The sequence below is a fragment of the Lithobates pipiens genome, unplaced genomic scaffold (assembly GCF_037356315.1).
Source record: "Lithobates pipiens isolate NorthernLeopardFrog02 unplaced genomic scaffold, aLitPip1_a1.2 Scaffold_16, whole genome shotgun sequence".
Classification (NCBI taxonomy): Eukaryota; Metazoa; Chordata; class Amphibia; order Anura; family Ranidae; genus Lithobates; species Lithobates pipiens.
This window is the reverse complement of record NW_027507748.1, coordinates 198675036-198801581: the sequence shown is the minus strand read 5'-3', so window position 1 is coordinate 198801581 and position 126546 is coordinate 198675036. Positions and strand designations below refer to the sequence as shown.

General features: G+C 43.9%; 2 protein-coding genes across 5 annotated transcripts; one reads left to right on the top strand and one right to left on the bottom strand.

Annotated features, from left to right (window-relative positions):
- The first annotated feature begins 11506 nt into the window (after window positions 1-11506).
- CUNHXorf38 (chromosome unknown CXorf38 homolog) lies at window positions 11507-46224 on the top strand. 4 transcript variants are annotated; one of them, XR_013274430.1, is made up of 8 exons: window positions 11507-11759; window positions 17608-17742; window positions 21391-21513; window positions 23655-23798; window positions 35039-35245; window positions 35349-35475; window positions 37718-37757; window positions 45994-46224. XR_013274430.1 is itself a non-coding variant. In XM_077480876.1 (7 exons), the coding sequence occupies exons 1-6, from the start codon at window positions 11553-11555 to the stop codon at window positions 35451-35453; spliced, it is 921 nt and encodes a 306-aa protein (XP_077337002.1). In that variant the 5' UTR covers window positions 11507-11552; the 3' UTR covers window positions 35454-35475; window positions 45994-46224. The 4 variants fall into 4 exon arrangements, 2 of the variants coding, with proteins under 2 accessions (XP_077337002.1, XP_077337004.1); XR_013274429.1 differs by having other exon boundaries at window positions 11508-11759; window positions 37552-37757; XM_077480876.1 differs by lacking the exon at window positions 37718-37757.
- A 3222-nt stretch (window positions 46225-49446) lies between these two features.
- On the bottom strand, window positions 49447-85913 carry ATP6AP2 (ATPase H+ transporting accessory protein 2). The gene is made up of 9 exons (XM_077480875.1): window positions 85713-85913; window positions 71010-71137; window positions 69390-69518; window positions 68517-68612; window positions 63174-63311; window positions 60540-60593; window positions 57242-57391; window positions 54132-54251; window positions 49447-52289 (listed from the first exon to the last, which is right to left on the bottom strand). Exons 1-9 carry the CDS (start codon window positions 85753-85755, stop codon window positions 52095-52097), a joined length of 1053 nt encoding a protein of 350 aa, XP_077337001.1. The 5' UTR covers window positions 85756-85913; the 3' UTR covers window positions 49447-52094.
- Window positions 85914-126546: the final 40633 nt, after the last annotated feature.

Here is a 126546-nt window from a genome sequence, read left to right as displayed (position 1 = left end):
AGGCATAGTTAAGGCGGCACTAATAGGCACAGATAAGGTGGCACTGATGGGCAAAGATGGGCACAGATAAGATGGCATGGATGGGCACTGATAGGTACCACTGATAGATGGGACTGATGGGCACTGATAGGTGGCACTGCTGGGCACTGGTAGATGACACTGATGGACACGGATATGTGGCACTGGGGTGCAGCACCTTTGAGGCAGATTGTGGGCACTGCTGGGTGGCACTGTGGGCACTGCTGGGTGGCACTGACGGGGGGCACTTACTTTTAATACATGTGGCACTGTAGGGGGCAGGTGGGCACTGGCAGGGGGCAGGTGGGCACTAGCAGGGCTGGCCGTGATCGGGACTGATGTCCCGATCACGGCCGCCGGTGATCGGCTTTTTTTTTTCTCCTCGCGCTGACAGCGCGAGGAGGAATAATAGCCGGCTCCGTTATATCACATGATCAGCTGTCATTGGCTGACAGCTGATCACGTGATAAGGGGTCGGGATCGACCCCTTGCACGGATCGGTGATCAGGCGAGTCTCATGGACTCGCCGATCACAGAGCGCGCCGCGCGCGCCCCTCAGGGGGCGCGCAGGCCGCTCGTGCACGGGACGACGTCAATAGACGTAGTCCCGGAAAAGGAGACAAAGGAGCCAAACGACGGCTACAGCGCGGATCTCAAGTGGTTAAAAAAAGTATTCATACCCCTTGAAATTTTCCACATTTTGTCATGTTACAACCGTAAATGTATTTTATTGGGATTTTATGTGATAGACCAACACAAAGTGGCCCATAATTGTCAAGTGGAAGGAAAATGATAAATGGTTTTCAATTTTTTTTTTACAAATATGTGAAAAGTGTGGCATGTATTTGTATTCATGCCCCTTGAGTCAATACTTTGCAATTATAGCTGCAAGTCTTTTTGGGGATGTCTCTACCAGCTTTGCACAGCTAGAGAGTGAAATTTTTGCCCATTCTTTGCAAAATGGCTCAAGCTCTGTCATATTGGATAGAGAGTGTTTGCGAACAGTAGTTTCAAGTCTTGCCACAGATTCTCAATTGGATTTAGGTCTGGACTTTGACTGGGCCATTCTAACACATGGATAGGCTTTGATCTAAACCATTGTAGCTCTGGCTGTATGTTTGGGGTCGTTGTCCTGCTAGAAGGTGAACCTCCACCCCAGTCTCAATTCTTTTGCAGACTCTAATAGGTTTTCTTCTAAGATTGCCCTGTATTTGGCTAAATCCATCTTCCCATCAATTCTGACCAGCTTCCCTGTCCCTGCTGAAGAAAAGCATGCCCACAACATGACACTGCCGCCACCAAAAAGTACAATTTTGGTCTCATATGATCAGAGCACTTTCTTCCACATGTTAGCTGTGTCCTCCACATGGCTTCTCGCAAACTGCAAACGGGACTACTTGGAGTGCACAACTAATAGTTGTCCTGTGTACAGATTCCCTCACCTGATCTCTGCAGCTCCTCCAGAGTTACCAGGGGCCTCGTGGCTGCTTCTCTGATTAATGCTCTCTGACAGGCCTTTGCCCGGCCTGTCAGTTTAGGTGGATGGCAATGTCTTGGTAGGTTTGCAGTTGTGCCATACTCTTTCCATTTTCAGATGAGGGATTGAACAGTGCTCCATGAGATATTTTAAAGCTTGGGATATTTTTATTTATAACCCAATCCTGCTGTAAACTTATCCACAATTTTATCCCTAAACTGTCTGGTGTGTTTGTTGGCCTTCATGATGCGGTTTGTTCACAAATGATCTCTAACAAACCTTTGAGGGCTTAGCAGAACAGCTATATTTATACTGAGATTAAATTACACACAGGTGGACTCTATTTACTAATTGGGTGACTTCTGAAGGCAATTGGTTCCACTAGAACTTAGAAGTATCAGAGTAAAAGGGGCTGAATACAAATGCACACCACACTTTTCACATATTTATTTGTAAACAAAATAAAAAACATTGATCATTTATGTTTCACTTCAGAATTATGTGCCACTTTGTGTTGGTCTATCACATAAAATCACAATAAAATACATTTATGTTTTTTTTGTTGAAACGTGACAAAATGTGGAAAATTGCAAAGGGTATGAATACTTTTTCAAGGCACTGTAAGCTCTTTTTATTAAACTGATTGGCACAACAACTTCCTCTCTTGTTTCCTACACATGTGAGACCAGCTTATAATGCATATGTTTTTTAGCTCCAAGTTAACCATCCATCTGGCTGTGCAAGATCTCAAGATATTTATTCCTTTGAAAGATTTAGAGCAATATCAGACTGCTTACATTATGAGGTCTTAGGCTGGCTTCACATATATGCAGGGCCAGTTTCCACTCAGCCGTTCAGGTGCGAAAGTTGACACTTAGGCTGGGTTCACACTGCTGCGGGGGGAGATCCGGATGTGATTCGCACCGCACTGCAGTGCAAATCACATCCGATCTCCGTAGCGATGCGAGTTCAGCCATACAGATAGTATGGCTGAATTCGCATCGCTCCCGCAGCAAACTAGCAAGGGACCCTTTTTTTGGTCCGCAGCAGAATCGGATCGCATGGGTGTTCACACCATGCGATCCGATTCCTGTGCGAGTGTGCAGATCGCACTGCGATATGCGGACGGATCTGGGGGTGTCATTAACATTTCATTGACACTCCCAGCCGTTCGCATAGGGCAGTGTGAACTGCCGGCGGGAGGCATGCGATGCGGGAACGCCGCGGATTCGTGGCGTTCCCGCATCGCTGTGGTGTGAACCTGGCCTTAAACTGGTTGTTAACCCAACTGCCCAAAATGATTACTGTATTTATTGGTGTATAACGCTCACTTTTTTACCCTGAAAATCGGGTGCAAATAGCATGTGCATGTTATATGCTGATACTTAAATTTTAGCTGCCTCGGAGGGGCGAGGGAGGGGGATGGGACAGGACAAACGCCATCAGATTACATACAGTGTGAATCTCCTGTTTACATGGCGGCCTCTGTAATAAGAAATCCTGTCTCCTGGGAAGCCATTGGACCACTGTTCTGTTTATCATAGGAGATTCTCACTGTAATCTTTCAGCGCTTGTCCCGCCCCCCTCCCTGTCCCCTTTAGGCTGCAGATGGGCATCGATCAGGCTGCATTGAAGGCAATGGTGGGGTTGCAGATGGGCACTGACCCTTAAGCGGTTCTATAGTATATTTTTTCACTTTTACTTACAGGCTTACCTATAGGTAAAAAAAAATATCTCCTAAACCTGTATGGTTTAGAAGATATTCCCCTGGCAATGAGACTCTGATTGCAGCGGCGCATGCGCACAGGGATTTTTCGGCTGGAAGCCCGGCAGACACAAGAAATCTCCCGCATGTGCGGGAGTGACGATAACGCCACTCCGGCCACTCACAGCGCCGGTGCTGCAATATCCAGAAGACACACCTAGGGAACATGTCAGCTCCCTCGGCGTGTATTGGGCAAGATGTCGGGGCTTCGTTCTAAGGTAAGTATTTCATAATGAGCTAGTATGCGGTGCCCTTGCAGGTATGAAAAGGTTCCAGATTCTGATAAGACCCCCACAACCACCACCCGGGGTTGTGGGGAAGAGGTCCTTTTCCCCATAAATATGAGGGTGGAGGACACCAAAGCACACCCCACATGTTGAGGGCATGTGGCCTGGTATGGTTTGGGGGGGGGGGGGGGGGGGCTCGCTCGTCCCCTCCCCTCCCTTTCCTGACCTGCTGGGCTGCATGGTCGGATAAGCGTCTGGTATGGATTTGGGGAGGGCACACCAGGTTTTTTTTTTTTGGTGTGGTGTTCCTCTTAAAATGCATGCCAGGCCCCAAGGGTCATACATTGTTAAGGATGTAGAGGCTGGCTTCCTGGCCTGCTCTTAGCAACCAGCTATTGGGGGGGGGGGGGGGAGAAGACCCCAACACTGTTTCTGTCAAATACTAAATGTAATACTGCCAGCAATACTGGTGATAAATATTGCATTTTAAAAAAATGTTTTAAATTCTCTGTTCTTAGCTTACCGCATGTTTTTTTTGGAGATGGTTGCCTGCACATATTTCATTTTACAGTAAATACTGCATATCCATATTTTTTTTGTGGTGCATTAGACTTTTTTTTTTTTTTAGAGCATGCAATAATTAATGCAAATTAGTCATGTGACAGTGTTATTGCATGTAAATGGTAAACGCTAATGAATTGACCCGATTGTATAAAAAAAAGTGAAGTTTTAAAGTTTAAATCATGATTGCCTAATCCTCCTTTCATATATCTTAAATACTTCCTTGTGATTGGATTGTGGATCTGTTGCCATATGATCCATTTAGGATAAGCAGAGCAAGATTATGGGGGACAAAAAAACAATAATAATCAGCTAATTAATAATAGAGATAAACCTGAACACATGAATGGAAGAGATTCAGAGGAGAACAACTATGTACTAGTGACAACAGTAGAGAAAAACTGGAGGCGCAAGATTTTCCGAAGAATGAAGAGACTACTTCCTGATCAAGATTAGTGACACAACTACCTGCTAACCTCTGTTTAAATGTAGCACTGCCATTAATTATCTTCTGCCCTGTCATTATGCCACCCACCACTGGCTCAGCTGGGATGCTGCTGTCACATGACTCCTAGCGAATTCTGGTAAGCTAACTATGATTATGTTGCTATGGTATAATTGCACTGGTGAAAACAAGGCTTGCCCGTGAGGTACATAGGAAGTAATGTTCAATAAACAAATCTGCTAGACCCTGCTGCTGCGTGCTTCTACTTCACAAATTACATCCAAGACCATCAGAATAGAGTATCACAATAAAGGATACAATTAGGTTCTGAAGACCTTGGTTACAAGAGCTGAGAAAGCCTGCATGGAAATAACCACAGGAAACAAATATGGTCAAAGAGTGAAATCCCCCTCAAAAAGTAATCCCTATTGTGTAAGCCCTTGTACACACAGTAGGAAATTCCGACGGAAAATGTCCGTGTTGTCAGATAATCCGACCGTGTGTGGGCTCCATCAGACTTTTTCCGTCGGAATGTCCGACCAACAAAGTTTGAGACCTGGATATAAAATTTTCCAACAACATGGTCCAATCGGACTTTGTCCGATTGTTTGTAGAGAATTCCGATCGGACAAAGTGCCGCGCATGCTCAGATCAAATTACTAGACCAAAGCTATTGGCTACTAGCCGCAATGTAGTCCTGTCGCAACGAACAAACGTCATCACGTTCTGAACAATCGGGTTTTCCGACAACTTAGTCCTACCGTGTGTATGCAACACCAGTTTCGGACAAAATCCGACGGATTTTGTTGTCGGAATGTCCGACCGTGTGTACAAGGGCTTAGACACAGAAGTCAGATCCTATTGCTGTGAGGATAAAAAAAATAATGGCGCAGTATAATATGGTATAAGAATACCTCAAACTACCTGCCACCACTGAAATTGTTGATACCAACACCAAGATCCCCCCACACAAAAACAAGCAGATATAGTAAAAACACTTATTAAACATCAGACTCAGTACTGTCCTACATTTCCCAAAACTGCTCAACACCGTTCTAACCTCACCCAAAAGACCAATAACAACAAAGGATTCTCATATAAACCCCTTTGTGATAAATTAAATATGATAAATAAGTTGAATCAAAACTCATTTTTCCCCAATTAAAATTGGCAAGAGTGATACACCAAATACCATCACCTACAATGTCCCCACATCTAGCATGCCGGTCATTGGCAGTGGAGGAAAAAGAAATAGAAGACATTTTGCCCTCCTTGACACATTCATTTTTAAATGAAACCATGGTTTTGGTTATTTACTTCCCCTTATGCATGCTCAAATTGTTACATTTTATCTTTTCCAAGTTCCCTTTTCTTAATGCATTTCTATAAATATGGCCAAACTCGGTATTTCCCCCTAGTTTTCATGAATTATTTATTGTCATTATTTTCCTTTTAAATATATTTGGTTTTTCTAATATGTTTTAATTTGGTGAACTATTTGAGACCTATTGTCTCACCTGTCCTTAATACACTGCTGCAGAAAGCTAAATATCCTGCCATGTACCCATGGTTAGTTAGGTTTCAGTTCGTATGGCCCAAACCCATTGCCTGTTATCCAGGTGACCCATCTGGACGCAAAGGCAGCTTAGAGGGGAGACAGCTGGAAGATCTACGTTAAAGATCCATCACTGGCCAGGGCATGCAAGCCTCCGACTGCTTTGGTTCCATATGTGCTACTACTTTGTTTTTATTCTTATTAAAAATTTTACTTTTAATACTCTAGGTCTATGGGCCTTGTTGTTCCGGTCACCCAAACATACACAGTGGTCAAAAAAAAAATCCCCACCACTCTGTCACAGATAGAGATACAGTGCCTTGAAAAAGTATTTATACCCCTTGAAATTTTCCAAATTTTGGCATGTTACAACAAAAAACTTTATTTTATTTTATTTTATTGTGATTTTATGTGATAGACCAACACAAAGTGGCACAAAATTGTGAAGTGGAAGGAAAATTATAAATGGTTTTCAATTTTACAAATATCTGAAAAGTGTGGTGTCCATTTGTATTTAGCCCCCTCTACTCTGATACCTCTAACTAAAATCTAGTGGAACCAATTGCCTTCAGAAGTCACCTAAATAGTAAATAGATTCCGCCTGTGTGTAATTTAATCTCAGTATAAATTCAGCTGTTCCGTGAAGCCCTCAGAAGTTTGTTAGAGAACCTTAGTGAACAAATAGCATCATGAAGGCCAAGGAACACAGCAGACTGGTCAGGGATAAAGTTGTGGAGAAGTTTAAAGCAGGGTTAGGTTATAAAAAAAATATCCCAAGCTTTGAATATCTCACAGAGCACTGTTCAATCCATCATCCAAAAATGGAAAGCGTATGGCACAATTGCAATGCTACCAAGACATGGCTGTCCACCTAAACTGACAGGCCGGGCAGGAGAGCAATAATGAGAGAAGCTACCAAGAAGCCCATGGTAATGCTGGAGAAGCTGCAGAGATCCACAGCTCAGGTGGCATAACCTGTACACAGGGCAACTATTAGTCGTGCTCTCCACACTCTGGCCTTTATGGAAGAGTGGCAAAAAGAAAGCCATTGTTGAAAGAAAGCCATAGAAAGTCATGTGTGCAATTAGTGGGGGACACAGTAAACATGTGGAAGAAGGTGTTCTGGTCAGATTAGACCAAAATTGAACTTTTTGGCCTAAAACCAAAAAGCTATGTGCGGTGGAAAACTAACACTGCACATCACCCTGAACACACCATCCCCACCTGGAAACATGGTGGTGGCAGCATCATGTGGGGAAGCTTTTCTTCAGCAGGGACAGGGAAGCTAATCAGAGTTGATGGGAAAATGGATGGAGCCAAATACAAGGCAATCGTGGAAGAAAACCTGTGTTGCTGCGTACACACAACCGGACTTTCCAGCAGACTAGGTCAGACGGACCTAGAAATAGAACATGTTTCAAATCTGTCTGACGGACTCAATTCTTATCAGGAAAACTGTCTGTATGCTGGTCCGACGGAGTAAATACGACCCAACTGAAGCTATTGGCTACTGGCTATTGAACTTCCTATTTTAGTCCCGTCTTACGTCATCACGTTCAAAACGAACGGATTTTCGAATGGACTCAGTCCGTTCGTGTGTGTCCAAGTTCGTTTGCTCGGAAAGTCCGTCAAGAAGACTGTTGGACCTAGTCTGCCAGAAAGTCCGGTCGTGTGTACGCGGCATTAGAGTCTGCAAAAGACTTGAGACTGGGGCGGAGGTTCACCTACCAACAGGACAACGACCCTAAACATACAGGCAGAGCTACAATAGAATGGTTTAGATCAAAGCACATTCATGTGTTAGAATGGCCCAGTCAAAGTCCAGACCTAAATCCAATTGCGAATCTGTGCAAGACTTGAAAATTTCTGTGCACAGACACTCTCAATGGGCACAAATGTCACTCTCTAGATGTGCAAAGCTGGTAGAGACATCCCCATAAAGACTTCCAGCTGTAATTGGAGCAAAAGGTGGTATTGACTGGGGGGGGGGGGGGGGGGGCTTAATACAAATGCACGCCACACTTTTCACATATTTATTTGTAACAAATTCTGAAAACCATTTATCATTTTCCTTCCACTTCACAGTTATGCGCCACTTTGTGTTGCTCTATCACATAAAATCCCAATAAATTACATTTATGTTTTTGGTTGTAACATGACAAAATGTGAAAAACTTCAAGGTGTATGAATACTTTTTCAAGGCACTGTATCTTGCTGTGTGGGTGGTTATTGGTGCCAGTATTTGTGCGACTCCCGCAGTGGTATCACCTGCACAGATGTGAACCTAGCCTAAATCACTGTTTAATAACTGTAATTGACTCAAATTTAAGCCAATAAACACATAATAAAGTTGTGGTATCATTTTTTTTATATCACTCCATTCACATTTGTGTAACTTGTCATGCGGCTTTGGATATCAAAGTCGCATGACCAGTCGTACCCCTTGTTTTCTAATGATAACTATTCATTAATGTGCAACTTAAAGAGGGAGTCCACCTAAAGCAAAAATTATTAAAAGCCAGCAGCTACAAATACTGCAGCTGCTGACTTTTAATAAATGGACACTTACCTTTCCTGGAGTCCAGCGAGGTCGGCAGCCGAAGCCGAGCAATCGCTTGGCTCTCAGCTGCTGCTGGCGCCATTCTCAGTGAGGGAATCAGGAAGTGAAGAGTTGCGGCTTCACTTCCCGGTTCCCTACTGCGCATGCGCAAGTCACGCAGCGCAATGAGAATGGTCTGCGATGTCTCTGGGACCCGTGTGTGTCTCAGCAGACAGCGCGGCGGGGCAGGAAGAGGCATTACTTAGGTCCAACATCATGCAACTTGAGGGCCACAGACTTTAATGTTAACCCTCAAAAGTTGCACCCCTGGCAGGTTATTATTGCTGTCTTTGTCCCCACTGGGAAGATACACTCCCTCAAACTGCCCTGATTAACAATATAGCAGACACACTGTTTTGGAGCCTCACAGGACCCCTTCACATGCCTGATGATTTACTGTGCACAATAGTGCTATTTCAGCTCTGGCAGGGAGCTGTGTCATGTATGTTTCAACACATCGCATTGTTTTTTTTTTTTTTGTTTGTTTTTTTTATGTCAGATTTATCTGAAGTATCACATAGGGGTAGATTCACTAAAACTGGAGCACTCAGAATGTGGGGCAGCTGTGCATGGTAGCCAATCAGCTTCTAACTTCAGCTTGTTCAATAAGGCTTTGACAATAAAACCTTGATGCTGATTGGTTTCTATGCACAACTGCACCATATTTTGCACTCTCCAGTTTTAGTAAATAAACCCCAATGTGACTTCATTCATGTCATTGCTCAGCACCCCAGTGCATTGCTCTGCTGTGTGGTGGCATACAGTCTGGGGCAAGAAACCGCAGATATGTTGAATTTTTCCACACTGGGTGAATGGGGCACATAGAAAACATTTTTTTCTATGCACCCTAGCGGTAACCTGCATTTACCCAGTGTAGAAAAACACAGGTCGCTGCACATAGTGTGAATGTGCCCTAAGTTATATTTTTGTGCACAGGAGGCTCCTTCTGGTAGTAACCCTTTGCCCCTTTTAAATCTGGCACCTTAGATGATGCTCGTTGGCAGGCCATACACTAAACAATTTGATTGTACAATCTGCTTTATGGTGGTCAAGTAAAACTCTATACCAGTGGCGTCCTTATATCAGTGATGTCCCCATCAGGAGCCTGTTTGGGGTGTGTACTGTGACCATGCTCTGCCAGCCCGGCAAGACGGGAGAGAGCTTGATGGGGGGGGGGGCAGACTAGACAGGAGAGAGCCCAAGGGGAGAGGGGGGAGTAAGCTAGACAAGAGAGAACCCAACAGGGACGGTGGGGTGGTTGACAGGCTAGACAGGAGAGAGTCCAAGGTGGGGTGGTTGACAGGCCAGACAGGAGAGGGCCCAACAGGGTGGGGGTGGTTGATAGGCCAGACAGTAGAGAGCCCAGCAGGGTAGGAGTGGTTGGTGGTTGACAGGCCAGACAGGAGAGAGCTGGGTGGGGTGGTTGACAGGCCAGACAGGAGAGCCCAATGGGGTGGGGGTGGTTGGCAGGCCAGACAGGAGAGGGCCCAACAGGGTGGGGGTGGTTGACAGGCCAGATAAGAGAGAGCCCAAGGTGGGGTGGTTGACAGGCCAGACAGGAGAGGGTCCAACAGGGTGGGGGTGGTTGATAGGCCAGACAGGAGAGGGCCCAACAGGGTGGGGGTGGTTGATAGGCCAGACAGGAGAGAGCCCAGCAGGGTAGGAGTGGTTGGTGGTTGACAGGCCAGACAGGAGAGAGCCGGGTGGGGTGGTTGACAGGCCAGACAGGAGAGCCCAATGGGGTGGGGGTGGTTGGCAGGCCAGACAGGAGAGGGCCCAACAGGGTGGGGGTGGTTGACAGGCCAAACAATAGAGAGCCCAAGGTGGGGTGGTTGATAGGCCAGACAGGAGAGAGCCCAGCGGGGTAGGAGTGGTTGGTGGTTGACAGCTCAGACAGGAGAGAACCAAATGGGGTGGGGTGGTTGACAGGCCAGACAGAAGAGCCCAATGGGGTGGGGGTGGTTGGCAGGCCAGACAGGAGAGAGCCTAATGGGGTGGTTGACAGGCCAGACAGGAAAGAGCCCAATAGGGTGGGGGTGGGTGGTGGTTGTCAAGCCAGACAGTTGAGAACCCAACTGGGCGGGGAGGCTGCTGGTTGACACGCCAGACAGTTGAGAGCCTGGGGGGGGGGGAGGTTGACATGCTAGACAAGTGGGAGCCTGATTGGGGGGGGGTGACACCAAGTTTTACTGCACCGGGTGATGCCAACCTTAGTGATGCCACTGCTCAATATGCTTGATTTCTTTTCCAACCGATAGAAATAATTGCGCGGGGAAGTGGATTTTGAGCGATAGTTGAGATACGATCATAACAAACAATCAAATGTTATTGAATGCAACTCTGTTTCCACCATGTAATTTCATAATCTGATCAATTGAAATATGAACGTATGCATGAACAAAGCATCTCAGGGCTGCCGATTGATTCAAAACGTTCGATAATGTCCCGTCCTGGCCGATCAACTCAGTTTGAGTGAATACGATCGAAATTGTGTTTAGATTGAATAGGGGGAGGTAATGAGCATTCGATAATTTGTGGATTCTAATGTTTTGATCAAATTGATCAGGTATAAAAATTAAAGTGTGTTTGGCCACCACCATTAGATCTACCATCCTCTGTGTAGTGCCATAGCCTGCCTGGTTTGATACTAATAGAATAGACTGCTTAGGTTTTCCCTCATATTGCATAGTTTTGGGAACTGTAAAGAAAATTGTATAGTGCACAGCTATTAGAGAGATCAGTAGTTGGCCGACAACAGGTCTTCTATGACAAAGAATTGCAGCATACTTCCTGTAGTGTTGTGTGACGTCACGCTGACAGCTGTCAGTGAGGTGACAGGTGGGTGGAGCCACATGTGCCCCGGAATCACTCCTCTCCTGTGTGCATTACAGGGGGAGAAGGAGGGATGGCGCTGCCCAATCTGCTGCTGAGACTGAACTGTAGAGAATACAAGAACTGGATGAAAGCTGGGCTTTGTCTGCAGATCCTACAGAGCCGCCTGCAGGGATACATAGACTCGGAGATGCAGAGGTTCCACAGACAGATCATTGCAGGGATTTCCCCCACTGCCAAACGCAGACCTAGATGTCAGTGCAGGAGTCAAGGGAAGCAGGTAGGTGGTGGCTATAGCGCTGTCATATACTGGGGAGCAGTACAAAGTGAGATCAGCGACTCAAATCCATAGAAAGCATTCACATAATGGAAGTAAAGTTAGACAGGAAAACATATAGGAGATCTGTCCATATTATCATGCATAACCTACAGCAGAAAGGTGACATGGTATTTACTGCTACAAAGCCACTGGGTTTTGTGATCCTTGTTCGAAATTCACAAACTTGGTGCTGAACCACTTTATGTGGAGGGGTCTGAATAAAATACATATGAAATATTTAAACATTTTATTTTTGTTTAGATATTTATATATAGTATGTGCAGGGCAGGACTTAGGGCGGTGGGGGCCCCTGGGCTTGAGTCACTTTCGGGCCCTACCTTCTGTACATTACTTTAAATAGAACAAAATGATATACACAAGCTATGTATTAGAGCTACACAATTCAGGATATACTGAGAATAAAAATTGAGATCACAATTCTGAACAAACAACTAAACAAAATTACATAATTTATGTTAATTGCTGAAGTCTATTAAAAATGTTAAATCTGAAAATGAAGATTTTTTTTTTTTCCCCACAAAATTGTCATTGTAATAGGTTATTTCTCTCACATGGCATGTGTATACCACCAATTACACCCCAAAATACATTCTGCTACTCCTAAGTATAGCGATGCCACATGTGTGGGACTTTTTCACAGCCTGATCTTACAGCGAGGCCCAACATGCAGGGAGCACTGCCACGTGTTCTAGGAGCATAAATGACACATCTAACTTGTTGACTACCTATTACACTTTTGAAGGCCCTGGAGCACCAGGGCAATGACACGTGACACTGACGTGGCACTGATGACAGATGGCACTGATACGTGGCACTGATGACATGTGACACTGATGTGTGGCACTGATGACAGATGGCACTAATGACAGATGACACTAATACGTGGCACTGATGACAGATGACACTAATACGTGGCACTGATGACAGATGACACTAATACGTGGCACTGATGACACGTATTAGTGTCATCTGTCATCAGTGCCACGTATTAGTGTCATCTGTGCCACGTATAAGTGCCATCTGTCATCAGTGCCACGTATAAGTGCCATATGTCATCAGTGCCACGTGGCACTGATGACAGATGACACTAATACGTGGCACTGATGACCCATGGCACTAATACGTGGCACAGATGACACTAATACGTGGCACTGATGACAGATGACACTAATACGTGTCATCAGTGCCACGTATTAGTGTCATCTGTCATCAGTGCCACGTATTAGTGTCATCTGTCATCAGTGCCACGTGGCACTGATGACATATGGCACTTATACGTGGCACTGATGACAGATGGCACTTATACGTGGCACTGGGGACAGATGGCACTGGGGACAGATAGCACTGTGAGCACTTTATTTTACCCTTTTTTTTTAACCTTGTTGCTGCAGTTCGCTCTCCCTCCTCACGCGCTGTCTCTGTGTGAGGAGGGAGAGCCGGCGATGAGAGATGATCTCATATGTTTACATATGAGATCATCTCCCATTGGACACGCCGATCGAGTGCTAAATGGCCGCTGTGATTGGCCATTTAGCACAATCTGTGATTGGCTGTGTCCAAGGGACATGGTCAATAAAGAACTGCACGCCCGCAGCACCATGCATTGGAGAAGTAAACAGGAGGACGTCCAGGGATGTCCTCCTGGCAATTGGAGTCCGCGCTGCAGCCATCTTTCGGCTATAGCGCGGACGCCTAGTGTTTAAAACTTAAACAGGCAGGCCCCCCTATTGGACAGGGCCCATGGGCTTGAGTCCAGTCAAGCCCAATGGTAAGTCTGGCCCTGAGTATGTGTACATGCACTTCAAAGGGTTAAAGTGTAGATTGCCCTAAAAAAAATGTTTCTCCAAAAGTGTGTGTGTGTGTGTGTTTGCATGTATATCTGTCTCATAGTAAGGTGTTATGCCGCGTACACACGATTGGAATTTGCGTCGGAAAATACTATGATGGTTTTTCCGACAGAATTCCGCTCAAACTTGGCTTGCATACACACTGAACCGTCAAGAACACGGTGATGTACAACTCTACGAGACGAGAAAATTAAGTTCAATGCTTCTGAGCATGCGTAGGAATTTTGCGCGTTGGAATTGCTACAGTGATCGGAATTTCCGAATGAAACTTTTTCTGTCAGAATAATTGAGAACATGTGCTCTCAATCTTTTGCTGGTGGGCATTTGCCGACGAAAAGCTCTCATCTGGCTTTTGCTGGCCGAATTTCCGATCGTGTGTACGCAGCATTAGGCTACATTCACACTGCCGACTAGGGCAGATGCAAATGGTAGCATCAGGAATCAGAAATTTCTGCTGCAGCCATTGGTTCCATTCACTATCTAGGTCACCAGTGGCCGCAGGTATTCGTGGCTCTCTGCACAGCCACTTTACGTGCGTCCAGCGGCGATCATAGCAAGTAATTCCTGCGGCCGCTGCAACCTGTAACTGTAATGGCTGAACCTAGCTGCTGAGAGCCTCAGCAGGAATCCGAGGCCCCATTCACACTTGGCCATTTAGAATCTCAGGCAGAATCGATGCAATTCTACATGCAATTTCAAATTGCGTGCAAAACTCACATTTGGGTGCCTTTCATTCTAAATGGCAACCCAAATGTGGTTTGATTTTGCTGCGCAACAGAATCAAGATGCAATCACAGCAAAGCACAACTTTTAAAAAAATCTCCTGAAGTTTGTCACCCAAAAAAAGGAGCAGAAATGTCTTTTGAGTGACAAATGCTAATAGGGCAGGCTAGTGGAGTGAATGGGCTGCCTTATGTGTGACAAGGGGAATCGCAGAAATATCGTCCACGCAAAATTGCAAGCAGGAACAAGAATTCACACTATGCGAACTGTGGATGAGGCCTGCTGCTACTTTTTTGAACCGCCCTAATCGCTGTGTATGTAGCCTTAACTTTTCATTTGCTGCATTTACTATAAATACCCGGTTGATCCTGCCAGTCCCACTCTTTTCGTGTTGTAAACTGACTACGCAAAGCAGGGAAATAGATCCGTACTTGTGTGGTCAGTTTGCATCTCAGGGTTTGCTGTTCATGCCCATATTTTCCGTAGTCTGTTTACTTACCATGGAACCCGCCCTGCCCTGCCCTGCTGATTGACAGCAAGACTTTGTTTGGAAGAAGATGTGATCAGGCTGAGGGCTAGCTGAGCTATGAAGTTGTGTAATAATCAGCCCGGAGTTGGGCTTTTAATACATACAGTGTATATATGTACTGTACACTTAGATACAGTCAGTAGAAGCAGCACTTTTACCCCTCATTTAATTTCAATCATATGTCCATTTAACATGCTCCTCCCATAGGTGTTACATAATTACAAAGTAGGCGAGGTGGAAAAAAGACGCAAGTCCCTCAAGTCCAACATGTGTGTGATTTTATGTCAGTATTACATTGTATATCCCTGTATGTTGTGGTTGTTCAGGTGCTTATCTATGGACATAGATAAGGGGGGAGTTTGGGGCGTCTGAACCCCCCCCCCGAGCAGAGTTATGTTTATAAAAAAAAGGGAGCTTTACACTTGTCGCCGTCCGGCCCTTAATTGTCAATGGACGGGAACAAGGCACAGTATTGATCAAGCCGCTGCCATCTCCTCCCTCCTCTCTCCAGGCTGGGCCGCTTTAGATCTTGGCTCAGGTGGGGGGCAGGGTGCTCCGCTGACACCCCAGTTCGCCCCCCGGACAGGGGGTGGGGCCGCTGACAGCTCAGCTGCCGGCGGTGGGCGGGACGCACCGCTGACTTTTTTTATGGTCGGCTGGGGCAGGGGGTGGGACGGTCCGCTGACACCCCTGATCAGCTCAGGTGGGGGGGCGGGGCCGATGATGGCTCACGCGCAGTGCACAAATTCCAAATGTACTGCAAGGAGGGGGAACGGGAGGAGAAGATCAATTCGTGCCCTCAGTGCCTGGCCTGCACCAGAAAATTAAGGTCAGAGAATGACAGCTACAAAAAGGGTAATCTATCTGCAGTCTCTGATTATCTCCTGTAGTTTGTCCCCAGTCTCTGATTATCTCTTGTTGTCTGTCCACAGTTTTTGATTATCTCCTGTAATCCATCTGCAGTCTCCCCCCCCCACTGCCTTAAGCCCCTCCCACAATAATTTTGGCCACACCCAATTTATCCCGCGCGCCGTAGGTCCTTCTTTCCCTTGCATGTTTTGTATGTATGAACTGTGCACAGTACCTCTTCTCTTGTCTGGTATACCGGGATAACAAATAATCTGTGATTGTGCTGCCTTCCACAAGATGGTGGCCTTTGCATCTGCCCAGTAAGATTGGCTATTACAGTGCATCACCCTGTGATAGGCACTCCAATGGCTAAGAACGCTGACAGCTGTATTCTGATGGGGTGTCTCCTGTCAGTACACAATAGCAAAGCTTGGGAGATCGCTGTACTAACACTGCATGTGTTAGTACAGTGATCTGTCAAGTTTTTTTCATTCAGCCCAGCATGTGACAGTGTGTACCAGGCCTTAGCCCCCGTACACACGGTCGGAAATTCCGACAGAAATTCCAATGGAAAAGGTCTGATTAGACTATGTTGTCAGAAAATCCGACCGTGTGTGGGCTCTATCAGACCTTTTCTGTCTGAATTTTCGACAGAAAAAATTTGAGAGCAGGACCTCAAATTTTTCGACAACAAAATCCGATCGGACTTTGTCCAATCGTTTGTAGAGAATTCTGATTGGAAAAAGTGCCACACATGCTCAGATCAAATTACGAGACCAAAGCTAGTGGCTACTAGCCGCGACGTAGTCCCGTCATAACGAACGAACGTCATCATGTTCTGAACGATCGGATTTTCTGCCAACTTTGTTAGACCGTGTGTATGCAACACCAGTTTCAGACAAAATCCATCTGAAAAAATCAGACGGATTTTGTTGTCGAAATGTCCGACCGTGTGTACAAGGGCTTAGACTGGACAACAGCCAACCTCATTGCAATCTTCGTAAAAACTGTCATGCCCCATACACACGATTGGACTTTCCGACAACAAAACCTTGGAATTTTGTTCGAAGGTTGTTGGCTCCAACTTGTCTTGCATACACACGGTCACACAAATGTTGGCCAACAATTACAAACGTAGTGATGTACGACGAGCCGATAAAAAGGAAGTTCAATAGTCATGCGCCACCCTTTGGGCTCCTTCTGCTAATGTTGTGTTTGGTGAGCATTGATGCCAAGAATGCGTTTTTGTACTATGGACTTTTGTACACACGATCGGAAAGTCCGACAACACACATTTGTTGGGGGGGAAAATTTGAGAACGCGCTAGCCAACATTTTGTTGGAGGAAAGTCCAACAACAAATGTCCGATGGAGCATACACATGGTCGGACTTTCCGCCAACAAGCTCACATCCAACATTTGTTGTCGGAAAATCCGATCGTGTGTACGGCTATGGGTGGAGAGAGCACTGCATTTCTTCATATGAAGGAGCATCATCCACCTGTCTGCGCTGTTTGTAATTATCAGCACTGGATGAACAGAGATGCATAAATATTTCATATATCATAAATATATATTTTTTTGTTCCTTAGTGCACATTCTACAAATCAAGGAGGTTTTTTTTTTTTTTTTTTTTTTTTAAGCAGATAACAAAAATTGCGTACATCAAATTAGTTAATCATATTTTATGGAGTTAGTTCTGTCATATGTATGATATTCTAAAAGAGAGCATTGTGGAAGAATTCCATAAACAGTAATAAATAAGCAGGATAAAGAATTTGGATATTGAGTTTTTCTAATTGTGTGTGTTTTTTTTTTTTTTTTTTTTTTCCCTGGTCAAGTTCCAGCCTAGCTGTCCTGTGTGTATGGAGTGGAAGGACCGCATTCTGCATCATCATAAGAACAGAAATGGAGAAATTCACTGGGGGAACTGTAATCCATCACTGTGGCCCATAGATTATTGGGAGGTAGCAAAGGTAACACAGTATTTAAGTACAAGTGCTCTGACTTCCAGCCTTTTAATGCTCATAATGTCTTGTGGCACGCACACACGTTTTATCATTATGTTAATTTATATGGAAAATCACAGTAGGACACAATGGAATGTTTATGATCTTTCTGATGTGCCTTTAGCATGACAAATGTCAGTGTAGGTGACAAATTCATGTAGCTGTTGTAAACGTGTACAAGAGATTTGGGTATGCACCGTGCAAGGAAGCACATTAAGACCAGAGTGTCCAATAAGGACTTCCAGAGTGGCCATAACTGAGCTTTCTCCTTCCACTGCAGCTGTCAGACAGTGCCGTGGCCTAGGATTTTTTAAGCTGGGTGGGCAGTGCCCGATGGGGATTCAAAGACACTAGTTCCCCATCAGGTCCACTCCCCTTGTGAATGACAGCAGGCATTGAGCAGATCTAAAGCCAATAGACAGCCTGCTATTGGCTATAGAACCTGCCTGCTGTCAATCACAAGGAGAGAGCAGACCCAATGGAGAACTAGTGTCTCAAATTTTCCATTAGCATCTGCCCATTGTCAGCATCGCTGGTTACTAGGAATCTGTTGGCTGTGAAGTTGACAGCATAGTTATCAACCAGTAATGCCGCGTACACACGACCGGACTTTTCGGCGGTGTTCCGGCAGACTTTCCGAATTAATGGATACACACAATCACACCAAAGTCTGACAGATTTGAATGTGATGACATATGACCAGACTAGAATAAGGAAGTTCATAGCCAGTAGCCAATAGCTGCCCTAGCGTCAGTTTTCGTCTGTCGGACTAGCATACACACGAACGAATTTCTCGATAGGAACTGGGTCCGACGGGAAAATTTAAAACATGTTCTATTTCTAAAGTCCGCCGGATTTTTGGCAAGCAAAGGTCCGATGGAGCCCACACATCATCAACTTGTTCCGTTGGACTTTTGCTGTCAAAAGGTCCGGTCGTGTGTACGCGGCATAGCAGGTGGGGAGCGGAGAGGGTAACAATAGCAAATATGTTGGCTGCTACACAACATAGAGAGACAGGCACTCTGCCGGTCTCCTTTCGCCAACTTAGAATTGGTCTTCTCTACCTCTAATTTAGTTGTCTATGAATTTCAGTTAATTCTGTTTGAATTTCGTGCAGTAATAGTGCCACTTTGTAAAATTAGCACTATTAAGAACTACCTGAATCTGCTACCCAATGTCGCAAAAGCTACCAGAATAGGTGGCACAGATTTTTTTCATCTGGGGCAGGTAATTTTAAAGGGCCATACCGCTAGAATAGTGTTGCTAGGACTTTATTGAATTCTTGCAATAATTTTTTTTTAGAGCGTAAAAGAGTTCAAATCTACATTTATAGTCATTTTGATTGCATATACAGCTGAATATTAAAAATAAAAAGTGGCACCACATAGAAGAAAATTCTTCCAAATATGATAGATGCAGAATTGATGTACGCTATATTACCAAAAGGTTTGGGACACCTGCCTTTGCACACACATTAACTTTACTGCCATCCCTGTCTTAGGCCATAGGGTTCGATATTGTGTTGGCCCAACTTTTGCAGCTTCAACTCCTCTTCTGGGAAGGCTGTCCACAGGGTTTGGGAGTGTGTCTATGGGAAGGTTTGACCATTCTTCCAGAATCACATTTGTGAGGTCAGGCCCTTATGTTGGACGAGAAGGCCCGGCTCTCGGTCTCCGCTCTATTTCACCCCATTGTTCTATTGAGTTGAGGTCAGGACTCTGTGCAGGGCAGTCAAGTTCCTCCACCTTAAACTCTCTCATTAATGTCTTTATGGACCTTGCTTTGTGCAATGATGAGCAGTCATGTTGGAAGAGGAAGGGGCCATTCCCAAACTGCTCCCACAATGTTAGGAGCATAAAATTGACCAAAATTTCTTGGTATGCTGAAGCCTTAAGAGTTCCCTTCACTGGAACTAAGGAGCCAAGCCCATCCCCTAAAAAAATAACCCCACACCATAATCCCCCCCCCCCTTTTAACCAAATGATTTGGACCAGTGCACTAAGCAAGGTCCATAAAGACATAGATGAGTGAGTTTGGGATGGAGGAACTTGACTGCCCTGCACAGAGTCCTGACCTCAATCCAATAGAACATCTTTGGGATGAATTAGAGCGGAGACTGAGAGCCAGGCCTTCTCGTCCAACACTAGGGCCTGACCTGACAAATGTGCTTCTGGAAGAATGGTCAAACGTTCCTACAGACACACTCCTAAACCTTGTGGACAGCCTTCCCAGAAGATTTAAAGCTGTTATAGCTGAAAAGGGTGGGCCAACTCCATATTGAACCCTACGGGAGACTGAGATGACATTAAAATTCATGTGTATGCAAAGGTAGGTGTCCCAATGCTTTTTGGTAATATAGTGTATGAGGCCAGCATTACACAGCCATGTTTAGAAATTTGATGATCAGTTTCATTATGGATACAATTCAGTGCTAAGAAAAATATTTAACGTAAATCAGTAGCGGCCTGTCCATTAGGGGCACCCGGGTGCATGAATCTATTCACGGCTGCCGTGGCCACCCCCTATTCAAGCATCTGGCCCCTTTGAGGACGGCAGGTGCCTGAATTACAGAGGCGGAGTGTTTTTTTTGTTTTTTTAAGCACCTGATTAGAGCCATAGGCTTTAATAGGCTTCAAAATAGGATGACTCCTGGTGCAGAGCATTACGCCATGAACCCCCCCCCCCCAAAAATAATTACATTGGCCGCTATTACTCAGTTTATCCGCACAGGTAATCCAATGATGTATGGAAAAATAAATGGCTTATACTCTCAGGAGCTTTCTATGCATTGAGCCTCTTTTAAAAACTTTTAGCTGAAAATTGAAATCCATTTTATCTTTGAGAGCTCAGTCACACTTATGCATGCATTTCTGCGTGTTTTGGCACATCTACATATGTTTGAAATTCATTTTCAGTGAGCCCTCAATGTTCCTGCTGCATATTTTTGCAGCACACTGCAAAGTATTGCATGTGTTTATTTATTTTATTTTAGTATCTTGACACCAACATCCTGTGCATTAGATTTTAGATCAGTCTCCTATTCTATTTATATTAATACCCATTAAAGGGACTGTCACTATTTACAAAATATTAAGCCTTCCCTGCAAAGAAAGCAATGAATCCCTGAACCAATGTGCATGCTGCAGATAGAAAGATCCCACGTGTGCTAGATCCTGAAAATCTTTCAGCAAGCTTATACCTCCAACAAGGTGGAGTTTGGCAGTATGGACAGCAGGACAGATAAGTGTTCATTACTTTCTTTGTAGGGATAGCTTTGTTTAAACGGCGAGTCCCTTTAAACACATAGGGGGTTATATACGAAAGGCAAATCCACTTTGCACTGCAAGTGTACTTGGAAGTGCAGTTGCTCTAAATCTAAGAGGTAGATCTGAATTGAGTGGAAGCTCTGCTGATTTTATCATCCAGTCATGTGCAAGCTAAAATGCTGTTTTTTTTATTTTCCTTGTATGTCCCCCTCGGATCTACAGCGACTTTACTTCCAAGTGCACTTGCAGTGGAAAGTGGATTTTCCTTTCGTAAATAACCCCCATGGACATATCTTTGTTCTAATGTTACTTTTAAACATTGTTTTACATATGTTTAATTTTATTGCAGGTGTTTTTACCACGTGGGCACACAAAGTCCAAGGGACCCCATGAATGTGATGCTGCAGCTCTTCTCAATCTAATCAATTTTTGTGATCACTTTCAAGTGTCAAATGTTTCAAAAGTTAGAGAGGTATCTGTTCTATGAAATGCAATGAGAATTTTCTTTATATTAGGTTATAATAAATGCTAGTGAATAGTTGGGGCATAAAGTGGGGCAACCCAAACAATGTCATGTACAGTACAATACAGCGTAGTAAGGTGACCCACAATATGCCATGTACAGAATACTGAGTAGGGCAACCCATAACGTCATGTACAGTACTTTATACAGCATAGGACAACCCAGAACATGTTGTGTGTATATAGTACAGCATAAATAGTGGAGTGACCCACAATGTGTCATGTATAGTACTTTATACAGCACAGGACAATCCAGAACATGATGTGTATAGTACAGCGTAAATAGTGGCGTGACCCACAACATGTCATGTACAATAGAAAATACAGAATGAGGAGACCCAGAATGGATGTTCATTACAGTGTAAATAGTGAACTGACCCACAACATATCATGTACATTACAGTATATAGTGAGGTGATACACACCATGTCATGCACAGTATATTTTAGGGCAACCTAGAATATGCTGTATACAAAATACGGTAATCTAGAACATGTCGTGTACAGATTAGGACAATGCATTGTGACATGTGCTGTACAGTGGACAAGGTAATACAAAAGGGATGTTATATACAGTACATGGTATAGAATGGGGTACCTCAGAACATGTGAAGGAAGTGTCACCAGCACACCAGGCTCTCCAAAATTAAGTCCAAAATTTGAATCACATGGTATAAAAAATAAATAAATAGAAGCAACTTTTTGGAGCCACGCAGGACCTTTTCATCAGGCATGTGATAATAAAGGAGTCCAGCATGGCTCCGAAACGTTGCTTCTATTTATTTTTTTGATATTATTATGTGATTCAAATTTTTGGACCCAATTTTGGAGATCCTGGTGTGTTGGTGACACTTCCTTCTCATGATTGCAGTTGGTTCCAGCCATTGGTCATTTCAGCACAAAATTTAAGATGCAGCCATTTGTGCAGGTACGTGTGAATTTTGGTATAAGGCATTGGAACCTCAGAACATGTCACGCACAGCATAGTGTACAGTGTGGAATGTTTCAGTGAATGTGATGCACGGCACTGCCAGAATAGGCACACCTTTGCTATTATAGTAAATATCAAACTCTTTGTGCAGTGCACATCACACTTAAAGCCCCATACACACTATCAGATTGTCTGCTGAGTTTTTCCTTCAGATTTACCAAAACCATGTAGTAGAAGGGCCTGCCTGATTGCATACACATTGAAATTCCTAAGGTTTGACCTCATATTATATGGTTTTGGTAAATCTGAAGAAAAAACTCAGCAGACAATCTGATTTAAGGGGCTTTAAGCTGTCATAAAAGACTATGGGATTTACTTCTATTTCTGTCAATTGTAAAATGTTGTTCTAAGTTGCATTAGAAAATGTTTCATCTTTCATTATTCATATAGCTCAATGAGAATATGGGTGTTTTCCCCCTTTAAAATACCTATTACCCAAGGAATTTACTATAACCACCATTACATCAGCCCTACTATCGATTCCTCCAGTTCAGCCTTGCTTCAACCTTGTTAACACAAAGGAACTCTTGAAATAAGTTTCTGGTATCAAGGAATTCCTACTAATGATTACTGTATGAAGTATCTACAGCTTACTGGGAAGAATGCTTTTACATTTGTGGCATTTGGGAAGTATCCCCCTTTACAGATCCCTTAAACAATCATTGGTGTCAGTGGTTACCTATGAGAGTGGCAGAAATTGTTCATGGAACCCCTAGAAACCTCTGAAGGAACCCTACTTGAGAGACTTCTCCGATTGACAACGATACCCTGACTTAGTATTGCTTATTTCAGGACACGGGTATCCAGAATTTATATACATATTTTTATCAATAGAAAGAATTATTCCAGTGAAAACGAACCCGTTAACAAGTTTTACACATTTTCAAGATTTAAAAAAAAAAAAAAAAAAAAAAAAAAAATCTTAGTGAGTCCACCTCCTCCATGGACCCCTGTACAATTGTAAATGCTGTAGACTCCAGTAATACATGGTGGACCTAAAATGACACGTTCATATCAGTTAAAACAGCTTAACTATAGACTAAAACATAAGAATCACATTTTATTCATGAAGATGTCTGATGGTTTCTTTTTATATTCCAGGTTATAAAGTGTAGAAATGACTTGATGCACTCTTCTGATATGAAGGTTTCCTCTTCTTGGCTGGATGATTTTGGACAGAAGATGCAGGATTTAATCTCTGAATTTGGACATGTTCCCAACTTTGTAAATGATCCAATACAAGAGGTATTGCTTTATATATTTTCATGGCTTGGCAAGGAATGTATGTAGAGCTCTAATCCGTGTGTCCTTCGAGGACAGGACAGCTATCGAAAATTGGCAAAAATGACAAAATATTTATTTATTTTTTAAGAGATATTATTTTCCATACACAGGTACATTCTTTGCCACAAGTGAGTAGATGCATTCTGTGTGTTACAGAGCTTATAGAGACACATTACAGAGTCAAATCATTAGCATGTGTTAGCAAAAGATCAAGTTATGCAGGAGTACAGCATCACACAGCTTAAGTCTAGCTGTTTAATCACTTGCTTACTGGGCACTTAAACCCCCCCTCCTATTAGGGGTGCAATGGATCAAAAAAACTCACAGATCGGATCATTTCTCGGATCAGAGTCACAGATCGGATAATTTTTTCGAATCCGCAAATAATAATTGAATTTGCAAAAACCTGCGAAAATTCCACCACCATATAGTCCCCACTGTAATCTACATCTCCCCCCACTGCAATATACATCTCCCCCACTGTGTAATATTGGCTGGGTATTGGCAGGGTATTGCCGAGTATGGCTGGGTATTGGCAGAGTATCGCATGGTATGGCAGGGTATTGGCAGAGTATGGAGGGATGGCTGTGCCTGCACTTGTCACAGAGCAGCGCTGTGGGCTCTGCACATGCAGCCCACAGCGCTGCTGCCATCCGATCTCTCCCCTCCACTGTACAGATCTGTATACAGAGGGGAGAGAGGAACCGGCGTCATCGGTTTGTTTACAAGTGATCGCTCCGTCATTTGACGGTGCGATCACATTGTAAACGCGACGGGTGCACCAAGATGGCCGCCGCTTCGGAACTAGGCCGAAGCCGTGGCCTTTCCTAAGGCCGAGACCGCAGAGCGCTCCGCGGACCCATTCGGATCACGGATCGGTGACGATCCGTTGCATCCCTACCTCCTATCCAGACCAATTTTCAGCTTTCAGCACTGATGCACGGCCAATGTGCAGTTAGCATCCCCGGCATGCCATTTTTTTTAAACTGTTTAAATCGATGGGTTTACTTCCACTTTAAATATACCTGAGAGTTCTGTAGCGTTAGTTTGGCATATATATATATATATATATATATATATATATATATATATATATATATATATATATATATATATATATATATATATATATATATATATATATATATATATATATATATATATATATATATATATATATATATATATATATATATATATATGCCAAAGTATTAGTAAAATCAAGAACCATCTTCTCCCCAACTACCTAAGGGCCAACTGCTGGACATGTGACGCCATCCACTACGTATAAAGTTGTCCAGGGTCTCTTGTGAATCCACCCATCTAAACCATATTATTTTATTTTATTTTTTTCATGAAAGAATCTAAACCATATTTTGTTCAATTTTTGGGAACAACCACAAGCCGCATAGGTGCCCTTTATAAAGGCAGGTCTGAATTAATCAAGTTTTCTCCAAGCCTCAATACCAATCCGGTCAGAGCAGATCCACTGGATCGCTATCACCTTCATTACGTAGAAGTATAGTATACGTAAAAATAATTTTGTGGCAGCATCCAATGCTGCATCCCCCACCCGTTGACACCCCCCGCCAGGAGTAGAAAATGGCTCGGCAGGAGGGATCCCTTGACAGCACTGTCTGTGCTGATAGGGGGAATTGTGCAAATTTCTTTCTTTCTCGTACATCATGGGACACAGAGTCTCAGTAATCACTGATGGGTTATATAGGGTATCACTAGGTGATTGGATACTGACAGGATGTTCAACCCCCTATATAACCCCTCCCCTTATTGGGAGTAGTTTTTTCACTAGTGTCTTAGCTGTTGGTCACAAGTAAAGATGTGCTGTGTTGAGCTCCACTGGAATATGCTTACTGGGGCAAGCCATGCAACCGGATCCATTCAAGGTGTCCTTTTCAGGCTGAATTGGATGGTACCCGGGCCTTGTGTTTGAAGAAACAGGGTTTTACCTGTAACGCTTCTCTTTTTAGAGAGCTGGACCCCGGGATCCAGTATTTGTTTTTTCCAGCCATATCCCTGGCGGAGCGTTAACACGATGTCAGCGTGGTTAGACACCCACATCGCAAGCTACACACAAGCTATAAAGTGCACTCTTTTCAGATGCACACGGCTTATGGAGGGACACCGAGCAGATGGATGGCATGTGAGTTTGGGGGACACAGGCATTCACAGGCAACATTTACTTAGGCACCAGACTGAGACTTGGTAGCAGCGGCAGTTGCGTAACTACATTGCTCAGCAGTCAGTGCATTCTGGTAGTACCTCTGCCTTTTGCTGCTTGGCATTATGGGCAGAAGAGGTACAAATACCCTGAAAAATAGGGGCTCTAAGGGATCTCCCTCAGGTTCTGAGGACCCCCCTCTGCAGCACATCCCCCCCCCCCCCAAAGGACCTGGGGAGGCTGGCCAGGGTGAGCCGTCGGGGTCAGGGGCTGCAACTGCTTCTGGCACTTCAGCCCCCGTATACATTACTCGGGATGTTTTTTCCTCAACCTTAATCGCATCTTCACTCAGTGGAAGAAAACGCACTAGGTCCCCCTCTGCCACCCAGGACCCTCAAAGAGAGGAACTCTGGGGAAAAAGGAGAGGAATACCTCTCAGAGGATTCGGATGAAACTGATGACTCCTCTTCTGAGGAATCAAGTGGAGAAGGGCCCTCTTCAACTCCTCAGGATGAGAAGTTGCTGGTGCATATTCTTGCTGGATTGGTCTGCTGCACATTCAAGTTACCCATATCTGAGTCAGATGAAGAACCCTCCTTTTGTTTGGGTTCACTGAAGCCTCCTCAAACTACACATACCTTTCCTGTTCATGGTTTACTGGAAAAGCTTATTTATTCTGAGTGGAATCACCCAGATAAACATTTTTTTCCCTCCTAAAAAGTTTTCAACACTCTATCCTATAGAGGAAAAATTTACAAAGATGTGGGGTATACCGGCAATTGATGCCGCAATATACTCTGTAAATAAAAGTCTGACTTGTCCTGTTGACAACGCTCAGATGCTTAGGGATCCAACTGATAAGAAATTGGAATTCCTGGTAAAAAAAGTTTTTTTCCTTGGCAGGTTCAGTGGCTCAACCTGCAGTGGCAGCAATCGGAGTCTGTCAATACTTGAGAGACCATGTTAAACAGGTGCTCAAAGTTTTTTACCGGGGGTTGGCCAACTTACCAGCGGCTTTGTGTTTTGCAGTTGATGCAATCAAAGATTCTATCCTCCAGACCTCTCGTCTTATGCTTGGGTTGGTGTATATGCGTACAATCTTATGGTTGGGAAATTGGTCAGTCGAATCCCCATGTAAGAAGCTTCTGGCTGGATTTCCCTTTCGTGGGGCAAGGCTGTTCGGAGAGGATTTGGACAATTATATCCAAAAGATCTCTAGTGGGAAAAGCACCCTCTTGCCAGCTAAGAAAAGAAGTAAACATCCCTCTTTTAAATGTGCTTTTTTTTCCCCAGTGCCAGAAGCATCAGCGTCCAGGCAGTCGCAACAGCCTCCTCCATCAGGCTCAAGAATGAAATCTCAGAGTCAACCCCAGGGACACAAAAAGTCCTGTGGGAGGAAGTCTAAAGCCTCTTTATGAAGAGGTGCCTCCGCTCGCTCGAGTGGGGAGAAGACTGCTACCGTTCTTAAGGGTCTGACAGGAGGATTTTCAGGACAGATGGGGGGTCTCCACAATAACTCTAGGATACAAACTAGAGTTCTGAGAATTCCCCTCTTGTTTCCTCAGATCAAATGTTCCCAGAGACCCAGAGAAAAAGAAGTCTCTCTTTCTAGCGTTGGAGCGACTTTTATCGCAAAAATTTATCGTGGTAGTTCCCATTCAAGAGCAGGTATTGGGGTTTTATTCAAACCTTTTCACAGTACCAAAGCCAAATGGAGATGTTAGACCCATTCTATATCTCAAAGATCTAAACCGATTCCTAAATGTACGGTCCTTTCGCATGGAATCAATCCGATCGGTAGTCCCCATCCTACAAGGAGGAGAACTTCTGGCGTCAATAGACATTAAGGATGTGTACCTGCATGTACCTATTTTCCCTGCTCATCAAAAGTTTTGAAGTAGAAAAACGCCACTTTCAGTTCGTAGCTCTGCCTTTCGGGCTAGCTGCTGCAACTCGGGTGTTTACAAAGATCTTGGCCCCTCCTCTGACCAGGTTAAGGGCCCAATGTATAACGGTTATAGTGTACCTAGATGACCTGTTTTTAAAAGACCGGTCGGTAGCCCACTTAGACCAAAACTTGGTCACCACAGTCAACTAAATGGAACACCTAGGTTGGGTCCTCAATTTAGAGAAGTCTTCTTTAAAACCAGTAAGAAGACTAGAGTATTTGGGTCTGGTCATAGATACAGCCCAGAAGAGAGTATTTCTTCCCCAGGCAAAAATCAGTGCCATAAAAGAACTGATTTGAGTAGTCAGGCAAAGAAGAATCCTTCTATTCCCCTTTGTATGAGGTTCCTGGGGAAGATGGTGGCTTCATTCAAGGCAGTTCCCTATGCTCGGTTTCATTTGAGACTGCTGCAAAACAGTATCCTGTCTGCCTGGAACAAGAAAGTCCAGGGGTTAGATTTTCCGATGCGTCTGTCTCCTACAGTGCGTCAGAGCCTCAGTTGGTGGTTGATACCGAGAATCTGCAAAAAGGAAAACCTTTTTACCAGTTACCTGGAGAGTGGTAACAGATGCCAGTCTTTCGGGTTGGGTAGCAGTTCTGGAACAGTCGACTCTCCAAGGGAGATGGTCCAAGACTGAGAGGACCTTACCCATCAATATTCTGGAGATCTGTGCGGCGTATCTAGCCCTAAAGGCCTGGAAACTCAGGTTACAGGATTGCCCTGTCGGGATCCAGTTCGGCAATGCCACAGCAGTGGCTTATATCATTCACCAAGGAGGCACCAGGAGTCGTGCAGCTCAGGGAGAAGTAAACCAGATCCTAAACTGGGCAAAAAAGCATGTGCCCTGCATATTGGCAATCTTCATTCCTGGGATAGAAAACTGGCAGGCGGACTACTTAAGTCGCTGGCAGTTAGTCCCAGGGGAATGGTCTCTTCTTTACCCTGACATCTTCTTGGCCATATGCCAAAGATGGGGGGGTTCCAGATGTAGATCTCTTTGCATCCAGGTTCAACAACAAGATCAACAACTTGGTGTCAAGAACAAGGGATCCTCTTGCATGCGGGACAGATGTGTTGGTGACTCCGTGGCATCAGTTATCACAGATTTATGCATTCCCTCCTATTCTGCTACTGCCATGACTTCTTCACAGGATCAGGCAGAAAAAAAAGTCGGTACTTCTGGTGGCCCCAGCGTGGCCCATAAGAGCTTGGTATGCAGAAATAGTAAAAATGGTGATAGGTTCCCTGTGGACCCTACCATCATGTTCAGACCGGCTATACCAGGGTCCAGTGTTCCATCCTGCTTTACAAATGTTAAATTTGATGGTTTGGCTATTGAAACCCACATTCTGAAGAGTCATGGCTTACAGGCCTTGTGACTTCTACCTTGTTTAATGCAAGGAAGCCAGCTTCCAGAATGATTTATCATAGAGTCTGGAAAGCTTATGTCTCCTGGTGTGAATCCAGGGGTTGGCATCCCAGAAAATATGTCATAGGTAGAATCCTTGACTTTCTGCAAATGGAGTTAGAAATTAAGCTGGCCTTGAGTACCATCAAGGGCCAGGTCTCGGCCTTGTCAGTATTGTTTCAACGTCCACTTGCTTCACATTCTTTGGTTCGAAACTTTATACAGGGGGTAACGTGCCTTAATCCTCCAGTTAAAGCGCCCCTAAACCCCTGGGACTTTAATTTGGTTCTGTCAGTTTTACAGAAACAGCCTTTTGAACCGATATGTCAAATTCCCTTGGTCCTGTTGACAAGGAAGTTAGTTTTTCTGGTAGCCATTTCTTCTGCTGGAAGAGTATCAGAAATAGCAGCTTTTTCCTGTAAAGAACCTTATTTAATCATGCACAAGGATAGAGTGGTATTGCACCCTCATCCTAGCTTTCTATCGAAGGTGGTTTCAGGTTTTCATCTGAACCAAGATATTGTTCTGCCTTCCTTTTTTTCCAGACCCCTGTTCTACCGAAGAAAGGTCACTACATTCTTTGGATGTAGTGAGGGCAGTCAAAGCCTATCTGGAAGCGACTGCTCAGATTCGCAAAACTGATGTTTTGTTTGTGTTGCCAGAAGGTCCTAATAGAGGACAGGCAGCATCGAACTCTACCATTGCTAAATGGATTTGACAAGTTATTGTTCAAGGTTATGGTTTGAAGCAGAAAGTTACGCCTTTTCAAATCAAGGCGCACTCCACAAGGGGGCTATTGGTGCTTCGTGGGCAGTGCATTGCAAGGCCGCAACCTGGTCTTCAGTCCATACATTCACCAGATTTTATCAGGTGGATGTGGAAAGGCATGAGGATATCGCCTTTGGGTGCAGTGCACTGCAGGCAGCGGTACAAGGTCCTCAGGTTTGATTACACCCTACTTGTTGTTGTTCCCATCCCCTCAGATAGCATTGCTCTGGGATATCCCATCAGTGATTACTGAGACTCTGTGTCCCATGATGTACGATAAAGAAAATAGGAACAAAAGGACACTTAGCCAAGATATGCTGCATAATAAGGAAAAACTAATGTTATTTCTCTTGTAAGGTTGCTGAGACCACTGCTGTCCCGAACTTTGCGGATGCTGTGGCCTGAATATCTAGGCTATAGTGGTGCGCAAAAGTTGTGCAGGAACTCCATCTGGCAGTCCTACAAATGTCTTTTAGCAGAACTTTAGCGTATGCTGCCCAGGTGGCTGCCATCCCTCATGTTGGAGGAGCCAGACCTTGGTTCTTGTAGGCTAGGTTGATGACCCTTGATACCCAGGAAGAGGTAATTCTTGATGTTGCCGCCTCACACCTTTTGGCTCCCACTGGGAGGATAAAAAGATTATCCACTTTCCTAATAGGAGCAGATCTCTTCAGATACATGGCCAGCAGGCTCACCAGATCCAGTGAGCTGAAATCCTCTGTTCGTGCAGATAAAGGTATTTGGTCAAAACTTGTGAGGATTGCCTCCCAATTCTCATGGAAACCTAGATGCAACCTTAGGCCGCGTACACACGGGCGGACTGTTCGCCCAACCTTGTCCGCTGAACAGTGTTTGGGCGGACAGTCCGCTCGTGTGTGGGCTTTCAGTGGACAGTTTCAGCGGACAGTTGGACGGACAAAGTCTTTCGGAAATTCCGAAAAACTGTCCGCTGAAACTGTGTTTGAGCGAACAGTCCGCCCGTGTGTGGGCCTGTCCGCTGTACTTTCGAAATGAGCGGACTGTTCCCGCTCGGAAAGTCCGCCCATTTCGAGCGCGTGTACAGGTAGGCGGGGCCCGCGAAGGAGACGTCGCGGGCTCCGCCGCCTGGAATGGGCTTAAAGGGGAACCCCAACGCCGAAAAAAATCGGCGTGGGGGTTCCCCCAAAGTCCACACCAGACCCTTGTCCGAGCACGCTACCCGGCCGGCCAGGAAAGGGGGGCGAGCGAGCGCGCCCCCCCTCCTGAGCCGTACCAGGCCGCGTGCCCTCAACATGGGGGGGTGCCACCCATGTGACATATACCATGTGACACCGCCCCATTGTCACTATATAAGTGACCGCACAGCGCGGCCCTGGCATTCCGGCCGGAGAGCTCGTCGAGTCAACATCTCCAGGAGAAGAAGAGGAAGAACAAGAAGAAGAACAAGAACGGAAGGCGGCGGCGGCGGCGGCGGCGACGACAGCGGCGACAGAAGACCGGGCCACCGCCTGTAAAAGAGCTACAAGAAGGCGCGGTGGCCCGGCAGAAGAACCGAAGAGGGGGACAAGACCCCCGAAGTCGGGAGAAGAGGCCGGCGGCGGGGAGGAAGAAAGCCGGACTCCTCCGCTAGTAAAAGAGCTACACACAGATAGCGGAGGAGTCCGGCGAGAAGACCCCCGAAGACGGAAGACCCCCCCGGAGCTGTGCAATAAAATATTTTTTCCCTGTGTTGTGTTTTTTTTTGTACTTTATTTCACAGGTGAATGGGTAGGGGTACATTGTACCCCATACTCATTCACATAGGGTGGGGGGCCGGTATCCGGGGGCCCCCTTCTTAAAGGGGGCTCCCGGATTCCGATAAGCCCCCCGCCCGCAGACCCCGACAACCAACGGCCAGGGTTGTCGGGAAGAGGCTCTTGTCCTCATCAACATGGGGACAAGGTGCTTTGGGGTGGGGGGGCCGCGCGGCCCCCCCTTCCCCAAGGCACCCCCCCATGTTGAGGGCACGCGGCCTGGTACGGCTCAGGAGGGGGGGCGCGCTCGCTCGCCCCCCTTTCCTGGCCGGCCGGGTAGCGTGCTCGGACAAGGGTCTGGTGTGGACTTTGGGGGAACCCCCACGCCGATTTTTTTTCGGCGTTGGGGTTCCCCTTTAAGCCCATTCCAGGCGGCGGAGCCCGCGACGTCTCCTTCGCGGGCCCCGCCTACCTGTACACGCGCTCGAAATGGGCGGATTTGCCTCCTCCTTACGTGGGCGAGTCCGTTCATTTCAAAAGTTGAGCGAACTGTTTGGCAAACAGTTTGCTGAAACAGTCCGCTCGTGTGTGGGCAAGTCCGCTCATGCAAATTTTGAGCGGACTGTTTGCCGAAACTGTTTGACGAACAAGGTTGGGCAAACAGTCCGCGCGTGTGTACGCGGCCTTAGACCTCAGACTTGGAGCAGGTTAGAGAATGGCTTTTTGTGGAAGGATCACACAGGTTCTTTGTAGGACAGAACCGCAGGACAGAGCCGCCAATTCTGAAACTCTCCTTGCCGAGACAAGGTGACAGGGAGTGATGCGGAGTGATTGATAAGCACTTTAATTACACCAGAAGGTGTGGGACTGTTAGCAGAGTTGATTTACGGTTCCATGGAAGAATTTACTGCCACTTTATTGTAGCAATTTTGCACATTGTTGAACACAGACTTTTGATAGCTAATAAGACTGTTTCACGGGACACCATTACAGTATCATTTATTATATGTACTAATTACTTTTCTTTGTTAAAATTTTAACAAGAGGTTGCGCAACATCTTTTTATTTATTTGCATACAGGGTATGGGAGCACATTAAGGTGTTTGCAATAATCCTTCGCACTTTTATTTTTTATTTATGGTTTAACAATTTTGCACTGTATTATTGATGAGACTTGAGTCACATATACACAAAGGGAGCGCAGGCATTTATTCACATTTTGTCTCATATATACAGTATACTCCATACCATACATTGTGTGTATATATACAGTACTCCACACCACACACCCCATTACACTTTGCAGCCCCACAATGCACCTATTTTAAGTTAGCATGTACCCCACAACACTCAACAATTCTCAGCATGTGCTGTACCACATTTAGCACATTGCATAATTTTAATAAAATGAATTGGTCAATCTGCATCATTCACCCCACATACAGATAGATCATTCTGTGGCATACGCCCTACATGCACTCTGTCACACCACAGCATGTAACCCAATGCATTCAATTGGCTGCACAATGAGCCCCGCTTCATTTTTCCTGGGCATTTTCTGCACCAGTGATCTTCACCGTATTTCCCTCACCAGCTTGTAGAGCTTTACTGCTGCATCTTGTGCTGCAAAACCGAGCAATCAAGCACCTGGGCATCCACTGCCATTCTGCAGTTACAAACTGCAACCCTGCAGTGGCTGCTGCCCTGGATTAGTGACCCAGAAATTGTTGGGTCAAAGACAGCCAGACCTGTCTGAAATAATGAATGAATTTTTGAATAAAGGCTGGGGATTTTAGTAGAAGAGTACAGGCTTTCAAGTCATCTTTCTTCTGTTGCTGTTTATCTTCAAATGCTGATATGTACAATCTAGACATGAGCCAACAGTCAAGGCAGAAACAGTTTTGTGATGTGACCATAAAGTGAAGCTCCACCCAAAAGGGGAAGTTCCGCTTGTTGTGGTTTTGACAGGTATCCACTCCCACTTCTGGGACACACATTGGTTCCAGAAAATGTGGCACCATTCAGAAAGTGCAGCGCGACTCACACGTGTGCAGTAGGAAACAGGCTGTGAAGCCGCGAGGCTTCACTTCCTGTTTCCTTTATTACAGATGCCGGCATCTGCACCTGAAACCGATTGAAGAATCGGCTTGGGGTGCCGACATCACAGGATCCCTGGACAGGTCAGTGTCCTTTTATATTAAAAGTCAGCAACTACAGTATTTGTAGCTGCTGACTTTTAATTATTTTTCTGGAGGAACCTGGAGCTCCTCTTTAAGGGCCCTTTTACACTGAATGCAGTTGGATGCATTTTGAACTGCACTCCAACTGCATAGAAGGCCCAAAATCAAGGTAATCCTATGGGCACAGTTCACATAATTGCAATATGGTTCAGCACCGTAAAAAAAAAAAAAAAAAGAAGAGCATAATGTATTTTTATGCACTGTGAATGCAGGGAACACGCTATAAATGCATTGCACCACACTCCTTTAAACCAAGCCCAAAACTGCATAGCAAAATGCACTTCAAACGTAGCGTAAAACACATTCAAGCTTGGGTGAAGCGCACTTCCAATGCATGTAAACATACAGTCAAAAATGCACAGTTATTGTGCTGCTTCAGGCTTCTTATTATATATGTTAATGCGTTGTGTTAGGGTGATCTATTCATTTTAATAGACTGCCTAATGCAAATAAATAAATTGCACATTCCATTTTCTAGCAGCACACCACAACACCATCCCCATGACTAAGCTCCAGGGGGGGAGCGAAACGTGTTGAGGGTGTGGCCTGGTCAGAGTCCAGGCTGCGGTTGCCACTCCACTTACCTTCTTACCATCTTAGAATTACTTGGATGTGTGGCACCAGGGGACATCACTTCTTTTTTTTTGAGCTCAACACAACATAACTGGCAGCACTGTGCATGTAAAACAGCAAGGTGCAGTGAATGGCACCACTTCGCACAAGTAATGTGTGTTGCCACATGTTTCCGGTAACGTGCAAGTTATAGCTTATGTTACTGCAACAAAATAGTGTGATTGGGCCTTATTGTGCCTCATGCTTAACAGTGCATTGCAGTACAACTGATTTTGCCAAATATTTTGGTGCTCATATAACTCTACTACTTATACTAATTGCTTGGCAGACCTTACATTTTCTTTTTTTTTTTTTTTTTTTTTTAACCTCAAGGTCCTGTTATCAGATTGGTCTGTTGATGATTTATCGGTACATGAAGTTGATGGATTTAATGCAGAATCAATTGGAGGAGGATTTGTCTACCTAATAAACTCCTCACTAGATGGCGTATCTCTAAATGAACTTGAGATACAACTTGTAAATCAGTTGCTAGAGGAATTATATCTTCAGAAAGAAGAAAGTGGGGCTTTATCAGAAGAGGTGAGTGAATATAAACTTTGCCAACAATTCAAATCAGAACTAAAAAGAATAATGTGAGGTCTATTAAAAAAAAAAAAAAATGCCTATTGTGTTCAATTTGTAGGACCTAGGTACTGTATGCAAAATGAAGACCTTCTTAACAGAGAACAAAGACCTTTTGCCTGTTTTTCAAGAGGACCTGGTAAAACTTGAACTGTTGCTGAATTAACATCTCACGCTTCATATATAAGGTAAAATGTGGTGTAGTTTTGTGACTTAAACTAAATGCCATACCACAGATGCTCAAGTGTCACCACCTATGCAGTATATTTAGTATTACAGAGGTGCTTACCTTGGTTCTTTGTCTTGAGACTTACCCCTGAATCTTAAAATTTTTGGGGGTTAATCTCTGTAATGTATATTAAAGCTTAAGTTTACAAACAATGTAAGTATGTATGTGTGTGTCATACCCGTGGGATCCCTGTAGAAGCTTAAAATCTCTGTCGTAGACACTGCTACTAAAGTAATCTCCACCAGCTTCTAGGTCCTATATCGAGTGGCTGCCCTCCAGCATTGTGAAAGCAGGAGTTTGTTTGCTTGGCATCGGCACCAGTCAGGGAACACTTTGCATTTTCTCAGTGCAGGTAAAGCTTTATCTGATTGGACAAAGTGAAGGGATGTCAGTCCCCACCACCTCCAATTGGAGAACATTTTGCGTTACTGTGTTCAGTAAAGAGCAGGGCAGTAGCTCGGCATGGGACCCAAGTGCTAGGGGAGATCACTGTAGTAGTGGTGCCTACTGTGATATATATATATATATATATATAAATATAAATAAAAATTGTATTCAGCTTCCACAGAGAATCCACAGGTATGTACATACTTACATTAATCCAAGCTAGACCAATGTAACTATTTAAAGCGGTTCTTCACCCTAAAGGGGAAGTTCCGCTAGTATTATCCCTCCCCCCTCCGGTGCCACAATCGGCACCTTTCAGGGGGGAGGGGGGTGCAGTTACCTGAATAATCCAGGTAACTGTACCCACTTCCGGCCAGACCGCCGCAGACCCCCGCATCGCTCCGCCCCCCCCCCCCCCGTTGTGTTCTGGGAAACACACAGTTCCCAGAGACACAGCGGGGGACCATAAGAGAAGCGCAGCGCGACTCGCGCATGCGCAGTAGGGAACCGGGCAGTGAAGCCCTCATGCTTCACTTCCCGATTCCCTGACAGAGGATGGCGGCGGTGGCTGCAGCGAGACGAGCGATCGCTCGTCATCTGCCGCCGACATCGTTGGAACCTGGGACAGGTAAGTGTGATATTATTAAAAGTCAGCAGCTGCAATATTAGTAGCTGCTGGCTTTTAATATTTTTTTTTTTAGGTGCAGCTCCTCTTTAAAAATTGCCATACCTAAAGTTCAGCTTTAAAGTCTGTCTAAACCCAAGAACCTACTGTAAATGTAATATATCACAGCTTACCAGTCATTGTGGTGGCTGCAATCATTTTTTTTCTTTTTCAGGATTTTTTCCTTTTTCACCTGGTAATCCTGCCAGTAGGAAACATCCTGTTCTAGGGTAGCAATGGTGGCCCTCCATAGATACATTATGGGCTCTTTTCAAATCATTTTCCCATGGGCCTTTAACACAGCCACAAAGCGATAAATGCAAAAAGGTATACAAACTTTATTGTTACAACAATATATTAAAACCACATCCTAAAATTGCCAAGGCTCGGATAAGGTTATTCAAACGAATATATGTAATACACATTGATCCCCCTCATACCCCTTAGGCAGAGAACTACATATTAGTATTTTATACAAGAGAATTTCTTCAAGTGTGTTTTCTACCAGGGGTGCCCCATATACAGTATGGTGAGTTAGTCCTATAGTGAGTGCCTTATAGAAGTGAATAAGGAAAATTAAAGGGGAGAGGGGTCACTGGGTTTGGAGGTTTGGGGTAGCCATGAATCCCAGTAGAGAGATCTTGTTACCCGGGATTGGGTTTGTGAAAATGCCAGCAAGACATTATTTCATGGAATTAGGGGATTATGTTTACTTAAACACATTTCATTCCTGTGTAAGCATGCACCTAGCATGCTATAAATTTGTGGCCACAAATGTATTTTCTTAAGAAATATAAAATAAAATTGGAGTGTTGTCCTTTCATTAAAAGCAGGTGAAACAGACACTTGGTTATATAATCTATTGAAGGTTAGAATCACCACATCTGAAATCTGATTCTAAATGGAAATTTTTATATAAATGTATATAATATTTACAGAAAATATCTAAAATACGTTTATTTTGTTTTTCTGCCCTCTCTTTAGGTTGCATAGAGAGTAGAGAGGATGCCAAAACATTTGCGAACAAGCCAAATTACTGACGATATAAATGTATTTTACCGTTAAATGTGGAATTAATGTACAAGGAAATATTTACAGTGAGGAGAAATTTATTTTGATCTGATTTTGTTCATTTGTCCACTGACTATAGATATACAGTGCACTTGGAATCATGGACTTCTAGTCCCAAGGTGAGGGATCAGAGGACGTTCTATGCTCTTATCATTGTGTGATCCCAAACTAGAAGTTTAAAGAAGTTGCTCAGTGCAACCCAGAGGCTGCTCTACTAAACACAACTGTTTGTAATTAATTCTGCCCATTTTTGTAAATCAACACAGATTGTCTTCAGTTCAGCTGGCCCATATAGGTATGATCATGAGGGAAAAAAGGGAGGCTTTAAAACAATTTTAAGGCATCTGGGGGCGGCACAGAAAGTTTTAGGCGCATTCATATTGATGCTCCTAAACATTAAAAACATCAATAAATCACCAAGGTAGTCACACAGGTTGTTTTTCAGATAAAGCTGGCTGTATACTAGTGTATTTTTGAACAAATGTTCGAATTCCCAGAACGTTTGGTGACTTGACAAATGTTTGAAAGTACTTCAAAATTGAATTTGCTTTTAGCATTGTTCTTGTTTTTAAAATGAATAGACTTTCCCAAACAAAAGCTCCATACACTGTTAGAACTGAGGATTACTGAGGGCACTGTGAGTACTGGGTGCACTAAAAGTACTGAGGGTACTAGCAGTACTGGGAGCACTAGAAGTACTGAGGGCCTTGGGAGTACTGGGAGCACTAGAAGTACTGAGGGCCTTGGGAGTGCTGGGAGCACTAGAAGTACTGAGGGCACTGGGAGTACTGGGAGCACTAGAAGTACTGGGAGCACTAGAAGTACTGAGGGCACTAGAAGTACTGAGGGCACTAGAAGTACTGAGGGCACTAGAAGTACTGAGGGCACTAGAAGTACTGAGGGCACTAGAAGTACTGAGGGCACTGGGAGTACTGGGAGCACTAGAAGTACTGAGGGCACTGGGAGTACTGGGAGCACTAGAAGTACTAAGGGCACTGAGAGTACTAAGGATTACTGGGGGCACTGGGAGTTCTGAGGGCACATGGAGTACTGGGAGCACTAGAAGTCCTGAGGGTACTAGGAGTACTGAGGATTACTGAGAGTGCTGTGAGTACTGGGAGCACTTGAATTACTGAGGGCACTGGGCGTACTGAGGATTACGGAGGGCGCTGTGAGCACTGAGAATACTGAAGATTACGGAGACCACTGTGAGTACTGAGGACTTTGAACATTATTGGGGCACTGTGAATACCTAGGGAGTGCTGAGGATGCTGCAAGTAGTGAGGGCACTTTGGGTGCTGAGGAGGGTGCTGTGAGTCTGGAAGTGGAAGCTGTGAGTGGCAGTGTGTGTGACCAAGGAACATTGTGAGTACCCAGGGGTTCTTGTTACATTCTCAAACGGTTTAGGCTAAACAAATAGTGCTCAGAATAAAACAAGTGAATTATTAATAAATAAAAGAACGGAAGTGTTGATAAAGTCCAAAAACATTTAGATGTGTTTCTTAGTGAACACAATGTACAGGGATATGAAAAACGGTAATGACATAAACACACACACACACTGAACTGGATAGGCTGTGTCTAGATCCCACCTTACCTTACCAAAAATATTTTTTCGTAGTTGATTGTAGAATGTAAAATTAATTTGTTGGCGAGAAAAAAATCCAGAAAAGCTACAATGTAGCGCTACGAAAGTAATACAAATCTAAAGTGTATGAGCACTAAAGAAAGGAAGTCCAAATCTCAAATTAATAAATGAGTCTTTGAAGTTCGTGAAATACAAATGTGAAACTCAGATGTGAGGAGTCACACTGAGCATGAACCAGAAAGTTAATGTGTGATGTGTCACACAATGTGTAAACCAAGAAAAAGTCCCGGACCCACTTTACTTCAGTGACATCAAAGTAGATAAAAATGGGTACTCTTACCGGAACAACTGGACCAGTGTGTGAACACTAGGTCATGCAAGCATGTATAGATGGAACTTCGATGAGACCACACCGATCTATCCGCCACTGGTAGGACTGTAGATCCTCAGGCCAGCAAGGGAACGGTCCACATCACCATGGACGCTCTGATGTTCCTCAGACCCACTAGACCAGTGCATGGACACTAGGTCATACAGGCAAATACAGATGGAACCTTAATGAGACCACACCGGTGGGGATCCTTATGCCAACAAGGGAATCTGCATCACTATCTGCGTCTCCACAAAAGCTCCAATCCTCCTCTCCAAAAATCACAAGTTGAAAAGAAGGCAATTCCGGCCAATAGTTGAGCGGTATATGGAACAAAACTCGTGATAGGGATCATATGCAAAACAAAAATGAATAACAGCCTCCCATAGTGTAGGTTGAAAAAATAAAGAAATAGCTGTTTATTGGCATGGAACCAGCATAAACAAAACAATAAAAATGGATATAAAATATAAACTAAAACGTGATCACATATTAAAAAGCAATACAGGGAACATAACTTCGCCCTACACGTTTCGTCCAATAGGACTTCAACAGGGGCATCAACAGAGGCAATATCATTTTTTTTATTGTTTTTGTTTATGCTGGTTCCGTGCCAATAAACAGCTATTTCTTTATTTTTTTCAGCCTACACTATGGGAGGCTGTTTTTCTTTTTTTGTTTTGCATATGATCCCTATCACGAGTTTTGTTCCATATACCGCCCAACTATTGGCCGGAATTGCCCTCTTTTCAACTTGTGATTTTTGGAGAGGAGGATTGGAGCTTTCGTGGAGACGCAGATTGTGATGCAGATTCCCTTGTTGGTGTGAGGATCCCCACCGGCGTGGTCTCATCAAGGTTCCATCTATATATGCCTGTATGACCTAGTGTCCATGCACTGGTCTAGTGGGTCAGAGGAAGATCAGAGCGCCCGTGGTGATGTGGACCGTTCCTTTGCTGGCCTGAGGATCTACAGTCCTACCAGTGGCGTATAGATCGGTGTGGTCTCATCGAAGTTCCATCTATAAATGCTTGCATGACCTAGTGTTCACGCACTGGTCCAGTTGTTCCGGTAAGAGTACCCATTTTTATCTACTTTGATGTCACTGAAGTAAAGTGGGTCCGGGACTTTTTCTTGGTTTACACATTGTGTGACACATCACACTTTAACTTTCTGGTTCATACTCAGTGTGAATCATCACATCTGAGTTTCACATTTGTATTTCACGAACTTCAAAGACTCATTTATTAATTTGAGATTTGGACTTCCTTTTAGTACTCATACACTTCAGATTTGTATTACTTTCTTAGCGCTACATTGTAGTTTTTCTGTTTATATGAATTTGGTCACATTCGTGTGTAGCTGCTTTTATTTTTTGTTTCAGGTTAGCGCAATATATTTTTTCTTTATTTTCTGAGAAAAAAATCCATCCTACTCCTTTTTTTGTTTTCGACTTCAGTGATGAGAAAATTCAATGTCAGTTTGAACAAATGTTTTAGAAATGAAAAGTTTCAAACAGAATCCTACTAGTGTATGGCCAGCTTTATTTATTATAAATCCAATTGTGTTAACAGTGAGCCTCTTTTTATAATCTGTCAGATACCCCAATCTGTCCGCCTATCTCCTACTTTATTAGCTTTTAGACGATCCCTGAAAACACTTCTCTTCAGAGAAGCCTACCCCACCCACACCTAACTGTATTTTCATTTTCTCCATCAGCTCATCCCCCACAGTTACTACCTTTTTGTTTCAACTTGACCCTCTCTTCTAGATTGTAAGCTCTAACGAGCAGGGCCCTCTTATCCCTCCTGTATTGATTTGTATTGTAAGTGAACTGTCTGCCCTCATATTGTAAAGCGCTGCGCAAACTGTTGGCGCTATATAAATCCTGAATAATAATAAGGGTGCTATTGACCTACTACTTGGACAGGGAACAGACAATGTGGAAAATCTTGTGTTCTGTATGGGTTATTTACTCTTTCCAAAAGACTGAGCTTGAAAGCTTGATATATTTGTCCTTTTTATACATAGATCTGAACTGGGGAATGGGTGATCAGTGCTTTAAGAGCACTTTATAAACTTTAAGAGCAAAAAAAAAACATTTTTAAGTTTATAGAAGTGTGAAAACCACTATCAGCCATTTTTATAACTGTCTTTGTCCCCACTGGAGAGAGATTTGCCATAGATGACTGATGCCTCCAGGAGAGAATGTAAAGGGAACAGCAGTAAAAACCTGACATAGGTTCTAGATCTCTAATTCTTTATATTTCTCATCCTGTATTTATTTAGTTAGTTATGTTACTGGATATATATATCAATGTACCTCAGAAGTGTCATAGATATGTTCTGTATTTCTGTTATTCCTTTCAATTTACTCAAGCTGACTTTTTTTTTTCTATTTTTTTTTTTTTTTATTGTACGCCTTTTATAACGGTTATGATAAATTTTATATTTTGTGATATGAACATGGTATTCTGTCCTTTCTGTTCCTTTCCTTGCCTATCAGCAAGGGTTTTAAAGGAGACTAAATAAAAAAATCTGTAGTGCTTTGCAAAGCTGTTTGCTTAGTCTCTGCCCTCCATATGTGTGCAAGTACATGTAATCTCGCGCATGCGCAGTACTCATTGATTCGAGCCTCATTTTTTGTTATGGGGCTACTCTGAGAACCGCGTTTTGCCAATCTGTTTTGTTGCACCTCATCAACCCTTGTGACGTAGTGTCACATGGGGTTAAAGCTCTTGAAGGATGTCATGGCTGACTAGGCATGTAAATAAAATTTTTCCGGCACAAAAAGCTTGCCGGAAAAATAAGAATAAGTGTGCATGTGCCAATGATGTCATTAATGATCACAGGACCGATTGCACAGAAAGGAATGAGGTAGGAAGCGATCTAAACAGAGCAACTTGTTGACTATTTTGGAATCAATAATATGGGGCAAACTGGATGGGTTTACTTCCACTTTAATGCACTCTATGCATTGAGATAAAACCTTACCTGAGCATATCTCAATTCAGCGATGTTGCACAAGAGTCTCGGCTGTCCAAGAATCTCCCTACTTATTGGCTGAGACAGCAACGGGGAGCCATTGGCTTTCGCTGTTGTCAATCAAAGTCAATGAGCTAATTAGGATAGAGAGGTGGCAGGGCAGAACCGCGGCTGTGTCAGTATGAACACACTGAGCAGCGGCTCAGCTCAGGTGCCCCCATAGCAAGCTGCTTGCTGTGGGGGAACTCGGCAGAAGAGAGGGGCCAGTAGATGCGGCGAGGGACCTGGGGAAAAAGAGGATCTGGGCTGCTCTGTGCAAAACTACTGCGCAGAGCAGGTACGTAGAACACATTTCTTATTTTTAAATAAAATAAAAAAGAGACTTTATTATCACTTTAATAGCCACAAAGGGGGTTGCCTTTAACTTGACAGCATTTGTCTGCTGTTGGGTGTGGCAGGAACCAAGAAGATGGCAGTGGGGTAAACAGATCTGCTGATCAGGTGGTGCATCTTTGGGGTGATCTAGTAGGAACAGTGTGCTGACCTCTCTGGTACTGAATATGCTAGGAGATACCAGGGTTCCTGTGCCTTCCCATGAGGAAGTGTAATAGGCAATGCATGTGATGTATGATGGATGGCGTGGTATGATTTGTGCTTTGTGTCTCTGAATTCCTAGAATTGTCGGAGAATCATGCCAATATGTTCACATATGAAGGGGAAAAAAAAGGGAGCACGTCACTACATTGTAACAATGCATTGCAGTGCACAGCAGCGCATCTCCACACCACAAAGAAGTGCACACACCTTATGCACAGTGTGTTTCTGTGCAGCCTTAAGTTCATATAAACCCAAAAATCTCATGTAAGTTTAAATATGTAATTTCAAAAGTCCGCTTTCATTTATCTCTTCCCACCTGCATAACACATGTGGCAGTGGAGAGCATTGGCCTTAAATGCCCAGCTGCTGCACATATGTGTCAATGCGGTTCTGAGATTCTGTGCTCGTAAACCACCTCCACCTCCTGGTGTGGACACCTGGAAGGCTGGGGCAGGAGATTAAAACAATATGTTGATCCTGCCGTGTAGGTCCTTGTTCAGGCATTTCCTGTTATAGAGTGTTTTATGCAAGGTACAGTGTTGTCACCATAGGAAACGCTCTGAAAAATGCCATGTAGACATCACACAATGAGATCCAACAAATGATAAAAAAAACCCACAAATTTTATTTAAAAAAATATGGCAGTTGTTCACGATATACAGTACTGTAGCAAACTAAATGTCATTAAAGCGGAGCTCCACCCTAAAGTGGAGCTTCCGCTCATTGGAACCCTCCCCCCCTCCGGCGCCATAATTGGCACCTTTCAGGGGGGAGGGGGGGTGCAGGTACCTGTACAGTACAGTTATCTGCACCCACTTCCGGCATAGATATCCACAGAATCTACGGATATTTCCGCCCCTTTCCGCAGGTCCCCCGCTGTCTGCTGGGAAACACATGGATCCCAGAGACAGTGGGGACCATCCTTATTGCGCTGCACGACTCGCGCATGCGCAGTAGGGAACCGGGAAATGAAGCTGCAAGGCTCCACTTCCTGATTCCCGTACCCAAGATGGCGGCGGCAGCACCCGAGAGACGATCGAGAGATCGGCTTCGGGTGCCGACTTCGCGGGCGCACTGGGCGGGTAAGTGTCCTTATTTTAAAAGTCAGCAGCTGCAGTATTTGTAGATGCTGGCTTTAAAAAAAAACGGCGGACTCCTGCTTTAAGATTTACTTTGTTTGGAACAAAGGTGGTTCATTTCACCTGAAAAACAGATATCTAATGAGTTATTATTCTGAAATTTACATCCTACAATATTTTAGTAGACATTTTCTAAGAGTGTGTAGAAATGAAATGCACCATTTATAGATCTATTAAACACACGTTCACATCATCCGAGAAAACAGCAGCTGGTCAGGTGAAGACTACTATAGAATAGTACATATACAGTGGGTATAGAAAAGAATCGCTGAGTTGGAAAAAGGATCGCCCCCTTGTGTCAGTATTTTGTTGAACCACCTTTTGCTTTAATTACAGCCTTTTAGTCTGTTTGGGAAAAGTCTCTACTAACTTTGCACATCTAGACTTTTCAATATTTGCCCACTCTTTGCAGGACTCAAGTTCAGTTCAATTTGATGGTGACCACTTGTGGACTGCAGTCTTAAAGTCATTCCACAGATTTTCAATGGGGTTTAAGTCTGGGCTCTGACTAGGCCATGCAAGGACATTCACCTCTCTCTCTCCTTCCACCTCTGTCTGGTCATTTTTGCTGTGTGCTTTGACCCATGTCATGTTGGAAGATTAACCTTCTTCATATTGACAGAAGGCAGCAGATTTGATGATATTTTGCACCATCCATTTTTTTTTCTTCTATCCTGACAAGTGCTCCAGCCCCTGCTGCAGAGAAACACCCCAGTAACAGGATCTTACCACCTCCATGCTTTACTGTAGGAATGGTGTTATTTGGATGGTGAGCTGTATTGGATTTCGGCAAGACATATTGTTTGGTGTTGATGCCAAATCGTTCAAGTTTAGTCTCACCTGACCATAACACCCATTAACATGTGACCTCAGAATCTTCAACGTGCATTTTGGCAAATCTCAGTCATGACTGCATATGGCCTTTCTTAAGGAGTGCCTTTTTTCTTGCAACCTTCCCGTACACAGTAAATTTGTGATATTGTTGTCACTTGCACACAATGACCACTTTTTGTCATAAATTCCCGCAACTGCTTCATAGTTGCTGTAGGCCTCCTGGTAGCCTCTCTGACCAGTTTCCGCCTGGCTCCTTTATCCAATTTGGAGCAACGTCCTGATCCAGGAAAGGTCTGTGTTGTATCAAATACCTTCAAATTCTTAATAATAGACTTCACTGTGCATCTAGGCATTGATAAAGCCTTTGAATTTTTTTTGTATCCATCTCCTGACTTTTTGTATCCATCGCCTGTCCACAACGTTATCCCCAAGTGTTTGTTTTTTTTTTTTTTTTTTTTTTCCCCTTCCGCTTTCCCTACCCTTCCCCTCTCCAGTAGTTATTGCGACTCTAATAGTATAGTTGCTATACATATGGGTGAAAACTTTAGATGTGGACACTCTGTATATTCATTATGTTTTCACAGCCCGCTCTGTTCCTTAAACGAGCCTCCCTTTTCCGCCCCCGGGGTGGAAAACCCTGTTGATAACAGGGAGCCACCCATGCTGTACACGCCTTTTAGAATTTCGTTTGTAAGCCATGGCTCTATTTATCTATTATCATTATAAATAATGCTCCTTTTAGTGAATATTGATTGAAGCAAATCCCTATTGTAACTGTAATCTGGTTCTGTACACAATTCTTATATACTTCTAATCAAGAGCTATTATCCACTTAACTCCAGATACGCCCTGAAGAAGCAACTGACGGTCGCGAAACTAGTTGAGAAAAAGAATTGCCATCAACTTCTGGATCACTGGCTTCCTCCAAAATAGGAGGGCTGGACATGATTGCACGATGTGGTTGTATGCCATTACAAAGTGTGCATTGGCTATGTAATCAATGTTTTTAATGTCTAAATTTAAAAAAAAAAAAATTTTTCTTCTTTCTAAATAAAAAATTATTGTATTTTTTACTCTTGTTCTATTTGTGGTATCAAGACAGTCCTCAATTCCACTGGTATTGCACGGTGAGACCCTGGGAGTAATCCGTGCTAATCCCCACCCCCCCCATTTTTGCCCCTAGATCCTTTGAGTGCCTTGCCACCTATAGTTGATTGCTTCCTTTGAACTACCAAAGACTGAAATGCTCCATTAAAGCTTTTTTTCCCCTAGCTGAGCTAATCAAAATGACCACAGCTAATCACAATTGAAATTCAAATGGCTTTGTGTGCCATCGAGAAGGCGATTAGCTACACCTGATTGAGTTTACTAGTTATTTTAAGGAGGAGTGTGATCCTTTTTTCCAACTCAGTGATTCCGTATTTGAATTTGTCGGTGCTACCGTATATCTCTCACTTAGATGTTATAAGGTGCACTGAGTAAATACAGCTGGATAAAACAAAAACTGTATACTGCAAGATTTTAAGGGGGTGACCCCAACAAGAGGCCCTTGTTTTCTGCAATAAAATCAGTTGAGTAGCCCGAGTCCTGTTTGTTACACAATTTGTAAACCAAAACCCCAAAGCCAAGTAACTTTTTCTAGTGTATCCTTATTGCATACATGCCATTGTCAAACACTTGCTAGGAATGCAAGGTAGTGTGTGCATATTTGTAATACTCCCTATGTGTTTTCTACTGTATTGTTTTCACACAATTACAGGTAGTTTGTATATACAATATTCCTGTTCAGTAAAAATACATTAACCACTTAACAACCGCCCATTGCCGATTAACGGCTTCAGGGCGGTTGTTTAACTCCGAGAGGCCGTTAATTAACGGCCTCCCAGAATTCTGCTCTTGCGCGCCCCCTGGGGCACGCACACGAGATTATCCGTGACCGCCGGGTCCGCATCACGGATCACGCTCGTCGCAGGCGTTTACCACATGATCGCTCCGTCAAATGACGGAGCGATCACTTGTAAACAAACCGGCGTCATGTCGCCGGTTCCTCCCTCCCCCTCTCTGTACCGATCGGTACAGCGGAGGGGGAAGAGATCGGTGTCAGCAGCGCTGTGGGCTGCATCTGCAGTGACCACATCACTGCTCACCGAATTTAACCCCTCAAGTCCCTGCCATTACTCTGCAGTACCCACCCATACTCTGCAATACCCTGCCATAAATTGCCATACTCGGAGATACCCTGCAATACCCAGCCATAGACGCCCCCCCACCCCTCACCGCCCTCCGGTGCTTCTACCAACTTGCCAGTACGATCAAAGCCAGAATCTTTTTTTTTTTTTTTTTTTCAGGCTTCCCAGCCTAGAGGTGAGATGTGGGGTCATATTGACCCCCAGATTTCACTGTAAAGAGGACCTGTCACCCCATATTCCTATTACAAGGGATGTTTACATTCCTTGTAATAGGAATAAAAGTGATCAAAAATTAATTTTTGGGGGAAAAAAAATGTCAAACTAAAATAAAGTAAAATGAACAATAAAAAAAAAAAAAAAAATAATTTAAAGCGCCCCTGTCCCCATGTGCTCGCATGCAGAAGCAAACGCATGCGTAAGCCCCGCCCACATATGAAAACTGTGTTCAACCCACACATGTGAGGTATCGCTGCGAACGTTAGAGCGAGAGCAATAATTCTAGCCCTAGACCTCCTCTGCAACTCAAAACATGTAACCAGTAAAAAAAATTTTAAAGCGTCGCCTATGGGGATTTTTTAAGTAGCGACGTTTGGCGCCATTCCACGGGCATGTGCAATTTTGAAGAGTGACATGTTTGATATCTATTTACTCAGCATAACTTCATCTTTCACTTTATGCAAAAATTGGGCTAACTTTACTGTTTTTTTAAGCACAAAACTGTTTTTCCCCCCAAAAAAACGCATTCGAAAAATTGCTGCGCAAATACCGTGTGAGATAAAAATTTGCAACGACCACCATTGTATTCTCCAGGGTCTTTACTAAAAAAACATATATAATCTTTTGGGATTCTCTGTAATTTTCTAGCAAATAAATGATGATTTTTACATGTAGGAGAGAAATGTCAGAATTGTCCTGGGTGCTCCAGAACGCCTGATGGCGCTCCCTGCATGTTGGGCCTCTGTATGTGGCCACACTGTGTAAAAGTCTCACACATGTGGTATTGCCATACTCGGGAGGAATAGCAGAATGTGTTTTGGGGTGTAATTTGTGGTATGCATATGCTGTGTGTGAGAAATAAACTGATAATATGACAATTTTGTGGAAAAAAAAAAAATCTTGATTTTGCAAAGAATTGTGGGAAAAAATGACAACTTCAAAAAACTCCTCATGCCTCTTACTAAATACCTTGGAATGTCTTCTTTCCAAAAAGGGGTAATTTGGGGGGTATTTGTACTTTTCTGGCATGTTAGGGTCTCAAGAATTGAAATAGGCCATCAATACTTCAGGTGTGATCAATTTTCAGATATTGGCACCATAGATTGTGGACTCTAACTTTCACAAAGACCAAATAATATCCACCAATTTGTACTTATTTTTACCAAAGATATGTAGTAGTATAAATTTTGGCCAAAATTTATGAAGAAAAAATGACTAATCTGCTAAATTTTATAACAGAAACGAAGAAAAATTCATTTTTTCGCAGAACTTTCTGTATTTTTTCTTTTATAGCACAAAAAATAAAAAACTGAGAGGTGATTAAATACCACCAAAAGAAAGCTCTATTTGTGTGAAAAAAGGACAAAAAGTTCATATAAGTCCAGTGTTGCATGACTGAGTAATTGTCATTCGAAATGTGAGAGCACTGAAAGCTGAAAATTGGTCTGGTTATTAAGGGTGTTTAAGTGCCCAGTGGTCAAGTGGTTAATATACTACAGGGGTTTTGGCTTCCTTGCTTTACTGCAAAGTAACCTAAAAGAAACAAAAGCGGAAAAAAAAAAAAAAAAAAAAAAAAGGACCCAGTAAGAGTGGGTGGCTATGTTCCTACATACAGTGGGACCATGGAGAACGATCATAGCAAATTTATAGGATTTGGGAGAAGGCTGAGCAATAGAAGGTATTTTTGGAGTAATAATTCATACCCGTATAGACACACACACACACACACACACACACGTAAAATGTATGTTAGCTATAATTTTGGAACATTGGTACCATTAGCTAGACAATTGTCTGGTCTCTTGGTATAGGCTTATGTATTGATGGATATCTACTTATATGGATGATATGCTGAGGGGTTGTGGAATAATAAAAAGAATAAAAAAGAGGCACAGAACATCCTGGTATTTTTATTTGTTTTAAATTGTACAGTTGTTCAACCCTTACAGGAATAGTGGTTCAAGTAAAGCACACAGTCAAAACATACACAGCACATTTATTAGAACACCAATTTAAATCTTTATAGATAAATTTAAAAAGAAACCTCCACAGTCCACTAGACCACACACCAATTTACAAATGTACCCTGGGGTGGCAAGAAAGATTTTGTTTCGTTTCTGCTACTAGAAATGGGGACTTACCAGAATTACTTTGAACTTCATTTTTTTTTTTTTTTAACTAGAAAGACACAAAACATTTAAGCACTTTTAGGGCTCATTCACACCAGAAACTGCACATAACTATTTTTGACTGCATGTTTGCATGCAGTTGGCGTGCACTTTGCGTTTTCAGTGCATTTTTATATACGTTATTTGGGCTTGGCTCCAAAGGGGCACAGTGCATCTGAAGCATGTTTAATTGCGTTGCCTGCATTTTCAGTGCAGAAATTTTTTTTTATAACTGTGCTGCACTGCAATGATGTGCACTATGCCCATAGGATTACCTTAATTTTGGGCTGTCTATGCATAAAAGTTTTAAAATTGAGGCACCAAGTTTAGGGCCTGTGTACTTTCTGGCACAAGGAATCTTTTTTTTTTACCTGCATTTCCCTTGTAAGAGGCTTCAAGCTGCCTTTTTGAGACAGCCATTTTGCTACAAGTGACAGGACATTCAGAGGTGAACAAAGACTATTGAAAAAAATAGGTTTTTGCTTAAGTGTTATTGAGCTTCGAGCTACTAGCTCCAAAAAAAAAAAAAAAAAAACCCACGCATGTGAACGGAGCCTTAACAGTTGTCATTCAAGGCATGCCTTTGAATGTAACCATTTTGGAAAGCAGTTAAATTGGTGGATTTAGTTATGCTTTAAATAGCATAACAAGGGATTGGAAAACAATTTTGATATCCTCATGAACATCAGTCTAGAATTGGAGGAACATAGACCTGGATACTTTCCATAGGGGAAGCGTTCCCTATGGTAATTATAAAGTAGAGAATGGTATACCATTTTTTTTTTCAGCTGCAACATTCAAAGATGTTCAGGAATTTACCCAACATGCCAATCTGTCCTCAAATAGACAGACGGTTTTACTTATTAAAATATAACCATGTATAAAGCATCTTCAGATCCTAGCACTGTTGAAAATACGGCCTCAATATTTTGAGGTATCTGCAGTCAGAAATAATGCAAAGGGCCTTTAAATATTTACATCAATTAAAATAAACCATTTACAACCCTTAGAGGAATGTGAGATGAATACTTCCAATGGATTCCTAAAAAATGAATACCGCCTGAAAGAAGCACAGAATAGAGCTGTACCATCTGAAAAATAACGTAGTCAACATGCCACAAAACATCTGCTGACAGGTTGTTGTTGGGCTGATTGCACCAAGATGCCTCAAAATTTCCCAAGCTTCTTTTTTGATGCCAAAAGGAAATGTGTTTATCAAGTAAACAATGGCATGGCAATGTGCACATCATGCCAGAATCCAGGCCAAAAAAAAAAAAAAAAAGTGTCCACAAGCAGAATATTTTATAGGATTTGTACATATGAGGCGAGGCTATGGCCTCTTTTTTGTCATATGTAACACAATGAGAATGAAACATAAAACTTTAAACTGTACACCCCCCCCCCCCCCCCCCACTTCAAGTTTTAAGTTGTCTTTGTCCCTATTCAGGTATACTTCTCCTCACTCACTAATTTATGAAAGATTTTAGACAGAACACAAAGTGATAGATGCCCCAATGGGGACAGAGGTAGCAATCAAATCTTTAGTAGATTGGGGAAGGTTTCGTAACTTTGTTGTGGTTTAATTGCAGTCTGTGTCCCCCTCAAGGGAGATTTCACTTCACTTCCAGTCCAGATGATAGGTATCAGACATACCAGTAGAGAGGAGGCATGGTTTAGATATTTGAATATCTATTAGTCACGGGTTAAAGACCAAGTTACAGATTTTCAAAGTGAAAATATTGCTGCCCTTTGCAAACCTGTTTTCTCTGTGTCTCCAGTTACAAAGGACTATTTAATCAGAACAACCTCAGTAGTACATAATATAATTTTTTGTATACCTTTTTTTTTTTAAATACTCACAAATTCTAAAATGAGGAAACAATGGAATTTATCTTTAAATAATGTAAGGTAAACCATGCCATTGCTCTTGCTATCCCTTCCAACAGTATGTGCACAGAGGCTCTTTTTGCTCCTCATCTCAAGACACAACTCTCTAGCAATATGTGGATAGTAGCTGTGAAGATGCAGACTGAAAATCACTTTTGAAAGCAGTCAGTTCTTCCATAATCTTTAATACAATGGCAGCTCCCTTACTTTCCAGATTAACTAGAACTATTATTGAGGTCAGCGAACAGAAAAAATAAAAAATTGTCTTCAGTCAACAGTGAAAGAAGGGATGGGTATGTGAAGGTTAGTATGGTGGATTACAAAGTTTCCCTGCAGCTATCTAGGGATTGTTGTTAGAGATCTGTGACATGAGAGAGGGGCGATAAGGAGCTTACAGTCTACAGGCAGGTACTGTTAGAGAGGGATAGGAATAAGCAAGGATAGCAAGAAGAATGGCATGGTTTGCTTTAGGAAATCCAAATTTTAGTCCATCCTAATTTTCTGATTGGTCATTCTGTAGATGATGCTGTCATAGCCGGGGTCCATGTTCCACAGGTTGTATGAGACTGCAATGACGGCTAGAGCCAGGCCAATCATAATCCACAAGATGATGTTGAAGACAACAGCGTAGTTAAAATTATATTCATAGGCCAGGTTGTATGGACTTCCGGGGTTACTCTAAAACAGATAATGAAAGACTTTAGTTAAGATATTGTGGCAGACAGGTTTTCCACAAAGTAAAGTCAGATGCCTTTTATAGATAACTAGAAGGAATGAAAAGTGGAGCTGCTGCCATTTATGGTACTCTGGTGCAATGTGCTGCAACACCAGACTAGACAGTACAAGTAAGATTAAACGTACAAATTGGAGCTTTTTATGCTCTGGTGGGAAGATTATACAATGTCCCCCTAAAAAAATGAAGCTATACCTTATGGTTTGCCAGTAATTTTACATTGATCATTGTGCCCACCCAGACCTAAAAACCCATGTCATCCTCTCTTTTTATTGTCCTAAGCAGCTGTCCCTTTTTTCTTCCCTAAAGCCCCATACACACTATCAGTTTTTCTGCAGATTTTTGTCTTCAGATTTTCCAAAACCATGTAGTACAAGGGCCTGCCTGATTAGGAGTTTCAATTTGTATGCAATCAGGCAGGCTCTTGCACTACATGGTTTTGGAAAATCTGAAGACAAAAATCAGCAGAAAAACTGAGAGTGTGTATGGGGCTTTAGATAGAACCCTGGATGACACCTATCCAGGTCTTCCTTCACTTTGAATGAAGCAGCCTTAGTTCATTGGAACATTTATATCATTCTACGCCAGGGATTTGCAATTAGTGAACCTCCAGCTGTTGAACAACTACAAGTCCCATGAGGCATAGCAAGACTGACAACCACAAGCATGACACCCAGAGGCATGATGGGACTTGTAGTTTTGCAACAGCTGGAGGTCCGCTAATTGCATATCCCTGAGCTACACAATCATCCTAAAAACACCCTTAAAAGTAGAATTAAAGACAAAAAATAAAAAATTTCCCCCACAAGGCAGAGTTAGTTTTTTTTGCCTGTGTCCCATAGCCAAAACAGGTAGCGAGAGGAAATCCCTCCAAAGTGAGGGAATCTCTGGTTGTCACCATAACTAGTGTACTCACTGGAGGATTTCCATTGTACTCCTGTTCTGGGGACAATCGAGTATTCAGGGTTTTTATTTTTTTAACTTCACTTTTAATGAGAATGGCAAACATAACAAAAAGTGAGTGTCAATCTCCCCAACAGGGGGACAGACAGTAATTAAAACCAGACTGGCGTTCAAATCTCTCTCTACTCTATCCAAAACTAAGAAGAAATTTATATATATATATATATATATATATATATATATATATATATATATATATATATATATAGCCTTTAGTTATACATTAATAGAGAATGCAAGCATTTTACATCTCTGAGTCAATGTCTAGTGTGCTCAGGAAAAATGGTGTTCAATGAACCATATGATAAGATGTCCTTCCCCAATTTATTTAAAAGCGGTTTAGTTTACAACAAAAAATATTGGTTTTTAGTAGTTTATAAAAAGGTCTAAAAACATGCAGTACCATATTCCAAAAACTGACGATTGATAGCCTATGACTTTTACACTCTGTCTATTCTACCGGTCTACAACCGAAGTAATACAAGTTCAGAACTAAAAGATGTAAAATGCGCTATGGTTTACAGGCTGGCAAACTTGCATAGCTAAAAGAGAAAACTGTAAGGTACCTCCATTGTTCAACACTACTAAGCAGGATGCAGAACATATATATGCACTTAGCAAATATGGCTGCCCCATGTACAGAGAGGATTATAAACTATAGATACAAAAAAATTTGTTAAAAAAAAAAAAAAATTAACACTGTTCGGAAAACATTTATATAAAGATTTCTAATGTACATCTATAAAAAAATAAAAATAATGAAAAAAGGATTACAAATTTCCCCTTTAACTGCAGTCAAAGAGACCTGCTCGAGGTGCACTTACAATGGCCTGAGATTCCAGAATGGATCGGCTTTTCCTTACAAGGGGGGTTTCAAATGTTTCCACTGCAACAACTTCCACTATTGCATTTCCCCCATAAATACTGTACATATCATCTGCAAACTGGAAAAAGAGGAGATCAGTATATAGACTACTATTGCAACCTGCACATGGTAGTAATGTCATAGACATGGTTACATATTTAGGTTGGAGAGGGGGGGGGGGGGGGGGAAATAAAAAACAAACAAACACACACACACACACAGAAGTCCATCTAGTCTGAACAATAGAAAAAATAAATAAATGGATATACAATCCCCATATACAAAACCCTATACCCATAGTTGATCTGGAGGAAGGCAAAAAAAAAAAAAAAAAAACCCTATAAAAAGTATGGCACAATATGCTCCAGCATGAAAAAAAAAATCCCTTTTCATTTCCCAAAAGGCAAACAGATATTCCTTGGGTCAACAATCTCTGCTGTTATTACCTATAAATGTTTTTATACATTTTATTCTAGTTATATTTTATGCATTTTAGAATGCATCCAGCTCTTTTTTTTTCTTAAACACCGAGCTAGCCAGAACTAGTTCTTGAGGGTCGTGCAGGACCATAGAGAACAAACATTGTCACCATCTAACACAGGAACTTAGCTTGCTGCAGCAAAATAAATAAATAAAATAAACTGGAAGATTTGAGGGGAGGGGCAGAAAACGGCAGGACTTTGCGTTAAAGAGGAAGTAAACCCTGATGGGTTTTACTTCTTTATTCTCCTGCAAAGTAAAAGCATAATGGGATAGTATGAATCGCATACTAGCCCATTATGTGCCACTTACCTGCAAACGAAGCCTGCAATGTCCCTGCTGGTGGAAGCATCCATCTTTGCCCCTCTTGCTTTAGGGGCTGCGGACTCCAGCTGACTGGCCGGAGTCCCGTGCACTTCACTCCCGTGCATGCGCGTGGGAGCTGATGGTCACGGCACAGGCCCTGTAGAAAATGGCTCTTTATAAAGTGCGCATGCGCCGATGACGTCGGCACAAGCATATATGGTAAATATCTCCTAAACCCTGCAAGTTTATGTTGCACAGTTTAGAAGATATTTACCAGTTAAGTTTAAGGTACTGGATGCTTCCCGTACCTACAAGTAAGCCTCATTATAGGCTTACCTGTAGGCAAAAGTTGACTGTAAGGGTTTACAACAACTTTAAGATTACATGTTTAAAACAGATTTTTTATTTTGAATCAAAGTTTAGTGTCACTTTAACCCTTCTGCAGTAGCCCTCTGACAAAAAGGTGCAAAAACTTGCAACATATGGTAAAAAACAGAAACGTAGGTCAGCCTAATAAATAAAAATAAAAAACACACGCATTGCTGCTATGTTAGGTGTAAATGCAGACCCTCTTTTTTTTTCCCCCTGTATTAACTGCATTTCTATTATCAAACATTAGGATTTCACTATTTTCTGAAAGTAGAACCAGACAGGTTATGAGGGCCAAAAGAAACCAAAAAGCCCTGCAATGAGCCAGTGTGAAACACAATAGAGCCTTCAGAAAACAGACTATAGGACCAGTCTGTATCTGCACTATAAACCAGCGGTTCTGGATGTACATTTGACCAAAAAACTAAACAGAAAATAATTTTTTCATGGCTCTAAAAAGGAGGAATAAACCCCTTTTTCAGGTGTAAAGGAACTGCGACACATGAACAAGCTTAAAGCTTCTGACAGTGACCAGCCCCCGCAAAGTTGCATCAAAGTTGCACTGCACAGTAGCATTGAATATCACAATAAAGCAGGGGTTGACAAATTTGCTTGGAATCTGGGAGCCAGCTAAAAAAGTTAGGAGCCAAGTCCGTGACGGCGATCTGGACCTGTCCCTGGCCTGACATGGAGACGAGTGAGGGGAAGATAGCCCCCAGCCCCCCCACCTGTCTCCAAGTCATTGCCCATAGCTCTTAGGGGGACATTTTATTTGTTTTATTTTTTTCAAATTACAATTTTTTTTTAAATTGCATTTCTCTCTGACCCCAGATCTCATATATAAGAGGACCTGTCATGCTTTTTTTCTATTATAAGGGATTTTTACATTCCTTGTAATAGGAATAAAAGTGACACATTTTTTTTTTTTTTTTAAAAGAACAGTGAAAAAAATAAAAGTTAAAATAAGAAAAAAAAAAAAAATTATTTTAAATGCGCCCTGTCCCGCCAAACTTGCGTGCAGAAGCGAACGCATATATGAAAGCGGTGTTCAAACCACACGTGAGGTATCGCTGTGATCGGTAGAGTAAGAGCAATAATTCTAGCCCCAGACCTCCTGTAACTCAAAACATGCAACCTGTAGAATTTTTTAAACGTTGCCTATGGAGATTTTAAAGGGTAAAAGTTTGTCGCCATTCCATGAGCGGGCGCAATTTTGAAGCATGACATGTTGGGTATCGATTTACTCGGCGTAACATTATCTTTCACAATATAAAAAAAATTGGGCTAACTTTACTGTTGTCTTATTTTTTTTAAATTAAATAAATTATTTTTCCCCAAAAAAAGTGTGCTTGTAAGTCCGCTGTGCAAATACGGTGTGACAGACAGTATTGCAACGACCACCATTTTACTCTCTAGGGTGATATATATATTTTTTTGTTTTGTTTAGGGGTTCTAAGTAAAGGGGTAAAGGAGATAGGCTGGCAGGCAGGGCAGGCAAGCTCCATTAACATTGCTGCTTGTAATTCCAACAGCCACCACAAGAGGGCGCTAGATTCAGAAGGAACCATAGGATCACAGAAGGCCTCAAAGCCGGGGGCTCAATTACCGGCCGCCTGCGGCGCGGCCCGACGCGATCACGCCGGGGGGGTCCACGGAGACAGGATACCCCCCAGCTGTGCTGCCCCAGGCGCCAGGTCACTAATTCTAGTCGCAAATGCGACCTGGCGCCCGGGTTTTGTCGAGCCCTGCAATAAAGTCACATTAAAGTAGTGTGAACCTGAGCCTAAAAGAGCAGGGATAGTTCAGATTTAAACAGGTTTAAGCTAGCCCATTAGTGAAACAGCCCTGTGACATTGACGCAACCCACATTCACAAAAGCCAACTTAGAAGATGGAAATCTGGACATTTAGTTACCTTCTGAAGAGCTTCTGATAAAAGTCTACTTGCATCCTTGAATTTTACAGAGTCTTCACCATAACGCTTCTTGATCTCTTCCAAACCAGTCAGTTCCAGACAATAAATATCTGGGGCATTATCTTTGGCCAGATGCTTATGACGAGAAAGCTGTATGAAAGATGCACATACTGAATGTAAAAAAAAGGAGTCTTATAAACAAATTTTCAAAAATATATAAAAACTTTTAGACATATCGTAAAGTGCAACTCCAACAAAAAATATTTGTTTTGCTGTTCTGGATAGAAAGGTCAAGACCAAGAATAAATCCTCTGTCAGAAGTTAAGGGACATCTTCCAAATGGAGAAGAAGGCATCAATAAAAATGATGTACTCACAGGGACAAGAAGTCATGAGACTTTGCCCATTAGGAATGAGAGAGAGTGTCTCCCGCACACCAAGGATCTCCAGAACAGGTCCAAAGATTTATTCAGTGATCACAATGTTTCGGAGCCACGTAGCACCCCTTCATCAGGCATGATAGGGATACAGATAGTCAACAACAGAAACGTCATTAGTACATTGGGGATGCTTTAAAATCTTTGGTCGGGTTTTTGGGATTTTCTCTCCCCCTCCCCCCACTTTCATTCAAACTTCCCTATCTGCTGTGTGGTCACCAAGACAGAAAACCAGAGTAAATGTTTTGCCAGGAGTTTCACTTTTATTTGGCTGAGACTTTATTAAAAAGGCAAAATTAATAAGATCATGTTTAATACTACTATGCCAAAACAAACTTGAAAACAGAGCTATACTCACCTTTTCTTCAATGGTCCCCATTCCTTGCTGGTATCGTCTGCTGGATGCTTGTCTTCAGCCATCTTCATTGGCCGGCACAGGATGACATCACTGCTGCGCAGGAGTCAGCCATCCTGCCAGAAATGTAAGTTGAGCTGCACATGTGCAGCTCAACTTACATGCTGGAGAATGCTGCAAGCTGGCAGATAAGTGAAGTTTATTGCAAAAAATAAGGCATTGCAGGTCTCTTCTGCAATAAAGAGCCTGCCTGCTCGCAGTTTGTGACATCAGAACTGTTGCACTTTAACAGAGAATAAAAAGAGTATAAACTAGCAGGTAACAAAGTGGTAGAATGGCTGATGGTTCAAACTGAAAAGCGGTGCATTTGGATGCATTACACCTCAAATCGTAGAACTTTAAAACTAGATTAGGTAGGTAAATCCCAATCCCCCCCCCTTTTTTTCTCAAAAAAAAAAAAAAAAAAAAAAAAAAAAAGGCCGTCTCACCCTCTTTTCTTCTTACTTTTAGATACGCTCTCCTCTTTCCCATAAATATTGCTCAGAATTGGTCCTTTTTTGGGCCTCCTGATTTTTCAATGACTACATGCATTCTGGGCAGCGCTTGAGAAAGCGTTTTTGCCCATTTCATCACAGTTTTGTTTAATAGTATAACAGTTATCCTTTATAAGTTCATGATCACGAACAGTGCCTTGACACATATATTGATCTCAGGAAGAGAAACTTTTTTTTATTTTATTTTTATTTTATTTTTTGTTAGGGACTTTAAAAAGGAAGCCAAGACCTGGTAAGGTCACGTATTTCCATCCCTATGGGACTTTACATGAAATCATGAGCTGGTAGGGTCATGTATTTCCATCCCTTTATGGTCGAAAAAGAGAGGACAAGGAAGGTGGGACTTTACGTGAAGCACATGATAGCAAAAAATAATACTTAGTTGAATGGAGGAATTTTATTCAAATAGCAGTGTAATACATTGTTAATATCAGGTAAACTATAGCCTGGTAACAACAATAACCATAGTGATAGCAGGGATATCACAAGATATAACCGCTGGTACCAATGGCAAATTGATAAGCATGCTAATGAACAGTAGACAATTTAATAACAATAGTATCTCCGGTAAAGCCAGAACAAAATTCCATAGATCAACATAGACAAACTTAGATAAAATCAATATTGCAAGATAATGCCTGCAGGACCTATGGCCTCGCTGGACCAGATGAGGTAGGTATCAAATAACTGAACAGAGGTATAGATAGGTGGAAACACGGCAACAAGTAACTCTACGCGTTTGGTGGCTGATACGCCACTCATCAGGAGCATGCATGTGAACATTGATTGAAATGGCTAGCTAATGAGACGGCGGGGAGACGCCTAAAGCATCCGGAATGGCCTCCAATCGGGGACCGTGGCAGACAATGGCACTCAAGGCTTCCTGTACACTTCATTTCACACAATTGCTACCTTTCTTTCTTCAGCTGGATTTTGTTTGCACAGTGTATCCTTGTGGTCCCTTGCCTGCCCCGATTGCTGCCTGGCTGGGTCGCCCCCGTTGGGCTTTCTGCCACGGCCCCCCGTTGGAGGCCGTTGTTATTAAATTGTCTACTGTTCATTACCATGCTTATCAATTTACCATTGATACCAGCGGTTATATCTTGAGATATCCCTGCTATCACTATGGTTATTGTTGTTACCATGCTATATATTTTACCTGATATTAACAATGTATTACACTATTTGAATAAAATTCCTCTGTTCGACTATTTTTTGCTATCATGTGCTTCACGTAAAGTCCCACCATCCTTGTCCTCTCTTTTTTGACATTTATCGACCCGTTTGAGAATTTCCTTATTGCTATTTTCTTACTGTTCCACTGCTAATCTTCGAGTGTATTTGAACTCACTCATTTTGAATACCTATTTCTGGAATTCTCAAAATCTGTTTATTAAAAATTATATTCAGCTTTCAATGTATATCTAGGTAAATATGGCGTAGGGTAAAGAAGTGAGGTTTGACTAGAAGATGGCCATGAAGTCAGATTTGCCATCCAAAGTTGTGAACATCAGAACGTTAACAGTACTACACATGTAAAATGCAAAACTCTCTTTTCACCAAGTAGCATCTGCCTTAAAAATTCTGGATTGTAGCTGGTTAACTCCCTCGATTTGTAGAATAGAGATCCTGGATGATTCAACTGTTCACCTTCAACAGTATCTGCATCAAGTTTTTATGTATTCATTTGAGAATTCCAGCTTTGCCACACAATCCAAAGACATAACAGACAGTCCAGCTGGTTCCCATCCACGCACCCCAATGTATGAGTGCTTGGAATACAGATATGGAATTGCTGGCTTCTTCGGGTGCTGGGACTTATATTAGCTATATATTTAGTAAATAATGGCAAACAAACATTCTCAATGGTATACAGGTAAACTTTTTTTACTTGAAATTCTGAGGTTGGATTACAGCTACAATACCGTAGTCTTCAATTGATTGCTTACTTACCAGAGTTGTAATGTCCTGCAGAGCTTGCAGTTCAGAAAGAAAGAGCCTGTCTGTCTATAAAAAAAGGACAAAAATGATTATTTTATATTCAAAGCTTCATATTTCTTAAACGCAAACTAATGTATATCTTTTATTTTTTTTTGCCATCTTGGTCCCACTGGGGGCCATTGAGGAGATTTTGCTTTAGCTCCTGTCCTGTAGACACAACAGAAGTGAGGCAAAATCTCACCGAGCGGTCACTAGAGCAGATTGCTGATTGAAGGATTTATGCTGTGTTCTGGTGTAAACAATACAAATGTTTGGATTCTCCCTCACTTTCAGTCCTGAAGGCCATGCATCTCCCTAGCCAGACACAAGCAGGCCGCAAACATAACCCGAGAGGGTTTCTAAGCCTTCCCTATTCTATTCAAAACTAACAAAAAAGATTTGGCTTTAGATGCAGCGCTTTAAATATATCGGAAAACTTCATCCCCTGCTGCCCAGGCCACCTTTCAGCAATGTAGCACTCTGAAAGACAATTGCGTGGTCATGGAACCCAAAATACTTCCCCCCCCACACACAAATAGAGCTTTCTTTTGGTGGTATTTAATTACCACTGGATTTTTTATTCTTTGCTAAATACAAAACAGAATGGACCTAAAGTTTTGAAACCCCACCCCTCCTCCAAAAAACAAAAACATTTTTCTTTGTTTTGGTTAGAAAATGTAAAAAAAAAATGTTAAATAATCAATCTTTCTTCAAAAATATAGGTCAAAATATATTCGGTTACATTTCTTTGGTGAAAATAACCCAAATCAGTGTATATGTATGTGTGTGTGTGTGTGTATATATATATATATATATATATATATATATATATATATATATATATATATATATAAAAAAAAAATATACTTTCCTACAGACTAAATAACAGAGTCCACAAATTCTGCTATATAGATCTGAAAATTGATCAATCCTGGAGGCCCAAAAACAACAAGGCAGTCCAAGGTATTTGGTAAGAGGCATTTTTTTCTTCACAATTTTTGGGGAAAATAAATGTATGTTTTTCTTTTTTCCACACTGTGACCAGTGCAGTACAGGATTATCATATAATTGGGTGTGGCAGTGACACTGACTACGTGTAAAAAGTTCTATATAATAATCTTTTTCTTTTTATGATCGTTTCTCTCTCCCCCGAAAAAATAAGCCCTACTGTGTCTTTTGTTACCAAAATGAATATAAAACCCAAGCTTATTAATTTTCGGGGAAACACGGTAGTAACACAATTCTAAACAATGAATGGCATGAAAGGAAGCCACCCATTGTTTACAATAGTCATGCGATTGTGATCACACGATACTGCCAGTAGGCTGGTACAGTGATCAGTCATAGTCCGTGACAGATCGTGCAGTCGCCATTTTACTATAAACCGAGTGGGAAGGGGTTAATAAATGCTATATGATGCAGTGATAGGTCTCAAATCTTACTATTAGGTTAGTGGGGTGTTGGCGAAATAATCAAGAAGAATCTGTTAGTAGAACAGCACACAACATTCTCTGCAAATTTTGACACAGCAGCCAAGTGGGACCTCTGTAGACTCCCTGCCATTGTCACCGGCACACAAAGTGATGAGAAGTCCAAATATTTGCCATATTAGGTCTTAAAGACTACTTTCATAAAAATTATCTGGGTAGACTTTAGTGAGTGAAGTGTACAGTGTAAAATGCCACAGCATCCTTCGCAATATCTGTAGAATGAAAAACTTTGCTCTTCACATTGTACACCAGCATCCCAATAAGTTTCTGGCTCCTGCAATCTGCATCATTGAACTAAGGTACTGCACCCACACAGAAGCTTTGGGGATCCCTGATTACCGAAGACTCTGAAAAGCGGAGTGCAGAAATGAAATGGGAAAAGTGCTAGGTAGATGACAAACAGCATTGAGAGTCCTGGGTGCTGCTTTAACCCCCTCATATGATGATTTGGCGCAATCTGTCACCCACTTTATCGATTTTCAGAGAATATGAATGAATGTGCATCATAAAAAAAAAAAAAAAAAAAAAAAAAAAAAAAAAAAAAATACTGCAGCTGCTGACTTTTAATAATCAGACACTTACCTGTCCTGGAGTCTAGTGCTGCCTCCATTGCCACTAAGGGAATCCGGCAGCAAAGCCTTACGACTTCACACCGGGAATCCTACTGCGCATGCGTGAGGCTCCGCTCCTCTCTCCTACTGGCCCGGCGGCCGGGGAGGGAGGAGGGAGGGAGGGAGCCCAGGCGGTGGCGTCAACAGCCACGGCTGAGGCTCCCAGAAGTGGGAACAGGATACCTGTGAAAGACAGGTATACTGCCCCCCTCCCCCCAAAAGGTGCCAAAATTTAATGCACATATGTATTTTTATTGTAAAGTCCATTATCACTTGCCAGCTTGCGATTTGGGAAAAAGTCTACATAATATGTATTAGTACCCAGAGAAAATTCATTATTATTAGTTCCAAAAGGCCAGTCTTCTATTGATTGGCTCATAGTGATTTCATGCACGCTTATGAATACTGTATCAGCTCACAAAATAGCTGCCATTGCCATATGACACAACAACGGATAGCTTCACTTTAAATATATTTACATGGATTTCAGGACATAATGAACTTACCTCGTCATTCCTATATAAAGAGCTGGCAGGCAAAGAAGAGAGGATTGAGTTATCTTGTTCCAAACGGCTTCTCAGCTGTCTTAGGGTAACTGGAAGATCTTCAAACACTGTATTGGCCTTCCCTACCATGTAAACTCTCTGAAAATAAAATACATCACATGTATTAACTATATGCAACTTCCAATTTAAAAAAAAAAAAAAAAAAAATTCTCTTTAACCACTACAATACAGGGCACTTTCACCCCCTTCCTTCCCAGCCCAATTTTCAGCTTTCAGCGCTCTCGCTCTTTCAGTGACAATTGCGCGGTCATGCTACACTGTACCCAAATGAAATTGTTATCATTTTTTTCGCACAAATAGAGCTTTATTTTGGTGTTATTTATTCACGACTCCGTTTTTTTTTTTTGCGATATAAGCGCAAAAATAGCGGAAATTTGGAAAAAAAACTATATTTTCTTTTTTCTATTTGAAAAGAAATCCAATAAAATCAAATTTTGTCATAAATTTAAGCCAAAATGTATTCTGCTACATGTTTTTGGTAAAAAAAATTCCGTTAAGTGTATAATAATTGGTTTGTGTGATCACGGACATATGTACGCAAATGATCATGTACATATGTGTGCAGGTGATCACGTACATATGTGTGCAGATAATCATTGGGACATATGTGGGGGACATGTTTTTATTATTAGGGACATGTGTTTTTATTATTTGGGGACATGTATGTTTTGGGGACATGTGTGTTTTGGGGACATATGTGGGGACTGTGTTTGTACTGTGTGGTGTGTTGTGTGTGTACACTACACTGATGATCAGTGAGTAAAAAGCTGTAAAAAGCAGCCCATACTCACTGATCATCAGCCAGCTGCAGCGATCTGCTCTCTTCTCCTCAGCGGTGACTTCCGTGTGAGGAGAGGAGAGCCGATTGCCTAGCAACCGGCTGTTTGTTTACATCACATGACGGCCGTGATTGGACACGGCCGTCATGTGATCAGGAGGGCCAATCACAGAGCCCTCCTGCCGATCTGAGATGTGCCGTGTCCGGGTGACACGAGCACATCGGGATCGCGCCGCTGTGCGGGCGCGCGCGCGCGCGATCCCGCTGCTCCTGAATGACGTTCCCAAACGTCCTATCAGGAGCAGGCGGCTCCCACCCGGCCGTATATACGCATTGGCCGGGTGGGAAGTGGTTAAATGGAATTCCAGGAAAACTGCTAAAATACTGACTTGGACTACATAAGTGTAAGGCTGGGTTCACACCTATGCAAATTGGATGTGGTTTCCCCGCAATCCAATTCGCATAGCAGGGGATGTGTGAACCAGCTTCATAGAGAGTCGGTCACAATCTCTGCACAGGTCCGTCGCGTTTTGCAGGAAAAACGCGTGCCTTTTTTGGTCCGTTTCAGCCCAAAATTTGTACCCATATCGGACCTGGAACGGTGAACCAGCTCACACCACACCCCTGCTGTGTGCGACTCATATGTGAACCAAGCATAAACGTTTCTCCCCCCACTAAAAAGGCTTCCTACTGTCATTCAATTTAACAACTCGTGATTCAGACAACTCTGACACTGCATAGACCTGCATAGGACACCAATATTTTTTATTTTAATCTTTGGTTTGCCAATGAACAGGAGACTGACAAAGAAAGCATCAATCAAATAAAGTAGCTGTAACCCCTTTAAGGCATGGAGGTATAGCACAGTGCATTTTCCATGTCAGTTGCCCCTTTCTATGCTGCACGGTACCTGGCTGATCCTGCCTGTTCCTGTCTTCCCCTCTGTAAACTGACCACGTTTATCATGGCTGCTGATCCATGACAGCATGGTCAGTTTATGTCCCTCGTCATCCTGCTCTATCTTCAGCATCTCCCCCTCTCCCTGTCCCTCCCATAGTCTGTGTGTAAGCTGATCCCCTTCCCACCCCTCCCTTCTCCTACTGCCTAGATAGAGCAATGGTATTCCCCTTAAGGTACTCCTCCCCTCTTTGTTACTCCAACACTTCATATTCTTGATATGTGCCTGCTGTACCATGTACTTGTATGACAGAGTATCCTGTTCCCTTTGTATTGCTTCCTTTATGCAAAATGCCCAGTGTCCCTGCCAGACCCTCTGCTATCTTATTTAAAAAAAACTGACCACACCAAGCAGGAGAGCATACCATGGTCAGTTTTATAGCTATGCTGGGAACTAAGCCTGCTCTCCTCTAATGATCAGACTTGTCCTGACATACCCCTACTGCACAGCCATTCACTGGGAAGCTCAGGGTAATGCTGCTTTTTTCTTCCCCAGCTCTTATGCAGCTGAGAAAAGAGATGTGATCGCTCATTTAAAAAGAAAAACAAATAAAAAAAAATTTTAAAAAAAGGGGCGTCAGTGTTGCAATAGTCAAATGCTTTCTTCTTTTTTTTTCTCTCTCTCTGGGAAAAATAAATATACGAAATAGATTTTTTGCACACAAACACTATAGAATACTAACTTTTTGGGTTAAAATACAACAGATGATGTTATGCAGAGTAAAGAGATACCCAACATGTCACGCTTTAAAATTGCATACACCCGTGGAATGGTGCCAAATTACGGTACTTAAAAATCTCCATTAGCGACGCTTTAAAATACTTAACAAGTTACCAGTTTAAAAATTACACAAACGGTCTGGAGCTAGAATTATTGCTCTCACTCTGATGTGCTCAACGATACCTCACGTGTGGTGTAATCACCATTTACATATGCGTGTCAGACTTAAAGTATTTGTTTACAAGTAAGCATATTGCTTTTACAAGGGATGAACAATCGACTGACCGATCCTTCCTGTGACCAACCCTTCCTTTCTTCGGTCGACCGAGTGACCCTTCCTTATATCCTTGCTTGTTTTGACCAATCCTTCCTTCCATTATTTTTGTGCTAATAATTTTTTGCAAATGTTATTTATCACTTTCCATATAATAGAATACCTGGTTGATCCTGCCTGTTCCTGTGGGTAAGCTGACTTTCCATCATCCTCCTTTCTCTGCAGCATCTACATCGCTATCTCTGTAATTTTTGTGGTCTGTGAAACCGATCCTCTCCCCATCCCTACTGAAGCAAAACTAGCAGAGGAATGTAAACCCCTCCTGCTGGAGTCTCTCTGCTTTGGAGAAAGACCAGAGAAAGCCATGCGACTGCACAGCACTCTGATTGGATGGTAAGACCTGGCAGTAAGTCAGGAGAATTGAATTAGTTCCTAAAAAGAGTAGAACAGAGGAAAAACTGGATAAACAAGTGGAAGAAATGAAGGAACCTTAAGGAACAGATGGAGGGTTTGCAGCGAGAGCAGAGTCACATGAGGTACAAAATAGAAGATGAGGAAAATTGCAAATGAAGGGGAAAAAATTAATAAAAATTAAGAATTCGGGGCCTACCTGAAACACACAGAGAAGCCTTACAAGACAAAAAATGGACAAAGTATTTGGCCCATTGTTCGGAAGAACAAAGACAGAAAAATATATGTTTGAAAGAGGGCACAGAATAAGAAAACCAGCGGACATGGCAGGAGAAGTCCCAAGAGATGTGACTGTGAGATTCCATAATTACAAAGATAAAGAACAGATATGGAAGGCCTCAAAGCTTATTACCCCGCAAAACAAAGAAACAGCATTACAGGTATTTCCAGATCTGCCAACAGAAACATTAGCAAGGAGAAGAGTATTAAAACCCTTACTAGAACAAATGAAGAATCACAGAATCCAGTATTCATGGTGCTTCCCGGCCTGTTTAATAATCTGTAAGGATGGTCGTTCAGCAACTTTAAGGTTTCCAGAAGAAACCGATAAATTCTGGAAAAGACTTGATATGCCAATTATAGAGATCCCCGGTTGGTGGAAGGAAACTGAGAGAACATTAGATAGTGAGGTACAGCAACAGTGGTACCCGGTCATAACAAAGAAGAAAGCCTCACAGAAGAAACCATAGAATGAAAAGAAGAGCATTGACGGAGGGGAGCTGGGTGGGCTTGGGAGCACCTCCAAGTATAAGGGGTAACAGCTCTGATCAGAGTGCCAACTCAGAGCTCAACCTCAAGGGGAGAGAATCACAAAGGCAGGAGGGTGGAAGGCCTTGGATTATTGGTCAAGAAATGACCAATATTCCCCAAAAGGAGGGGGGGGGAAAGGAACGGGGATAGAAGAACCACCTCTCAGAATCAAATAAAGGAATGCCATGAAGCTGTTAACTCCTCTTGGTTCGCTGAACCCCCACCAAAATGAAAATCCTCGGTAAGTGGATATAACGACACGACTTAGGAGTTGCGAAGAGCAAAGAAGACAGGATTATGAGAAGGGAGCCCAGTGAGCAAAGATAACAACAGTAAACTTTCTGCTGTACAATGTGTGTGGGTTAAATACATATACAAAAATAAATATTAAGCGAAATCAACCAACTCTCCGGAGCGGTAGTCTTCCTGCAGGAGACCCATATCTCCCATGAAACAACCATAGAATTAAACTCAAAGGATTTTCCAAAATGGCTTTACGGAGACTCCAAAACCGGTCATGCTGAATGATGTCACAGGTAGCATAACCTTCTCCACGGCTTCTCCAGACCCTTTCACTTCTGTCACGTCATCTGTGAAAAGCCACAGGGCACTAGTGGTGGACCTGCCAATTCTAGTGTTCAATGACAAATGACAATCAAGCTCCACAGTGCTAGGCAGTGAGCACAGGGCCCAATAGTGGATGTCAGGCCCTCATGAAGTCTGTTTCTGCTTGTTGGTCAGATATTCACACCAGTGGCCTACTGGAGGTCATTTTGTAGGGTTATGGCAGTGCTCATCCTGTTCCTCCTTACACAAAGGCGCAGATACATGTCCCATTGTTAGGACATTTTACTGCATGTCTGAATCTCCGCCATGCTCTTGAGACTGTGCTGGGAGACAGCAAACCTGGCAATGGTACGTATCGATGTGCCATCCTGGAGGAGTTGGACTGCCTGTGCAACCTCTACAAGGTCCAGGTATAGTCTCATGCTACCAGTAGTTGCCCATCTAGTGCACCTGTTAATTTCATTAACAGCAAAGCAGCTGAAACTGATTAACAACCCCCTCTGCTACTTAACTGGCAAGATCAATATCCAATGGGTTTAATTGACCTAATGCTATACTGTGAAAAAAAAGGAAGTGTTTCTTTAATTTTTAAGTACAGGTTGCCTATTCTTTGTGGCAAAGTATGAGCACACATAAATACTTAGAAAAATATGTGGCTAGCTTACAGCAACACATGTACACTACTGCTTCTTGTTCCAAATCTTCTCCCATTCCTCATTCTCAGGCAGGGTCAGCTGTAGATAAGAATAATTTAGCAAAGCTTACCTCTTCTATTGGTGCCAACTGTAAAACGACTGGCATTTCCTCAGAGAATAGAGAATGAATAGAGTTCACAACACCATCAATAGTGAAAGGAACAGCCTTTAAAAGAAAGAAGAAAAAAAAAAAAAAAAAAACACATTGTTAATAAACTAGCTCCATAAATTCAATAGTCATGATCATTGTGAATAGCGAGGTTAACCACTTTAAAGTGGTTCCAAGGTCTAAACTTTTTTTTTTTCTTAATAGTGGAGATGATCACTCCACCATTGCTCAAGGGACCTCTGACAACCCTTGGGTTCCACAGAAGCCTGGTTGAGAAAGGCTGGTACAGAGAGTGTAGAGCCCCAGAGTATGCAACCTGCAGAAAGTACAGTGTAGAGTGCCGTGCTACAGAGTATGTTATGTATGTATATGTAAAATTACCAGAAAATGTATAGTCAAGTACTCCCAAACTTCAGAAGATCAACATTTGCATTAGGGCCCTTTCGCATGGAAGTGTCTGTGTACGGGCTCTGCTTTGCTCAGCGGGGGATCGTTCCGTCGATCCCCGCTGAGCAGGTAAATGACAGGTCTGTCTCTGTACACTGTGCAGGGACGGACCTGTCAGAGCGCCGCTCTCCCCTATGGGGGAATGGGATGAAGACGGACCGTAAAGCCAGTTTTAATCCGACGACGGATAGAAAAATAGGGTTTTCCTCTGTCACACTTTTTCAGAATGGAGCGGGTCGGACCCAAATGGTCCATCCCTGTGAAAGAGGCCTTAGACAAAAATCGAAAATTTCACATACAGTTGTATAACAAATATTGTATCCACTTAATTAAAAATAGACCAAATCCATAACAATACTGAAGCAAAGTTACCACCGAAAGACTTACATTTTCTACAGGGTATGAAATCTCATTATCTCCTACAGGCAATTTTTCAACACCAGTCACTGAAACTAGGACCGTTGCCCGTGGACGCTGGAAAATGTTGCCAACTCCTAGCCCTGGCCAAGACAGATCCTGCAAGAAACATCAAGAGAAATTCATATAATAATCAGCAATGATTAAGTGTAGCTGACTGATTTGTCATCAACAAAATTATTATTTCTAATTTTTACAAAGATTAACTGCATACTTTTAGAACAGCAACAGACTAACAAAGAATAATTTTACTATAAAAATAGAGAAAAAACATTACTATACATCTATAGAACATACACCCTGTTTGCTCTAGAAGCTAATGACGGTGCCCACGATGGCCTCACCCAAAGCCGTTCTGTCCCCTCTGCTCCAGGTGCAGGTGCCGGCATTGCTTTTAATGCGGCTTCACAGCCTGGTTTCCCTACTGTGCATGCACAAGTCACGCTGAGTGATCCCTGCTGTCTTCTGGGACCGGTGTCTGCCAGAAGACAGCAGGGGGCGACAGAGGAGATCCCGAGCATGGCGTAGATTGCTGCGGATACTGCGGCGATCTTTCGCCAGAAGTGGGAGCAAATAACAGCTCCATTTTTGGGTGGAACTCCACTTTAAATCAGTGTTTTTGATAGAAAATTATTTAGATCCCCCAAGCATTATATATTTTTTCCAACAGAGACCCTAGGGAATAAAATAGCGATTGTTGCAATTTTTTGTGTCACATGGTATTTGCGCAGCGGTTTTTCAAATGCAATTTTTTTGAAAAAAATAAAAATAAAATGGTCACGGTTTCAGGCTTTCCCTCAGATGAAATGGCTGTGGTAATTACTAAGGCAGTGAAACTGATCAAAACACCTATAAAAAATAATGGAAGTCCTAAAAACATGAACTGTTGGGGAGCCTTGTGGACTGGAGTTGAGAAACACTGGACTAGAAGCTCCTCCTGCTGATGTTTTAAAGCAAATATATAGGGCTGAAACAACGAATCTATAAATCGACAACTAATCGATTACTATTTTCATAATCGACTAATCGGCCAGTAACATAATGAGGTTTAAAAAAAAATAATAATAAAAACTAAAAAAGAACCCTTATAGTACAAAGAGCAAATAACCCTACTGTAAATATTACTTTCACAGTTCTACAGTAAAAAAAAAAAAAAAACCCTTACAGTAGTGATTATCTGCTTTTTTTCTACTATAAAGGGCTCATTTTAGTGCACTACAGTTCACATCTATGGGACACGTTCACATCTGAAAGGGTCAGGGACACAATAGTGCTTTATTGGTTCAATATACTTCAATGGAGAAGCTGCAGAAAAGCATGTAATGCATTTTTGCAGCAATTTTTGTTTTTTAATCTGCCCCAAAAAAAAAAAAAAAAAAAACAATTAGTCAATCGATATATTTTTCACATTGGTAGATCTACAAATTTTCATTGTCTGCTACTTAAAGGGAGGACACCTCTGTCAACGCATCTACTGGGAACATATGGCAAAAGCACCAATGGGACACAGAGGAGTAAATTATATTTGTGTAATTTCCACAGCTGTCAGTTCAATCTTTATATCAACCAGATAAGAGCTCTCAATCTTACCTCCTCCACGGAAAAGCCCATCGATATAGAAACCACATCAGGAATACGCTCTCCAGGAATAGGCCAATTTCCCGCTTTGAAGATTTGATTTTGCGGGCTTTTTAACACGCTAAAATCAGCAGCGGCAGCTACAGAAAAATAAAATACTGTATTATTTTCAGCTGTACACAAGCCTAAAAAAAATAAAAAAATAAAAATAAATACTTTTCTACACTTTTTGTACAACTCTTTAGAAATCAACACTTCAGGGAACGTCCCCCCACCCCCTCTCCACAATGGTTCCTCCTTTTGGCCCAAAGTGGTATCATTATTAGGGATGCACCGAAATTTCGGCTGCCGAAACATATCGGCCGAAAATGGCCCTTTCGGCAAAAAGCCGAAAGAGAATTTCCGCCGATACTGGTGCCGAAAATGGGGCGGGGCTTGGCCCCGCCCCCGGTGCCGCCCATCACGGGGGTGTCCTTCTATCTTTAGCTCTCCTGCTCCCCTCCCTCCTCACCTATGCTGCAGTCAGCCTGTGGGGTCTCGCTCTAAAGTCCCCCTCTCCACAGCGGTGGCTGCATATGTCTCCTCAGCCGATGTGTAAATCGGCTGTGCAGGAGCTGGGCACGATGTTCACTGTGAAAGTGAAACCAAAGCAGAGGCGTCTAGCAGTGTGTGCTGTGCTCTCTGCCTCCCCCTAGAGTGCAGTACCCAGCATGGAGATTAATGAAGAGCTGCAGCTGCCAATTTAAAAAAAAGACTGTCTATATATGTTTGTATGCCTGTGTGTTGTGTGTGTGTGTGTGTGTGTGTGTGTGTGTGTGTGTGTGTGTGTGTGTGTGTGTGTGTGTGTGTGTGTGTGTGTGTGTGTGTATATGTTTATATGTATGTGTGTGCATGTTTATATGTATGTTAAGTGTGTATGTGCGCATGTATGTGTTATATGTGTGGTGTGTGTGTGTGTGTGTGTGTGTGTGTGTGTGTGTGTGTGTGTGTGTGTGTGTGTGTGTGTGTGTGTGTGTGTGTGTGTGTGTGTGTGTGTACGCGTTTTTATATGTGTATGTTTATATGCACTGGTGAGGCACAGGCAGGCTACATGGCGGGCACTGGTAGGCTGCTGGCACAGTGAGGCTGCATTGATCTGCTGTAGCATGTCCGCAATCTCTGACCAGCTCCTGTAGCATGCCTGCAGTCTCTGACCAGCTCCTGTAGCATGCCTGCAGTCTCTGACCAGCTCCTGTAGCATGCCTGCAGTCTCTGACCAGCTCCTGTACCATGCCTGCAGTCTCTGACCAGCTCCTGTACCATGCCTGCAGTCTCTGACCAGCTCCTGTACCATGCCTGCAGTCTCTGACCAGCTCCTGTACCATGCCTGCAGTCTCTGACCAGCTCCTGTACCATGCCTGCAGTCTCTGACCAGCTCCTGTACCATGCCTGCAGTCTCTGACCAGCTCCTGTACCATGCCTGCAGTCTCTGACCAGCTCCTGTACCATGCCTGCAGTCTCTGACCAGCTCCTGTACCATGCCTGCAGTCTCTGACCAGCTCCTGTACCATGCCTGCAGTCTCTGACCAGCTCCTGTACCATGTCTGCAGTCTCTGACCAGCTCCTGTACCATGCCTGCAGTCTCTGACCAGCTCCTGTACCATGTCCGCAGTCTCTGACCAGCTCCTGTACCATGTCCGCAGTCTCTGACCAGCTCCTGTACCATGTCCGCAGTCTCTGACCAGCTCCTGTACCATGTCCGCAGTCTCTGACCAGCTCCTGTACCATGTCCGCAGTCTCTGATCATCTCCTGTACCATGCCTGCAGTCTCTGACCAGCTCCTGTATCATGCCTGCAGTCTCTGACCATCTCCTGTACCATGTCTGCAGTCTCTGACCAGCTCCTGTACCATGCCTGCAGTCTCTGACCAGCTCCTGTACCATGCCTGCAGTCTCTGACCAGCTCCTGTACCATGCCTGCAGTCTCTGACCAGCTCCTGTACCATGCCTGCAGTCTCTGACCAGCTCCTGTACCATGTCTGCAGTCTCTGACCAGCTCCTGTACCATGTCTGCAGTCTCTGACCAGCTCCTGTACCATGTCTGCAGTCTCTGACCAGCTCCTGTACCATGTCTGCAGTCTCTGACCAGCTCCTGTACCATGTCTGCAGTCTCTGACCATCTCCTGTACCATGCCCGCAGTCTCTGACCATCTCCTGTAATATGTCCTCAGTCTCTGACCATCTGATGTATGAAAATATTTTTTAAAAACAGTCATTTTTGGTATCGGTGCTGTTTCGGTATCGGTTTCGGTTTTCGGCCTAGTGTATTTTTCATTTTCGGTATCGGTTTCGGCACCAAAAAACCCATTCGGTGCACCCCTAATCATTATGTCCTTTAGTAACATGGAGGTTGGCAAGAGAAACCAGTAAGCGCAGGCATGGGACCAGAAGATAGACGCTGGAAGTGTCGCCTTTCAAATACATAGTTACATAGTAGACAAGGTTGGAAAAAAAAAAAAAAAAAAACGAAAGTCCATCAAGTCCAACCTATGCCTGTATTACATTGTATATCCCTGTATGTTGTGGTCATTCAGGTGCTTATCTAATAGTTTTTTGAAATTATCGATGCCCCTCACTGAAACCACTGCTTGTGGAAGGCAATTCCACATCCTTACCGCTCTTACAGTAAAGAACCCTCTACGCAGTTTAAGGTTAAACTGCTTTTCTTCTAATTTTAGTGAATGGCTGTGTGTCTTATTGAATTCCCTTACCCAGAAAAGTTTTATCCCTATTGTGGGGTCACCAGTACACTGAAATCATATCTCCTCTCAAGCGTCTCTTCCCCAGAGAGAACAAGTTCAGCGCTTGTAACCTTTCTTCATAACTAATATCCTCCAGACCCTTTATTCATTTTGTTGCTCTTCTCTGGACACTCTCCAGTTCCAGCACATCCTTCCTGAGGACTGGTGCCCAGAATTGGATGGCGTACTCCAGGTGTGGCCGGACCAGAGTCTTGTAGAGCGGGAGAATTATCGTTTTATCTCTGGAGTCAATACCCTTTTTAATGCATACCAATATTCTGTTTGCTTTGTTAGCAACAGCTTGGCATTGTATACCATTGCTGAGTCTATCATCTACTAGGACCCCCAGGTCCTTTTCCATCCTAGATTTCCCCAGGAGGTTCTTCCCCCAGGTGATTAGATTGCAATCATATTTTTTCACCCAAATGCATTATTTTTTAATTTTTCCACATTAACCACTTCGTATCCAGGCCAATTCTGACATTTTTCTCCTACATGTAAAATTCATAATTTTTTTGTTAGAATATTACATAGAACCCCCAAACATTATATATATGTTTTTTTTTTTGCAAAGACCCTAGAGAATACAATGGTGGTTGTTATCTCGCACGGTATTTTCACAGCAATTTTTCGAACGCGTTTCAAATTGTTTCATGCTTAAAAAAAAAAACAAAAAAAAAAAAAAAAACAGTCAAGTTAGCCCAAGTTTTTTACATAATGTGATAGATGAAGATACGCCAAGTAAATAGATACCCAACATGTCACACTTCAAAATTGCACACGCTCGTGGAATGACACCAAACGTTGGTATTTAAAAATCTCCATAGGCAACGCTTAAATTTTTTTTACTGGTTACATGTTTTGCGTAAACAGAGGAGGGTTAGTACTAGAATTATTGCTCTCGCTCTAACGTTCGCTGTGATACCTCACATGTGTGGTTTGCACAACATTTTCATATGTGGGCGGGACTTACATATGCGTTCGCTTCTGCGTACGAGCCCACAGGGACAGGGGCGCTTTAATTTTACTTTTAATTTTTTTAGTTTGACACTTAAAAAAAAAATTGATTACTTTTGTTCCTATTACAAGGAATGTAAACATCCCTTGTAATAGGAATATGGCACAATCGGACCTATACAGTGAGATATGGGGTCAATAAGACCCCATATCTCACCTCTAGGCTGGGAAGCCTAAAATAATAATAAAAATAAATAAATAAAACCAGCCAAATCGACGCGGTTATTTTGAAAACAGAGGCCGGGCGTGATGTCATAACATCGCGCCCGGCCTCCGAACGATCATAGAGACTCCGGGGACCATCTGGTCCACTGGAAATCTCTATGGTATCATCCGGGGGCCGGCGGATCCTGTGACTGACTCACCGATGGAAGCGGTGAGTCGGTAGAAGCACCGGAGGGGGGGGGGGGGGGCACACGTCCCCTTCCGCCGCCTGTAAGAACGTTCAAGCGGCGGAACAGCCGCTATGATCGTTCTTATGGCGCAGGGAATTTCCGGCTGAAAATGCCGATATCTGGATGATGTCTGTGGCCTCAGGCATCATTCAGATATAACCACAGGAAGCCGAGGCCGTCCCTGGACATCCTACCGGCACAAAGTGGTTAAACCTAATTTGCCATAGTTGCCCACCCAATTAATTTGTTCAGATCTTCTTGCAAGGTTTCCACATCCTGCGGAGAAGTTATTGCCCTGCTTAGCGTTGTCCGCAAATACTGAGATTGAGCTGTTTATCCCATCCTCCAGGTCCTTTATGAATAAATTAAACAGGATTGGTCCCTGGGTGACACCACTTTCCACCCCTGCCCATTCAGAGTACTCCCCATTTATCACTACCCTCTGAACTCACCCCTGTAGCCAGTTTTCAATCCATGCCAACAGACCTTACTTTGTACAGTAAACCTTTATGGGGAATCACAGGGAACTGTATAAAATGCTTTTGCAAAACCCAGATACACCACGTCTACGGGCCTTCCTTTAGCTAGATTTTCTTCATTAATCCATGCTGATTACTGTTAACGGTGTCATTACTAAAATCTTGTATATAATCACTTATCTCCTCTAAGAGCTTGCATACTATTGATGTTAGGCTAACTGGTCTGTAATTCCCAGGGATGTATCTCGACCCTTTTTTAAAGATTGGTGCTACATTGGCTTTTCTCCAGTCAGCTGGTACCATTTCAGTCAGTAGAAATGTTATACTTATCAATTCTCAGGGTGTTCAGGTCAAGTGATTGGCTCCCAATGGCCGGCTTCAGGGAAGAGGGACAGTTAACAATAGATGCCCCATAGTAAGCCTATGGGTGACATCACCGCCCAGGCATTTCAGCCACTGTTGGTGCTCTCTTCCCTTCCCTGAAGCCAGCTGCTGTGGAGATCACGTGACTGGACAAGAGGGCTTTGAGAATAGGCAAGTATAAGCATCTTCCTTCTACAGGGTAGTCAGTATAGGAGTTGGGGGGGGGGGGGGGGGGGGGGAAGCAGGTTTAACCACTTGCTGACTGCCCAATAGCACTTTTACTGCTACAGGGAGGCAGCACTACCGCCTGCAGGGGGTGAGAGCAGGCCGCTTCTGCTGTAATAATTCACAGCAGAAGCCGATCTGCGGGTGCTGGGCACTTGTTGTCCTTTGCCATCTGCCATCACCAAGACATGGAACTGAGATATGTAAACAAGGCATATCCCAGTTCTGACAGTGTGGAAGGGACCTGTGTCTCTGCAAAGCGGGGGCTAGAATCAATCTCTTCTCTTAGTAAAAGCAGCACACTGTGTACACAAACACTGGCTAGGCACACAGTTAACGCTTTGCTTGCCCTAGATGTTTACATCCTTTCCAGCTAGTGTCATTAGTACAGTGACCGTGCATATATTTAGCACTGATCACCGTATTAGTGTCACTGGTTCCTGCAAAGCGTCAAAAGTGTCAGTGTCCAATATTCTGCCCCAGTATCACAGACCCACTACAAGTCACCGATGGCCGTCATCACTAGTATAAAATAAATGAAAAGTCCAGAAATATATCCCATAGTTTGTAGACGGTTTGTCTATAAACAGTCGCATGAACCAATTACAGATTATGGAGATTTTGTTTACCAAAAACTGTTTTTTTTTTTATTGGATATGTTTTATAGCAGAAAAGCAAAATTCCAAAATTGTTGGTCTTTTTTGTTTAAAGTGAAAATAAAAAAAAATAAAAAACACGCAGTGGTGATCAACCTTGAAATTTTACTTTGAGAGAGTCACGTGAAAGTGTAACTAAACTCACTCACTAAAATCTTATACAAGCTGTTAATGCCATTGGAAAAGTAGTTTGCAATCTTTTAAATCTGCAGCCTGGTGATTCCGTCATGCAAGTCCTTTTTCCAGGCACTCCCTGTTATAAGGTGACAACGCTCTTCCTGTCTCCCAACTGTGCCCCAGCATTGTCACCCTGGAGACTTCCGGTGACCACTTCACACATTACACAAGCATGGTCCACTGTTGTCACCTTTAGGAAACCTGCCCCAAGAAAAGCCAAGTAGCGTATGTTGGGAGTGCATGATGGTAGACAAAAAGAGGCCACAAGGAGCCAATTAACAGGCAATATGCTGCCTGTCTTATTTTTTTGAGGGGGCGTTATTCTGCTGCACCCTGTACATTAGATGCACTTGCGATAAAGTCCTATTCGCTTAAATGGGGCATGTTTGATGGTAGTACCAGTTGCCAAAAAGACATACAATTTGCTGTGACACAACTACGCCAATTTAGACAGACATGTCCGCTGGCAATGTAACTTGCCATTGGGCACGAAAAATGCAGATCAACTGTTTTTACTACCCCCCCGGCCGCCCATGTAAATGAGACTGTACTGTTTCAGAAATAAAGAGGTGGACCTCGTGCCGACATAAATAGCAAAGTAGAGGAGTTTATGAATGTAAACGGCTAGGAAACATGAGAAACAATCTGCCAATAAAAACCAAAAGCAGTCAAAAAAAAAAAAAAAAAAAAAAAAATATATATATATATATATATATATATATATATATATATATATATATATATATATTTTTTTTTTTTACAATTCTGATCGTATAAAACAAGCATATACTACTTTTTTTCCATGCTATTTAGATAAACCTATTGCAGTTTTAGTTCCAAGCATGTGAGAAGTAAAGGGTCAACCTGTTCATCTTTCATGACTTTGGCACTGATGTCCCCAAAGATAACCTCTACTGCCTCTTCTCTGGTAAAAACCTGAGTGATCCCACCGCATCAAGTCGTGTTTACAGCGTACACTGCCGATCCTACTCCATATCTCACATACTGTTTCTACATAAACACTTGGAATATGTTGGCTGCAAATAAAGGGATTTACGGTCAACAAAACCACCTTCCTCTCAGAAAAGTCTTCTCTGTAGTAGTGTACTTGTAGCAGTATATAAAAAAGGTAAAAGCTGTAATAAGGAGTTTTAATACCATCAATTACTCCTCATTTTCTGCAGTAATAACATTCCATATTGTAATATTAAATAGCATGTTTGCGTGTTATCCCCTAATAAATGTAGAGGTTTCTTGAACCCAGTAAAGAAAGCGAAGCACCATGTAGTGCAGCAACAGGCAACTAAAATGCTATAACAATTCACAAAATAAATATCTAGTCCAATCCATACCTGCAGTGCCCCATCCCATCGATCATAGCAAACCACAGACACTGGAGGTGCTCACAGAGCTTTAGGAGATACCCAGCGGTCCACCATCAAGCTGAGATCAATTCCGCCTTATATCCCCAAGAGTCCTGGAACTTTTCCATCCCTGTGAGCACCTTCAGCTGCCGTGGTTTGCCATCATCGGTGGGGACGCTGCAGATATGGATTTGACTAGATTTTTACTTTGCAAGTTATAACATTTTAATAAATTGTCTATTGCTGCACTACATGGCACTTCGCTTTCTTTACTGGGTTCACAAACAATGGAGCGGTGGGGGGGAAATGCAAGCGATTCGGACAGGAACACACTGCATTCCTGTTAAGATCGCATGTGGTTCTTTGCAGTGCGATTTGCACCCATTCATTTTCTATGGACGCAAATCGCACCGCAAAGTATCGGTACTTGGCATCTGCAAGCGCTTGATCGAAAGTATCTGTACTCGTACTCAAAAAAAATTAAAAAATAAAAAATAAATAAAAAAAAAAACTGGATCGGTGCATCCCTAGTATAGATTATTGACCTAAGAGCCCATGTTAAAACCAAATTTGATATTTACTCTTACTTTAAATAGCTTGGCCCAAACAAACGATTTAACTTACTAATTAGATGAGCTTGCTGTCAGCACTGTATATACTGTGTATAGTGTTTGTTCCTGCAGCAGATCAGAAATCCCTGTACCCCTACTGGCACAGAGCTGTATACTGTATGTAGCTGATGCAGTTTATACGATGCTGAGGAGTGGCTGTATCTATTAGTAAAAGGAAATTGTTTTATTTTGGAGTAAAAGTAGAAATGGAGTTAAAATATTTAAGAAAAACCAATGGGACTCCAAATAGCAAAAAATATATATACTAATTTTATGGTTGGAAAATTCCATATTAAAAAAAAATGTCCCAATGAAGTTAGCAGACAAGTATTAAAGTGGTTGTAAACCCTTAAGCCGCGTACACACGGGCGGACAGTATGGCCTACTTAGTCCGTCGAAACATTTCAGTGGACAGTCCACTCGTGTGTGGGCTTCAGCGGACTTTTTCAGCGTGCAGTCTGGCGTACTAAGTATTTCGGAATTTCCGTAATACTGTCCGTCATACTTTGGTTTCAGCGGACAATCCGCTCGTGAGTAGGCTAGTTCGACGGACTAAGAATGGCGCACGCTCAGAAAGGATTTACACGGCGGAAGGTTGCATTGCTGTGTATTGGACTTCCTATTTCTAGTCCCGTCGTACGTGCTGTACATGTCATCGCGCAAGCTTTCGACGGACTGTTTGTGCATCCGTGTGTGGTCAAGTCCGTTCATTCGAAAGTATGACGGACTGTCCGTCGGATTGTATGATGGACTAAGTAGGCCATACAATCCGCCCGTGTGTACGCGGCTTTACAACCAACTTTGACCTACAGGTAAGCCTAGATTAAGGCTTACCTGTAGGTCCAAGAAATATCTCCTAAACCTACACGGTTTAGGAGACATTTGCTGAAAGACAGGCACCGCTGTCTACGGTCAGGCACACTGAGCGCGCCGCGGTCAACGGTGATATGCCGCGAGTGGCGGCTCTTGTGCGCATGCGTGACGTCATCGTGGCTTCGCCGAATGACAGCAGCGGAGCAGCGAGACCCACCGAGAAGATGGATGCGCCGGACTACAGGGGAACAGCGGTGACTTCGCTGACTCCTGTGTCAGGTAAGTGACACATAATGGGCTACTATGCGATGCATAGTAGTCCATTATGCTTTACCTTTGCAGGGAAAGAAAGAGGAAGTAAACTTATCAGGGTTTACTTCCTCTTTAAAATACAGTTCAGCAAGAATATAGTGAGGTCAATAAGAATAATGGTCAAACAAGAGATACAGATGAGGTTCATACCTTTTCCATGGGATACCCTTCTACCTATAAACCAATGGTCTTCAAACCGCAGCTCGAGGGCCAGATGTGGCCCTTTGCTTGACTTTATCCAGCCCTTTGGGCACTATTGCTGCTACTGATATGATATACTATTCTGCTATTTGACACCAACAATGGGACATCATTTCTCCCATTGACACCAACAATGGGGCACTATTCCTCCCAATGATGGGGCACCATTTCTCCCTCTAATACCAAATGTGGCGATGTCATGGAAAATTTAGAGACCCCTGCTATAGACCCTTAAGGCTTCTAACATATGTGTATTACCTAAATGATGTATGGCAAATACACAAATAAGTATATCAAATACACAATACATGCAATTTTCTGTCCTAAAAGGAAAAAAAAAAGAAACAAAAAAAATATCTTGCCAGCCCCATGCTGTAGGTGCACTCCAAGCATGGGTGGCACATATCAGGCCCCACCCGGCCTATGAGCGGATCCTCAAGGATGCCAAAAAAACTGTAAAATCCTTAGGAAGCGGGGTATCCCATGAAATGCGTAGACCAATATATCAACCTCATTTGTATCTCGTTTGACCTTTATTCTCATTGATGCCGCTATATTCTTGCAGTACTGTATTTTAATACTTGTTGTCTGTTAATGTCAGAGACATTTAATATGGAACTTTGTGATAATAGTACAGGGCTTAACAAATCTCAGGCGCCAGGTCGCCATGGTGACCAAAAACCACGTCCTGACACCCCGGCTTCCACTAGCCAACTCACTGCCAGCACCAGGTGCGAGCAACTCCCATCGCCCAATGCCCCAACATGCAGTATATGTGCAGCGATTAACGGGTGGATGCTTATTGAAGTCCCTTCACTCATCACTGGCTTTAAACCAGGCTGTCATCAGCGCTCCAGCCACCCTCCCACTCTCATATCGGCACCAGGGACGTCTTCACCCTTTGCCTCCCAGCCAGTGATGAGCCACAAGTCCAGGAACTGTAGAGCGTTTCTTTACATAGCTAGTGCAGCTGTGGCACCAGGCTCAGCGAGCTCCAGAAGGGACAGCGTCTCCTCTAAGTTAGCTGCCGACTCTGAAGATAGCCAAAACCTCATCCCCAACAATCTGCTCCTTGCTGGCCGCTCCCCAGATATATCTCCCCTTTCCCAGTTCAGTAAAGTGATGGAAGAGGAGCTGGCCAGGCATCACACAGCATTACTGGCGAGTTCTGGCGGGAACTCAGAGTTTGAACACTGTGCTACCTCATTGGAGGTCCACATGGATGACATAAGCAAGACCTAGGAGGAGGCCCAGCATGGATCAGAAATCCTCAAAGGACAGCTAGAGGACATGGAAAATGAGGCCCGGAGAAGCAACCTGCACATCTGGGGCTTCCCAGAGACAGCAGTTGATCTGCAGGGTACTGTACAGTCCCTGTTCCAAGAATTAGAACCTTGAATGCCTGGAGAAGGATAGGGTTCATAGAGCCCTCGGCCCATAAATTAAAGGCCCATTTTGTTTTTTTGGGTTAAATATTTAGTTTCAGATTTTTGGGATAATACCTCCTATAGTGTAATTCTCATATATTGGGTATTTACATAAAAATGTAGTTTGGCATTACATCCATGACACAAAAGCAAACCTGTTGACCTGAGACTTGCTAGGGTGAGGATAGCCATGCAGGGCAGAGAAATAGTCACCCGTATCAGTAGCATTGCTGCCTTGTTGGATGAGCGTCACATCACTCCCTTGCTGATGAGAAAGACCCTGATGCTTTTCCATCCATAAGCAACGACACTTCGCTCATCTGGCTGTCGAGGGAGTGATGCTGTGGAAACAAGTACGTTTTTCTCGCCCTACATAGTAATCCTGTCCCCAGCAACAAGATCGCTAGTGCGCCAAAGCCCATAGTTTACCATAATATACATGTGAGAAGTAGCACAATAAGGAAAAAAAATGGTCTGTATTTCTGGATGCTGCACGCCCATACACACAAAAAAAAAAAAAAATCTATAACAATAGCGCTTTATATCCAGGTAGAAGCCCACTAATAATACCTTGTGATAAAGTATTCATTAGTTCCAGGACATGAGTGACTGACTTCCTCATATTCTCAGAACAAGACAAGGGGGGAGGGAAGCTACAGCAAGAGTCTAGGTTTATTGCCAAATTCTTCCTGGTTTTAAAGGAAAAAGGAACTTGAACATAAGGCCACGACAAATCACTAAGCAATGCTCCCAAAAATGCAAAAGTAGAATAGACCACAAATGAATATATGAATATATATATATATATATTTTTTAAGGTTTATTAAAATGAATACCTTGCTGTAAATTGAAACATTGACAAGTTCTATCTTACAGGAAAAAAGTTAAAGTGGCATAAATAAACTAAGCAAATCATAGGGCCACACATTTTTCAGTAAAAGCAATCCTTGTCATAAAAGCCACAATACCTTTATGTTTTTTATTAAACCCTCCTCATCCCCACTGTGCCAGCGTGTAAAATACCACTAAACATTTCTATAGCTACATAATTACTAGTGCGACTTGTGAAGTTGCATAACAAGTCAAAAGCCATGTATTTCAATAGCCACCGTTCTAATTGCTGCCACTCAAAAAAAAAAAAAAAATACTTTGATGTGACTTGCTTGCGACTTGGATGCCAGAGTGTAAAAGTTACATGAAAGTCACACTCCAGTGGTACTGGAAATCGCACTAATGAGAACAGAGCCTAAGGCCTCATGCACACTGGACGTTTTTTTCTACAGTCATTAAACTCTCCATCATGTTATCCCAGGTGTCCATGCACACATAGGCTGTTATCAGCAGTTTTGGGCAGTGGTATTTTTGAACAGTAAAAAAACACCCCAAAACTAGTGGGTTCTGAGGGACACTTTTCAGCTGTAAAAACTCTATAATGCTGATAAACGCTCACAAAACATTGCTCACCAGTGTTTAACATTTTTCATCCATTATAAAAAAAAAATGTTTTCTTCAAAAAAAATAAAAAAAAACGCTAATAAATGCCATTGCAAAAATGCTGAAAATCTTACTGCAAAGCTACTGACGTTTTTTATAACGTTATTTTAATGTCCAGTGTGCATGAGGCCTTATACTTGTGAAAGGTCTTGCCTGTAGAAAAAAGCTGGCTGAGGGAGGTCATGAAACCAGTCATAGTCCAGATTTTTCAAACAGAGCTACTTATTGGTTGATACACCAAGCCAGCCAATCAGGGGCATTGGTGGTTCAACTTGCAAGGACCCCTCACCCAACCAGCTACCACCGCACAGACTTTGTCAAAGCTCCAGAGCCTGAATTAGAAAGTATTAGACACATGGGGGTTGGTGAAAAAAAAAAAACCAAGGTCATTGTTGGGTCCACGTTAAAGGAGATGTTCACATTTGGAAAGACATTTTAGTCTGTTGCCCCTATGCATCAGAAAACGTCCCGTGTCTGCCATCTTATCTTTCTCCTATCCCATCCTTCTGCCTAGGGGCTCTTTCACATGGACAATCCGTTCCGGTCTGCCTGTCAGTTTTTTAGGTGGACCTGAACGGATGCTCCATAGACCTCTATGGAGCGTCGGATGTCAGTGGAGACATGTCCGCTGACATCCGACCCGCTCCGATCCAAAAAGGTGTGACGGAGGAAAAAACCTACTTTTCCATCCGTCTCCGGATGACGACGGACTCTGCGGTCCGTTGTCATCCGATCTCCCATAGGGGAGAGCAGCGCTCTGACAGGTCCGTCCCTGCACAGTGAGCAGAGACGGACCTGTCATCTTCCTGCTCAGCTGGGATCGATGGAGTGATCCCTGTTGAGCAAGCAGATATCCACGGGGCGGATCAGCACGGATCCGCCCCGTGTGAAAGAGCCCTTGGGGGTGGGAATTTCTTTATTTTGATGTGCCTCTGTGAAGCAGAATCCGCTTGCTCAGCAGGAGATCTCTCCACTGATCCCTGCTGAGCAGACAGATGACAGGTTCGTGTCTGCTACGCTATGCAGAGCGGACACAGTCCTGCTCTCCTCTATGGTGCAATCTAGGGGTGAGCTCTGGCGTGTTCGCATGTTCCACGTACAGAGCCCGCCAGGAAGTCGGCGCAGCGCTAATCACAGGTAGCGAGACATTTCCTGATCTCTGCAGCCACGCATCGGGGCAATGTCTCACTGCCTGTGATTAGCGCAGTGCCGAATTCCTGGCGGGTTCTGCACGTAGAGCATGCGTACACATCGCTCATCCTTAGTGCAATCAGATGTAAACAAAGTGCTTGTCTGTTTCCATCTGATCCACCAGATGGATGGGGAATATGACCACCATCTGTCTGTTTTTGGCGTACAGGATCGGATGGTGCCGGGTTTCAGTTGACATGTGTCTGCTAACATCCGTCGCTCCATAGAAGAGACTGGAGGGTCTGATCGGGTCCGCCAAAAACAATGACATGCGGACCAGATTACCCATGCGAAAGAGGCCATAGACTTACTATGGGGCATCTATTGTGGGCTGTCCCTCCTCTACACTGAATTCGGACTGATGTTCTATTGAAAGCGACATCCCGTCATATAATGCCTCCGACAATGTGCGCAATGTCACTCCAGCTGAGATGTTGATCAACTGGCGTGCCGCCAACACTGCGTATATAGCCGGAGGAGTTATCCGATGGTCTGCAAAGGGAGAATGTAATAATGCAACAACCAAAATCTGCCCATCACGTGATCAGTCAATTCTCCCACATGAGCATAGAGGCAGGCACGATCGGACGATTACACTCTCCCTTTGCAGACCGCCAGCGATCTTGGAGACCTCATCCTACGGGGAGGCACTTTGATAGAACCTCAGTGCTGGAAGCTGATCACGTGACTGGACCAGCTTCAGAATAGGTAGGTATAGACGTCTTTCCTTTAGAAGGTAGAAAAAAATAGGATTCGAATTTTCAATTTTTTGCATTTACTTACCTCGCTGCCAAAAAAAAAAAAACCTTTTGGGGGAACGTTCCCATATTATCGGGGGTTGGATGAACTTCCACTGTAAAGTCACCCTCCTTGGTCAATATCACAAGAAACATCTCCTACGGTCTTCACACCTCAAGTAAATGGGGCTTCAGTGGGCAATGGTGGCACCAAAGCGTGCCACCCCCAGTACCATGATACCACCAGCACCCACAGATCCTGACCAGTGATGATCACACTCACCAATCACAAGGGAAACAAATTAAATCTGGCAATGAATAAAGATTTCCATATGATAGCATATAAGGGAGCCCAGGACCCTCAAGGTGTCCATACAAAGCCATCAGGACCTCACAGGGAGAGTCCTATGACATATAGAGAAGCTGGGTCAGCTGACATACATCCCTGTAGGGGAGGAGGGGGTTACAGGTTACCTGCTATGAAGGCAGCCAGAAGGCCGAGCGCTGGACGAAACATGGTTACTGATGACCGTCTAGTGACACCGATTATGCTAATGTATCGCCACCGATCGTCATCCCACGAATGAACCCGGTGAAAGCAGAAGCCCTGGGTCTTCCTGGGGAGCTGCTGGACGAGCAAACAGCAAGCCAATCAGCGTCCGCGCTGTGTACAGCCCAGCCCATTCTCTACTCACATGACTGTGATGGAGAAGGGAGGGAACATCATGTGATGGACAGCTGCAATGTCCTCTAATGGTGTAGTAAAAAAGACGATACGCAAGCACGGCGGTACGCAGATATCCCACATTGCGTGCTTGCTCCCGAGCGCGTCGCCGCCTTTCACTGCGCATGTACACTTTCGCCTCAGCGCAGTTCCAACACCAAGCTGAAAGTCTGGTCACATGCAACAGAACGGCCTCAGCCAAGCTCCCTGGTGACGTGATCATATGAAAAACGATTGTCAGGAAAATGATCTATTGCTGCCCTCTAATGGTATACCGGTATATTACATTGATAGATTTGTTATTGTAGCTTTGTTGGTGATAAGAATTGAGACTCACCTAACCAATAGTTACAATTATGCCGAACACACGATCGGAATTATGGTCGGAAAAAAGATGGTTTTCCTGACTGAATTCTGCTCAAGCTGTCTTGCATACACATGGTAACACCAAATTCCGACCGCCAATAACGCAGTGACGGACAACATGTACAACGGGACTAGAAAAAGGAAGTTCAATACCCAGTAGCCGATAGCTTCCGTCTCGTAGTTGAATCTGAGCATGCGTGAGTTTTTGCGTGTCGGAATTGCATACACACGATCCGAATTTGCGAGTTTTTCCATCAGGAAAATTGAGAATACACTTTCAAATTTTTTTCTGCCAGGAATTCGGCCAGCTAAATGGAGCATACACACGGTCGCATTTTCCAATGAAAAGCTCTCATCGGTCTTTTGCTGGTCGAAATTCCCATCGTGTGTACGTGGCATTAGAGTTCCCTTACTTGGCATATAATAGCCTAGGTGCATTCTTCTGGAGGAGTTAGTGTCAAAAACAGGCTTTTCATTAGACTGCCCTGTATTATTTACATACCTCCCAACTTTTTGAGATGGGAACGAGGGACACCTATTGGCAACTGTATAAAGGCATAGGACACACCCCCTGCCCAGGGGCGGACTGACAATTTGGCCACTTGGGCATTGCCCGAGGACCCCGGGCCACTAGGGGGCCCCATCAGGGTTGACAGCCTCAGTAAAACCAGGGGCAGTATGTAAAAATCTGTGTGTTTTTTTTTTTTCTGTCTCTGAAATGTCCCTTACCGACATCCTCTCCAGTACCTTCTCAGCCAATAGAAACATGTCTGTGTATAGTGTGTGTGTGTTTGTGTATACTGTGTGGCCCCATAATCTCCTATTGCCCAGGGGCCTCATGAGTTGTCAGTCTGCCCCTGCCCCTGCCACGTCCCCTCGATGGAAAATTATGCAAAAAAATGATTAAACCCACAAGTGTTTTTTTTTTTACCACTACTATTCCTTTATATTGGCTTTTGAAATCTATGAATGCAGCAATTTAGAATTTGGATGAAAGGTTTAGCACCAGGAAACACTTTTTGAAAGATAAAAAGTGCCTTTTATATACATCCTATAAAGATCAGACCAAAATGAGGGACAAATGAGCAGGAAAGAGGGACAGAGGGACATTGCTCCAAATCAGGGGCAGTCACTCCAAATCAGGGACAGTTGGGAGCTATGTTATTTACAGTGCCTTGAAAACGTATTCGTACCCTTGACATTTTCCACAGAACCAATTACCTTCAAAAGTCTCCTAATCAGTAAATAGAGCAGTGGCAGCTGGTACTCAAAATATTTGGGGGTGCAAATAAACTGAAAAAAATCAGAAAAAAACCCCCATCAATTGCAGCCTCAATGTGCCCATCAAACGCAGCCACTGTACCCTCAAACACAGCCACTGTGCCCATGTAGGGCTGCACTCAGCTCTTCCTTCTCTGAGCTGGCCGCTCAGCTGTCGGCTAATTGCCAGCTCCTATCTCTTTCCACAGTTACTGAGCTGTTGATAATCCCGCTTGTCAGCCCTGCCTACTTAAAGAGGAAGTAAACCCTTCCAAACAACTTGGACCTATAGGTAAGCCTAGATTAAGGCTTACCTGTAGGTCCAAGCAATATCTCCTAAACCTATATGGTTTAGGAGATATTTGCCCGAAAATGGGCACCGCTGTCTACGGCGCATGCGCCGTAGACAGCGGCGCGCATGCGCACTAAATGCGGCAAATCCAAGAATGGATTTGCCAAATTTGTCGACTCCCGTGCGCATGCGCGGGAGTGACGTCATCGCGGCCTCGCCGTATGACAGCGGCGGAGCTGCGAGGCGCGACTCCCGTGCGCATGCGCGGGAGTGACGTCATCACGGCTTCGCCGCTGTCATTGGTCGGAGCTGCGAGACGCCACCAGCAAGATGGACGCGGCGGACTACAGGGATCAGCGGCGACTTCGCTGGCTCCTGTGTCAGGTAAGTGACACATAATGAGCTACTATGCATCGTCCATTATGCTTTACCTTTGCAGGGAAAAAAAGAGGAAGTAAACCCATCAGGGTTTACTTCCTCTTTAAGTCGTCTAGTCCAGAGGAGCTCTGCCTTCGCCTTGGTCAATATCACAAGAAACATCTCCTGCGTACCTGTTTAAAGACTGGCTTTGCTGGCATCCCTTCTGGCTCCGGATCCTGCTTGCTGTTCTACTACTATGATCCCTGACTTCTAGCTTGGCTGACTATCCATTCCGGTTACTGAACTTTGGCTATGTTTTGACTAATAAATATATATAGGTGCATACAAACTACAATCAACTAATTGGTTGCACGTAGCACTATTACCAGTGTTACCTTTCAGTAAACACTACCTCACCTCCTAAGTGATCCAATCTGTATCAAAATGTGTTATAGATTACAAACAATAAATTATACAGACCACTATCACTCAGTGAATACTTAAATTTGCATCTAAATTATACACACAGTGACTGGTATAAATAAAAAATGTGTGAATATAGTCCATCCACCAAACAGTATTAATAATAGTAGATTTCCAGATTACAAAAAGTCCTTCTATAAGTGCGTGAACAAATCTCCAGTGTTCAAATCACTTTTTACAAGTGACTCCTTCACCACACCATCCGTGCTTGTGATCCCCCCTTCGTGAAAACACTCACCGACTGATAAGCCTTACACTCTCGTGTCAGGCCAAAAGAGCTTTCAAAACCTCCCAAGAGGTAGTTCAGACACCAGCACATCCGATTGGATCTTCTCCACTTAAGCACTTCAATGCATATATATATATACCTCAAAGAGAAATCAAAGAGGGAGCCCCCAATAGTGTAATACTGCAATCACTTTTTAATATTAAAAAATCTCACTCTTTATGTACTCACATGAACTCAAAACTGTTAAATCACTTCAAAAGGGTAAAAAGACTCGCTTCACAATTCCACTCCACAGCACTACTCTGAAAACGTCGGGGCATTGGTGGTCACAGCGGACTTATTAGATAAGGTGCTGGGTCGCTTTCTCTCACCCCTCCTCGTGCGTCCCGCCTGGTCCCACACAGCAGGTCCGTTCGAAAAGGGCGCCTTTAAGCTTGATGATTCAGTCCTTTCAGTCCTAGACCTCCTTCCCAGCTCCGTGTATGTCAGCCCAATATTCACCAGATAGCCAATATTTGAATATTTGAATATTGAGCTGACAAACACGGAGCTGGGAAGGAGGTCTAGGACTGAGAGGACTGAATCATCAAGCTTACCTGCTGTGTGGGACCAGGCGGGATGCACGAGGAGGGGTGAGAGAAAGCGATCCAGCACCTTATCTAATAAGTCCGCTGTGACCACCAATGCCCCGACGTTTTCAGAGTAGTGCTGTGGAGTGGAATTGTGAAGCGAGTCTTTTTACCCTTTTGAAGTGATTTAACAGTTTTGAGTTCATGTGAGTACATAAAGAGTGAGATTTTTTAATATTAAAAAGTGATTGCAGTATTACACTATTGGGGGCTCCCTCTTTGATTTCTCTTTGAGGTATATATATATGCATTGAAGTGCTTAAGTGGAGAAGATACAATCGGATGTGCTGGTGTCTGAACTACCTCTTGGGAGGTTTTGAAAGCTCTTTTGGCCTGACACGAGAGTGTAAGGCTTATCAGTCGGTGAGTGTTTTCACGAAGGGGGGATCACAAGCACGGATGGTGTGGTGAAGGAGTCACTTGTAAAAAGTGATTTGAACACTGGAGATTTGTTCACGCACTTATAGAAGGACTTTTTGTAATCTGGAAATCTACTATTATTAATACTGTTTGGTGGATGGACTATATTCACACATTTTTTATTTATACCAGTCTCTGTGTGTATAATTTAGATGCAAATTTAAGTATTCACTGAGTGATAGTGATCTGTATAATTTATTGTTTGTAATCTATAACACATTTTGATCCAGATTGGATCACTTAGGAGGTGAGGTAGTGTTTACTGAAAGGTAACACTGGTAATAGCGCTACGTGCAACCAATTAGTTGATTGTAGTTTGTATGCACCTATATATATTTGATATTCTTTTGGTAAGTGGCAGCTAAGGTGTAGAATTTAGGTAATTTGAGCGCTGTGATGATACACTAGGTAAAGGGATTGTGATTTGTGTATCTTTAGAAATATATATGTTTTGACTAAGTTTGTTGTTTTTAATTTTATTATTAAAGTGTGATTTAACTGTACTTCTGTCTCGGTCTGATTTCATGGTTTCTGACAGTAGGCGAAGGCCATGAATTCAGAAGATGCAGTCAATCCACTAGTTGGTAATATTTTTTCCAGATTGGATGAACTGGATCACTGCATGGATCAGTTCACCATGGCGTTACAAACGCTCCTGAGTCGCATGGCTCCCCTGGCCCACTGTGGCCGCCCTGATACATCCTATGTTGCAGGCCGACCCTGCTGCTCCAGTCACTGTACAGGCACCCGCCTTGAGTATTACCTCTATAAGAGGTATGTCTGGTTCAGCTCCGCTTCTCCAGCGATTTGGAAGCGATCCAGTCAAATGCAGAAATGCAGAGGGTTTCTCAACCAGGTTGAGATATACTTTGATATGCTGAGCCAGGCATTTCTTACGGACAGAAGCAAAGTAGGTTTTGTGATATCTTTGCTTTCTGAGAGAGCCATGGCCTGGGCAAACCCACTATGGGCAAAAACCTGTTTTGAGTTACCCTGAGTTTGTGGCTTTGTTTAACCACTTGCTTACTGGGCACTTAAACCCCCCTCAGTCCCAGACCAATTTTCAGCTTTCAGTGCTCTCACATTTTGAATGACAATTACTCAGTCATGCAACACTGTAACCAAATGATTTTTTTGTCCTTTTCTTCATACCAATAGAGCTTTCTTTTGGTGGTATTTGATCACCTCTCGGTTTTTTATTTTCTGCGCTATAAATGAAAAAAGACCGAAAATTTTGAAAAAAAAATGAATTTTTCTTCGTTTCTGTGACAAAATTTAGCAAATTAGCAATTTTTCTTCATAAATTTTGGCCACAATTTATACTACTACACATCTTTGGTAAAAATAACCCAAATTTTTGCATATTATATGATCTGTGTGAAATTTATAGAGTCTACAAGCTATGGTGCAAATCATAAAGATTTGCAAAAAAAGATCACATCTGATGTACTAAGGCCTATCTCCATTCTTGAGACCCTAACAAGCCAGGAAAGTACAAATGCCCCCCAAATGACCCCTTTTTGGAAAGTAGACATTCCAATGTATTTAGTAAGAGGCATGGTGAGTTATTTTAAGTTGTCATTTTTTCCCACAATTCTTTGCAAAATTAAGATTTTTTTTTTCCCCACAAATTTTTCATTGTAATAGCTTATTTCTCCCAAACGGAATGTGCATACCACAAATAACACCCCAAAATACATTCTCCTACTCCTCCTGAGTATAACGATACCACATGTGTGAGACTTTCGCACAGCCTGACCACATACAGAGGCCTAATTTTGAAGTAGCACCTTCAGGCATTCTAGGAGCATAAATTACACATTTCATTTCTCAACCACCTATTACAGTTTTGAAGGCCCTGGAACACCAGGGCAATGGAAACGTCCAGAAAATGACCCCATTTTGGAAAGCTAACACCCCAACGTATAATCTATGAGGCATAATGAGTCTTTTCAATGGTTCATTTTTTTCCAGAAGTTTTCGGAAAATGTGGAAAAAAATGAAAACGCATTTTTTTTTACACAAAGTTGTCAGTTTATAAGATATTTCCAACACATAGCATTTACATAGCAAAAATAGCACCCCAAAATACATTCTCCTACTCCTCCTGAGTATAACGATACCACATGTGTGAGACTTTTACACAGCCTGACCACATACAGAGGCCTAATTTTGAAGTAGCACCTTCAGGCATTCTAGGAGCATAAATTACACATTTCATTTCTCAACCACCTATTACAGTTTTGAAGGCCCTGGAACACCAGGGCAATGGAAACGTCCAGAAAATGACCCCATTTTGGAAAGCTAACACCCCAACGTATAATCTATGAAGCATAATGAGTCTTTTCAATGGTTCATTTTTTTCCAGAAGTTTTTGGAAAATGTGGAAAAAAATGAAAACGCATTATTTTTTACACAAAGTTGTCCGTTTATAAGATATTTCCAATGCATAGCATTTACATAGCAAAAATAACACCCCAAAATACATTCTACTACTCCTCCTGAGTATGGCAATACCACATGTGTGAGACGTTTACACAGCCTGGCCACATACAGAGGCGCAACATGCAAGAAACACCGTCGGCGTTCCAGGGACACATAGCCTGCACATACCAAGTATTACACCCCCAAATACATTATGCTGAGCAAAGGGTAAAGAAAATATTACCTGTGGTTTTAGAAGCGCAGTTGTCCACAGGAGGATATCACTGGTCCAGGCAGCAGGCAGGGACTTGGTCAGCAACAGCGAACACAGTTTTTTAGGCAGCAGGCAGGGATACTGTCCATATTACAGACCAGGGTCAGTGCAGAGATGTCAGCAGTGCCAAAAATATTGGTCCTGGTAGTAGGCAGGTCCTTGTGGTGTGGTCAGTGCGGCATGATGGCAGTAAGTCCTACAGGCAGCAGACAGAAGTAGAGCCTCGTTCAGGACAGAATGGGGATAGGGGTAGAGGCTTCTCCCTCCCAAATCTCTTTGAAGCCTCTGAGTCTCCAGACCCTAATCTAGGAATAAGAAAACAAAGAAAATAGTTTTCTTCTTCCAGAAAAACTATACTGGAGCCCCTCACATATGTGAGACCCCATGTTGAATCCCACTAGTCCAGTTGCAGAATACAAGATCAGTCCAAGAGGCAGGCAAATATCGTGGTCAAACAGTCCAAGGTCAGTTCCAGATCAGGCAGAGATATGTACAGAATCGTTAGACAGAAGCATGGTCGAATAACAGTCCAGGGTCAGTTCCAGATCAGGCAGAGGTATGTACAGAATCGTTAGGCAGAAGCATGGTCGAATAACAGTCCAGGGTCAGTTCCAGATCAGGCAGCGGTATGTACAGAATCGGCAGGCATAAGAGTGGTCAAATAACAAGCCAGGGTCAGTTACAGAGCAGGCAGTGGCATAAGGGGTGTGAAGGTGTATGAAGGCAGGAACTGAGGATTATGTTTACCACACTTCACAAAAAATGTATTGAAGTATGGTAACGCCGAAAACAGTCGCCTATACAGAGGCCTGGTTGGGAAGGACATTGTGCACAATAATAAGATGTGTCTCTTCTGACTCCTGCTCTGGTACACACCTTACATCTTTTTTGACGTCTTTGGCCTGTTGGTTTGGGGGGGATTTTATCCGGAAAGTGGCGCTCGGAGAGTCGACTAACAACGTCTGATCGGATATTTTCTGGTGGGCCATTTGGGAAAATAAGGGCAGTGAAAACTTCCTCCTGGTAGCCAAAGAAACGTTTGGGGTTTTGGGTGGCGTTGCGGTAAATGACATAGGAATTATAAATGGCCAGTTGAAAAAAATAAATTGCTTCTTTTTTGTACCAATGGTATGTCCGTCTTGTGACAAGATATGGTTCCATCATTTGGTCGTTGAAGTCGACTCCTCCCATGAACAAATTGTATTCGGAAATGCATTTGGGTTTCTTTACGGGGCCATTCCTTCTGGGGATTTCCACGAAGGTATCGTTGTGGATAGAAGATAACATATACACATCCCTTCTGTCCCTCCACTTCACTACCAGAACCTCCTTCTTTCTCAGACTTGCGGTTTCTCCTTTTCGCAGCTTCTTGTTCACCAGACTTTGAGGAAAGCCCTTCCGATTCTTTTTTACGGTGCCACATGCTGGCGTCTTCTTCCGGTGAAGGTTATGGAACAGGGGCAGAGATGTGTAGAAGTTATCTACATACAGGTGGTAGCCTTTACCCAGTAGGGGGTATATGAGGTCCCAAACAATTTTTCCGCTGGATCCCAAGTAGTCCGGACAATTAGGGGGCTGCAGCTGGGTGTCCTTCCCTTCGTACACCATGAATGAATATGTGTACCCTGTGGCTCGGTCGCATAATTTGTAGACCTTCACCCCATAGCGGGCCCTTTTGCTGGGCATAAATTGCTTCATTCTAAGCCTGCCACTAAATTTAATAAGGGACTCATCCACACATATGTGTTGGTCCGGGGTAAACAATTTGGGGAATATTTCTGAAAAATAATTCAGTATTGGTCTAATTTTGTAAAGGCGGTCATAATTTGGATCATTTCGTGGAAGGCACTGGGAATTGTCACTGAAATGTAAGAACCTCAGGATCATCTGATACCTGATTCTGGGCATTACCGCGGAGAAGAGCGGTGAGTGGTGGAGGGGGTGGGTTGACCAGTAGGTACGTAATTGATTTTTTTTGTTGAGTCCCATATTAAATGTGAGGCCTAAAAAAACCTTGAACTCCTCCACCGTTAGGTCTCTCCATTCGTAGGGACGGGCATAATAAGAGGTCGGATTTTGAAAAATAAATTGTTGTGCATACAGGTTGCACTGGGCCACAATTGACGATAACATATCCTCCGTAAAAATGTAATTAAAAAAATCTATTGGCGTAAAATTCTCCGTGTCCACCTGGACTCCTGGCTGGGTGGTGAAAGGACGAACATTGGCCTCTCCTGAATTAGGAGGAAGCCACAAGGGGTTCTGAAGGGCATAGGGAAGGCCAGCATGGCTCCTAACCCTTTGGGGCTGAGATGACACCCCACTGGTACTTGGCCTTTCTTGCTGGGGCACTGCGGTGCTGGTGGACGGCACTGCGGTGCTGGTGGACGGCACTGCGGTGCTGGTGGACGGCACTGCGGTGCTGGTGGACGGCACTGCGGTGCTGGTGGACGGCACTTCGGTGCTGGTGGACGGCACTGCCTCACTAGAACGCCTTCGCTTGATGGGCCGGATATCTTCCTCCTCAGATTCAGTCAGTGTTTCACTGCTGAGGACTGGCTCATAATTTACGTCGGCTTCAGAATCCGAATCTGAAAAGGAATCTGAAGAGGAGAGCTCCCCGTTGCTCTCGTCGGCCGTGGAAATAATTTGGTACGCCTCCTCAGCGGAAAAGACACGTTTAGCCATGGAAGCACTGATGGGCACTGATGAGGTGGCAGAGATGGGCGCTTTTGAGGTGGCACAGATGGGCGCTTTTGAGGTGGCACAAATGGGCACTGATGGGTCGGCACAGATGTGCACTGATTTATTGCACAGATGTGCAGATTTATTGCACGGATGTGCACTGCTGAGGCGGCAGATGGGCACTGCTGAGGCGGCAGATGGGCACTGCTGAGTCGGCACAGATGGGCACTTCTGAGTCGGCACAGATGGGCACTGCTGAGTCGGCAGATGGGCACTGATGGGTCGGCACAGATGTGCACTGATTTATTGCACGGATGTGCACTGATGAGGCAGCAGATGGGCACAGACGGGCACTGCTGAGGCGGCACAGATGGGCACTGCTGAGGCGGCACAGATGGGCACCGATTGGTACAGATGGGCACCGATTGGCACTGGCGGGCACTGGCGGTGCACAGATGGGCACTGGCGGTGCACAGGTGGGCACAGGTGGGCACTGGCAGGGTAGATCTGGGCACTGGCAGGGTATATATGGCAACAGATGGCACAAAACAGTTAACTTTTTCAACTCACACTATCTCTCTCCTCACACGCTATCGCTGTGTGAGGAGACAGATTCGGCAATGGGTGATGATCTCATTTGTTTACATTTGAGATCATCACCCATTGGAGGCGGCGATCGTGCTGTAAACGGCCGCTGTGATTGGCCGTTTACAGCGATCTGTGATTGGCTGTGTCCAGGGGACACGACCAACACAGATTTTCCCCGATGCGCTCTCCCGGGAGCGCGCGGGGAGCTCTTAAAGGGGACGACGTCAATAGACGCCGTCCCGGAAATTGAGATCCGCGCTGTAGCCGTCATTTGACTATAGCGCGGATCTCAAGTGGTTAAAAGGGTAATTGACGTTCCCGCACGCTCTGCTTTTGCTGCCAAGTGCCTCATGTCCATCGAACAGAGTACTGTTGCTGATTACACCATTGAATTCCATACTCTGGCAGCAGGCTTTTTGTGGAACAATGAGGCCCTCGTGGCTGCTTTTTCTCAGGGTCACTCGGATACCATCAAGGATGAGATAGCAGCCGGAGATATACCCACTGAGCTGGAGAAGTTGATCACATTTGCCATCCTCATTGACTTCAGACTCAGAGAAAGACTCTTTTAAGGAGCGCTTGTGGAAGCCTCCTGTACGTTTGTATCCAAGCTTTGAAGTCCTACCCGTGCCTCCCTCCCCTCCCATGCCCCCTGGTACTGAGTCGGGCAGCGAAGGTGAACCCATGCACTTGGGTTTCACAAGTCTCTCTGGGGATGAGAGAACCTTTAGGAGGAGGGAGAGAGTGTCCCTTTATTGTGGCCAGGCAGGTCACTTTTTGAAGTCTTGTCCTACCCATCCATGGAACGCCCGAACCTTGAGGTCTTGTCATGGACAGACCTTAGGTGGCGTTGTTTCACCCCCAGTTATCCAGAAGGATAAGCCCCTGGTTTTGGTCACCCTTTCTTGGGCTGAGTCGTCCGTCAAGATACAGGCTCTAATCAACTCTGGGGCTGCAGGCCTGTTCATTGATGCTGCCTTTGTATTGAAGCATTCGATTCCGCTGCAGCTGCGTGACACTCCACTTGCCATTGAGGCTCTTGACGGGAGACCTCTACAGCCTGCCCATGCGACTCATGAGACGGTTCCATTGTCCATGGCCGTAGGGGCTCTTCACCATGAGATAATCCAATTCCAAGTTATTTCCTCACCTAAGTTTCTACTGGTTATTGGTTACCCTTGGTTACAGAGGCACAACCCGTCTTTTGACTGGCTCCTTGCTGAGGTTCTCTCCTGATCACCACATTGCAGTGAGACATGCTTCCAGAAGGTAGCCAACATCCTGTGCACCTCTTCATTGACAAAGGTCAAGCCAGTAGTTTGCCAGTAGTTTGCCTCAACGCCGGACATATGATTAAGCAATTGACCTTCAACCTGGTGCCATACCCCCTCATGGCTGGTTTTACCCTTTGTCGGTCTTGGAGGATAAGGTCATGGAGAAGTATCTTGCAGATGCACTTTCTCGAGGTTTCATCTGCAAATCCTTGTCTCCTGATGGTTTCTTCTTTGTGAAGAAGAGTGGTGAACTGAGACCTTGTATTGATTATAGGGGTCTCAATCGTTTCACGATTAAGAATGCCTATCCAATTCTGTTCATTACTTCAGTTATTTGACCGCCTCAAGGGAGCAACGGTTTTCACAAAACTTGATTTGAGCATGGCATACAAACTCCTGAGGATTAAGGAGGACGACGAGTGGAAAACTGCATTTAATACCAGAACAGGCCATTATGAGTACCTGGTAATTCCCCTTTGCCTTTGTAACACCCTGGCATTTTCCAGGAAATTATAAACAATGTCCTCAGAGATTTGTTGCAGTTATGTGTGGTGGTTTATCTTGATGATATCCTCATATTTTCCAAGTCCCTGATGAGCCACCACACAGATGTCTGTCGTGTGCTTTTTAGAAACTGAGAGAACAATCTCTATTGTAAACTGGACAAGTGCAAGTTCCATCGTGAACAGGTTAAATTCCTGGGCTATGTAATTTCCACTTATGATTTTTTTGATGAACCCAGAGAAACTTTTGCCAGTCCTACAGTGCCCCCAACCCATGGGTTTACGTCCTCTGCAGCGTTTTCTGGGCTTTGCCAACTATTATCAGACGTTTATTCCTTACTTCTTGTCTCTGGTCAAACCCCTGACTTATATGACCAGAAAGGACGGTAACCCACAGAAATGGTCTCCGGAGTCCATTAATGCCTTTGTGAGTCTCAAGGCTGCCTTTGTTTCTACACCTGTGTTGGCACATGCTGATCCTACGTTACCGTTTTATCCTTGAGGTTGATGCTTCTGAGACTGGTGTTGGCGCCCTTCTGTCTCAACATCCTACCTCTGAGAGCGCTATGCATCCTTGTTGCTACTTTTCCCAGAAAATTGTCACCTGCAGAATGCAATTACAAGATTGGTGACAAAAAGCTGTTGGCGATCATTTTAGCCTTGAAAGAATGGAGACATCTCCTTAAAGGTACCACTGTTGCGGTTCTCAATCTTACTGACCATAAGAATCTCACATTCTTGTCTGAGGCTAAACGCCTCTCTCCCAGAAGGGCATGATGGGCTCTTTTATTGTCAAGTTTCAATCACATTCTCTCATTCTTATCCTGTACTAAGAATGTAAGGGCTGACTCCTGTCACAATTATTTTCCTCCACTTTCAAGTTCCGGTTTCTGTGATTCCTTCTGATCATATTCTGGCTACGGTTCGCATCAGTCTCACTTCTCCTTTGGGTGACAAAATTCTTGGACCCATCTGTCTGTGGATTTCACTGTGGAATTACCCAACTCCCAGGGCAACACAGTTATCCATATGGTGGTTGACTGGTTTTCAAAGATGTGTCATTGTATTCCACTTAAGACGTTGCCCACTTCTAAAGAACCTGGCTTCCATTTTTGGCCCGGGAGAGCTTTCGTTTACATGGGCTACCCAAGGTGATTGTCTTGGACAGGGGTAGTCAGTTTGTTTTTCCGGTTCTGGTGAGCCTTTTGTGCACAGTTAGGAATTCAGCTGCTTTTTCCTCTGCGTATCACCCGCAGTCTAATGGGGCCGCAGAACGAGCAAATCAGTGCTTGGAGAAATTCCTACGTTGCTATATTTCTGACCATCATAACAACTGGTCAGACCTATTACCATGGGCAGAGTTTGCTCACAACAGTGCCTTGAATTCTGCTTCCCGATTGTCCCCATTTAAGGCGAATTATGGTTTCCAACCTTCCATGTTGCCTGACTCATTTGTTCCACAGAGTATTACTGAATTAGAGGAGCATCTCCGTGGTCGTCGTTCCACTTGGGCACAAGTCCAGGAGGCTTTGCTTCATGCTAATGGTAGGTACAGACTCCATACTGACCGCAGACACGTGCCTGTGCTTTCCTACCAGGTTGGGGACAGGGTCTGGCTGTCATCTCGCAATCTCCGTCTTAGTGTTCCCCCACTGAAGTTCGCACCTTCGTTTATTGGGCCTTTCCGTATTCTTCGCAGGATTAACCCAGTGGCTTACGCATTAGACCTTCCTTCTAATATGGATAATTCTAATGTATTTCGTGTTTCCTTATTAAAATCTTTGGTCTGTAACTGCTTTACCACCTCGGTGCCAAGTCCTCACCCTGTACAGGTTGAGAACCATGAGGAGTATGAAGTACAGTCCATTGTTGACTCCTGCAGGTTCCGTGGGCGCATACAGTACCTGGTGCATTGGAAAGGGTACGGTCTGGAGGAACGCTCTTGGGTCTCATCCTCGGACGTACATGCCCTTGTCCTCCTCCATGATTTCCATAGATGTTTTCCCCTCAAAACCTGGTGGTCCTCGGAGGGGAAGGGGTCATTGAGGAGGGGGTACTGTCAGGGCTGGGCTTAGCCCTTCCTTCTCTGAGCTGGCCGCTCAGCTGTCAGTTAATTGCCAGATCCCATCTTTCTCCACAGTTACTCAGCTGTTGTTGATATCCTGCTTGTCAGCCCTGCCTACTTAAGCCACCCAGTCCAGAGTAGCTCTGCCTTCGCCTTGGTCAACATCACAAGAAAGATCTCCTGCGTTCCTCTTTAAAGACTGGCTTTGCTGACATCCCTTCTGGCTCCGGATCCTGCTTGCTATTCCACTACTTTGATACTTCTGTCTCGGTCTGATTTCATGCTTTCTGACAGCCCATCAAATGCAGCCACTGTGCCCATCAAACGCAGCCACTGCCCCAATCAAATGCTACCACTGTGCCCCCTGCCCACTCGCTGTCTGGGCTGCCCTACACGTGGTATGTTTGTATAGCAAAGTCCTTTAGTCTAATGAGAACCTCCAGAGCAAGGGACAGCTTACATCCTTCTGTACAGAGTGGCTTGCAAGGCATAGTGGGTTGTAATGTAAGGTAGATTCATGGGCACCAGACACTTCTTGAATGCAAAGAGATTTATTATCTCTTGAACAAAACAGTGGGAGAGAGGGTTTAGAGCCTTGGGAAGTTGCAATGTCAATTAGCAGACTCCGAGACTTCTACAGGTAGACTGCATGCAGGGAAAGGCATCCAGAAAGATACCACATCTGCATGCGTAGGAGCGCTGTCTCCTATGGCAACAGTCTCAGAACAGTTCCGAACACAAGTTGTAACAAACTCTTTTACTTCCTTTACAGTCATATCTTGAAGACTCTCAACCCACTGAGCTCCCAGTCTCTCTCACTAGACTTGCTGAGTCACTGCCACTGAATCCCGTCAGCTCTTCTAATCTTCTTACTTTAGTATCTTCCTTAAGCGTCACCCCCTCTTCCCTGCTGGGTCCCTGGCTTGGCACTCCAGATACTCCTCAAGCGTCACCCCACTGGCTGAGTCCTTGGCTTGGCACCTGCTGACGTCTCCCGATTCTTCACCGTCCCCGCTTAGTGAGAATACTGCTCCCATACTTGCTTTAGCTACTAACTGTGGTCCCTGGTAACAAGGTGGTTGGTCCCTTAGTGGCGACAGCTTCCCCTCTACCTCCAAACACTACAGGTTCTTCGGCCAGCAGAACCGTCACTTCTGGTTGGATTGCAAGCCACAATCGCAACCCTACACTGCTTTTGGACAGCCTAGCAGCTAGATGTGCCCGGGATAAGCCCAAACTCTGGCCTAGCAGCCTGGGAAGCACAACACACATCCACCCAATCAGCTGTCCAGGTGACACAGAACACCATTCACTTGACCTCACCCAAATATATAGGTTCTCCGAGCAGGACAGGGGATTCAAGAAAAATCCTGCCTATTGGCTGAGATCCCCCATATACTCCTAATTTGTCCTTGCATTGCCCTTATTTTATCTAATGTCACCAGGTACCCTGCCACCTAGCGGCAGAAGAGAGAAGTGCAGCAATTCCAGATTTAGGATGAATTCAATTGATCCCTAATAATTGGCCAAGGCAAATACACCTGGCAGATACATTTTGGAGTAACCCTGCTTAAACATCAGGGTGCTACATGTGAAAAATATGCCCATGCTTGGGTGCACCTGCAGTTGTGAACCAAGTCTACCCTTTCATATGGGGCACGTCCATTTTGAAGGGCCCCGCTTTGCCCAGCGGGATCGATCCGCTGACATCCGCAGCTCCATAGGGGAGACTGGATGGTCCGATAAGGTCTGCCTGAAAAACTGATAGGCAACCTGATCGGAAAGCCCATGTGAAAGGGTCCTTAGCACATAAAAAAATAACAATTCTCCATAAACATAGATGATTCTCTAAATGATCAGTGTTTATACAGTTGTGGTAACATGCAAATAGCCATGAACATTGTGCTCTGATATGTTTATTGAGGAATGTTGTGAGCCTGCTTAGGAGATTTCTGTCCCGATATCTGTCAACTATTTCAACCCTCCTTGTCATCTTACTTAACCCTTCACATGTTGCCACAAACATTTCCTCCTGACTGTCACGTACCTGGTGGTAGAGCCCGACTTGCAGGAGGAGACCTCTCTTGCGGCTCCGACTCAAGGGCCCTGGTAGTGTATACAGGTAACACAAGAGTCAAGAGGGGCACGAGTGTCTGGCAGGATCAACAGCTGGATCAGGGAATGGCTGGACTCGGAGGGAAACAGGATCAGCAGGCAGGTGCAGGAAGCTGAAGTAGAGCGGCAGGCAGAGAGGCTGGACCAGGACACCAATGCAGGAACTCAGGCAGAGGCAGGACTTCAGGCAGGTGCTGGAACCACTACTGGAGGTAGAGCAGCAGACGGCACCGGAACAGGAGGCTGGAAGCAGAGCAGTCAGACAAGCCGGGTCGGAGGTCAGGCGGACAGCAGAGGTACCAAGGATCAAGCAGGTGGATGGTCGGACGAGCCGGGTCGGTAAACGGGCAGGCAGCAAGGCACCGAAGGATCAAGCAGAGGGAAGGTCAGGCAGGCCGAGGTCAGATGCAGGCGGATAGCAGGAGCAGTAGGTAAACAAGCCGGGTCAACAGGTCACAGAAGGTAGGTTCTCAGAATCAGGGCACTCACACGCTGTAGATCGGACAGCAAGAACTGGATGTGACCAACTGAGTTAAATAGCCCGCCTGGCACCAACGAGCGCACACATGCGCGCACGACCGCGTGCGCGCAAGCGCGCACCCGCGGACGCGCGGCGGAAGGTCCGGACTGACCACTTCTGGCAGGATCCTCGTGACATTGCCCCCCCTCAAGGGGCAGCCTCCGGATGCCCAACCGGCCCCATCTTTCAGGGTGCAATCTCCTGAAAGCTTGGATTAAAGTCTTTGCATGGATATTCTCCACAGGCTCCCAAGAATTCTCCTCCGGGCCATAGCCTTTCCATTTAAAAAAAAATTGAGCTTGGTTATTCCTTTTCCTACAATCCAGGATAGCTTCAACTTCAAATTCTTCCTCCCCATTCACTATTACAGGGTCCGGAGGATTCACATTCCGGTCAGGAAAAGGATTGGGAACAGAGGGTTTCAACAGGGAGACGTGAAAAACAGGGTGGATTCTGAGTGAATCCGGGAGCTCCAGCTCATAAGCCACCTCGTTAATTCTCCTCTTTACAGGGAAAGGGCCCAGGAATTTGGGACCCAATTTCCTGGAAGGACAAGACAATCTAAGGTTCGCAGAGGATAACCATACACGGTCACCTGGTTCGAGCAACAATTCACCCCGCTTCTTCCTGTCGAACACTTCCTTATTCTGCTCCTGGGATCTTGCCATGGTCTTCTGTAATAATTGGTTGTTCGAGGAGAAAAAATTTATAGTTTCCAGGACTGCTGGCACAGAACACTCGGGAATGGAATTAGGAAGGAAAGCTGGATGAAAACCATAATTAGCAAAAAACGGACTTTGCTTGGTAGCAGAATGCATGGAATTGTTATACGCAAATTCGGCCAACGGAAGCAGTGTGACCCAGTCATCTTGAGAAAAGGATGAAAAACAACGCAGGTATTGCTCGAGGGTCTGATTGGTCCTCTCGGTCTGACCATTCGTCTGAGGATGGTAAGCGGTGGAGAATGATAGCGTAATTCCCAGGACTTTACACAGCCCTTTCCAAAACCACGAGGTAAATTGCACTCCGCGGTCAGAAACTATATTGGTCGGGATTCCATGAAGTCGAATTATTTCCCTGATAAACATCTGGGCAGTCTCGGAAGCAGAGGGGGTACCCTTCATCGGAATGAAATGGGCCATTTTAGACAGCCGATCTACCACCACAAAGATAGCAGTATGCCCAGCTGCAGGGGGTAGGTCGACAATGAAGTCCATAGACAACATCTTCCAAGGCCTGTCTGGAATGGGCAGAGGTTTCAGTAACCCCCAGGCTCTGGACCTACGGGTTTTGCTCCGAACACAGGTGGTGCAGGACTCCACGTAACTCCTACAGTCCTTAAATACTTGGGGCCACCAGAAAGTACGCTGGACAAGATCAGCAGTCTTGTAGGCACCAAAGTGCCCTGCTAGTGCATGATCATGGCAAAGTTCGAGAATGGCCACCCGTAAGCATTCGGGTACAAAGATTTTGCTGCCGTACCAAAACAGTCCATCCCTGACCTGTAACTCAGTTCCAACGGTGGGTGTTGACCCCATGGAAGCTTGTTTCAATCGCGAGAGCAGATCTTCCTGTAGCAGGAGAAAGTTCCCTGGGGCCAGGATAGTGTCAGGGGGCGAAGTTTCTTCGGATTTGTGAAACATCCTAGAGAGGGCATCGGGTTTCGTGTTCTTGGAGCCGGGCCGGTAAGTAACATGGAATGAGAACCTGGAAAAGAACAAGGCCCACCTAGCTTGTCGCGGTCTCAGCCTCTTTGCAGACTTCAGGTATTCCAGGTTCTTGTGATCTGTGTAGATCAGGATAGGATGAGCAGCTCCTTCTAACAGGTATCGCCATTCTTCCAGGGCAGATTTTATGGCCAGTAATTCCCGATCACCTACGTCATAATTTCTCTCCGCGGGGGACAGCTTTCAGGAAAAGAAGGCAACTGGAAAAAGTGAAGCTTTGGTACCTTGTCGTTGGGAGAGGACAGCTCCAACAGCAATTTCAGAGGCGTCTACTTCCAAGACAAATGGTAGAGAAGAATCGGGATGTTTTAAGACATCCGCGGCGGTAAACAGTCTCTTGAGGGACTCGAAAGCGACTTGAGCTTCCGGGGACCAATGAAAACGCACCCCTTGCTTGGTTAGTTGCGTGATTGGGCAGATGATAGCGGAGAACCCCTTAATAAATTTCCTGTAAAAATTGGCGAAGCCAACAAAAAGTTGGACCCCTTTCTTGTCAGTGGGAGCTGGCCAGTCAAGAATTGCAGAAATCTTTTGTGGATCCATCCTTATTCCTTCAACAGAAATAACTAGGCCCAGAAATGAGATACTTTCTTGTTCAAAAGCACATTTTTCAGCCTTGGCTTACAGCCCGTGTTGCCGGAGCCGGTCCAGGACACATTTAACATGTTTGCGATGAGAGTCCAGAGAAGGGGAAAAAATGAGGATATCGTCAAGGTAGACAATGACAAACAAGTCTAAATAGTCCCGGAAGACATCATTAATGAAATACTGGAAGGTAGCGGGAGCATTGCACAATCCGAAGGGCATCACCAGATATTCGAAATGCCCAAAGCGGGTACGAAAAGCTCTTCCATTCATCCCCACTTCTGATACGAACCAGATTGTAGGCCCCTCTGAGATCCAGCTTAGTGAAGGTAGAGGCAGTTCCCAGTCTCTGAAATAATTCTGGTACCAGTGGAAGCGGGTATCGATTCTTTACTGTTATCTTATTTAACTCTCTGTAGTCAACACAGGGCCGGAGGGTATGGTCTTTCTTTTCCACAAAGAAGATGCCTGCACCTGCTGGAGAAGTGGAGGGTCGAATGAAGCCTTTCTTCAGGTTTTCGTCTATGTACATTTTCAGAGTCTCCTGTTCCAGTTCGGTCAGCCCCGGGGAGGAGTTCAATGGGGCAGTCATATGCCCGATGGGGCGGCAGAGTTTCCGCCCCCTTCTTACTGAAGACGTCTAGATAGTCATGATATACTTCAGGAACTGCTTGGCGAAGCTCAGAATCAGAGTCCAGACATAGTAAGGCAGAGGATTCGCCAGGATTCTTCAGGAGACAGTACTGCTGGCAATAAGGAGAGAAAAATGTGATCTCCCCGGTCACCCACTTTATAGCAGGGTTATGGGCCTGCAACCATGGCATGCCAAGGATGATTGGAAACAAAGGAGATGGAATAATGTCCAAGCGAAGCAGTTCCTGATGCAGATTAGAGACAGAAACTGAAAGGGGGGTAGTCTCTTGCGTGACTGGTCCAGATTTTATTGTGGAGCCATCGGCCAGGTGGATAGAGAGTCCTTGAGCCTTGTACAGCAAAGGGATTTGGTGTTTACTGGCAAAAGAAGAGTCCATGAAACAGCTACAAGCCCCCGAGTCAATGATAGCGGGGACCTGCAAAGTCCTTCCTGGGAGCTGCAACGAGACAGAAAGGGCGAGGTGAGAAGAGGTCTTAAGCCAAGCAGTAGTAGAGCCAGACGAGACAGACATGCACTTACGGAGCTTGGCAGGACAGTTCCTGACGTAGTGCCCAGGTTCCCCGCAGTAAAGGCACAAGTTGTTGACCCGACGACGTTGGCGTTCCTCCATCGTGAGAGCACGGCGAAGGACTCCGAGCTGCATAGGTTCGGAAGTATCAGGTGCTAGAACAGGACTAGGAGTGGGAGCCGGATGAGAGTAGTTAGGTACCTGAGGCAGCATCCAGGAGGGACGAGTAGGCCCAGCACCTCTTTCAGCTCTTCGCTCCCTCAGCCGTCGATCAATTTGGATGGCCAGATTAATCAGGGCATCCAGAGTTTGTGGGACTCCCACACGAGCCAGTTCATCTTTCAGTGGGTCTGAGAGCCCCATACGAAACTGGTAACGAAGGGCCGCATCATTCCAGTCCGTATCTGTACTCCAATGGCGGAACTCAGCGACATAATCCTCTACGGCCCTACGCCCCTGTTGAAGGGTATGCAGGGCGGCTTCGGCCGTGGCGGAGAGTTGAGGGTCCTCGTAGAGCTGGGCCATCGTATCAAAGAAGGTGGTCAGGTTGGTTAGGACCTCTGCTTTCTGTTCCAGCAAACGATGAGCCCAAGCTTGAGGATCTCCCAGGAGCAAGGACACCACGAATCCCACCTTGGTGGCCTCAAGTGAGAAGGTGCGAGGCTGTAGGGCAAAGTACAGTTCACAAGAGTTCCGGAATGCTCTGAATTTACTTCGCTCTCCAGAAAACTTTTGAGGCGTGGGAACCCTGGGTTCGGGAGGCAACATTACCACTGTCGGAGAAGAGGTGCTGGAGACGGCAGCGGATGGAAGAGGCCCCTGAGCGGTTGTGGGTGAAGTGAGAGCTTGGACCTTTTCCTCCAAACGAGTGTATGCCTCCTGGAGACTCTTAACAGCCTGGATGAGGCCAGCCAGATGCAGACAAAGTTTGTCCATGGGAGAGGCTCCCTGCGCCGGCTCGGACATGGTTGTCTGATACTGTCACGTACCTGGTGGTAGAGCCCGACTTGCAGGAGGAGACCTCTCTTGCGGCTCCGACTCAAGGGCCCTGGTAGTGTATACAGGTAACACAAGAGTCAAGAGGGGCACGAGTGTCTGGCAGGATCAACAGCTGGATCAGGGAATGGCTGGACTCGGAGGGAAACAGGATCAGCAGGCAGGTGCAGGAAGCTGAAGTAGAGCGGCAGGCAGAGAGGCTGGACCAGGACACCAATGCAGGAACTCAGGCAGAGGCAGGACTTCAGGCAGGTGCTGGAACCACTACTGGAAGTAGAGCAGCAGACGGCACCGGAACAGGAGGCTGGAAGCAGAGTAGTCAGACAAGCCGGGTCGGAGGTCAGGCGGACAGCAGAGGTACCAAGGATCAAGCAGGTGGATGGTCGGACGAGCCGGGTCGGTAAACGGGCAGGCAGCAAGGCACCGAAGGATCAAGCAGAGGGAAGGTCATGCAGGCCGAGGTCAGATGCAGGCGGATAGCAGGAGCAGTAGGTAAACAAGCCGGGTCAACAGGTCACAGAAGGCAGGTTCTCAGAATCAGGGCACTCGCACGCTGTAGATCAGACAGCAAGAACTGGATGTGACCAACTGAGTTAAATAGCCCGCCTGGCGCCAACGAGCGCACACACGCGCGCACGCGCGGTGGAAGGTCCGGACTGACCACTGCTGGCAGGATCCTCATGACACTGACATAAAACTTTGTATTGTGTGCACTGACGCAGCTTACCTCCACAAAAACTTTCCTCACCAAGCTCAGATCATCTTACTCCCTGCATATAGCGTGCAGTAGCCGGCAGTAGCTATGCTCCTCCTCGGGGTTCTCCCATCACACAGCACTGAAGGGGGATCTGAACACAGAGCGAGTGTGAAGGAGAACACTGAGGGGTGAGACAGAATGAGGACCCGGAACTTCTAAATACATAAACCGCTGGGTATTGTATGTATTTAGAAGCAATGACACTGCTACTGACAAACCCTGTCATTGAGTTGTAATAGAAAACCTTCTTAAAGAGTGTGACTGTCCCAGCTCATGGGGACCCCTACTGGCCCCGGGCCCTCAGCAGTGCAGAGGGCCCTAATTATCAGTCCACCCCTGAGCTGCAGAGATCCACAGCTCAGGTGGGAGAATCTGTCCACAGGACAACTATTAGTCGTGCACTCCACAAATCTGGCCTTTATGGAAGAGTGGCAAGAAGAAAGCCATAAGAAGTCCTGTTTGCAGTTTGCGAGAAGCCATGTGGGGGACACAGCAAACATTAACATGCCATCCCCATCGTGAAACATGGGGGTGGCAGCATCATGTTGTGGGGATGCTTTTCTTCAGCAGAGACATGACCAGTGTAGCCCAGATATCCCCACTTTCCTGTTACAGCCCCGTTATACTCCATTCCCCCTTTCTTTTACCTTAAATGAGACCACACCATTCTGATGGAGTATAATGGCCATAACAGCCTTTATTAAACAAACTGAAGTAAAAACTCCAAATAACCTTCAATATATATAACCAACATATATAAACAACAGAGAAACAACATGTTTCAACCCAATTTATTGGTCAGTGACGGAGCTACCTCCTTTTTCCACCGTATATCTCACCAGTACACTGCGGGACTGTTTACCAAACATCATAGGCCTCTAGCTGTACCGCTCGGAGACAACCCCCTTTCCCGCAGTGTAACCAACCAGTATTCATCAACCTTTTGATGTAATACACCGGAGGGGCCATACTACCGATGAGCCCCCCACCCCTTTTACCACATTCGTTACTGCTACCGTCACTGACTAACAAACACCACCAACCCCCCAGCTGTCATGATGACCATCTTCACACGATCCTGCAAATACAACATGACATATTAACACCATTCAACACAGCAACCTTAAGGGAGGGTGGGTGTGAAAACCTGCCTCCTCGTGTGCCGCACTCTCCGGAACTGCCCCGATTGTCTTCGCCCCCCTTCTTCTAATGCCGCTCCCCTGACTACTACTACCAAGTGTGTCACTAGACACGCTGTCAGGTGCGGCCCTCCACTACGCTCCCCTGCAGTCTGCTCTCTCTACGGTCCTCTCTGGGAAGCTGGTCAGAATTGATGGGAAGATGGATGGAGCCAAATATAGGGCAATCTTAGAAGCAAACCGGTTAGTGTCTGCAAAAGTCTTAAAACTGGGGCAGAGGTTCGCCCCTTCCAGCAAGACAACGACTCTAAACATACAGCCAAAACTACAATGGAATGGTTTAGATTAAAGCATATTCATGTGTTAGAATGGCCCAGTCAAAGTCCAGACCTACATCCAATTGAGATTATGTGGAAAGACTTGAAAATCGCTGTACCCAGACGCTCTCCATCCAATCTGACAGAGCTTGAGATATTTTACAAAGAAGAATGGGCAAAAAAATTACTCTAGATGTGTAAAGCTGGTAGAGATATCCCCAAAAAAATTGCAGCTGTAACTGCAGTGAAAGGTGGTTCTACAAAGTATTCACTAAGGGGGACTGAATACAAATGCACGTCACACTTTTCAGTTATTTATTTGTAAACAATTTGGAAAATCATTCATCATGTTCCTTCCACTTCACAATTATGTGGCACTTTGTGTTGGTCTATCACATAAAGTCCCCAAAAAAATCATTTACATTTTTAGTTATAACATGATAAAATGTGGAAAATTTCAAGGGGTATGAATACTTTGTAAAGGCACTGTATGTGCATTGCAGCGGGCAGTGTTGTTCACATGGTTGTCTTTGCATTGCCATGTAGTAGGGCCGCACTGATACCATTTTTTTTTTACTGACGAGTGCTGACACTTTTGGTCAAGTACTCGCCAATACAAAGTACCGATACCTTTACGGTGTGATTTGAGCTATACAAAATTAATGGGGTCAAATCACACTGCAAAGAACCACATGTACTTTGAACAGGAATGCAGTGCGATTCCTGTCCCAATCGAATGCGGTTTCCCGCACTGCTCCTGTGTGAACCCAGGCTGAAGTCACTATGAAAAGCCTGAGTTCACACAGGAGCGGAGTGGGAAACCGCATGGGTTTCGGACAGGAATTGCACCATATTCTTAATGGGACATTAAGATCTCCACCCAAAATCAGTTGGCCTTATGAAAAATCTGACAATTTTTCTAAGATCTTTCTAAGAAAAGAATCTTGTTGCACATTTGGAGCATAAAAAGAGACCAATGTTACTCTAACCCCTCCAACCATCCCTTTGAGGAACAGGTAGTGACCCCCAACAATCCAAACAGGTCCATGGAACTTTACCTGATATCAAAATAGACACTCCCTTAGACTTAGCGTTAGGCTCGGTTCACACAGGGGGCGACGCGAGGCGACACGACTTGCCATGCCGCGACCTGACAAGTCGCCCCCGTTCTGTACTACGGAACCGTTCTAAGAGGAGCGACTCGAGTCGCTCCGACTTAGAAAAAAGGTTCCTGTACTACTTTTGGGCGACCTCGGGCGACTTGCATTGACTTCTATACAGAAGTCATTTGCAAGTCGACGCTGAGGTCGCGGCAGGTCGCGGCGCGGCAAGTCGTGTCGCCTCGCATCACCCCCTGTGTGAACCGAGCCTTAGGGTTAGCAGCATGATAAATCCATGGGTAGAATTGATTTCTAAGCAGAGGAAGGTGGTTCTCTCTAAAATGAGTCTCTTGAAGGAATGCAATATCAACACTAGAACGTTTCAAATCATGAAGTAATATTCACCGCTTTATGGCGTATTTAGCCTCTTAACATTAAGGGACATTATACAAAGGTTCTCCATCCTTACGACCAGCTTCTGAGAGGGAAAAAAAGGAGGGAAGAGAGAGAAAAAAAAATAATATACAAAAAGGAAGGGGAGTCACAAACAAACTATAGTCAATCAAGGAGGTTGCTCCTAGTGTCCTGTCCTCAGTGAGGGCTACTAAAGCAAGATTGCCTTACATACTCCACTTACAGCTCCAATCTATAAGGGTGCGGACCTAATAGGGGATAATGGCTAGACATGGCCAGCAGAACCCAAGTCCCCAATGATCTCCAACAGCCTAATTGGTTATATAAATAAACAGCAGCAGTCTCATTGCCCACATATCTGAAAAAAAAAACACTTCTCCCACTAGTCTATGAATTATATAAACACCATCAAATATGTAACCACCTTAAATCATCTCCAAACTTACTACTACTACCCCTATCCTATTATTCGCATGGAGCTCCATATTAATTCTACCATATCCTTGCTCCATAGGCCTATATCTCAGTGAAAGTGGGAAGGGATTCTACATCAAAAGATGTAATCCCTCTGGTGTTAGCACTCCAGCTAATCACACAGCTAGACAACGAAATCCCCCATTTGCACTATTTTAGAATACATGATGGTAAGGAGGTCACAGAATGGGTTGATGCAACCAGGCAGGGGTCAAGTCCTGGGGAAAAAAGTGTGGAAACTCCCACCCAAGATCCACTCCCCCACCAAAAAAAAAATGATACACTCATATGCATGAACTCTACAAAAGTGGTATTTTTCATCCAATTTTCATATTGTGTGTATAAAGCTTAACTGTTAGTACATAAAAAAATCCCCAATTAACATAAATATGGTAATTCTCTGAATAATCAGCACTCATTCAATTGTGCTTCCATGCAAATGTGAACATCATGTTCTGATCTTTATTGGGGAATTTTATTTTGTATGTTTATGTGGTGCGTTTACACTTTTAATTCAACAGAGTTTGGATAACACAGGGTTAAACGGAAAGGTCATAAATTAACTGCACATTATCTGGACAGAATGCTTGGGGAGATAGTGATGTGTTCCTGCTTAGGAGATGTATGTTAGCTTGAGGGGCTGCAAACTCTGCAGAGCTCTAACACACACTCGCTGCTATTCCAACCCTTCACATATTTCCACATAAACTTCCCTCCTGACATTAAACTTTGCCAGGTATTGTGCTCAGCTTACCACCCCAAACTGATGTTCCTCCCTCAGCTCACCTCTCTCCCTGCATGTCCTGTGAGCAGAATAGCTGTGCTCTCATCATATGGCACTGAAGATAGAGGAGGGGGGATTCAGCAGGACACACAGAGCAAGTATGCAGGAGACTGGGGGAGGGGGAGATGAGGAGACAGAAAATCAGGAGGGGCCGGCGGGGAGGAGCGCATCACGAGAGGTCGGACTAAATACTATCTCTTAGCAGCAGGGACCTGATCTACCCATCAGCTAGCTGTGATTGACATGTAGATCGAATAAGAAGCTGTCATGGGGCCCCCTACTGGCAATACCTGAATGGTCAGTCCACCCCTGGTGTGTGGCACTTACTATTTGTGAGCTGTGTCAGCGGCTGCTGGTGTAGCACCTGCCACACAGCTCGCATACTTAAAAGTCTTGCAGGACGCGGCTGCTAATGGGAACTGAGTTCCTGTTGTGGAAAAAGTACAGGAACTCCGTTCCCATGCGTTCCCGCAGGACTTGAGCCCTGGATGCAACCCAGGCTTTACCAGGTACCCAATCCATTCTGCAATACTTCCCAATATGACATTTGTAATAGTCCATGCAGCTTCTTTACATGCTCAAAATTCTGCCTTTTATAGGATTCCAATTAACACTGAAGATATATTAGTATCGTAAACGTCCTATATTTGAAATCTGGAAGGTCAGGTAAATTCCCCGTGTTTTTTTTTAGCAGCAATGAGAAACAAAATAATTTGTAAAAATTCCTTGATTTTATTATCCAAAACACAAGTTAAACATCATTGGGTGCAAAATATGTTAAAAATAAGAGCTCTGGTATACAAAGTGCAGAACAGTTTCAGGTAGAGGAAGGTGCATACATAATTTACAATTCCTTTTATAAAGTGATTATACTATATTTAAATAGATTTCCATAAGAGTTAATTCATATGACCATATGATATACACAATACCCCAATGCATTTCAGCCTTGGAAAAAAATGATTCTTCCTTGGGGGGGGGGTTTCTTTTCACATTTCTGCAAGTATATCAAACAGGACAAATTTTAACATTTCATTATATTGATTCATATGAGTTGCTTTCCCTTTAAGACAACCACTAATATGTACCCTTTCCACCAACACGTCTTTGGTGTCAAACCGGAGACTTTCCTTAAAAGCAAAAAACCTTTTCCTGCAGATCTTTACCAGGGCTCACCACAGACACTGCTCACACCCCATTAGAGAAGGGGGGTGCAATAACCCGTCCCCCGGATCCACAGACTTGCAAGAGGTGACAGTATAGTAGGGCCCGCCCGCACACACAGTAGAGGGGACACCTTTAGTGGGAAAGAGGCGGCACCTAAAAATAATAATTATAAAGCTATTAATTTATTTAAAATTATTGTATATACATTACATAATAGGATTAGGGAGAGGGCAGACTTGAAAAATTATTTGAATATGTACATATCCATATGGGAGTTTGTATCATTTTTTATTTATTATTTTTTATTTTAAATTTGGTTTATGTCTAACTAACTTTGTTTTATAATTAAAGATGATTGATTTTATATATATATATATATATATATATATATATATATATATATATATATATATATATATATATATATATATATATATATATACAGTATATATATATATATATATATATATATATATATTCCATTTATTTATGTATACTTAAATAGAAATAAAAATAAATGATATATGAAATTATTATTGGGGTTTAAAAGACCCTTTCTTTTCAAAATTGTGATTGGTGGTATTGGTAATACGATTACGTGTGTTGATAGCAGTATGTATGTTAAACATATGCTGTGTGATAAATCAGGTGGTGTGATCTGAGTAGTGACTAATGAATGTGTGGGGAAGATAATGAATACTCAAATTAATTGAATACATGTGCAAATAAAAAATAAAGAGATGAAGCGAAATAGAATAAAAGTGAACTAGTGACAGTGACAGAGAAATCCATAAAATAGTGATGAGTGCGTATGAGTGTGCAAGGAATATTTGAAATCAGTTTCAGACCATGATATTAAAATAGTTCAACAGGCTTCTTTACAAGTGGAATCCTCAGACCCACCTATTAAATACGAAAGATAGGTTATCCTATACCCTATGTCTGGATGTCATCTCCTGTAACCAAGGGGAAACCAAAAAATTCCCTCCCCTCTGTCCCCCTCAACCTCGCCTCCACTCACTAACCCACACCGCATGGGTCTCCGAGACCCCCATCAACTAAAGACAGTAGGTCAATCAAAGTGTGTGTGGGGGGGGGGGGGGGAGAAACCCATAACATTCTTCTATAAATTAATCTAGGTATTCATAAAATGTCAAATCAAATGGAGATTGCCACGTGTTCTATTTATCTATAATTATGGACCATATTGGTGGTCCATATATAAAAAAAAGGGGGGAAGAACCTTTTATATTAATTCTTAGTTCTTGGTTCCTAGATGTTGATTAATAATCCAAACTCCAGCAAAAGTCTATCTTGATTAGACATTTCCACATAGCAATACTGTAAAGTATTTAGCTATTTAAACATCATGGTCCGTATACAGCCTAGATGGTTTTCATAAAACTACTGACCTGTAAGTAATTAGGACTCCTGTAACCCTTCCACAGTGGTGGTTCATGACCGGCGTCAAGCTGTAGATGGACGTGCATGTAGATCATACTGAGGGAACCTGGCTCCTGTACGGCCCTCATGTCCGAGGGAACATCTGAAGCCAATTGGGGAAAGGGAAGGATTCAATCTCCAAAAAGGAGAAGAAATCCAGTAATTCAACCTGTGAGCGGAGAGTAAACAAGGAAGATCCTTTCCGTACTGTAACCGATATAGGGAAACCCCATCTATAAGTGTGGCCCAGCTGGCTTATTCGATCCAATATTGGTCGGAACAAAGCTCTGTGGTGTAAAGTGGCTTGGGGGACATCTGGTAGTATTTTGATCTGTCTTCTTTCAAAGTTCACTGTACCTGCCTCCCAAGCTTTCCAAAGGATAGCCTCATAATGTTTATAATAACGGAGGCTACAAACCACATCCCGGAGGGAGTTTTGGATCTAGGGATTTAGGTCCCATAACTCTATGAACTCTATCCAATTCCATGCTGGCCATCAGGATATCCTCCAGGACCTTACATAAGATATCTGTAACTTTATCCCATAAATTCTCCTGTCCTGTGGTTTCAGGGAGGCCTCGGAGCCGTAGGTTATTCCGACAGCTTCGGTCCTCTAGGTCTTCCAAATGCAACATTATGGCCGTGTCTGTTTGAATGTCCCAGTCTCTTTCCAGGGCTATTACCTGGTGCTCCAGAGCTATGGTTACCATTAGAGGTCGACCGATATTTGGCGGTTTTTAATTAATCGGCATCGGCCGATTGTGCTAATAAAAAAGGCTGATTATATCTTCAGCGCGACTTACAAAAGACTTCTGTAATAGAAGTCAATGCAAGTTGCCTGAAATTAATCTGTGGAGCGACTTTCCTCCTCTCTGGACAATGTTTCTTCTTCTTCAATGGACTGAATTTTGTGTGTAGAGTTCTCCATTTAAAGACTAAATCTTTTCTGACACTTGTTGTCAGTAAAAATCCTGTATTTTCTGACCAGATATTTCAAATTAAATCTGTGGACATATTTTTTTTATTGGCAAATGGCAAAGGACTGCATATTGCACAGAGGGCTGGGCACATGACTGCAAAATATACAGATCGCTGGGCACAGGACTGCTTAATACACAGAGCGCTGGGTTCAGGACTACCTACTGCACAGAACACTGGGCACAGAACTGCATAATACACAGAGCTCTGGGCACAGGACTGCATAATACACAGAGCTCTGGGCACAGGACTGCATAATACACAGAGCTCTGGGCTCAGGACTACATAATACACAGAGCGCTGGGTACAGGACTGCATAATACACAGAGCTCTGGGCACAGGACTGCATAATACACAGAGCTCTGGGCACAGGACTGCATAATACACAGAGCTCTGGGCACAGGACTGCATAATACACAGAGCTCTGGGCACAGGACTGCATAATACACAGAACACTGGGCAGAGGACTACATAATACACAGATTGCTGTGCACAGGACTGCATAATACACAGAGCGCTGGGCACAGGACTGCATAATAGACAGAGCGCTGAGCAGAGGACTGCATAATACAAAGAGCGCTGGGCAGAGGACTGCATAATATACAGAGCGCTGAGAACAGGACTGCATAATACACATAGTGCTGGGAACAGGACTGCATAATACACAGAGCGCTGGGCAAAGGACTGTATAAAACACAGAGTGCTGGGTAGATGACTGCATAATACACAGAGCGCTGAGCACAGGACTGCATAATACACAAAGCGCTGGGAACAGGGCTGCATAATACACAGAGATCTGGGTTCAGGGCTACATAATAGACAGGAAGATGTTAGGCATAGAGTGCAGTGTTCAGAGGTTTGCCATGCACAGAAGACACTTCTGTCCCCACATCCATAGCTCACCTCTGCACCCTTCTATTACAGATTATCTCTGCAGCCACCCCTTCCCCCACAACAGCTAAACTCTTCGTCTCTCAATACAGCTTCATCAGCTCTGACCCCTGCTCCCCTACTGCCCTCACCAGTGTACAAACAGACCCCCCCCACCACCCGGTCTCAGCCCTCCACACAATAAATTTTTGGCTCTGCCTCTCCTCCACTGAGCAGCAGCAGGAGCGGCAGTGATATCATCCAGCAGGGGGTCTTGGCATCTGAGCCACCGGCTGTTTCTCAGTCAGCATGGAGTGCCCTGTCTAGGTTAATCTGGCCATGAATCCGGGGACAAAACCTGGGCCAGATTTGGTCCGGGGACAATGTCCTCAGTTCAGGGACTGCCCCTGGAAACCGGGGACATCTGGTCCCCCAACCTATAACCTAATGCAGGTTTGTCCCACCTAACCACTGGCCAGTGGGAATATGTAGAGAGTGTTCCGGCGATGGGGCCCTTGTGTGGGAGTGCTCACTAAAATAAACAAGATGGTGGCTGAAAGCCACTCTCCACCGATGACTGATTCTAGTCCTGAGGGGTTCCTCTGTGACTGGTGAACGGGACCTTCCTCTTGAGCCAGCTCTCTGCAGCTTTAGCAGGTAGCTGGAACACGTGGTCACTGTGAGGAACTGGAACACACTAGAATGGAAGCATAGTCTTTTCTCCCTCACTGTAGAAAGTAGTGTTCAGCATAGCAACAACCCACAGCCTGGTGCAGCACACTTTTCCTGGCAGAACAGATCCTCTGGCAACAGCATGTGGTCAGCAGGTCACAACAGCAGTCCTGCGGTTTCTTGCAGCCCTGAGCCCTGTAACACAAGCTTCCAGGCTAAAACTCTCTGGGCACACACAGCACAGTTCAGCTCCCTCCCAGACTCTGTAATAGCAGTCACAAATAAGTTCTCAATTATGTTTCTCTACTCAGAGTACTTCCTGGGGATTTATTGTACTGGCCAGGCCTTCTTGTTCCCCAAGTGATTCCCTGGCTCTTTAAATGGGTCCCCAAGCCCTCTAATCAGATCCAGCATGGATCTCCTGCTTCTCCCAGTGGTAGTGGGGCTAAAAAATGTCCCACAGTCAATTGGGAATCAGCTTGGCTTAGGCAGCTAATCAGGAGTCCTCTTTCCCCAGGGTTGCTAGGGGCAGGTCCTCCAGCTGTACCAACAGCCAGTCAGGGCATAGTCCAGTCCCTTCGCTCCCTGCTTTATATACTGTGTAGCAGGGAAGTGGTTATCTTACCTGCAGTATCAGAAGACACTCTACACATTGTTGTAGTGACACTGTTTCCCTCTAGTGCTAGCTAAGACTCTGTGTCATCACATCCTGTCAGCAGAATGATTACCACCAGGGAACAAAGCATACAAGAAATTGTAGTCCCAGGACTCAAGTTTCACATTCAGATTGAACTTTATGGAACTACAAGAGCCATCATGCTCTGGAGAAAAGGAACCAAAGACTCTATCTTGTTTGCCATAGGCTATAGAGGAATTCTAATGTTGGTTGACTAGTAATAATAATTAATAAATATAATTATTACTAGTGTCATACAACATTAGAATTCTACTATAGCTTGCAGGCGGAACATTTGACCGGAAATGTACGATCACGGCGTTATACAGTTCAGCTGCTCCGTCAAATCTTCTTAGAATATTCGACAGACACCATTAGCCTTCAATGACAGATTCAACCTTAATTATTTTAGATTTTCAGACGAATGCATTTTTTAACAAAACGAAATAAATAAAAACGAATTTCGGGAGTAACTAAATAAATGTATTTTTCGGACGAAAACGAAATTCTGAAACAAAATATTTCATTGTGCACATGTCTAATAATAACATTGTAAAAAATCAGGCACATAAATCCATATATCACATAATAGGTATATAAAAGATCATGATTGTTACAGCATAGTACAATAAAACAAGGTACAAATGATGAAATGATTCCATATGGTTTATAACATAAAAGCATTAGATGGCTTCATGCGTTTCGTGGGAACTCTCCACTCATCAGGAGAAAATGCTATTAGTATCTGAAATTGATATGGTTCAACTGTTGGTAAGGGGTCTCTAATAACAGTAGAGTGAGGGGGGGGGGGGGGAAGGGAAGGTAAAAAATACATATGGGGCAAAAAACATCCACCCAAACTTACAGATTACCTATAGGACTGGCTGGAAATGGTTAGGGCCATACACGGGGTGGACAAGTCATCAGTCCTGGGAGCTGAGGCGGCATATTCCAAGATAAGGTGTTGGAATGAACCCTCAGGAGACAAATGTCCCTGGGAGTAGGGTGTGTTCCTTGGCCTTCATGATTGTGTTTGTTCACTAAGGTTCTCTAACAAACCCCTGAGAGCTTCACAGAACTGCTGTATTTATACTGCGATTAAATTACACACAGGTGGACTCTATTCACTTCTTAGGCCGCGTACACACGGGCGGATTGTCTGCCCAACTAAGTTCGGCAGACAATCCGACAGACAGTCCGTTCAAAATTAGCATGAACGGACTTGACCACACACGATGAGCAGACAGTCCGCTGAAAGCGTGCGTGATGACGTGTACAGCACGTACGACGGGACTAGAAAAACGACGTCCTATACACTGCAATGCAACCTTGGGCCGTGTAAACCCTTTCTTTTTATTATTCTTTATTTATCTCAAATTTTTTATATATACTATTTTCCCAACAAAGAGTGTATAAAACATTTTACAAAAAAGAGAAAAAGAAAAACCTTATTACACCTAAATACAAACATTTCTTAATTTCTTTATAACTTATAACTATACCATCCAAACGTTAAATACCCCTCTGCCTTCACCCGCCCCCCCCCCCCCCCTGCCTTGCAGATTACTTATGGGTACCATAGTTGTATCCATTATTTCTGGCCGGGTATTAGTTTTTCCCATCCTCCTATTTTTCTCTTTTTTTTTATTTTTTTTTATTATTTTTTTTCCCCCTTTTTCTTCCCCTTCTCCCCCTTTTTCCTTCTCCCCTTCGCCCTTTCTTTCCCTTATATTTATTGTGTAATTTCCTCTACATATCTCCAAGAGTTTTTAAATTCTTCCCATGGAGTCCATTTATCTAGGCCTCCCACTTCTGCTGTTAGATCTTCGTCCCCTTCCTTATAGTATTCAATTTTTTGTATTTCATTTACATGAAAAATCCATTCCGATATTTTAGGACTTTCGGTCTCTCTCCATTTTTTTGGGATTAAATTCTTGGCGGTATCTAGAAGAATGGGGATTAACGAGGTTTTGTATAGCTTTATGGGTTCATCTGTCCCATGAAATAGAATCGTCCAAGGATCTTCTCTTATTTCCTTTTTAGTTACAATCTTTATTATCTCTATGATCTTCCTCCAATATTTTTTAATAATGGGACAGTCCCACCAAATATGGGCCATAGTCCCAGTTTTTTTACACCCACGCCAGCAATCCGCAGATTGCGCTGCCACAAATTTGGCCGTTTTGTCAGGAGTAGCGTACCACCTTGATAAACATTTGTAATTTGTCTCTATCAGCTTATTATCTACTACCCCGGTGTGAGTTAATTTGAATATCTGCTTACGAATTTGAGTGCTACATTGTGACCCCAAGTCCTTTTCCCACTTTTCGATGTATGGCAGGGCCTCCCGCTCGTCTCCCTCTGAGAGAATCTTATATATTCGAGTTATATTTTTTTTCGATTTTTCTCTCAGGCATAACCGCTCTAGAGGTCTCAGATCCTCTTCACTTCGAATTGGCTGAGGGAGATTTGAGATAAAGTGACTTAACTGGAGGAACCGCCATGCATCGATCTTCATAAGTTCAGTGTCTACGCTCAGTGCTTGAAATGGAATTAATCTACCATTAACTAATATGTCTTTTAATTGTGCATTTCCTTTTATTATCCAGTTACCCCCTACTTCCTGTTTTCCCGGTGTGAAGTAATCGTTTTCCTTGAGAAAAATCAACGGTGAATTATACCCCCAATTATTTTGTGAGTGTGTGCGATCCCATATCTTAAATGCTAAACGTGTTATCTCGTGTGCGTCGGATCCTATTGTCCTATACTGCGGAGGGTTCCAAATTATACGTCCTAAAAGTGCTTGACTCATTACCTTTTCTAAACTCACCCATCTCTTTTCATTTACCTCTTTCGCCCATTCCACTACTCGTGACAAAACTACCGCATTGTAGTATCTTTTTAGATCCGGGACTGCCAGTCCCCCTTGTCTTTTCCCCCTGCTTAATACCGCCCAGCTAATTCTCGGCTTTTTAAATTGCCATATATATTTAGAGATTATATTTTTCAGTGTTCTGAAGTAGGCCTGAGAGAGCGGGATGGGCAACATTTGAAACTTATATATAATCTTTGGGACCAGAAACATTTTGACCGCGTTAATCCGTCCTAACCAGGAGAGGGGACATGTTGAGATTTTTTTTATTTCTCTTTTAATTTCATCAAGTAATGGGATATAATTATTCATGTATATTTTCCTGATCGTATTCGTGAGGTAAACTCCCAAATATTTAATTTCCTTACGCCAGGGAAAGCGGAATTCTGCCTGGAGTTTCTCCTCTTCCTGGATGCTAATATTAACATTCAAGACTTCGGACTTGCTGAGGTTTATTTTCAAATTCGATATTTTGCCGAATTTTTCCAAAGTCCCCAGCAAGTTCGGAATCGTAATCCTAGGGTTGGTAATAAAAAAGAGCACATCGTCCGCATAGGCTGCGAGTTTGTGTTCATCCCTTCCCATCTCAATCCCCTTTATGTCCTGGTTGTTTCGAATAGCGGCCAGTAATGGTTCCAAAGATAAAGCAAAAAGGAGCGGGGATAACGGGCACCCCTGTCTGGTGCCGTTTCCCATTTGAAATTGAGCAGAGGATTCACCGTTAATCTTTACCGAGGCCTGCGGATGATTATAAAGTACTTGGATCCATTGGATCATTCTCGGTCCCACACCCATTACTTCTAACGTTTCTATCATGAGTCCCCAGTCTACCCTGTCAAATGCTTTCTCCGCATCTATAGACAGGAATAGACCTGGGGTCCCACTATTTTTTAGGGCCTGGAGGAGGAGCAATGCCCTTACTCCATTATCCCTCCCTTCTCTTTCGGGAATAAACCCGACCTGGTCTGGATGCACTAGTTCATTCATCTTTTCCTTCAATCTAGACGCCAATATTTTTGCGAATAATTTTGTATCAGCATTCAATAGTGCTATCGGCCTATAACTGGAGCAGAGCAAATGATCCTTTCCCTCCTTTGGTAATACCGTGATGGTGGCCTGTAAGGCCTCTGCATTCATTTCGTATTTTGTACCTAAACCGTTCATGTATTTACATAATCTGGGGACTAATATCTCCTTAAATTTTTTATAGTAAAAAGTTGTGTACCCGTCGGGTCCCGGACTTTTACCCGATGCCGTCTCCTTTAACGCTTTATGAATTTCCTCTTCTGTGATAGGTCTATCTATATTATCTCTATCACTTTCTTGTAAATGCGGTAGTTTGGGGTCGTACAAAAACTCTTTAATAATTTCCTCATCCCCTTTACCCTTTTTGGCCTACGTTATATAGAGCTTCATAATATTGCCTGAATACCTCCGCAATTTCCTTGGTAGTATGGACCATCTTCCCATTCTTGTCCTGAATTTTATCAATAAAGTTAGTCTCCCTCTTCCCTTTTAGCTGTCTCGCTAGATATTTACCTGTTTTATTTTTCCCATAGTATCTCTCTCTGGCTCTTCCCTCACATGCCCTCCTTGCTTCCTGATCCATCAAGTCCTTAAGTTCCTCTCTCGTGTTGATCAGTGAATGATATGGTTCCTGCTTTTGACCCTTATGTTTTTTATGCTCTTGCTCTAATCTATAAACTTCTTTTATCAGATTCTCCCTTTTCTCTATTCTATCTTTTTTCTTTTTTGCTCCTATGGAGATGAGGATACCCCTGATGTATGCTTTATGTCCTTCCCATAGGGAGGCACCCGAAATTTCCCCTATATTATTCATCAAGAAGTAAAATTCTATTTCTTTCCGGATTATCTCTACAGTTTCTTTATCCTGTAAAAAATTTTCATTTAATCTCCATGTAAAAGGTTTTCTATGAATTCCGGGTATCCTCATCTTCATTATCACTGGGGAGTGATCTGACAGCGACACTATTCCTATCCTTGTTTCAGAGACTTCTTCTAGCAGCCTGTGATCCACCAATATGTAGTCCAGCCTGGAGTGTGTCCCGTGCACGGGGGAGAAAAAGGTATAATCTTTTATTTTTTCATGTTGGATCCTCCAAGCATCCATCATTTGGTGTTGTTTCAGGCGATGCTTAATTATTTTCAGATTCCTCTCATTCGACCCCCTTGCACGGGACGTGCTGTCCATGGCCGGATCCATACAAAAATTTAAGTCCCCTGCCAATATTACATCTCCTGATTTAAAGTCTGCTAGTCTCCGTAGTATTTGTTTCAAGTACCCAACTGGATTTTTATTTGGACAGTATACATTTGCGAGCGTAAACACCCTGTTTCCTAGTTCTCCCTTAAGGAACAAATATCGACCCTCAGGATCAGTCAGCCTATCAAGCAATGTAAATCTTGTATGTTTCTCAAATCCAATCGCCACTCCCTTCGCCCTCCTTATTGGGGAGTCCCCATAGAACCAGATCGGGAACCTATCTGAATATAAATTAGTATTCGTATCCTGGGTTAGATGGGTCTCCTGCAAGAATACCACTTCTGCACTATATTGCTGCAGTTCCTTTAAAACTTTGTACCTTTTATTAGGAGAATTTAATCCTTTTACATTGTATGACAAAAACTTTACCTCAGTCATCCAAGGTTGTCTGATGGCCTATTTATTCTGTAAATTTTTACCCTACCCATAATTTTCCCTTTTTTTTCTTTCCCCCCTTCTGCAAGGCTTTTCTTTTCCCACCTAACCCCCCTCCCCACCCACCCCTCCTCACCCCCCCCTCCCCACCCACTGGCCCAATCCTGGCCTTTACTTGACATTGGGGGGCACAGCTCCCCTCTGCAAGCAATACCTACTAGGGTGTAACTCCAACTGCGACCCTCCACTTCTGTATCCCTTCTCCCCCCACCCCTTGGGAGAAGGATTCCCCCTATACAAACAAGGAGTGGTGGAGCCCGGATCAGCCCATCCGATCCTTCCTCCTGTCAATCCCCCCCCTGCCCTTCTCTCCCCGGGCTTTCCCTCCCCCCCCTCCCCAACCCGAAAAAACAAAAAACAAAACAAAAAGGAAGACCATTTCAAACCAGAGCCATAGCAAAAAAAAAAAAAAAAAAAAAGAAACAACCATCGCCCTCCACCCCCACCCCCTTATTGAATAGAGTCCCTTCACATTAAATTTCACGTGGATCTCGAGGGATCTTGGGAGGTGGAATTCCCAGTTTATTACAAAAATCTTCTAGTTCATCTAGGAACTTTAGCTTGATAGTCGTTCCCTCTCTCTGGACTAACAGGGCTGTCGGGAACCCCCATTTGTACTTTATGTTTGCGCTTCTCAACTGTTCCAATAGGGGTTTTAGTTGTCTTCTCCGTGCCAGGGTTCCTGCAGAGAGATCTGTGAAAACTTGCAGTATTGTACCCTCATATTGTATTGGAGACAGTCCTCTTAGTCTGCTCCATATCTTGGCTTTATCCTCATAGAGGTGAAATTTTATGATCACGTCTCTTGGTACCTCTTCCCTTAGTCCTGGAGGTTTCCTCACTCTGTGTGCTCGATCGATCTTTAATTCTTCTCCTTCCACTCTACCTAGTAAAGGGTTAAATATCTTTGCCATTTTTGCTCCTAGATCTTCTCCCTGTTGTTCTGGCAGGGCTCTGATCCTAAGATTTTGACGTCGGCTCTGGTTCTCCTGTTCCTCCATTCTATATAAGATATCCCTGTGAGCCTCTTGCATCCTTCTAGTTTGCAATTGTAAGTCTATTATTTCCTGAGCCTGTTTAACCGTTAGTTCCTCTGTTTCTTCTATCCTCCTTAACAGGTGTCCCATATCCGCCCTTACGGTTGAAATCTCTGCTTTGATTGTATGTTCCAAGCTCGTGAACATTTCCTGTATTTCGCCTTTTGTTGGTATTTGGGAAATATCCCTCTGCTCCTTTCCCTTACCATCCGAATCCAAATCCAACTCCTCACCGGAGGTGTCAGCCTGTGACCCAACTAATCTTTCTGCCTCCTTCCTCTTCTCTCGTGTGCCCAGCTGTTTTTTTTCTATACCAGGACTTTTTTGGCTGGTTTCTTTAAGGTACTTCTGGATTGTACTTGTATTTAGACTCTCTCTTGGGTTTTTGGGATCATTAACTTTTGGGTTTCTTCCCCTCATGTTGTCCCTCTTTATCTTTCTCCTCCCCAGGATTCCCCTTTCACTTAGTGGTCACTGTATAAGTATCGGGGAATGTCTGAGACCCCCTTTTTTTTTCTTTTCTTTTCCAGGGATTCTTCACTGACGGTCTGCCGTTGGTGCACTCTACCGACAATAGGGGAGATTACCTGTACTTCTCCGTGTCCTTAAATATACCCCTTATGTGTCCATGTCTTGGCTATAATGGCCCAAAATATGTCACCAAAAAAAAAAGAAAAAGAGAGAGAGTACCGAGCAAAAGGCTTTTACCTTTGTCACACTGAAGTATTCCCTTGATAATGAGATATGGAGAAAAAAAAAGGACCAGAGGTGCTAATTCCTCAGCACTATTTTTGAAACCTTCGGTTTCACCTTCAATAAGGAGACACAGGTGCAACACATAGTCAATATCATCCTCTGCTTCTCATCTCATTCTAGCGCTAAGCATAGTGACTGTACTATACCGGCCTCAAACACAGGTGATGCTCAGTAGGAACAAAAGGGAAAAAAAAAACAGGAAACAGGAAAGACACTCAGTTCAAAAGTGTTTCAAGGTTCCCGGCAGAACTTTTCAAGGCTTATTGAGCCTATACATTTTAACCTGTCTTCTCAGGGAAACTATTTATTAAGAACTCAGCTTCGTTTTCCAGTCCATCCGCTTTATCCAGCTAATTTCTCCTGAGTACACGTATTTTAAATGCACGTTTCCGCTCCATGGAACATAGTTCTACAGGTTTCAATTAACACTGCTCACCTGTATTACTCCTGTTATACTGCTGCTGTGTATTTAACAGGCCTTGAAGTAACATTCAGGGTATAAGCAATGCTTAGATCTAACCTGTTTGTCGTCTTCTTTGAATTCAGATTCTTCAGCTCACAGGGAAATCTCAGCGTCGGGTGTACGGGGGGGGGAGGGGGAGATCCGGGGGCTCCGTTCGCTCCAGCGAGGTCCTCAGCTCCGTCAGCCGGCGGTACGCCTCCGAGTCCCGCTGGAGGAGTACTCAGTCTCGTGCGTGCAGCGTTCGATTGCAGGCGAAGGGGTTGATGCTGGCTGCATTACGGAGCGCTGCGCTCTCACACCGCGCCCAGCTCCGATCGATACGGCGGGTCCTCCTCCATCCACTCGCGTGGAAGCCGCAGTCAGGCTCCTCCCCTCTCACGTGTGTAAACCCTTTCTGAGCATGCGCCATACTTAGTCCGTCCAACTTGCCTACACACGAGCGGACTGTCCGCTGAAACCAAGTTTGGACGGACAAAACCAAGTTTGAACGGACTGTCTTACGGAAATTCCGTAAGACTTTGTTCGTCAGACTGTCCGCTGAAAAAGTCAGCTGAAGCCCACACACGAGCGGATTGTCCGCTGAAACACTGTTCAGCGGACTAAGTTGGGCAGACAGTCCGCCCGTGTGTACGCGGCCTTAAGGTGACTTCTGAAGGCAATTTGTTCCACTAGATTGTAGTTAGGGGTATCAGAGTAAAGGGGACTGAATACAAATGCATGCCACACTTTTCAGATATCGATTTGTAAAAAAAATTGAAAACCATTTTCCTTCCACTACACAATTATGTGTATTTGTGTTGGTCTAAAATCCCAATAAAATACACTTACATTTTTGTTGTAACATGATAAAATGGAAAATTTCAAGGGATATGAATACTTTTTCAAGGCACTGTAGAAACAATAGGTGCTATATCTGAAGCATATGCCTATCTAAGAATGAGTGAAAATCTGGCATGAGTATTTGAAGTTATAGTAGTATTGGCAGATG

Bases quoted from the DNA above. Each gene is read 5' to 3' on its own strand.
- CUNHXorf38 (XM_077480876.1), top strand. From the start codon at position 11,553: ATGGCGCTGCCCAATCTGCTGCTGAGACTGAACTGTAGAGAATACAAG. The intron at 17,743-21,390 runs GTAACACAGTAT...ATTTTATTGCAG, and splicing joins ATTATTGGGAGGTAGCAAAG to GTGTTTTTACCACGTGGGCA. The intron at 23,799-35,038 runs GTATTGCTTTAT...TTTAACCTCAAG, and splicing joins TAAATGATCCAATACAAGAG to GTCCTGTTATCAGATTGGTC.
- ATP6AP2 (XM_077480875.1), bottom strand. From the start codon at position 85,755: ATGTTTCGTCCAGCGCTCGGCCTTCTGGCTGCCTTCATAGCAG. The intron at 71,138-85,712 runs GTAACCTGTAAC...ATTTTTCTGTAG, and splicing joins TCTGGCTGCCTTCATAGCAG to CTGCCGCTGCTGATTTTAGC. The intron at 54,252-57,241 runs GTAACTAAATGT...CTCTTTTTCCAG, and splicing joins TATCAGAAGCTCTTCAGAAG to TTTGCAGATGATATGTACAG.